At 57.5% G+C, this 121,896-nt stretch overlaps 10 protein-coding genes across 18 annotated transcripts in view; 5 read left to right on the forward strand and 5 right to left on the reverse strand.

Moving 5' to 3' along the window:
* NFIC (nuclear factor I C) overlaps positions 1–12,336 on the forward strand; it is a 71,309-nt gene extending 58,973 nt beyond the window's left edge. For 2 of the 5 annotated variants that reach the window (XM_082650450.1, XM_082650449.1), the window contains exons 10-11: positions 1,705–1,790; positions 5,984–12,336. In XM_082650450.1, coding sequence (XP_082506576.1) covers positions 1,705–1,790; positions 5,984–6,001 — 104 coding nt within the window. In that variant the 3' untranslated portion in view covers positions 6,002–12,336. The remainder of the gene's footprint in view (positions 1–1,704; positions 1,791–5,983) is intronic. The other 3 variants (XM_082650453.1, XM_082650452.1, XM_082650451.1) reach the window with 2 other exon arrangements.
* A 6,443-nt stretch (positions 12,337–18,779) lies between these two features.
* SMIM24 (small integral membrane protein 24) lies at positions 18,780–21,194 on the reverse strand (the record flags this gene model as incomplete). Its single annotated transcript, XM_082651296.1, has 4 exons — positions 18,780–18,912; positions 20,045–20,110; positions 20,365–20,470; positions 21,131–21,194. The coding sequence occupies 4 exons, from the start codon at positions 21,192–21,194 to the stop codon at positions 18,780–18,782; spliced, it is 369 nt and encodes a 122-aa protein (XP_082507422.1).
* A 2,016-nt stretch (positions 21,195–23,210) lies between these two features.
* SMIM44 (small integral membrane protein 44) lies at positions 23,211–23,792 on the reverse strand (the record flags this gene model as incomplete). The annotated part of the gene is made up of 2 exons (XM_082652450.1): positions 23,211–23,449; positions 23,591–23,792. The coding sequence occupies 2 exons, from the start codon at positions 23,790–23,792 to the stop codon at positions 23,211–23,213; spliced, it is 441 nt and encodes a 146-aa protein (XP_082508576.1).
* A 2,770-nt stretch (positions 23,793–26,562) lies between these two features.
* On the reverse strand, positions 26,563–34,094 carry DOHH (deoxyhypusine hydroxylase). Its single transcript, XM_082651591.1, has 5 exons — positions 34,003–34,094; positions 31,002–31,326; positions 29,294–29,370; positions 28,569–28,809; positions 26,563–27,322 (listed from the first exon to the last, which is right to left on the reverse strand). Exons 2-5 carry the CDS (start codon positions 31,273–31,275, stop codon positions 27,003–27,005), a joined length of 912 nt encoding a protein of 303 aa, XP_082507717.1. The 5' UTR covers positions 31,276–31,326; positions 34,003–34,094; the 3' UTR covers positions 26,563–27,002.
* A 12,918-nt stretch (positions 34,095–47,012) lies between these two features.
* On the forward strand, positions 47,013–71,342 carry FZR1 (fizzy and cell division cycle 20 related 1). Of its 2 annotated transcripts, none has more exons than XM_082649887.1 (14): positions 47,013–47,170; positions 63,137–63,218; positions 64,375–64,500; positions 64,599–64,662; positions 64,742–64,869; positions 65,357–65,439; positions 65,842–66,025; positions 66,878–66,943; positions 67,411–67,513; positions 67,616–67,800; positions 67,948–68,181; positions 68,482–68,586; positions 69,025–69,126; positions 69,486–71,342. In XM_082649887.1, the coding sequence occupies exons 2-14, from the start codon at positions 63,150–63,152 to the stop codon at positions 69,525–69,527; spliced, it is 1,491 nt and encodes a 496-aa protein (XP_082506013.1). In that variant the 5' UTR covers positions 47,013–47,170; positions 63,137–63,149; the 3' UTR covers positions 69,528–71,342. The 2 variants fall into 2 exon arrangements, with proteins under 2 accessions (XP_082506013.1, XP_082506014.1); XM_082649888.1 differs by having other exon boundaries at positions 69,025–69,117; positions 69,486–71,334.
* A 1,116-nt stretch (positions 71,343–72,458) lies between these two features.
* Positions 72,459–76,222, forward strand: TEKTIP1 (tektin bundle interacting protein 1). Its single transcript, XM_082651875.1, is given in 5 exon segments — positions 72,459–73,193; positions 75,455–75,689; positions 75,692–75,704; positions 75,802–75,927; positions 76,027–76,222. Coding segments are annotated over 5 exon segments (687 nt in total). The 5' UTR covers positions 72,459–73,059; the 3' UTR covers positions 76,206–76,222.
* A 708-nt stretch (positions 76,223–76,930) lies between these two features.
* MFSD12 (major facilitator superfamily domain containing 12) lies at positions 76,931–86,205 on the reverse strand (the record flags this gene model as incomplete). Of its 3 annotated transcripts, XM_082651873.1 has the most annotated exons (10): positions 76,931–77,032; positions 77,148–77,278; positions 78,423–78,517; positions 78,602–78,772; positions 79,167–79,259; positions 79,344–79,436; positions 79,728–79,910; positions 80,031–80,169; positions 81,933–82,143; positions 85,908–86,205. In XM_082651873.1, the coding sequence occupies 10 exons, from the start codon at positions 86,203–86,205 to the stop codon at positions 77,010–77,012; spliced, it is 1,437 nt and encodes a 478-aa protein (XP_082507999.1). In that variant the 3' UTR covers positions 76,931–77,009. The 3 variants fall into 3 exon arrangements, with proteins under 3 accessions (XP_082507999.1, XP_082508000.1, XP_082507998.1); XM_082651874.1 differs by lacking the exon at positions 76,931–77,032 and having other exon boundaries at positions 77,057–77,278; positions 85,935–86,205; XM_082651872.1 differs by lacking the exon at positions 76,931–77,032 and having other exon boundaries at positions 77,057–77,278.
* A 9,593-nt stretch (positions 86,206–95,798) lies between these two features.
* Positions 95,799–101,371, forward strand: HMG20B (high mobility group 20B). 2 transcript variants are annotated; one of them, XR_014296527.1, is made up of 10 exons: positions 95,799–95,864; positions 96,145–96,200; positions 96,688–96,796; positions 97,284–97,487; positions 98,126–98,246; positions 98,592–98,638; positions 98,919–98,991; positions 99,217–99,386; positions 100,057–100,189; positions 100,715–101,371. XR_014296527.1 is itself a non-coding variant. In XM_082651365.1 (10 exons), exons 2-10 carry the CDS (start codon positions 96,163–96,165, stop codon positions 100,725–100,727), a joined length of 954 nt encoding a protein of 317 aa, XP_082507491.1. In that variant the 5' UTR covers positions 95,799–95,864; positions 96,145–96,162; the 3' UTR covers positions 100,728–101,371. The 2 variants fall into 2 exon arrangements, 1 of the variants encoding a protein (XP_082507491.1); XM_082651365.1 differs by having other exon boundaries at positions 99,217–99,432.
* Positions 101,372–104,144: 2,773 nt separating this feature from the next.
* On the forward strand, positions 104,145–107,583 carry GIPC3 (GIPC PDZ domain containing family member 3; the record flags this gene model as incomplete). The annotated part of the gene is made up of 6 exons (XM_082651395.1): positions 104,145–104,387; positions 105,150–105,335; positions 105,450–105,630; positions 106,826–106,938; positions 107,219–107,300; positions 107,432–107,583. The coding sequence occupies 6 exons, from the start codon at positions 104,145–104,147 to the stop codon at positions 107,581–107,583; spliced, it is 957 nt and encodes a 318-aa protein (XP_082507521.1).
* Positions 107,584–111,122: 3,539 nt separating this feature from the next.
* On the reverse strand, positions 111,123–121,124 carry TBXA2R (thromboxane A2 receptor). The gene is made up of 3 exons (XM_082650962.1): positions 121,103–121,124; positions 115,814–116,682; positions 111,123–111,809 (listed from the first exon to the last, which is right to left on the reverse strand). The coding sequence occupies exons 2-3, from the start codon at positions 116,597–116,599 to the stop codon at positions 111,564–111,566; spliced, it is 1,032 nt and encodes a 343-aa protein (XP_082507088.1). The 5' UTR covers positions 116,600–116,682; positions 121,103–121,124; the 3' UTR covers positions 111,123–111,563.
* Between the last annotated feature and the right edge of the window lie 772 nt (positions 121,125–121,896).

Below are 121,896 nucleotides of genomic sequence, written 5' to 3' on the forward strand. Positions count from 1 at the left end.
TCTCAAAGTGGAGGTGGGAGGGCCCGACCCGGCCCCCAGAAGCCTTTTGTCTGAGGAAAGTGAGAATCTGTTGTGGTGATGGTGGCTCTAAAATCAGGACGTCTCACATAGAAATTCCAGAGTTCCGGATTCTCCGGGGAAACTGGCCCCAGTGGGCCCTGTTCCTGCTGGTAACCTGGGCTGGGCCACATCTTCAGACAGGACACACCCTGCCTGCCCACCTGACCCCAGGAGGCCCTGGGTTGGCTGCCTCGCCTTCTATAACTTTCTGCTCTCTGGATGTGGGTCCAGGTGGTAGCCTGGTGGGAGACCCTGGCTTGGTCTCCTAACCTTCTAGAACTTTCCACCCTCTGGATGTGGCTCCAGATTACGGCTCACCAGCCCCCAGGGCACCTCCCCCTCCCCCGCCACCCCCAACCCCAGTCCAGGGCTGCTCCAGGCTGGGAAGAGGTTCCTAGAATTCCCATCCTGGGGTCTATCTACCCCATCAGTGGTGGCTCTGCCCCCAGCCTCTCCCTAAATCCCCTTCCTCTTTGGGCGTCTCTCCCTCGCTCCCCAGATGAGATTCCTCACCCCACCCAAGCAGGAGGGGCCAGCCCTCCCATCTGGGCCCCATCGGCCCCCCTCCCCGCATGCAGCACCCCAGTATTTCTTCCCCAGCATCCACTGCCTGCCGAGACCCGGGGCAGCCTCACGTGCAGACGGGCTTTCTCCAAACACCATGATGGAGCACAGGGCACTGGGTTGCAATCCTGCCCCTGCATCTCGCTCCCTGTGTAACCTTAGGCAAACGTCCTCCCCTCTCTGAGCCTCAGTTTTCTCAGCCGCAAAATGGGAGAGTCACCAGAGGGTGGTGGCGAGTGAGTCAGTGCAATAGATCAGGGAGAACATTTAGCGGGAGGCCGGGTGCAGAGGACAGAGTCGGCATGTGGCGCTGGTCTTCACCTACTCTCCCTGCTTTCTCATCTGTGAAATGGGCATAATGTTCACGTCTGCCGCGTTGAGGCTGCCGAGGGTTAAAATGGGATAGTGCCCAGTGCCTGGCTTACAGTGACGCTTAATAGACGAGGGAGAAACATGGATTTCTTCTCCTTCCTCTGCACCGGCTTCTGAACTGCAGGTGCAGCCTGCTTCCCAGCCCCCACCCCCAAATCCCCCAAGCCTCACCACCTCCCACTTACCTGCGCTCTGGTGGAGACCACATGGGGACCCTCCCGCCACCCCCGTCCCCTCCCCAGCCTGGGTTGCGAATCATTCACTCACCGGCAAAACATAGTGCGATTAAAATATAATCATATATATATATATGTGCACACACGCAGCCTTCCCCATGCCCTCTCCAGGAGGGAAATTAATAAATAAAACGCCCTCAATAATTCATGGCCCCCCACGCGGCGGGATGCAGGCCGCAGGAGCAGGATGGACCAGGCAGTGGAACACTGAATAATTCACAGGCGGTTTCTGGATTATGAAACTTTCGTCCTGCACCTACCCTCTCAGCAGACACCTGCCCGCGTGACCCCGGGGGCCCGAGACCGTGGGCTTTTCGGGGTGCCTGGACCATCGGGGGAGGGCGGCAAGCTCGGAGGCACCGGCTGCTGGGTATGAAGGCCCGGCTGTGTGACCCTGGGCAGCGGCCACCCTCTCTGGTGCTCCCGCGTCGCCCCCGCGCTAACGGGCTTTCGGTCTCTCTCCTCCCCGCAGCCTACTCTACGCCCGGCACGTCCCCTGCAAACCGTTCCTTTGTGGGATTAGGACCAAGGGATCCAACGGGCATTTATCAGGCACAGGTAGGGGCCAAGAGGCCGGCTGGTGGGGGGGTGGGAGGGGCAGGGCAGAGGGGCCGGCCTGGGCGCGCAGGGAGAGGCCGGCCTGCTGGGTCCCGTGCCGCCCCCGCCAGCCGCACCCCTGGCACGCTGGCCAGCCTCCCAGCCCCTTCCAGGGCCTCGAGCCCACGCCCGGGGACGTGGTATGGCCCCAAATCCTGCCAGGGGACACTCCTGGCAGAGCTGCTGTGGGGCTGGGATTTTCACCGCCCTGGCCCCATTTGTACCTATGGGAAGACTGAGGCTCGCAGAGGCAAGGGGATTTGCCCAGGATCACACAGCGCGTCAGCCCAGGCTTTCAACCCCCCAGCCTGAATCCCCTCCCACGCCAGCCGGAGGGAGGGACCACAGGAGAGGGAGGGTAGGGGGTGCCAGAGGACCCCAGGACACCAGGGGCAGGTGGGAGACTAAGGCAGCCCATGGCAGGGGGCGGGGCCTCCTGGTAGGACACGCAAGCCCCCACCCCTGGCTCCAGCCTGCGAAGTGGGAGTGGGGCGGCAGAGGCGGGGTTAGCATCACTGCAGCTGAGTGTGCACCAGGGTGGGGGGCGTGAGGCTGGCTGAGGACGAGACGAGGAGGCTCAGAGAGGAGGAGTGAGTTGTCTGAGGCTGCACAGCAGTGCAGGGCCGAGCCTTGATGGGTCTGGAACTGAGACTCATGGCTCCCAGCTTCTCTCGGGGTGGGAGGTGGCCTCAGCCCCTGCCCACGTGTCCCCGACAGCCGCCTTTGGGCCAGGGTCCACATCTGTGTTGCGTGCAAGCCGGGAGTGTGTTGGCAGGGGGTGTTCAAGGGTGGTGGCTGGACCCCAGAGCCGTGCTCCCTGGTGCATGTTGGGGAGGGGGTCACGGGACATAAAACAGCCAGAGGGCGTCACCAGCTGCCCCAGGCCCAGTGAGGCCCAGACACACAGAGAAACCTCTTCAGGGCTGCCCAGCATCTCCAAATCCCCAGAGCCATAGAGTATGGGGCTTTGTGGGGTCCCCAGGGGTCAGGTTCGGATCCTCAAGCCACTTTGGGAGGGTCCCCCGCAGTGGAGTTCATGGGGAGGCGTGGGGAGGTGGTGGAGACGAGGATGAGACCAGAATCAGCCATGCTGACCATCCAGCACAGCCTGGACCCCTGGCGACCATCTGAGGCTGGCCAGGTTGCTGCTGGCAGCTCAGGGGGACAGAGTCGGTGGGCAGGACCTGGCTATCCCCCTCCCTCCCTGCCCAGACTTTAGCTGGGGGTGCTGGGGTCAGGGCACCAGGGCTAACTGCGGGGAGCTCTGAACCTGTCTCTTCTGGCCTTGGGCACCTCCTGGGAGTCTTTGAAGGGTCTGGAGCATTAGGGGACCAATTTTACCCAGAAAGGGCACTGAAAGGCCAAGACCACCCCACACACCCTCGCACACCCAAACTGTAAGTGTCCTGCTTTACAGAGCCCCAGCCAGGATCCAGACAGAGGGGGTCACTTGGTCAGTGTTACCCACCGAGCTGGGGTGGCCCCAGGATTCCCCGCCTTGAGTTTGGGGTTCTGTCCCGGCCTAGACACCCCTGCCCCCCGGTGCTCAGGGAGCCAGGCGTTGCCTCTCCCACCCCCACTTGACAGCCCTCCCCGCTGGAGGCTGGGAATGTCCTAATTGCTGCAGAAAGCAAAGCTAATAAAAGTGACAGGGAGGGGGCCCTGGCCCCTTAACCCTTCCCCAGCCTCCCCCCCACCCCATTGTCAACCCCTGCATGGGGGGACGGGGGACCACCCGGAGCCAATGGCCTGCAAGGGGAGGGAAACCAAGGTGCCAGGAGGGGGGCGCCTTTGGTCACCACCCCCCTTGGCCAGCAGGCCCCGCTGGGGACCCAGAGAGAGTGGGTCTGGGGCTGTGGAGGAACCTGGGGGTCGGGGGGGCGCATCCAGGGCCCTGCCTGGTTGGGGAGGGGTGAGAGCCTGGTGTCAGGTAGAGTAGGGTGTCCAGGCAGGGGCATCAGCACTGCCAAGGGCTGGAAATGATGGGGAAACAGCCTGAATGTGGAAGACCTCAAATGTGGGCTTTGGCCTGGGGGCCGAAGGGAGCCACTGAAGGGATAAGAGGGAGGGAGGAGCACAGCCAGGGCTGGGAGTTGGAAAGAACTTCGTGGGGCTGGTGGGGGAGGGTGGCACGGAAGGTGACAGACGGATGAGAGACCCCAAGGCTTATGGAAAAGGCGACGCCCCCCATCTGGGTCTGGTGGAGGACCCCGCCAGCACCACGCAGGCAGGACCACGGGTCCCTGGACTAAGGGCACCCAAGTCCCCCGGTGGGTTCAGCCCCCCACCCCCGGCAGACCCTGGAAGGAGGGAAGGGTGGGAGGAAGGGGCCGTGAGACCCGCTCCCCGCTCTTGGAGCCCCTTTGCAAAGGGCTCGGAGCCCAGAGGCCTCTCCTTTCTGGCCCAGTCAGCACTTCCTCTGCCTTCGTTATTCCTGGCCGGTTGGCTTTCCTCTGCCCCCACCCCCGGCCCCTGCCCCGAAGCCTGCAGCGGCTTCTCTCCCCGCACCACCTGCCCTTCCATCTCCTGCCCTCCCCACAGTCAGTGCCTTGCCCCCTGATCAATAGCCTCTCCCCTCAATCAGCGCCCCTCCCCCAATCGATGTCGGTTGATCTCTCCCTGATCGATTGCCCACCTTCTTCATCCCCTCCACCCCCGTCTCTCACCATCAGTCCCCCCAGTCCTGAGCCATCCATCACTTTGGCCCCCAGAGTGGGGCTCTTGTGGACTCTGACATCCCCGCCCCCTCCGCTGTGTGAAGGGGTCCACCCAGCCGAGCATTTTACACCAGAAGCTCTTTGCCCATCACGCCCATTCAGCAGACGAGCAAACCGAGGGCCAGAGGAATTTAAGCCACATGCCCAAAGCCACACTGGTGGCTCCAGCCAGGCCAGGGGGATGCCAGAAGAGCCCAGAACTCACTACTGGCACCGCGTGGCCTCTGTCTCCCCCTCAGCTGATGGGGGACGATGTTGAGTTGAGGGTGCCCCCCCCCACTGCTATGGGCAGAGAGCCTAGGAGGGGAGGAGGCAGGGAGGAAGGGCCTAGGGGAGGCCAGCCACCACCAGGGAGGGTCACGCCCAGAATCTGTCTGGTTGCCAACGGAAACCAGACATGAGGTAATGGCCAAGATGAACTTGAACTTGGCTGGAGGTGGGGGGCTGGGAGCCATGGCGCCAGTTCGATGGGATGGCCCAGCGGCTGCGGGGTGGCCTGGTTGGAGGGGGTGCGATTGATGTACAGCAGGGGGCGGAGGAGCAGCGCTGCTGTGACCCCAGCGGGGTGGGGATGGGGGTTACCTACCCCCAGGCCCGCCCCACACAGGCAAATAGGATGCATTTCCAGGGGAAGGGTCTGTGCAGTGGCTTCCCTGTGGAGACCCAGGCCAGGGCTGTCCGTGCAGACCTGGCCACCTGACCCAGAGCCTCAGTCTCCCCCTCTGGAAAGTAGGAGTCATGACCCCCTCAAAGGCCAGGCTAAGGGGTCAGCCCCAGGCAGGGGGACAGGCGAGGACTGAGGCCTCTCAGGCCTGAGTTCGAATTCTGGCTTCTCCCCTCCCACGCTGGTGGGCTTGGGCAAGTTACCTTACCCCTCTGAGCCCCGGTTTTCTTCACTGCAAAACGGGGTCGGGGGGCAGTAGTCCCTCTTTCATGGGGGTTCTGGGGGAACCGTTAAATGGGAAAATGTCACCCTCTGCGGGCAAGGTGGGCAGATCCCCTCCCCTATTTTATACTCAGGGCAATGAGGTGCGGGGGTGAGGTTGCCGGATTTAGCAAACAAAACCACAGAATGCTCGGGTAGATTTCAATTCCAGATAAAGGATTGAAAAGAAATAATAAATTTTTTTTAGCCTCAGTATATCCCAAAAGTTGCATGAGATGGACTTGTATTAACAGGTTTATCCGTAGTTTATCTAGAATCCAGACATCACTGTACATCCTGAGGTTTATCTAGCAGCTCTGCTTAGGGGCAGAGTCACTTGCCCAGGGTCACCCAGCCGGTTATGCCAGGTCTGGGATAGGGGAGACAGAGGTCCCAGGTCCCAGGGGGTAGGGGGGCCTCAGTGGGTATGGGCAGTGGCTGGCGGAGCCTGACCCCCCATCTCTCTCCTTCTCTCTCTTTCTCTTTCTCTGTGTCCCCCTCGGGCCACCCAGTCCTGGTATCTGGGATAAGAAAGATTTCTTCCCACGCCCTGCTCCTTCGTCCCGGGAATTGCGGGGAGCCACACAGCCGGCCCCCGGCCCACGTTTTCGGTGGCAAGCTAGAGCAAGCAAGAACACCCCGCTGACTCCCAGCCCGGCCGAAAGACAAAACACACAGACACATAACACACAGGAGGAAAAGAAAAAAGAAAAAAAAAAAGGAGAAAAAAAAAAAAAGACAAACGGGAAAAAAAACAAAAACAAAAGAAAACCACACATAAAAATAAACCCACCCAACCAAGAAGATAAAAGGTAAAGATGGCAACGCTTCGGACTCTCGGGATGCCGCGGCCGGACGGACCGGACTGGAGGGCCAGGCCCCACTGCCCCTGGGAGCGGGCGCTCGGGGCGTCCTAAGTTATTCATCTCCTCTCGCTGCTGCTCTGGGAGGGCCGGCTGCCCCCACCTCCGCCCTGGACCAGGTGAGCGCAGCCTGGTGCCCGTGCCCAGCCGACGGGGCAGGACACCCAGCGAGGCCGCCTCTCCCGCGCGCCCCCATCGCCACTGCCACCGGGACAGTGTTTGCCAAGTGGGGAGGCAGCCCCCGGGGGGCCGGCGAGGACCCCGGCGGCAGGCAGCAGAGGCCACCGCGGAGGCTGGGGTGGGCAGGGGTGCGACAGGGGCAGAAGAGGGTTGCGGGGAGACCCCGGGCATCGCCGGGGAACAAGGACGCATGGCCAATACTCTCTCAGGAGTGCCCCGCGGTTGTGGACGTCTCCGCCCCCCCCCCCGCCCCCCCCAGAGCGCGCCGGGGACTCGGTCTTTGGTGAAGCCCTGTGCGCGCCGGCCCGGTTTGGGAGACATCTCTATGCAAATGACCCCCAGCCCGCCCCCCCCCAGGCATAGGAGGCCACCCTAGCGCACCCCAGTCCCCGGGGGAGGGCCCCGCGTTGCACACACTGTAAGAAATGCACTTTCCGAGGAGGGGGCTGGGGGCGGTGGAGCGGAGGGGCCCGGGGCTGCTCTGGACTCTCCATCCACCCAAGCCCTGAATGGGGAGGACCCCACCACCCCGCTTAGCCCATGGAGGTGTGGGAGGTGAGAGCGAGTGGTTTAAGTGCCTGATTCCCACCGCCCGCCCCCCCCCTTTGTCCAGCTGGGAAGCGAGTGGCCGTGGGCATCCTCCAGCCTCCTCCCCCGTAACCCGGCCCCTCCAGTTGCTGACCCCTCATTGCTATGCCCCCCTCAGAGCTAGAGCGATGGGAACCCGCCCAGTGGGCCCAAGGGGCAGAGCTGGGCATCCCCCCAGCGTCCTGCCGTGCTGGGGCACGGGGGTGGGATCTGGGGAAGGCGGTGTGCCCCCCGCCAACGCCTCCTCTGCCAGTGCCTTACATCCTGGAGCGACACCCCCTCCCTGGTGCCGCCCGGCCCAAAGGGGGACCACGGTTTGCACTTTCATCCCCCCACCCCCCGCCGAAGTGGGGCACAGCCGGGAGGTGCATCGCAGCTGGGCCGCCAGAAGGAGAGAAGGCCAGGCTGGGTGCAGTCCACATGTGCCTGGACAGGGCAGGGGGCTCTGGCTGGGGGCAGGGAGGGTCAGCGCCTCGGGGCTTCCTGCAGCCTTGTAGGGGGCCTCCCATCTGCTAAACATTTTCCGTTGAGCCGCTCCAAAAACACTAAATCTGGGGCCACCGGGTGTCCCCTCACCCCAGCTGCCCGGCCCCATCCATGCCTCCACCCTGGGATGGCCATCTTGGGTGGGGAGCCTGGGAGGGGGTGTTAGGTGTTCTAGGGTCACCAGGCCCAAACACAAGGACCCCTCCCGGCCCATCCATCTGAGCCCCAACTGGCCTCCTCCATGCCTGGCGCTGGGGAATCCTGACCTCCATCCCCGGGCCCAGGCCTAAGCCATGGCCCTGGGCAGGCCTCCGCTTCACCTGCTCCCAGCCTGGCCCTCCCCTCCCTCTCCCGGTGAAACCCCGGTGCCCCGGGCCCGGCCAGCCTCCCCCCACCTCCCCAGACACCAGACTTTCCTCCTCCCAAACCAGCCCAAGGGGCTTGGCGAACCCACTCGATCATAAAGAGAAACGACCCCTCCCCCGCAGACCCTTCCCCACCAGCCGCACTCCCGCTGTCCGGAGGGGTTCAAGAACCCTTGGTCCGTCCCTCTGTCCCCAGGGCCCCTCCACCGGGTGGCTGTTGGGGACCAAAGCGTGGGCCGCTCTCCAGGAGAGCAGGGGGTTGTGTAGTTGGGGTATCCGGAAGCTTCTCAGCCGGGAACCTTAGGGTGCGGGTAGGTGGGGGAGGGGAGGGGGCACCTGGCAGCCCCCAGCTACCTAACTTTGCATGGTGCTTAGTCGAGGATTCCTGTGACCTGGCTCCTGACGTCAGCTCGCGGCGGCTGAAACTGCATGGCGAATGATACTGGCTCTATCTCCCTCCCCCAGCCCTCCCCCAGCCCTCCCCCCCCACCTCCTCCTCTTTAAAAGAAAAAAAAAAAGATACAAAAAAAAAAAACCTTAAAAAAAAATTCCATGTTTCCTAATTTGCACGAAATTTTCTACCACATGATGTGCCTTGCCTTCCAAAAATAAGTATTACCTTTAAACAATATCAGCGCACACAGATAGCTGCATGCACTGCTCGTGTAGTTAAAAAAAAAAAAAGACAAAGCAATGACATGAAATAAAAAGTAAAAATTGAAAAGGGATGTATTTCTATTTGTAAAAAAAAAAAAATTAAGAATTAAAAAAAAAATCACATTGCTAAAAAAAAAAAAATCACATGCTTAAAAATCAGCGATCCACGGAACAATCGCCCCACGGTTTGCCCTCCCCCCAGCCCACCCTTGGCCGCGTCTCCATGTCTCCTGCTGCATTGGGGGTGCCCCCTGGTGCTCTGCGACGCCCCCCAGCCCCACCCTCGGTCTCCAGAGGGGTTGTTTCCGAATCCCCTGCCCACAGAGGCTGGCGGACAGACCTCAGGGGTGTCCCCTGACACCGGGCAAGGGCTTCTCCCCTCACTGGGCCACAGGCCAGCCCCCCAGACGCCACGCATGCACCCGCGACCCATGCGGTCTGCCCGTGGGGCGGCCGCCCTGCCAACAGCCAGACTGCCCCCGTCCCACCTCTCCCGCAGGCTGGCGTCCCCCTGGCTCAGGGTCAAATCGCTGTCCCGCCCCCAGCCCCTTCTCCCCCTGTGCAGCCCCCCCGCCTTCTTGCCAAAGGACCCACCTCACCCCATCCCTGGAGACTGGCCTTGGGTGGCAGGAAGGACCCTCCTGCTCTCCCACCCAGTTCTACTACGTCTTCCAGCTGTAACTGTGGAGGGGGGTCTGGTGTGAAACAAAAAGACAAAAACCGAACCCAATATATGCAATATTTGTCTGTCTGTACTTGTAGGTCTAGTTCAGCCATCGGAGGCCCGGCCGGGGGTCCAGGGGTCAGGGGCACAGCGTCCCAGGCCCTGGCAGGGGTGGGCAGGGGGCTGGCCGTGCTGTTGTCTTCTCGGTTTTATTTTCTCGTATTTTCCTTCCTTCCTTTCTCTCTCTCTTTCTCTCTTTTCCCCCAATTTCCTTTGCCTTTCACTCAACCAAAGCTGAGACAGTAGCAGTTAGTGGGGTGTCCAGGCAGGAGGACCAAAGGGCCGGGTCCTCCAACCTTGCCACCTCTGGCTGGCCATCCCCGGGCCCCTCAGACATCTCCTCTGGGGATCCACCAGGCAGACGGTCCCCATTCATTCCCCGGCCACCACCTCAGACTTCAGAATTGTCTCCAGAGCCGGTTGGGACCTTGCCGACAGGCCCGGGCTTTCATCCACCACCATACGCTCATGTCATGTTTTCTTTCGAAAAGTCACCTCAGCAAGCCCCAGGGGCCAGAGCGAGAGCCCAGACCAAGGCCTCAGCTGGGCCTTGACATTGCCCTTGAGAACTGCCCTTTGGCCTGAGAGCCCAAGGCCATGCTTGTCAGTTTCCATGGGGGCTGATTTCTGGTTTTCATTCCTTGCCCGCCCCAGGGAAGTGGGAGCAGCCAGTGGCACGGGGAGTGGGTGGCCCGTCCCTGCAGGACCCCTCCCCCAAGGGCTTCACCGGGACCACCTTGTCCCTCACGGCCCGCACTCCACAGCACCCCGGGCCCCAGAGCTCCACCCTTCCTTGCCCCCAGCTGTGCGTCAGGAGAAGGCAGAAACACTAGGAACCGGCCGGCTCACCTGCCTTTGCAGTTTGGGTCGATGCCCGGGGAGGGCGGTGGGCAGGGGGTTGGGTGGTGGTGTTGTTTTTGAACATAGATGAAACTGACATCTCAAACCTGCGGCCCACTGGCCCATTTTCCATCCCATACGGAGTCCCCCAGGCTGACCTTGGGGTCCAGCCCTTGCTGTGGAAAAGACTAAGGAGACCTCCCCAATATATGCAAATTGCCCCCATCCCTCTCTTTGGATGAGGGAAGTCACCGGACCCCAATCTGGGTGGAGAGGGTGGTGTGGAGAGGTCAAGCTGACCTGGCCCTATTTGACTGGGGCGGGGGTCCGGGGTGCCCCGTGCCCAGGTCTGGAACCCCGGTTCTGGCCGAGTTCTGAGCCCAGATTCCCACCCTGAGCTAGACAATCAGACCGGAAAGGAACCTCAGAGGAGACATGGGGCGGGGTGGGGGGCTGCTGCGGCTCCCTAAGCAGCAGTTTCAGCCTCAGCGTCCCCCTCCCTGCTCCGGAACTTTCTCTCTGTCCCCAGAGACAGCAGTGTTCAAGAGCAAGCAGATTTGGCTGGACAGCGGCCAGTGAGGCAGGATCCCCGGGGCCCGGAGCAACCGTCCAGCCCCCTGGAAGAGACAGCACGCAGGACACCCCCCCACACACCCCTCCTCTGGCTTCTCTGACGGTACTTTGACCTCCAGCGTAGGGCTATACTATACATTATATATATATGTATGTGTATAATTTTGGAATTTTTTTCTCATAATACAGATTATACAGTGGCTACTTTTTATTTTGGCCTGGATTCTCTCTCTGAGACCCTGATTTTTACTTTTTTGTGGGGCGGGGGGGAGGGAGGGTGATGGGCGAGAGGTTCCAGAGACCCATCCTCAAACCCAGCATCCCCCGCATCCTCCCATCTTTCCCCGTTTCTGCCGCTTTGGACACTTCCTGAGGGTCTCATCTCCACACTGACACCACCTCTCCGCCATCCATGTATCCCTAAGCGTTTCAGAGTGCATGGGGTCCGAGCTGGCCCCAGAGGCCCACACTCCCCCCCGGCCCCTTCCCCGGGCAAGGCAGGGAGACAGACCCAGAGCGATCCCAGCAGGACTTGTTGCCAGCGATACCAAAACAGACTTTTCCCAAGCAGTGCCTCACATGTCTGCTGGTGTGGCTTTGGGGTTCTCCTCCCCCAGTCCCTGGGGGTCCCCTAGGCCTCAGAAAAGAGGAGGTGGGATCCAACAGGATTGAGGGCTCCAGAAGAGGAAGGAAGTCCCACACCCCCCAAGCTCCCACCCTCCCTACAGCCCTGCCTTCACGCCACCTGGCTAGAAGGGGACCCACTGGAAAAGGGACAGGAGCTACCTCAGCCCCCCCTCTAGTGGTGAGCCCCTAAAGCCCATTCCCAAAAATGCATCGACATCCCATCCTCCCAATCTTGGGCCCCAGCCAGGCCCCCTGAAACCAAAGCCCCTTCACATCCAGGGGTCCTGGCCCCTACCCCCAACTTGTCACCCCCCAGGGCTGCACATGGGGGCGGGACAAGCCGTGTCTGACGGGCAGAACACGTGTCGTGGGGGGAGGGACGACAGAGAGAGGGGAGAGGGACCCATTTTCCTCTCTGAATTTTCTTTCCTTCTTTCTCTCTTTTTTTTTTCTTTCTAAAATTTTTGGTGGTGTTGCTGTTAATTTCCTTTTCCCTCTGAGATGTTTTTTGAGGTTTTTTTTTCCCCCATTTTGTATTTTACCGATATTACCAGGATAGTTTACTCTGATTCTCGCTTGCTGCCGCACACACCGGATACAACACACACGCGCGCACGCATGCACACACACACGCACACACCCCATGCTCATGAACCCATGTTGGGAGAAGGTTCGGGCCGGGCTCACTCCCCTCCTCCTCTTCCTCCCCAAGGTGGGGACAGGACAGGGGACAAGGGGACATCTGAGCAGACCCAGGCCCAGCCTTCTCCTTGCCCGGCTCCCCTGCCCTGCGCCCTCACATCATACTCCGATCATAACCTTGTATATTACGCAGTCATTTTGGTTTCCGCCGACGCGCCTACCTAAGTACCATTTACAGAAAGTGACTCTGGCTGTTATTATTTTGTTTGTTTCCCTATGCAAAAAAAAAAAAAAAAGAAAAGAAAAGAAAAAATGAAAAAGGGGGGTTCCATAAAAGATTCAATAAAAGGCAAAAAAAAGAAAAAATGTATAAAAATTAAACAAGCTATGCTTCGACTCTTTCTAGCTGTCTTGGGTCCTCCTTTCTGTGTTCCATTCGGGCTGTTCTGCGTTCTGTACCAAAGTGAAGGGAAGAGGCTGCAGGGCAGGCGGCCTCAGGAAACCAGTTCCGGCATTCTCCCGGAGTCTTTGATCAACAAATTCCATGGGCATCTATGGAGCACCTGCTCTGTGCCAGGCACAGGGAACGCCACCTCCTACGTGGCTCCAAGGACAGAGCCTGGCACACAGTTGGTGCTCCAAAACTGCACAGAACGCCTTCCCTCTTTTTTTTTTTTTTTTTTTCTTTTCCACCTAGCAAACTCCCATTCATTCAGCAAAGATTTCCTGAGTACCTGCTGGGTACCAAGTACTGGGGACACAGTGGAGAACCAAAAAAACACCCCAGATGATCTGCCTTCATGGCACTTACAGTTCCAAGTTGGGAAAATGGACAGTAAACAATAAAAAAGATAAGTAAATGTCGGAGGACGTAAGTGCCAAGGACACAAATGAAGCAGAATAAGGGATAGGAGAGTCGGCCTCACACGAGGAAGTAACGTTTAAACAGAGATTTGAATAGAGGGGGAGAAACAGCCCCCTGAAAATCTGGCAGAAGAGTTTTCCAGGCAGAGGGCACAGCCCATGCAAAGGCCCTGGGGCAGCACCATGCCTGGCGAGCTGGAGGAACAGCAAGGAGGCCCGTGTGTCTGGAGCAGAGTGAGCGAGGGGGAGAGAGGGAGGAAGTCAGGGCAGGGAGGGGATGGGGCAGGTCATCCAGGGCCTTGTGGGCCACGGGGGAAAACTTGGGCTTTTACCCCAGGAGGGATGTGGGAGCCCCCGAGGGCAGTGAGCAGAGGTAGGACAGGACAACTTGGTGCCAATACCCTCTCCTCCAGAAAGCCCTCTCTACTTGCCAGGGCAGAGCCCCTGCTAGCCCTCCTAGCACCCCAGCACCCCAGTCTCTTCCACACCACCCCTGACCACTCAGAGCTGGCAGTATCCATGTCCAGCTCCTACCCCGAAGCCACAGGGGCTCCTCAAAGGCTGGGGTCAGGGAAGCATCATGGATGTGAGGGGCAGTCACTTCTCCTCCTTGGAGGCTGGGGTCTGAAACCTTGTCCCCCATCCTGGCCCCCATTCCAAGTCCCCCAGGGACCCCCAAGACGTGCAGTCAAAGCTCTCCGCTGCACAGGCTCCTTCCATCCTACCCACAAGCCTCCCCGGGAGGGACGTTTATATCCCCTTTCACTGGCGGGGAAACTGAGGCACGAAGCGACGGCAAGACGCACGGAGAGGGACCCAGGTGCGGTGCGCCGACGCTGACGCGCAGGTGCGCAGCCCCACGCTGCTGCCCAGTAACAGGCGCAGAAGACACTATCGTTGGGGGGCCGGGGTGGAGTCCGAGACCCCCTCCAAGATGGACACGTACCCTTCCCATGCCCTACCCCCAACCGGGGTGGGCTCTTCTGCGCTCAGCGGCGAGGTTCTGGCGCCCCCCTGTGGGAGGACCTAGGACGTGGACCCAGAAAGCGGGTCCCGGATGGAGGGGTCAGCTGACCCGCATCCCCACAGTCCGGCTCTCCTGGCGGAGGGGCGGAAGGGGAGCTCTAGCAGGAGCTTCTTTTGCGGGGTGGGGATCTCATCTTGGGTGAGGGGCTCAGTCCGGGGGTGGGCGTTCAGCTGGGATGGAGGGTTCAGCCAGGGGTTGGAGATTCATCCTGGGGCCGCGTCTCTGCCGGGCTGGGGGCTCAATCTGTCCTTTTATCTCAAGGAAAGCCTCAGTGTTTTTCATCCATTGGCCCCTGGGGTGAAGCAGTTTTTGGCTTTGAGGGGCTGTCCCAGCCCTGCCTCCCCACTAAACGCCGTAAAAGGGCCAGGCTTGCGACGACCTAAAGAACGCACCCCCAAACGCCCCCGTCGCCCCCTAGTGGGGAAGTCCCGCCCCCTGCGGAAGGGGGGGAGCCCCGATAGCCCCTCCCTTCTCCCTTCCCGACCCCCTCAACACGGCCACCCACCCGGAAGCCCCAGACCTCGCAAAGAGGAGACTGGAGGGCAGAAAACTCCTGCCCTCCCAGAGCTGCCGTTGGAAAACACCCTCTGACCTCCAGGATCCCCCGAGTCTATGGTGGGAGGCCCATTTGGCCCGCCCCATCTTCACCATTTCAGCATAACAAAAAGCCGACATTTATTAAGACGCTTTTGGGGTGCTGGGTTCTGCGCTCAGGATTTCTGTAGACCGTATTTCATTCAAACCATGACGACTTGTGAAGAATCTGTTATCCTCCCCTTTTACAGGACAGGACACTTAGGCACAGAGAGGTTAAGTTACTTGCCTCGGGGCCACATAGCAAAGAAGTGGGGACTCCAACTCCTTCTTCTGCATGGCGCCTCCCCACAAGGAGTGAAGGACTGGAAGAAGGGGTTCCTCCCCACTCGCACTCCTGCACCCTCACCCCAGGCCCTGGGAGTCCCTGCCTCCAGGACAGTGCCCCGAAATGAGCATAAGGTAGGAGGAGCCCTCATCTCCCAGGAAACGGCCTTGCTCTGAGCCAGCTCAAAGTTCACGTTCAGGAGTAGCAAGCCGAGGCCAGGAGCGGGGCTGGGAGACAAGTGACTCCTATGGAGTCCTCGAAGCAGGCCTGGAAAACTCTCGGAAGAGCTTGCACGTGGGCAAGAGGAGGACCTGGCTTCTCCGATGAGATCCAAAGGGCAATAGAAATCGGAGGTGGGAGAAGAAATCAAAAGGGCCAAAAGCTGCCAGCGATGCAGACTGGGTAGAGATATGAGATAGTAGGGGGTCTCGGGGAGGTGGTTGCTCCTTGTGCCAGGGGTGTCCTCCAAGCTCAAGAAGAATCATCAGGTGGAGACCAAGCTTGGGAAGGGGTACAGGGCGACCAGGTAACACGCAGAGAGCCCTCCAAGAGGGACTTGGGGCAGGTCCTGAGTCCTCTGCACTCAAGGGCCACTTTCCCCTGAATCCCAGGTGGAGTCCTCTCACTGGCCCCAGGGCCGGGTCCTTGCTGATGCGGCATGGAGAAGGCACTGGGGCATCTCTGGATGGCTGCCTGGAGGAGGTGAGTGGGAAACCTTCACGAGGAGGAGCTTGCCATTGCTTCATGGTTCAGAGGCCCCTCTCTCCTCCAGTTCCACCCCCCCAGTCGCCCTCTCCCTCCTTCTCCTCATTTCTCACAGTCTCCTCTTCCTTCTCTTTATTGCTGTGGAGAGAAGAAGGGCCCAGGTAACCCAAGTTAATAAGGACTTGGGTTCCGGGCTTCTTACAATGTTCACAGAACCTCTGAGTCCTGCAGGCACCCTTGTTGTTCCCATGGTACGGAAGGGGACGACGAGGCTCAGGCAGCTTAGGACACCCGCCCCGTTTGAACACGAAGGAAGTGCTTGAGCCCATAGTTGAGCTGCGTGAGCCAAAACCGATAAGGGGTTTCAAAACCGAGGGTGAGTGGACAGGCAGAGAGGTGGGGGATGGACCGACGGATGGGTGGATGGCTTAATGAGTGGCTGGGATGGACCGATGGATGTGCGGATGGGTGGTGGGAAGGTGGGTGGTTGGATGGATGGACAGATGGAGGATTGGATGCTGGAGGGAGGGAAGGAGAGAGAAACGGAGGGAGACAGGGAGAGAGGGCTGATGCATGGATGGATGATGGACGGCTGGAGGGAGGAAGGGAAGGACAGGTGGATAGATAAATGGATGGGGTTCGCGTGGGGGTGGTAAAGGCTTTACAGACCCCCTCCCCCCCAAAAGACTTTACAGACCCCCTCCCCCCCCAAAAGACTTTACAGACCCCAATTGAAACACATATTAGGGATGGGCTTCTCTGTGAGGAAGCCACCCTCATTTTGCAGGTCGGTAGTCAGGAGAGAAGAGAGTGAGGTTATGTGAGGCCCCCATGGATTCTGAATCAAAGAATTACCCCCTGGGGCTTCCCTGGTGGCGCAGTGGTTGAGAATCTGCCTGCCAATGCAGTGGACACGGGTTCGAGCCCTGGTCAGGGAAGATCCCACATGCCGCGGAGCAACTAAGCCCCTGCGCTACAGCTACTGAGCCTGCGCGTTCGGAGCCTGTGCTCCGCAACAAGAGAGGCCGCGATAGTGAGAGGCCCGTGCACCGCGATGAAGAGTGGCCCCCGCTCACCGCAACTAGAGAAAGCCCTCGCACAGAAACGAAGAGCCAACACAGCCAAAAATAAATAAATAAACTTATTTTAAAAAAAAAAGAATTACCCCCTGGTCCTGCCCGGCCTCCTTGGAGGATGTTCGGAGAGGGGAGGGGCTGAGAGGGGGCCCGACACGGGGAGGGGCTTAGGGGGCGGGACTCAGAGAGGGGAGGGGCTTAGAGAGGAGAGATTTAGAGATTTCGGGAAGGAGGGGCTCAGAAAGATGAGGACCTACCTGTCCCAGGGCTCGCGGCACCAGATGGCGTAGACCAAGGTGAGGACAAAGATGAGGAAGAGGGAGGCCAGCGCAGCCCCCAGCCCCACCAGCCACGGCTTCCTCTGGGCCACTGCGGGTGGGAGCAAGGCGGGGTCAGCAGCCTGGCCGCCAACTTGGGACTCTTTTCGCCACCGCACTCCCACTCCCTTCCAAGGCCTTACAGGGTTGGGCCTGAACCAGCCGCGGGACCAGAGCTGCGAGAAGGGAGAATTGGCCGGGGGTCGTCCAGAATCTATCCATCCTTCTCCGTCTGTCCTCTCCCCTGTCCAGCAGGTTCTGGGGTTGCCGCCCCAGCCAGAGGGGGAAGTGGCCTGCGCAGGGCACCCCAGGGCAGGATGTGGCTGGTGCCGCAGGAAGTCGGAGGTGGGGCCCCCTCACTGGGTTCCGGGCACCATGGGGAGGGGCTCAGGGTCCCAAGCGTCCCAGCCCCCGTCTCCCTGAGGCCCATCCTGACCCTGTCACTCCCCACGGCCAGGGACATGGGAGGGGAGGCTCAGGAAAGATGGGGAACTCATTTCCTGAGTGCCTGCTACGTGCCAGGTCTTGCAATGACTCTTGAGCTCCGGCACCTCCTTCAAGCTTCACACTCTGGCAGTCAGAACTCTTGTCCTCACGTTGCAGAAGAGGAGCCAAGTCGAGGCTCAGAGAGGTCAGGCCACTTCCCCTTGGCCACACAGCATCCCAAAAGAACATAGTTCTCCCAGCTAGGAACACCTCCTACCCCAACCCTCTCCCATCCTGGGACATGAACCTCCAACTTTGACCTTAGCCAGAGCCTGCACATGCCCCATCGTTTGGGCAGCCTGGGCTTCCATCCCAGCTCTGCCAGCAACAGCGAGGGAGAGCTGGGCCAGTGGCTTCCTTCTTTCTAAGTCTCAGTATTTTCAGCCGGAAAATGAGACTAATTGCAAACTGACCGAGACGGAGACCGTAAGGATGCTAGGCATTCAGTGGGAGCATCTATTAGGGAGATTATTCCACTTTTTAATTTATGGTTTTTCTGCCCCCTGGTGGACGATCCTGGGATGTTCTCAGACAGAAGCTCCCCGCCTTCTGGACTGGATCCTACCAACCGCAGCTACCTGCTCCACAAGGGAGCCCTAAATGCCAGCCTTTATCAAAGTGCTCATTAGGAAATGGTTAACATCCAGGGCAAGGTCCAGGGCCCGGAGAAAGTGAGGAGACTGGGGAGGTTGGAAACAGGGAGGATCCCTTTCCAAGATCCCTTTCCAAGATCTCACACGCGGGGGGCACCGCACTCTCCAAGACCCAGTTCCCAGAAATGGAGTCACGTGACCCAAAACCCTGGGTTGGTGCGGGGGAGCAAGGCTTTCCTAGGAGACGGCCCTCGGGGCTCAGGACAGCAGAATCGAGATTGCAAGGGGAGCGCTTAATCTGCCCAGGGTATCTGGGCACCGTGGAGTTTGGTTTCCCACCCTTGCCTGGGCGTTACCCCCAACCCCAAAAGCCGTCTCCTCAAGGGGAAACTAAGTCCCACGGGATGACAGTAGCCCTTCTGAAGGGCTCTTCCCCAAGAGCCAGTCCCTGGCTGATACCGGTCCTGAAGGTGAGTGGGAGGGAGGAGGGCTCTGGCAGATAGATATCAGGCAGAGGGCCAAGAAATCAGGCAATGGGTAGAAGCAGGTGAGGCCATGAAACTGCAGGGGTTGGGGTTTTCTCAGTAACCAGGAGTGCTCTCTAAACGCAAGGAGAATCACCAGGTGGTACAAATCATAACACATACAGACCACATAACGCACAAAGATCCCTTCTTGAGGGGGGAGGGGTGGTCCCAAGCCTCTTCATTCAGGACGCTGTACTCTCAACCCCAGATGGAGTCACTGCAGTGGCTTCAGCTTCAGGTCATTGCTTCTAGGGTGTGGAAGGGGCACCTCTGGGGGGCTGCCTGGAGGCAGCGGCTGAGGAGTTTTCACATGGCCGTGTTCTTGACTTGCTCCTGGTCTCTGAGCTCCTCTTTCTCCTCCAGCTCCAGCCCCAAGTTGCTCTCTCCTTCCTTCTTGGCCTTTTTCTCCTCCTCTTTCTTCCCCTTCTTGTCTTCTTTACTGTAGGGACACAGAGGCCCCAGACCACAATAAGAAACAGAGTCACTCCCATTTAACGAACACTTACCTGTGCCAGGTCTTATGAGGAGCGCTTTACAGAAAGAATCTCTGTTGAATCTTCAAAACAGCCCTGACAAGGCAGCCTTGTTATTTCCATTTCACAAAGGCAGAAACTAAGGGTCAATTGTCCCATGGAAGGATGGGTGGATGGGAGGAAGGAAGGAAGGAAGGATGGATGGATGGATGGGTGGATGCATGGATGGATGGGTGGGCGGGTGGATGGGTGGAGGAGGAATGAATAAGGCAGGGAGGAAACTACAAATTAGGAGCACCTGTGGGATCTGGACCCTCCAGCACATCCTGGGAGTAGGAATCCCATTTTACTGGGCCTGAGCTGGGTCTTAGACAAAGCACAGTCTGGCCCACGCCTGTCCCTCAGGCATCTTGGGCTCAGCTGAGAATCTCCCAGCCAGGATAGTGTCCTCCCAGCTCCTGAGCTCCTACTTCTGTCCCCAAGCCTTTGCCCAAATTAGGATCTTGCCCTGAAAGAGCCCCCAGCCCTGCCCGCATCCCTGAGCCAGGATCATGGGAGACGCTGAGCCCAGGAGAGTTACCCACACCAAATCACACACTTCTGCACAGTCCCTACACAATCCCACACCACCGTCTTGTTCGACAGGTATTTATTAAGTGCGTACTGTGTGCCAGGCCCTGTGCCGGGCCCTGGGGCCAGAGCCAGGACCAAAGCTAAGTTCTGTTCACTTACTGGAAGCCACTATCTAGTGTCGAGAAACCAGTAAATGACTAAGATAATTTCAGCTAATGATACATGCAAAGACAGATGCAGGGTTGTGGTGGAGAGAGTGTCAGGAAGGCTGGTGGTCAAGGTGGGCTTCTGTGAGGAAGAAACATCTGAGCAGGGACTGAAGGAGAGACTGAGCCAGCCAGAAGATATGACGAAAGGTGTACAAAGTAGAACCAACAGTAAGTGCAAAGGCCCTGGGGCAGGAACGTGCTTGAGGTGTTCAAGGACAGAAAGAGGTCATCCGTGCTCACCCACCCCTCCCCTCCTCGAGGAGGGGCCTCACGCAGACACCCCCACACACATCTACACATGCTCACACGGCAGTACCTCAGGTCCACTTCCTCGTACAAGTGGGGATCCCTTCTGAATGCAGACCCCTCTTCATCCTCAGCTCTGCAGAAGAGATGGAGATGGAGGGATGAGGGCGGGTGAAGGGTGGGAAGTGGGGGCAGCCTCAGCCTCAGTCTCCCCCAGGCTGGGGGGACTCCAGGAAGCAAGAGAGGGGGGCTGCATGGCTGTCCTGAGCTGTGGGAGCAGGGGGAGCAGGGAAATGGGGAGACAAGAAAGGGACCAGAGAGGGTCATGAGGTAGGAGGGGGTGCCCAGCGCTTTGGGGAGGAGATGGAGGGTGGGGAAAGGGGCTCCCACCTCTCTTTGGAGCACCAGATACGGTTGGCCAGCATGAGGATGAAGACGATGAACAGGAACCCCACGACAGCAGCCAGACCCACCAGCCACGGCTTCAGATGACGCCCTGAGGCTGTTAGGAGGTGGGGGCAGAGGAGACTCAGAAATAGGAAAGGTGGGGGGCCCCCGAAAGGACAGGGGGCGAAGGGTGCAGGGGATGCTCAGACAGAGGGGTCTTGGAAAGGGGCTGGGTTTCACAGGTGGTTTTGGTTTTGTTTTTTGACTGCGCCCGGCAGCATGCGGGATCTTAGTTCCCCGACCAGGGATCGAACCCGTGCCCCATACCCCCTGCAGTGGAAGCACTGAGTCTTAACCACTGGACCGCCGGGGAAGTCCTTTTAAATTTTTCTTTCTTCTTTTTTTTTTTCAGCTGCGCCGCAGCTTTTGGGATCTTAGTTCCCTGACCAGGGATTGAACCTGCGTCCCAGGCAGTGAAAGCACCAAGTCCTAACCACTGGACCGCCAGGGAGTTCCCTCAGGGGTGGGTTTTAGAGAAGGGCACGGGGCTCTGAGAGGAGGGGGCGCTCAGGGATAAGGTGGGAGGCCCAGAGGAAGCGGGGGAGTTAGGGAGGCTGCCTCCAAGAGGGGCCTGACCCCATTCCTCTCCTGCCTGCCCACTCCTCTCGGAGGCTTCGGTTTCTCATCAAAGGAGGAGATGGCGAGCCTGTGTCCAAGCCCATCCCCACGACCCATCCTCCCGCCCCTGCCCCAGAGGTCGGAGCCCTACCCTGCTGGGCCTCAGCCGGCGACAGGAGCAGGGTGCAGAGCAGCAGGGTCTCCAGGGTCCCCATGGCACGGAGGATCCAGCCAGTCCAGGTACGGGAGTGCACAGTCCGGTCAGAGTCAGGGGAGACCCTGCCCAGCCCCTGATAAGGGGGCAGGCAGGTCTGGGGGCGGGGCAGGCCCAGACCAGAGGGCCCCTCCCTTTGCCCCACCTGGTTGGCATCCACCCCCTCTCCCCCGCCTTCCAGGAGGGCAGACTCTGGACCTGGTGTAACGATTAACACGGGAGTCCGGCCCCTCAGCCCTGCACCCCACCCAGGACCGCCAGCCTCAGGGTCCCCCAGGCTCCCCGCCACAGGCGCCGGGCTGAACTGGCCCTGAGCTTCCTTCCTGGCTCAGTGCTTTTTACACATCATTACGATTCTTTCTCTGCATGCATCATGAAATTTTGCCACCTGCGTTTTACAGAGAAGCCAGGGGGCCCAGGAGCGTCAGGCCGGGCAGAAGCAGCTAGAACTAGATGTAAACGCGGGTCTCTCCCACCACCAGCTTATACTGGCTCCTCTTGGGTCCCCGACCCCTGGGGACCCACAGCCAGCTCCAGGGGGAGCAAACGGGGCAAGAAGGGATGGGCCACCATCTACCTCCAAACCCAGTTGCTGCCGTGTGGCCAGAGAACGGGGCCCCTGGGATAGCTGATGACTCAGATTCCTGGCTCTCCTGCGTGTCAACCTTGATCCCCAGGTTGATTAGATAGGGGGCCCTGCCTGGGCGAATGGGGACCCCACCCCAGCTGCCATGGGACAGCCACAGCCCAATCACATGGCAGGAAGGCTGGGATGGGGAGGCCTGGTCCTTCTCCAGGCCTGAGACCTCCATCGGACGCCTGGGAGCTGGGAGAACACCAGCATTATTGCCCAGGCACGTACGGAGTGCCTGTGAATTCCTGGAGCCCCCTCCCTTCCTGAGGACTGACCACGGTCGCTGTGCAGGAGGGCCACTCAGTGGAGCCCAGGACAAGCCCCGTTCGACCAGCCAGGCAGGCACAGGTGAAGCTCCTACTGTGTGCCCCAGCCCGTGCAAAACTCAGGAGTGAAGGAAGCCCTCAGGCTAGTTAGGAAGTCAGGACCCCCAGAGACGGACCCATCCAGCTGCCGAACCAGGAATGAGGTGAGAGGCGGGAGCTGAGAAGATTCAGAGGTGGAGGAGCCCAGAGGAGCAGGCTTCTGCTTTCCGAGGCAGGTCGCTGGGCCAGCCTCTTTTTGCAAAACGTTCTCTCTACTCCGACCGAGTCATTTCTGGGCTGTGTGCCTCTGTTTTCCCATCTGATAAATGGGTGCAATAAATCTGTACCTCGGAGGATTTAACGAGATAATGTTAATACAAGGAAAGGGGTTGCTTAGCATACAATAGCAGGCACATTCGAAGCTCTAGCTAAGGGTTGGCCACTATTATTGTTGTTATTATTATTTTTAATCTTCTTAGTGTTTTTTGGTTTACAGGTTGCCAAGGGCTTGGTGGAGGCCAGGTGGAGTTAGGCTCTGGGACTATGGGGGAAACCAGAGTGTGGAAATAAATCAGTGTCCAGGGCTTCCCTGGTGGCACAGTGGTCAAGAATCCGCCTGCCCATGCAGAGGACATGGGTTCGAGCCCTGGTCCAGGAAGATCCCACATGCCACGGAGCAACTGAGCCCATGCACCACAACTACTGAGCCTGCACTCTAGAGCCCGCGAGCCACAACTACTGAGCCCACATGCCTAGAGCCCGTGCTCCACAACAGGAGAAGCCACCGCAATGAGAAGCCCGCGCACCGCAACGAAAAGTAGCCCCCGCTCTCCGCAACTAGAGAAAGCCCGCGCACAGCAATGAAGACCCAACACAGCCAAAAATAAATTAAAAATAAAATTAATTAATTAAAAAAAAATCAGTGTCCAGCCACTGGAGTCCACCAGCCAAGAAAGAGAACGTTCTCTGTCAAGACAGCACAGATCAAAGGTGAAAGGGCTCTGATGGGCACAAGTCTGGTTTATACAACCGCCAAAGGGGCTGGAACCGGCTCCCGGGCTGGAGGGCAGGGCCTGGCTCAGCCCAGCTTCCAGAAGGAGCTTCGGGCTGGTGGGTCTTTGAAGGCGATGGAGGGGCGGTGGCAGGGCCGGGCTGGGGCTTCTGCGGGGGCCCCCTCGCCACCCTGAGCGGCGTCCTCGTCAACCCGCCAGGCCAGCGCCAGCTGCAGGTCCAGCTCCTCCAGATTTTCGTCCTCGGGGCTCTCGGGCAGCTCCCGGGGGCCATCCTCCTGGTCCGGCTTCGGGCCGAATGCCCAGTCTGAGGCAGGAGGCTGGTGAGGAGCATCCCCAGGCCCGGCCACCCTCTGCCCCCTCCTTGGCAAGGAGAGGCCCTCGGACACCCCCCCACTAAATGGCCCAGCACTAGCCCAAGCCAGGCTCGTAGTGGGTAGTGGCTCACCGGCCAGGTCGTGGGCGAGGTCCTTGATGAGATGCCCGACAATGGCGTAGGCTACGGCCACCACCACGAACGCAGCCAGAAGCAGGTACAGCGCGTACCTGGGGAGGCGGATGGTGTCCAGCGGCGGTGGGCGGTACTCCTCGTAGAGTGGCGAGGCCGGGCTCCAGCCCTCCATCCCCTCCTCGAGTGCCAGCGCTGGCATGGCAGCCACCTGGAGCAGGGGCAGCCCGGTGGTGACCCGCCAGGCGGAAATATTAAGGAGCTTTTGGGTAAGAGGATTTGGGGCTCCCCCACGGCCTCCATCTGCCTGCATGGATCACGTTGCAAATCACTTCCGCCCACTGGCCCCCCTCCCTCGCTCAGCTCCAACCACGCCAGGTGCTACCCTGCACGTCCATCCCCACCTCAGGGCCTTTGCACAGGATGTCCCCGCTTCTGGGAAAATCCCTGCTCTCGTGGAGCTGACGTTCAAGATGGAGAGATAGACTCTGAGAAATGCATAACCTCAGAGTAAATGATATATCGTGTTAAAAAGCAAAGAGTGGTTTGAGGGTACTGTGGGGGGAGACCATGGTCTAATAGAGCAGCCTCTCACAATAGAGCAGCCAAGGCCATGTTCAGATGACATTTCAGCAGAGACCCAGAGAAGGAAGGGAACCGGGCATGGGAGTACCAAAAGCAAGAGCTTTCCACGCAGAGGAAACATTCGGTGCAAAGGCCCTGGGGCAGGACCTTCCTGGGCTTGTTAGACGGGACCTGACTCAGGTGCTCACGGGCGCCCTCCGGTGGCTTCTCTGGGGAAGACAGACTATGGGCTGAGGATGGGAGCCAGGGATGGGGAGGAGGGATTGAGCTGCTCCAGGTGGGCAATAATGATGCTGGACCAGGTGGAGGCAGAGGCTTGGCGGGGGTGGGGGTGGGGTGGGGCAATGGGCAGAGCTGGGGTAGATCTTAAACTGGCCAAACCCCAATGTTTGCAGGCTGAACACCTGAAATGATGGAGTTTCCATTTCCTGTGGGAGGAGCCACTTTGGGAGGTAACATGAGGAATTCTCAGGACAGGCTAAGTTTGGGATGCCTCAGCAATATCTAAGTGGAGATGTCCAAACTGGACCCCGAGCCAAGAGCTCAGAGGAGGCCCCGGGCTGGAGTCAGGACAGTGGGCGTCATTGGGACATAGATGGGGTTCGAGCCCCAAGAGTGGATGAGACCACCCGGGCGGGGGTGTGGGTGGGGCCGGCGGACTCAGCCCTGGGCCCAGAGGCGGAGTCCCTGAGAATTTCCCAGGAGCAGGGTGGCTGGCCGGGTCAGAGGCTGCTGAGAGGGGGAGGGCGCAGACTGAGATGTGACCACCGTATTTGGACACTGGGAGGTCACCTGTGGGCAAGGACGGTTCTGGGGACAGGTGGGGCGGTCCTAGTTGGTGCAGGTTTGAGAGAGCTGCAAGTCATGGAGTCAGGAAGGGCTGTGGGTGGTGGTGGTTCATGTTTTTAAGAAATTACAGCTTGAAGGGGGGAAAATGGCGGAGGGGGTGGTGGTGGGATGCATTGGGAGATTGGGATTGACATATATACACTAATATGTATAAAATAGATAACTAAAAAGAACCTGCTGTATAAAAAATAAATAAAATAAAATTCAAAAAAGAAAAGAAATTACAGCCTATCTATACTGACGGGCAAAGAGGGAAAACTGGAGAAGGGAGAAAGGCTGAAGTGATGGCCGCGTTGGCGAGAGGGGCTAGGGGCCAGGCGATAAATGGGGGAGGGGGCCCGCAGCTAGCGCCCGAGGGTGACGCTGTGAGATAACAAGAGATCTGTTTGGTCTTCGTCCTGGTTCCTGGCTTGGAGCTCCCAGGACCGTGTAATTTCCTGAGTGATGGGGGAGAGGGGAGCCTCCTTTGTGGTTCATAATCAGCCCCTTTCCACCACGCCTGCGTGTATGCTAATGAGGGCAGGGGCGTGGCAGCTTCGGGATGGGGGCTGGTGGCCAGGGGAACTGACCCTGGGATTAGAGGGATGGAACTTTCAGCCCCACCCCTCAGGGAGAGGAGAGGGGCTGGGAACTGAGATTATTGCCAATGGCCAGTGATTTGCCAAATCATGCCCACGTGATGGAACCTCCATAAAAACCCTACAGGAAGGGGCTTGGAGAGCTTCCGAGCAGGTTAAAAGCATCCACCCCAAACTCCACGGGGACAGAAGCTCCTGGTTTCCGACCCTTCAGACCTTGTGCCTCTTCATCTGGCTGTTCATTTGCCTCGTTTATGATAAACAGGTTAAGTAAAGTGCTTTCCTGATTCTGTGAGCCATTCTTCAAATGTGAAGAGGGGGTGGTGGGAACCCCAATTCATAACCAGTCTGTCAGAAGTATGGGAGGTCCGGACTTGGGACCTGCATCTGAAGTGGGGGCAGTCCTGCAGGACTGAACCCTGAACCTGGAGGGTCTGCACTGATTCAGGGTAGATAGTGTCAGAGAACTGAATTGAATTGCGGGACGCCCAGCTGACATCCATGGAGAAACGGAGAATTGCTTGGTGTGGAAAATGCGTCACATGTAAAATTAGGTTCTCTTGTTAACACCCATTTTATAGAGCGGTAAATGGGCTGCTTGAGACTGCATGAGGAGGCAGTAAGGGAGGTAGGTAGGATGGGCCCAGACTCCTTGTCATACCACTAAACCCCTTCCCCTATGCCCCCAATAGGAGTAGGTGAGGCTGAGGTTTGGAGAGGGCCAGGATGCAGGGCTGTTCCCCCTCAACCCCTTTGGGGGGTCTGGCTGGGCAGATTTTACCCCTGGGAACTGATGTGAAACAGGGCCACAGGCTCGTGTCAGTCACAGCGTCTGGGGCAGGGCAGATCCCAGAGCTGAGCTCTCCAAACGCCCTGGCCCCCCACACTTAGGATATGTTCCTTTAGAGCAGCCAACCCTCACCCCAGAGGCCTCCCAACACACTCTGACAGTCATCACTTGGCAAAAATAATTTAATAGTCCATTTGGGGAACGTCCTGGGACCTGCTTGTCCCTCCCTGAGCTCCAGCCCAGGCCACCCCACCCAGGGACCACCTGCCCACCCCAAGGACAGCTCTCTGACGCCCCCAGACCCTGCCCAGGCCCGACGGGGACGGGTTTGCCCATAGCACCTTTCCCTGCACCCCCTCATTCCTAGAGAAGCTGGGCCACAGCACCCCAACCCCCCAGAGCACAGCCCTGTCCCCGGACCCCCTAGATACCCCTCCCACGCCAACACTGCAGCCCTGCACTCAGAGTGGCAGAGAAGAGACTTCAGCCTGGCCCCGGGGAGCCTGCAGTCCACCCAGGGGTTCAAGATGCGAAAGCGGCTGGGAGGCAGGGAAGCGAGATGCAATTCATTCCAACATGGTTTATGGGCAGAGTCCTCGAGGGAGCGGCCCTATGAGGGGGGTGGGCGCAGGTGCTCCAGCCCGTCTGCGTACTGGAAGGCCGACCCTGTCTCATACTCATACATGTCCAGGGCCACCTCGCAGCTCTCCCGCACCACACGCTCGGGGTCTGCCGCGTGGGCCCGCAGGGCGGCCAGGCAGGCGGGCCGGGCGATGGCCCCTAGGGCCTCCGCGCACTCGTGCCGCACCATGGGGTTCTCGGTGGGTCGCGCCAGGGCCGCCGCCAGCTGGGGCACGGCCGCCTCGTGCTGCAGCTGGCCCAGGACGTAGCCGATCTCGTGGCGGAAGAGGGCACTGCCGCAGTGCAGGCCTGCGGGAGAGAGAGTTGCGGGCTGGGGGAGCCATCGGGACAGGAAGGGACCTGGGGCAGGGCAGCCTGGGGACAGAAGTGTCCAAGAGGGGTGGAAAGGGTACCCGTCGAGGACACCCCGCCCTGGTGCTCAGCGCTGCCCAGAGGGAGGGCCCGGAGACACGGGGCAGGAGAAGCAACGAGGGGTCAGCCAGGCACTGGGAACTCCGCCCTCCCTCTGGCCGGACCGGGCGTGGCCTCCTCCTTCCCAGGCCCAGCGTCCCTCCCCGCCTCTCCCTGAACTTCTGTGCTCTGCGTTGTCCTCACACCAGCCAGTGCTATTTGCAGGCATGTTGTGCATTTGTGCTTCTGGGTTGCTTCCCACACGACTCCACACACGATAGAGCCTTATCAGTGACACTGGGAGTCCCGGGCCTTTCACCCCACCACAGCCAGACAGGCCACGCTTCTCCTGATGGGGACCCGCGGCCGGACCTGGGAGTGACCTGCCTGCGATCAGATGCCACTTTTCAGGCAGAGCTGGTTTGAAGCAGGCCCGCCAGACTGTGCGGCCCCTGCTCCGAGCATTATCCAGGACAAACCCACCACACACCCACTCTGTGCTCCCACCCGGCATCCCCTGGGTCCTGGGTCATGGTGATGGCTGGACATCTCCTCTGCCAGACAGGAAGCTCCAGGAGGGCAGAGGGGGGCTCTGAGTGCTCTGTGGACCAGAAGCAGACCACCTCAGGCAATGGGGGGGGTGCCAAGGGACCCCAGGATTCCCCAAGTCCCCCCCCTCCTTTTCAGGTGGGGGAACCACAGCCCCGCAGGCTTGCACGGGGCTCCCTGCAGAGCTGGGATGAAAATGACACAAGTAAATAATGACAGGGCATCTGGGGAATTCCCTGGTGGGCCAGCAGTTAAGACTCTGCGCTTCCAATGCAGGGGGCACAGGTTCGATCCCTAGTCGGGGAACTAATATCCCGCATGCCTCGCGTGGCCAAAAAAATTTAAAAAACAAAAACAAAAAAAACAGGGCTTCTGGGGATCAAATCCCAACTGCTGCTCGGACCACTGTGTGATCTTGGGCAGGTATCTGTGCCTCTCTGGGCCTAGGCATCCTCCACAGAGAAGAGGGGGTAATAAGAGGAGTACCTGCCCCAGGATGCAAGTGCCCTGGGACGCTGGGCTGCCCCGTATGACAGATGTGGCCACTGGGCCTCCCCAAGGGGCCCCGACCCTGCCCCCCGGGGCCCCTCCTCACCCTCGGCCAGCGCCAGGGCAGCCTCCTCCCCGCCAGCATCACGCAGGGCGAACATGGCTCGGTATCGGTCGAAGAGCGGCCGGGCCTCATCCAGCAGCGCCACCCGCAGCCGCCCCACGTCGCGCTCCTCGGCGGATGGGGCCGGATCCACGGAGAGGTAGGGCCCCTGAGCCACCGGCTCCCCGCTGTGCTGCTGCAGCCACTCCAGCCGCCGGACGGCCAGCTGGCACGTCTCTGCCACCTGCGGGGACAGCGGGGTGGATGTGCCGGGCCCTCCCCCAGCCCCCAGGGCTCCCGGTTTAGCAGGGGTGGAGCCAACAGACACAGGACCAACTGATCTTTCCAGACTGGAGACAAACCAGCAGGGGCTGCTGTGACTAGAGAGTGACCAGGGGCAGAGGACCAGGAGGGGCTAGCTTGAAGGTGACATCAGAACCAGTGAGAGAGGCGTCAGGTGGAATCAGCCAGTGCAAAGGCCCCAAGGCAGGACGTGCCGGACCCGTCAGGGAAGAGCCAACAACAGAGATGACCTGAGGTGGCTGGGCCAGACTACTTGGGGCCTGCGGGCTTGGGATTTTGTCCTAAAGGTGATGACAAACCGTGAGTGGGGCAGTGGTCCTCTCAGCATCCCTGGGCCGGGTGGTTACCCTGGCAACCAGGCACAGGGTCTGAGGCCGCTTCCTGGGCCCGAAGCACGGAGGGGGGTGGGGGAGGGGCTGCGTTACCTCGATGACAGGGTCGGTGGAGTACTGCTTCAGGATCTCCAGCACCTCTGGGTCCCCAATGGCTCCCAGGGCCTCCCCTGAGAATGGGGCAGAGGGCACATGTTGATTGGCTGGGAAACGCCCTGAATGCCTCGGCGGGTGGAGAGGCGCTAACCAGCACCAACGCCTCCTCCGTGATGCCCCTCCCCATCGCTCTGCCTGTATCCTGCGGGCCGCTCCAGCCACTGAGGTTTGGAGCTGGAGCTGGTCCAGCCCTGAAGCTGTGCCAGTTAGCGTCCCTTCCCCAGAAATCAGGCTTTGCTGGAACCAGACTCAGACCCCGCCCCAGCCCGCACCCCCAGAGCTCACGGCCTAGAGGGGAGACACAGACAAGCGTGTCATTACAACTTGGGGACACGGGTGGCAAGGAGCCAAGAACAGTTGGCTGAGTCGAGCCCATCAAGGGGAGCCCTGAAAACCTGGTGGAGGTTTTTAAGTTGTACTGTGGGCAAGGAGGGTCAGCAGACCAGCACCATCCTGCCTCAGGGCCTTTGCAAAGGCCGTGCCCGCTACCTGGAGCACCTTTCCCCAGACATCTACCTAGATAACTCCCTTACTCCATTTAGGTCTTTTAATTGGTAACCACCAATTAAAAATGGCAACACCGGACTTCCCTTGTGGTCCAGTGGTTAAGACTCTGTGTGTCAAATGCAGGAGGTACGGGTTTGATCCCTAGTCGGGGAACTGGGATCCCACATGCCCCGTGGCGAGGCCAAAAAAAAAAAGGCAACACCTCCAGCACCCCCATCCCGCCCATGGCTTTATTTTCCTCCTTAGCACTTACATAAGTGTTTCCACCATAACATGACTGGGTGTTCTACAAAATCACACACTCAAACTAACAGCGCTTATGGGACAAGAGAGGTTTGGGGTCGAACATTCTTTGTAAGGAGAGCTCCAACAGCATCAGCGATTGGGGTCTTGAGCGGTCCCCAGGGCAGCCTGGCATAGCTGGAGATCATCATGGGGAATATTAAAAAGGCCCCAAAACAATCAAATGGAAACAATTCCCCCTGCTGGCTATGAGCTCACTGGATACATCAATACAAACACAGCCCCGGCTGCACAGACCCGCCAAGGGTGTTTCTAGTCCATCTTGTTTGCCGTCAGAGTCCCTTGTGAGAACAGGGCCTGGTCCACAGCAGGCAGTCCATAAACACGTCCGGTGAACGAACTGAATGAGTGACCTCAGGGATTGACCATCCATGGCCACCATCCAAAGACACCATATGTCTTTGTATGAACGAAGAATGGTTTTTCCATTTTTAAATGGTTTTTGAAAAATCAAAAGGGGACTTCCCTGGTGGTGCAGTGGTTAAGAATCTGCCTACCAAGGCAGGGGACAAGGTTCGATCCCTGGTCTGGGAAGATCCCACATGCCACAGAGCAACTAAGCCCGTGAGCCGTTTAAAAAAAAAAAAAAGAAAGAAAGAAAAAATTCAAAAGGATCACATTTTATGACGCGTAAAAGTGATGTGAGATTCAAATCTCAGGGCCCATAAAGTTGGACTGGCTGGCGGCCACACGCCCATCTGTTGACTGGGGTTCAGGGTGGCTCTTACGCTGCAGCGGCAGAGTTGAGACCCGGGACAGAGATCGTGGGAGGATGCTTATCGCCCACCCCTTCCAGAGTCAGCCTGGTATAGCCCGCACCCTCACCGCCGCTCACCTGCCTCGTGGCGCACCATGGGCTCCTGGCAGGTGTCACGAAGCACGTCCACCAGCACGGGGATGGCCCGTGAGTCCTGCATCTGACCCAGGCAGTAGGCCAGCTCGTGCTTGAGCAGGGCCGAGTCGTCGCTGAAGGCCCGGCTGATCCAGGAGATGGCTGCTGGACCCCCGAGCCCGCGCAGTGTGAACAACGCCCGGAAGCGGGCCTGCAGGGGCTTCTGGGGGTCCACCAGCATCTGCCCCAACCCCTCCACCTCCTGCTCCGTCACCATGGTGCTGCCGCTGGGCTTGGGCTAAACAAGGGGACTCGTGGGCTCGAGAACCTGCAGCAGAAAAACAAGAGGCCAGGTGAGAGGCACCCTTCACCGCTCGCTGACTTGTGCGTTTCAGCGTTAGGACCTCGGGGGTGGGGCTGGTTTCCTAACTGCTGACCAGCCTGGCCATCTGGGTTCAAAGCCTGGCTCCGACCCTGCCTACTTGCTGTGTGGCCTTCCCTAAGGTACTTTCCCTCTCTGAGCCTCTGGCCTATACAAGAAGTTCCCTACATACAAACGAGTTCCCGTTCTGAGAGCATTTCTGTAAGTCCAATTTGTTCATAAGTCCAACAAAGTTAGCCTAGGTACCCAACAAACATAATCGGCTATAGAGTACTGTAATAGGTTTATAATACTTTTCACACAGATAATACACACACACACAAAAAACAAAAAAATAAAGGACATTGAGAAGTTTCCCTATCTCCTCCATCATTTTTCCACGCTTCTTTGGTATTATCACAGATTTCACATGTTCCATGATCTTGTCCTTTTTCTTTAGAATTGTTCTGATGGCTGAACGATTCATGTTACAAGAACGAGTGACGTCTACCATCTTTTCGCCTGGCCCCAGTCTCTCAATTATTGTCACTTTTGTTTCCATCGTTATTGGTTGGCGGTTCTTAGCAGTACCAGCTACATCACCGCTGCTTTTACGCTTGCTTCCGGACATCCTGGGCTTGAAATAAAGATACTGTACTACTGTACTCTATACAGTGCTGTACAGTAAAGTACACAAAAGCACAACCACTTGTAGAGCCAGGCTCCCGAGTCAAGCTCTAAACCACAAACGCCATGTTGAATAGATGGATTAAGATTCAAGGACACAGCTGAGGCTGGACTCCATCCTCCAGACCAATGACATGCTCCGTGAACCTGACAAGCAGGCTGTAGCTCCCACAGGCGTAAGTAGGGTTGAGCAGGCATAATGGGGGAAGTGCAGCTGCCTGCGCACAGGTGACCATCAAAGGAGGTGACATGCAAAAGAGTGAAGCCAGGGGTGAGCAAGCTGGCAAGGCATTACGGACCATGGAGACCCAACTCCTTCTTCTACACAGATGAGCTGGGACCTGTCTGGGGTCACACAGCAAGTCAAGTGCTGACAGCACCCAGGACTCATGAATCCCGGTCTGTGCAGGGCCTCCCTCAAGACACAAAGGAGAGACACACACTATTTTGTTCACTGTTGTATCCCCAAGGCCCAGCACAGTGTCTGTCGCTATGGCAGCAGGCACTCAATAAGTACTGTTGAATGAATTGGGCACCCACTGCCTGCCAGGCACGGTACTGAGTGGTTTATACACAGTATAAACCACTGTATCATCTGTAAAATAGGCGTAAAGGGCACATGGACATCACAGAGTTGCTGTGAATGGAATGATGCTCATAGAGCACTTAGTACCCACTGCTGGTACTTAGTAGGCATTTGATAAGCCAGAGCTGGTATTAAATATTTCCACAGGGAGGGCCTTCCCTGGTGGCGCAGTGGTTAAGAATCCACCTGCCAAAGCAGGGGAAACGGGTTCGAGCCGTGGTCCGGGAAGATCCCACATGACGCGGGGCAACTAAGTCCGTGCGCCATAACTACTGAGCCCTCTCTCTAGAGTTCGCGGAACACAACTACTGAGCCCGCGTGCCACAACTACTGAAGCCCACGCGCCTAGAACCTGTTCTCCTCAACAAGAGAAGCCACCGCAGTGAGAAGCCTGCACACCGCGACGAAGAGCAGCCCCCGCTCGCCGCAACTAAAGGAAGCCTGCGCGCAGCAACGAAGACCCAACGCAGCCAAAAATGAATAAATAAATAAATTTATTTTTAAAAAAATCTCCACAGGGAGCCCAACACCCACCTCTATACGCAGGAGAACAAGTAAGGGGGTACATCTGGAAGCCCGCTACCCATATATTAGGCCCATTTTTCAGTGGGAAGGGGGACAGGGGTATGGACATGGGGTTGAGGGGATCAGCCCCCAACCAAGGCAGAATCTGGGAATCCGCCCCCTTGAGGATTTTCTAAACCAAGAATTCCCAAGAAAAGGATCTCCGATAGGGCTTCCCTGGTGGCGCAGTGGTTGAGAGTCCGCCTGCCGATGCAGGGGACACGGGTTCGTGCTCCGGTCTGGGAAGATCCCACGTACCGCGGAGCGGCTGGGCCCGTGAGCCATGGCCGCTGAGCCTGCGCGTCCGGAGCCTGTGCTCCGCAATGGGAGAGGCCACAACAGTGAGAGGCCCGCGTACCGCAAAAAAAAAGATCTCCGATAACTAGACGCGCCCTTCAGAGAGGGGTCGCCCCGACACGGCAAACCTCGGGGCTGCCGACAGGATCCCCCAGCGACGACCAGCTCCCCAACGCTCCTTGGAAAAGACTCCCAGGAACTGGATGTCTCTACCTCTGTTTATGTGGATCCCCCAGTACTGGATCCCTCACAGGTTGGTTCTCCCAGAACCCCAAGAAAGGGGTTGCCCAACATGGGACCCCCCGCCCCACGTGCTGACTCTTTAGTGAAGAGATCCCCGGAGGCCGAGTGTCCAGAATTCATGGGGAAGAGCTGCCGGGACCTGTCAGAAGGAAGCCCTTCGATCCCCCCAGCCAAAGAATCCCAGAGCCGGGACCCCCAACGAGGCGTCCTCCACGTTTCCCCCGCCGCCGGAACGCCCCAGCGAGCTCCCGGATCAGAGGACCTACCGGACCGGCCTGCTCCCGCCACTGCCAGCACCCGCGACGCTCCTAAAGCGCTCTGGGGGCCGCCATCTTGCCGCCCACGTGACAGAGCCGGACGGTACCAACGCAGCACCGAGGGGGAAATGTAGTCAAAGGCTCCGCAGCGTGAGGAGGCCCGGAAGCGCGAGTTAGCACCGGTGCCATAGCTCACAATCACACATCAGGCGGAGTCTATGGCATTCCTCAGGGAAAGGGAAGGGCAACTTCCATCCTTTCCCTGTAAGAGATTTTCTCCAGCCTCCCCAGCCGGTACGACGAGTGGAAATGGTTTGTGCCGATTCAGCCCGGAGGTAGGGTCGCCTAGCGATACAGCATGCGTAGTGTCTCTGGGGCGCGGTAAGTTTCAGGGGCGCGGCCAATGGACTCGCGTGGCTAGACGCGAGATTGGTAGGGATGAAAACAAGGACTTGATCCAGTCGTTCATTTATTCATTCATTTAACACATAGTTTATGGGCGCTGAGGACAAGACGGCCTGCAGCCCTTACCCTTATCAACCTCGCAGTCTGGTTGTCTGAAGGAGACAAACAGTAATAGGATAAGTAAAAATACATATTAGGTGGTGACAGGCTAAGGAGGAAACAATAATCACGCTGGTGCGTGTATGGGGTGGGCAGTTTTAGGAAGGACTTGGCTTTACTCTGACAAAATGAGAAACCACTGGAGTGTCGTAATCAGGGAAATGGCATACTCTGACTGTTAACAGGATCATTCAGGCTGGTGAGTAGAAAACAGACAGGAGGGACGGTGAAGGGCGAGAGAAGTATTCAGATTCTGGATTAATTCTGAAGGTGGAGCAAACAGGATTTGTGGCTGGATTGGACATGGCATTTGGAAGAAAGAGTTATGTTAAGGCTAAGTACTAGGTTTTTGACACGTAGGAAGGATGGAGCAACCATGAACCATTGGCCTCCCCATCCTAGACATCCAGGGTCCTGTTAACTCTGCCTCTGAAATAGAGTCGGAATTCAGGTACTTTGCTCATCTATCGCCCCCATTGAAGGTCCAAGCCACCACTGGCTGCCACCAGCCAGAGAAAAGAGAGCTTGTAAGTGATTGTGTCAAAAGACTATAGCGGGGGCTTCCCTGGTGGCGCAGTGGTTGAGAGTCCGCCTGCCGATGCAGGGGACATGTGTTCATGCCCCGGTCCGGGAAGATCCCACGTGCCGCGGAGCGGCTGGGCCCGTGAGCCATGGCCGCTGGGCCTGCGCGTCCGGAGCCTGTGCTCCGCAGCGGGAGAGGAAAAAAAAAAAAAAGAATATAGCGGTTCCTCAAAGAGTTAAACATAGAACAACCATATGATCCAGCAATTCCACTCCTAGTTACACCCAAGAGAAATGAAAGCAAGGACTCAGATAATTGTGCATCCATGTTCATCAAAGCATTATTCACAGTGGCCTCAGGCCCTGGTAACCTCTATTATATTTTCTGTCTCTGATTTTGACTACTCTAGGAAGCTTAGAAAGTGGGATCAAACAATATTTGTCCTTTTGTGTCTGGCTTATTTCAACTGAGCATAGTTATCCTCAGGGTTCATCATGTTGTCGCGTGAATCACAATTTCCTTCCTTTTTAATTTCCTTCCTATTGCATGAATGGACCACATTTTGTTTATCTGTTCATCCCTCAATGGACATTTGGATTGTCTCCACCTTTTGGCTATTGTAAATAATGCTGCTCTGAACATTGGTGTACAAGTACCTCTTTGATTCCCTATTTTCGAATCTTTGGGCATATACCCAGGAGTGGAATTTCCGGATCATGTGGTAGTTCTATGTTTAACTTTTTGAGGAACTGCTGAACTTTGTCCACAGCAGCTGCACCATTTTACATTCCCAGCAGCAACATTCAAGGATCCCAATTTCTCCACATTCTCACCAGCACTTGTTATTTTCTGTTTTGATAGTAGCCATCCTAATGGATGTGATGAGTGTGACTTATTTGGAGATGCATAAAAAGTGAGATATATTGATGGATGGATAAATACATAATAAGGCAAATATAGTAAAATGTTCATTGGAGAAGGTGGACGGTGGGCATATGACAGTCCACTGTAAAATTCTTTCAACTTTTCTGTACATCTGAAAGTTTCCTCAATAAACTGTTGGAAAAATAGGTGGCAGGGAAAAGGAGGGCTACTTCTATTCTCAGTGTTTAAACATTTCAAAGTTACACATTTGAAAAGTGTCTTAACTTTTTAAAATGCGGAACCTTTGAGTCTGCAAATCCATTTTGAGGAATTTCGCTGACACTAGTGTAAAGAAAAGTGAAAAAAGAAGTATTCATTGCAACATTATTTAAAATGGCAAAAAAGGGCTGCCCTGGTGGCGCAGTGGTTAAGAACCTGCCTTCCAATGCAGGGGACATGGGTTTGAGACCTACAAAAGGATGGGAAGATCTACCCACGTTGTATGAAAAGTGGTCCAAGATGTACTTCCAAAAAGTGAAGAGAGCAAGGCACAGCATCAATAATGTGATCTCATTTACATAAATGGATTTAGATATGTAAATTACATATGGGTAAAATTTTTGAAAAATGGCCAACAATTTACCCAGAGTACTTACTTTAAATCTTACACCTCCCTGTGCTGCTTGAATTCTTTTTACTGTACTATTTTATTTTGACATTTGTTAGGGATGTGACAGCAGCCCCTTCAGGGTGAGCTGGCAGCCTTCACAAGGTGGTCACTTTGATCAGGAGACAGAATTCGCCTGACTACTCAGGGTCCTGTTCTCAGCCATCTCCTGCTTTCTGGGTCAGGCAAGAAGCATAAGGGGGTGAATCAAACATAACGGGGGCCTGGGGCACCCAGGCTCCTTCTGTGGGTGGCTGCCACCCCTCTCCAGCCAGTCATTGCCCTTTGTGGCCAGATGTTCCTTTTTTTTTTTTTTAATTTTAAATCTTTATTTATGTTTTGGTCACACCACGTGGCATGTGGGATCCTAGTTACCTGACCAGGGATTGAACCCGAGCTCCCTGCATTGGGAGCATGGAGTCCCAACCACTGGACCACCAGGGAAGTTCCCTAGATGTTCTATTTTTAAGGGAAGCCAGGCAGCAGTTGATTTTACATGCAATCTCCCCTTTAAAACATGAGGGCGATTGATGAAAAGCATCAACATGCCACGCACAGCAAAGAAGTCACTTGGATAGGCCAACTGCTGGTTTAAACATTCAGTTATTCATCTTGCAAATATCTATTATCTGCTATGTGGCAGGCGCTGTCCTGGGACAGAGGGCAGAAAACGAACAGACCGTCTCTGGCCTCATGGAGCCGACATCCCGATTATTGTTACTTTTCTTTTCTTTTTTTAAATTTTATTGGGGTATAGTTGGTTTACAATGTCAGTTTCAGGTGTTCAGCATAGAGGTTCAGTTATACATACACCTATTTCCATTCTTTTTTAGGTTCTTTTCTCATATAGGTTATCACAGAATATTGAGTAGAGGGACTTCCCTGGTGGTCCAGTGGTTAAGACTCCACGCTCCCAATGCAGGGGGCCCGGGTTCGACACCTAGTCGGGGAATAGATCCCGCATGCTGCAACTAAAGATCCCACGGGCCGTAACTAAGACCCGGCACAGCCTAAATAAATAAATAATAAAATAAATAAATATTTTTTTGAAGTATATTGAGTAGAGTTCCCTGTGCTCTACAGTAGGTCCTTGATGGTTATCTATCTTATACATAGTAGTGTGTTACTTTTCTATTGTCTTCCTGTGTGTTGGAAAGCTGACCCCAGAGAACTGGCTTTACAGTGGACCTGCCTGGCTCGCAGGGCCGCCATCTGGACCACGTTTGGTGGCTCAGACTAATGTCCACACAGGACTACCCTGGGCGCTGTCTTGACTCTGGAAGGCTTCAGGGCAGTGTGCCAGGTGTGATCGGGCCCAAGGATGCTCTGGGAGTGAGTGGAGATAGACGCAGGGGTGCAGGAAGCAGATATGGGAAGCCACACCCAAAAGCCGGGCCTGTGTATGTCCGAGAACTTGGAATCTTGAACCTTCAGGCTTGCAGGGAACTGATAGCAAGAGAGCAGTCTGTGCCGAGCCCAAAACACCACCCACCTTCGGTTCTGAGGCTCTGCTGCTTTTTTTTTTTTTTTAATTCAAGTATACTTGAATTATAATGTTGTGTTAGTTTCAGGTGAACAGCAAAGTGATTTGGTTATACATATACATCTATGTGTATGTATCTATATTATTTTTTTCAGTTATGCATATATATTCTTTTTCAGATTCTTTTCCATTATAGGTTATTACAAGACAGTGAATATAGTTCCCTATACAGTAGGTCCTTGTTTTTTATCTATTTTATTTATAGGTTCATTTGTGCCATATTTTAGATTCCACATGTAAGTGATATGATATGGTATTTGTCTTTCTCTTTCTGACTTACTTCACTTGGTATGAGAATCTCTAGTTGCAACCATGTTGCTGCAAATGGCATTATTTCATTCATTCATTTTTATGGCTGAGTAGTATTCCATTGTATGTCTGTACCACATCTTTATCCATTCAGCTGTTGATGGGTTGTTATAAACAAAAGTCCATTGGAGAAAACTGGGGGTTCAGACTGTAGTTTAAGTTATTTCCACGTTTTGGCTATCGTGAACAGTGTTGCTATGAACATAGGAGTGCATGTATCTTTTTGAATTATAGTTTTGCCCAGGTATTCCCAGGAGTGGGATTGCTGGGTCACATGGTAGTTCTATTTTTAGTTTTCTGAGGAACCTCCATACTGTTTTCCATAGGAGCTGTACCAACAACTTACATTCCCACCAACTATGTAGGAGGGAAAGGTTTTTAAAGACAGGGTAAGGGAGAGGGTTTGTGGGGTGTGTGATCAGCTCATGGACATTCTTCTGATTGGTTGATGGTGAGGTAACTGGGAGTCAACATCATCAGCCTTCTGATTCCAACTGGTGTGGGGTCTACGTGCTTGTGGGCATCATGCAGTTAACTTCTTCCACCCGGTGGGGGTTTCAGTATCTGCAAAACAGCTCAAAGGACATGGCTCAGAATATCATCTGTAGCCCTTGAGGATGAACTAAAGGTCCCTGACTTTGTTTAATGGCTAAAATATTATTATTTTGTCTTGCTTGACTGTTTTCCTTCCTTTCTGCATTTTCTCACTTCTGATAAAATTTACTCTTTTGAACTTGGGGAAGACCTAGAAGGCTAAAGTTCTTCTACAGACAAGAGGCAGGCAGAGACTTCCCTGGTGGTCCAGTGGTTAAGAATCTGCCTTCCAATGCAGGGGACGTGGGTTCGATCCCTGGTCGGGGAACTAAGATCCCACACGCCACGGGGCAACTAAGCCTGCATGCCACAACTAGAGAGCCCACGCACCAGAACTAGAGAGAAGCCTGCACACTGCAACTGGAGAAGCCCGCGCACTGCATGCCGCAACTAAGATCCGACGCAGCCAAATAAATAAATATTTAAAAACAACAACAAAAAAGGAGGCAGGCGGAGGACATGGAGGTGGGGGGTGTGTGTGTCTGTTCCGGGAAGCCTCCATAGCGTCCTGCTCAGTTACAGTAGGAATTAAGAATGCCCCATTCTGGCTTCCTGACTCCACTTTTTTTTTTTTTTTTTTTTTTGGCTGTGAGGTGCGTCTTGCAGGATCTTAGTCCCTTGACCAAGGATCAAACCCAGGCCACAGCAGTGAAAGCTCCGAGTCCTAACCACTGGACCTCCAGGGAACTCCCTACTCCATTTTAAATGAGGTTTCTGTTTACTAGTTTTCACACAGATCTCCAACTGTAGGAGTGGAATAGCTGGGCCATCTGGTAATTCTACATATAACTTTATGGGTAACAGCCAGTGTTCCCATAGTCGCTTCCGTATTTTACAATCCCACAGCAATGTATGAGGGTTCCACGTCTTTGTCAACACTTATTTTCCTGGGTTGGGGTGATGGGGTGTTTATTTTTATTATTATTTTTTAAATCACATCCATCCAGTAGGCTAAAGTGGTAGCTCTGTGGTTTTGATTTGCATTTCTCCATGGACTACAGGTGGTGACCATTTTCTCATGAATTGGCCATTATTTTCTTTGGAGAAGTGTCCGCTTGGATCCTTTGTCCATATTTTGAGCAGAGATTTTTTTTTTTTTTTTTTTGCGGTACGCGGGCCTCTCACTGTTGTGGCCTCTCCCGTTGTGGAGCACAGGCTCCAGACGCGCAGGCTCAGCGGCCATGGCTCACGGGCCCAGCCGCTCCGCGGCATGTGGGATCTCCCCGGACCAGGGCACGAACCCTTTGTCCCCTGCATCGACAGGCGGACTCTCAACCACTGCGCCACCAGGGAAGCCCCTGAGCAGAGATTTTTATCTGTTTTGTTCCCTGCTTGGAGGGCCTGGAGGAGCACTCATAGGAACGCAGTGTTTGTTGAATGAATGAGTGAATGTGTTTCAGTAGTCAGTGGGGTTTGCACGACCTTCACCTGCACCTGTTGTGGGTCTCACCTGCGCTTATCACGCGGTGTGACTACATCCTTGCGGTGTGGGTCTGCGCAGGGGTACCTGTTTCTGCGACCGTCCCCTACTAAGAACGACACCCTAAACTGAGAGGAGCCACTCCCCCCAGATTCAGACGTAGCCGCCTCCGCGGGCCGCGGATCCTGTTCCCGCGCGGTTACCCTGGGCAACCCATGGCGCCACGCTTCCTGTATTGATTCGAATCTCGGGCTACGTCACGTCCTCCAGCGACGCCTGAGGCGCGCAGGCGCAGCCGCACGGAGCGGGGACTGGGCCGGGGCACGCAGCGCGCCGGCGCGGGGGCGTGGCCGGCTGCGGGAGCGCGCCCGCCGGAGGGCGCCGGACGGCGCGGAATCGCGACCGACGCCATATTAAGGAGCGCGGACGCCGGGTTACGGTCAGCCGCGAACGCGGCCGGACGCGGTGTAGCTGCTCTTACTAGAGGCGGGCGCGGCGCGGCGAGGCGCCAGGAGAGGCGGGGCTGGCGGATCCAGCGGGCGACGGGAGCGAGCCAGGTGAGGCGGTCGAGGTCTGGGGACGCGCCCCTTGGACCCAAGCGCGATCCCCGAGCCGGGCGGGCCTGCCCGGCCCCCGAAACCGAGCCGGCGGCCCGGCCCGCCTTCCCCAAGCTCAGGCCACCCCCACCCCTCGGGAGCCGGCCGGACGCCGGCGCGCCGCCCCGCAAGCCGAGCTAGGCCCGGGTGACCTCAGCATCCCATCTCCCGTCCTAACCCCCACGTCCGAGCCTCCCCATAGAGCAGGCCCTGCGTGACCTCCGCAAGCCGAGCCACCTGCAGGCCGTCACCTCCCCGCGCGGTCAGCGTCCCTATCCTTTTGTAATTAGCAGGTTGAGCTCTGACCGCTCCCCGCCCCAAACCGGGGGACTCCCCACTCCGTCCCCCCAGAACGGCAGGCCCACGCCCTAATTGGCCATGGCAGCTACTAAACAACAGCTTAGAACCTTTTTAGGTTGGCAGGCTTCTGCCGAATTTGTATCTCTACTTATGGCCTGTTAGTTAAGCCTCTCTATGAGGCTCTTAGAGGACCAGAAGATCTCACTCTTAAATGGATTCCTGAAATGGAGGCAGCCTTTAAACAAATAAAGAAGGCCCTAGTCACGCCCCGGCCCTAGGCTTACCAGACTTAACAAAACTCTTCTCTCTCTTTGTTCATGAGAAAATGGGGGTAGCTCTGGGAGTGTTGACACAATCCTTGGGACCATCTTAGTGCCCAGTGGCCTACCTATCTAGAACCCTAGACTTGACATTTCAGGGATCGTCTCCCTGTCTAAGGGCATTAGCTGCTGCGGTACTACTAACAGAAGAAGCCTCCAAACTGAGAACAGGACAACCGCTTACTGTTGACACTCTGCACCAGGTCATGGATGTCCTTAATTCCAAGGCATTCCGTTGAATTTCAGATAGTAGAATCCAAAAATGTCAAGCTGGGGCTTCCCTGGTGGCGCAGTGGTTAGGAATCCGCCTGCCATTGCAGGGGACGCGGGTTCGAGCCCTGGTCCGGGAAGATCCCACATGCCATGGAGCAACTAAGCCCGTGCACCACAACTACTGAGCCTGCACTGTAGAGCCCACGAGCCACAACTGTGTAGACCGCACGCCACAGTTACTGAAGCCTGCACGCCTAGAGTCCATGCTCCGCAACAAAAGAAGCCACCTCAATGAGAAGTCCGCGCACCACAACGAAGAGTAGCCCCTGCTCACCACAACTAGAGAAAGCCCGTGTGCAGCAACGAAGACCCAACACAGCCAAAAATTAAAAAAAAAAAAGAAAAAATCGAGCTTTTTTCTTAGAGGGGTCAGAAATATCAGTCAAGCCTTGTACCACTCTAAACCATGCCACTCTCTTGCCCAGCCCAAATCCCAACACCCCTCTACTACATTCCTGTTTAGAAGTTGTTGATCATGCCTACAGTGCTAGGCCAGATCTACAGGACACCCCTTTACCCAAGCCAGATGCAGAACGGTTTACAGACGGCAGTAGTTTCATTTGAGAAGGTCAAAAGGTTTTGGGATATGCAATAGTCAGTTTAACAGAGGTGATAGAGTCGGGCCCACTCCATGGGGCAAACTACCTCTGCCCGGAAAGCAGAGCTTATAGCACTAACTAGAGCTCTCCAACTGGGAAAAGGACTACAAATTAACATTTACACAGACTCAGCATATGCCTTCCATGTAGTCCATACTCATGCGGCCATTTGGAAGGAAAGGGCCTACTGACCACACATAACGCCCCAATCAAATATGGACCAGAAATCCTGGACCTGTTAGAGGCCATAAAATCCCCTAAGGAATTAGCTATCATCCACTGCAGGGCACACCAGAAGGACCTGTGGGACATAACCAAAGGAAATAATATAGCAGATAGGGAAGCCAAAGGGCCCCCCAACATGGCCTACAGGCTCTCCTGATGCAAAGTTTAGACCCTTCACCACCACGGTATTCACCATCAGAACTTAAAGAGGGACAAAACCGTGGGTTCACTCTAACCCCTGAAGGGTGGCTCCAGAGCCCAGACACCAAACTTCTTTTACTAGAAGCCTCCCAATGGAAGATTCTAAAGCACCTTTAGCAGGCTACCCATTTAGGAGCCAAATCCCTCTTCAGACTGGTGGGGACAATATTCACAGGAAAAGGAATCCTCTCAACCCTCCAATCTATATCCCGGGCCTGTCCGGTCTGTCACTGGGCCAACCAAGAAGGGGCTATAAACACCCCCACCACTGTTCCATCCAATTCAAAGGCAGGGGAACCAACCAGGGGAAGATTGGCAGATGTATTTCACCCACATGCCCCCTTGTAAAGGCTTCAGGTATCTCCTAGTCATGGTAGATAGAGGCCTTCCCTACTAAGAGCATCCGAGGTTACCACTACCCTCATGGAACGTATCGTACCTCGGTTTGGAATGCCACGCTCATTACTATCGGATAATGGCCCTGCATTTATTTCAGGTCTGACCCAAGGCATCAGCGAAGCCCTCCAAATCAGTTACTATCTTCATTTGGCGCCCTCAGGCATCAGGCAAGGTAGAAAGAGCCAATCAAGCCCTCAAGAAATATCTAAGTTAGCAATAGAGACACACCAGACATGGGTCACCCTTCTTGCTATTGCTCTCTTAAGAGTGCAGATCACTCCAAAGGCCAGGCCTCATATAAGTCCTTATGAAATCTGTGGAAGATCGCTGCTGGGCGATCCAGAGACCCACTATTTAGTACAGTATCTCCCAACGTTAGGATTGACTCAAGAATATCTGGGAATACCAGGACCAAAATAGTCCTAAGCCAGATCCCAATTTCTCAGAAACCACTCCCCACTTATATGCAGGTGACTGGGTATATGTTAAGACCCTTGCACAGGAACGGAGACCACTCGAAGCAGTGTGGACAGGACCATACCAAGCCCTGCTGGCCACCCCAACAGCTGCCAAAATACAAGGCTTTACACTTGGATCCATGTGTCATGACTAAAGGCAGCCCCTCCTCCAGAGGACAAGAATCCTCAATCCACCAGTGATTCACCAGATGCCTCCTATAGTCGCGAGCCTTTGGACAGCCTCCACTTTCTCTTCAAAAGACAGGTGATGCCCCCCGAACCCTCAAGCCTCGATAGCCTGATTTTTTAATCTTGTCACCCTCCTTTTCTTTTTCTAGGCTTTTCCCCTGCCATGGGTTATTCTGTTCTACTCCTGTGGAACCACCTCTTGGTATTTTTGTCTTAACTCAAATATCCCAAAGGTGGTATAACTCTAATTCCACCCACACCATCCGCTCCTAATCTAAATGTGCACTATGAGTCAACTCCTCAGTATAACCTTTCCCTCGTCTCCCTCCGATTGGCCTTGGATTTCTGCCCCAGCACTCTGATTTTATTGCTCCTTATTACAAGATACAAACCTCCAAAACCCCCATCTGTTGAATCTAACCCCAACCCAACAACGACAATACATATATCAGTTAGCATGGGACAAAACCCTCCAAGGAGACTTTCAAGATTATACCCTGGACCAACTTTATCAATACTTAAACATAGCCTCCTAAAAACCGTTCTGATTCTTCTCCCTTTTTCCCTTCCTGTGCATACATACAGTCGTCACCCATATCTACTGCCAGTTCAGGAAGCCCTCAGACTCCTCAACCACTCTTCACCAGGTTCATACAGAAACTGTTGGATGTGTACCACTGTCTCCCGTCAGTATGGCCTAAAGGCAATTCCCATTCCACCAGATGAATGGAACCAACTTGAATCCTATTTAGCCCTCTCATATTTCAATAGACCAGGATGGGCCGTCAATTCTAGAAAACCTACAGTGGACCATATACTTCTCAACCACATACATCAGAGGCCTCACTATAACCTTCAAAGGCCCATATTCTCAGTCTCTATGGCACAACCAGCTCCTCTACGTGTATCCTCTCTCTCTCGACCAGGGCCCCCTGTAGGTAAATTCCTCAATATTTCCCAGGCCTGTAATCATACGTTCACCCTTTCCCCTACCCAAACATGGGTTTCCCTCGTAACTGACGACAAAACAAACTATCCCCATACTTAACAATTTTGATTCCCCTTTCTACAGCATTTACTTCCCAAAACCTCCCAATGTTACCACCAATTGGACACAGGCTAGCTATTTTGGGACCTCCATCTGCCCCACCCCATCCCCAAGTTGCCCGTATCAGAACCACAAGTTTTTGTTCCAACCCTCTAATATTAAACAAGAAGACTACAGAAAACTCAAGACACCCGAGTACTACGACATAGGGTGGAACCCTACTATTCCTTCTTTTAACTGGGCTTATAACTTTTTTCCCGTTCCTCAAAGATTGTTTGCCTCTCCCCTTTAGCTGGAATGACTTTAGCTACCACCTATGGGGGCATAGAACATTCCCGTACTCATTTAGGAAAACCCTACTTCAATATCACTTTAGACATCTGCTTAGACCCTACAAATCATCACCTATTTCCTTTGCTGATCCAATGCTTATTTATGCCTTCCAGCCAACTGAATGGGGACCTGTACCCTTGCATACATTATTCCTAACCTTACCCTTATCGGTGACCGTATCCTGCTTCCGTTATACTCTCAATCACATAAACAAAAGCAGGCAACCCTCACTGTAATACCAGCCCTAGGGATTATCATTGGGATAGGAACGGGCTCAGCTGGACTTCTAAATTCTATTGTCACTGCCCGACAGCTCTCTCGAACTCACACAACAGATTGTCAACCTAGCAGCTCAAATTAACACTCTACGAGAACAAATAAATACTCCAGCAGGAGTGGTTGTACAGAATAGGAGAGTTTTAGACTTACAGCTAACCGAGGTGGGACCGGTGCAATGTTAAAGGAGGATTGCTGTTTTATTTGCTTATTTAAAGAGGGAGAAATGTGGTCCTCCAAGGACAAAGAACAAGATAAACTCAGAGGGCCAACATCGCCGGAACAGAGAGTTACGGGACTCATCACTCTGTCACGTAGCAACCATTACATCTTTTAGCCCTCCCAGGCATTCTGCCCTGCTCCTTTCCCGTCCCATATAAGGAAGGGTATTTGTCCTGTTCTTCCCCGACTCTGCACACTGGAAGTATGCATACCCTACCCAATCAGATGACTCGCAAGTTCCTTTGTTCCCTGGCTATAAAAACAGACAAGTGGGCTTCCCTGGTGGCGCAGTGGTTGAGAGTCCGCCTGCCGATGCTAGGGGACACGGGTTCGTGCCCCGGTCCGGGAAGATCCCACATGCCGCGGAGCGGCTGGGCCCGTGAGCCATGGCCGCTGAGCCTGCGCGTCCGGAGCCTGTGCTCCGCAACTGGAGAGGCCACAACAGTGAGAGGCCCGCGTACCGCAAAAACAAAAAAAACCAACAAAAAACAAGCAACCCGTGGTAGGGGTCAGCTCTCCCTATCAGAAAGTCATCCCGCTGTTCTGGCAGCGACCCTTCCCTTTAATAAATTCTTTTTTACATTCTGCCTTGTGTCTGGAAATTCTTTTCCAACCTGTTGAATGAGTGAATGTGTTTCAGTAGGCAGTGGGGTTTGCATGACCCTCACATGCACCTGTTGTGGGTCTCACCTGCGCTTATCACGCGGTGTGACACCGTCACTGCGGTGTGGGTTCGCCCAGGGGTACCTGTTTCTGCGACCGTCCCCTGCTAAGAACAACTCTCTAAATTGAGAGGAGCCACTCCCCCGGATTCCCACGTAGTTGCCTTCGCGGGCCGCGGATCCTGTTCCCGCGCGGTTGCCCTGGGCAACCCGTGGCACCACGCTTACTGTATTGATTCGAATCGCGGGCTACGTCACGTCGTCCCGAGATGCCCGCGGCGAGCAGGCACAGCTGCGCGGGGTGGGCGGGGCGGGACGCGGACCCGAGGCCCCGGCGCGCGGGGGCGGGACGGCGGCACGCAGCGCGGGGGCGGGGCCGGCCGCGGGAGCGCGCCCGGAGGAGGGTGCCGGAGGGCGCGGAGCCGCGACCGACGCCATATTAAGGAGCGGGGAGCCCGGGATCCCGTCAGCGGCGGCCGCGGCCGGACGCGGCGTAGCTGCGCTCAGCGGAGGCGGGCGCGGCGCGGCGCCGGGAGAGGCGGGGCCGGCGGAAGCAGCGAGCGACGGGCGACGGGCGACGGGAGCGAGCCAGGTGAGGCGGCCGAGGTCTGGGGACCCGCCCCCTGGACCCGAGCGCGACCCCCGAGTCGGGCGGGCCTGGCAGCGGCGCGGGCCTGCCCGGCCCCCGAAACCGAGCCGGCGGCCCGGCCCGCTGCCCCCGAGCTCAGGCCCCCCCACCCCTCGGGAGCCGGCCGGACGCCGGCGGGCCGCCCCGCAAGCCGAGCTAGGCCCGGGTGACCTCAGCATCCCATCTCCCGTCCTAACCCCCACGTCCGAGCCTCCCCATAGAGCAGGCCCTGCGTGACCTCCGCAAGCCGAGCCACCTGCAGGCCGTCACCTCCCCGCGCGGTCAGCGTCCCTATCCTTTTGTAATTAGCAGGTTGAGCTCTGACCGCTCCCCGCCCCAAACCGGGGGACTCCCCACTCTGTTCCCCAGAACGGCAGGCCCACGCCCTAATCTGTGTTCTTCATCATTGGCCTGTCAATCCCGGGTCTCTCAAGTTCACACCGTACAGCTGGGGCCTGCCCAAATTGAAACTCCCCGCCCCAGCTGTCACAACTCTCTCCGTCTCGGACCAGCCCCCGCCCCCCGCCCGGATAAAATACAATCTGAGGTTCGTGGACCCTGGAACATCCAGGGTGAGGTGCGGAGGCCCTGCCCGTATGGGCGCCCCATTGTGCTCACCGCGCCCCTCTCTGCTCCTGGCACACGGAAGCAGTTAGGCGACGAGTTTTGAATACATAAGTGCCCCACTGGCTCCCAGCCCGTCTGGTTTCTGCTCCCCGCACCCTTACGGCTTGACCCATTCTGGCCATGACCCACCCAGAATCCAGCGCTCCCATCTCACCACTGACCTCCCCAAAATGTGACCGCCTGGTGGTGCCCAACTGCCCTCCAATCCGGGACCATTCTGGGTCTTCCAACAAGCACTAGCCCGGCCACCCCGGATCCCGCAAGTGTGGCACGGTCACGCTGTCACAGCCGTTTTCCCCTGCTAAAAACTGACCCCCACCTCCCATTGGTCCTGCACTGTCCAGACCTGCCCCCAGTTCAAAGCCTGAGTCCCACTGTTGTGCAGCTGTCCAGCCTAAACCCGTTTGGTTTTTCCCTGTTCTCTTTCCCCTCAAGTCATCCCTTGGTTCAAGGTGCCTCTCAAACTGAGAACTAGATCCCCCCACCCCCAGTCCACTAAGCGATGACCTCATGCCTTTAGCTGGTGAGGCTGCACCCCACTCTCCTCGACCCCCCTCACCCCGGTCCCCGCCGCTTCTTAGCATACTTGGAACAAGGACAGTTTACCTAAAGAAAAACTGTCCACGCAGACCTCATGCAGCCGGCGGGTACATGTTGTCCCCCTGGCCCATTTATGGGCAGAATGTCTCGTGGGCCGTCATGACTGTTGATGTCGAGGACCCCTTCTGTTTTGGCCATGCTGAGCCGGCTTTTCTTCTGAACCTGAGAGTGGAAGCAGGTGTGGTGGCCGCCCAGCTGTGCTTTGCATAGTGAGTTAGGTTGGATTGCTCCAAGAGGGTTGTGTTAAGGATGCAGGCTCCTCCGCCTCCAAACGCCGGGGCTCTGGTCCTTGGACAGCTCTTGGTTCAAAGGACAGTTGCTTTGCTGTGGCCGGGGGGCCGCGTCTCACGTGACTGTGCTGGCCAGCGTGCCACCATGACCATTTCCCAGGACGATCTCAGAATCTGTGCCCTGGGTGGTGCTATCTGTCTGGGGCTGGGCAAGGAGGACCTCGGAGCCTGATGAGTCTTCAGAAGCGGGTCTGCATCGATTTTCACACCAGGTCCTCTGTCTCCTGCCATTCGTAGATTTTGGGGCCTCTGACTGGGGCAGGTTTTGTATACCCAGGACTTCTGGGTTTGGGGAGGCCCCGAGTGGGGTTGGTTGTGGGACCTTTCGCTCAGTGTTACTGAGACAGATGAGGATCCAAAGTCATTCAGTCTGGAGGGTCGATCCTGGGGACTTCCGGCTGGCATCAAGGAACTTGGTCTTTAAGAAAGCAGCCAACTTGCAGCACCCTTGTAATCCTTCTCTTCTAGAGCAGAGGTTCTCAACTGGGGATACTGGTGATGTCTGGGGACATCTGTGGTTGTCATGACTGGGCTGCTCCTGACATCGAGGGGGTGGGGGCCAGGGGTGCTGCTCCACACCCCGCAGCGCCCAGGACGGTCCCCCACATAGGATGATCTGGTCCTGAATGTCCACAGTGCCAAGGGGGAGAGATCTTGGACTAGAGCCTGACCGGGAGGCCTGTGAGTACAGGGACTCCATCCCCAGACGCTGCATAGGGCCCGGCGAGGCTGGAGCTGTAGAATGCGGGGGTCCTGGCCGGTCCTGGGGGTTGGCAGAGCTGGGAAGGGAGTATTTGGCTCCCCCTTTTCTGCCCCAAGAGCTCCCTGTGGTCTGACTTATGCTCCCTCACAGGCCCCAGTGGCTTCTTGCTCGTCAGCTCCACTGATCACGGCCCTGCCCACCCCGCACTGGCCTACCCCAGGCTTTGGCCGCTTCGGAGCCTGCCTGGTGCAGGCAGGGAGTGTTTAAGTCAGGGGACAGGCGCGCAACCGGAGCCCCCCGAATGTGGCACTGACAGTCTTGACGGGACGTTGGTCGCCTGACCGGCATGTCCTGTGTTCTTGGCAGGTGACTACTCTCTCCTGCCTCAGTGTCCTCAGGTGTGAATAGAAGGAGAGAACGTGCTGTGCACCCTCCCGGCCTTGTTTCCTTTAGTCATCTGACTACTGTGAGTCGTAAAAAAAAAAAAGTAGAACGTGGAACCCACTCGCCTGACTTCCTGTGCTTCCCCCTTCGTCCTTCACTCGCCCTCCTTTTATCATCTTATTTATTTTTGTTGGTAACAGCTTTCCTCAGATACAATTATTGTATTCCACAATTCACTCATTTAAGTTGTACAGTTGGGGGTTTTCAGTGTATTTACAAGGTTGTGCATGCATCACCACCATCTAGTTTAGAGCATCTCCATCTGCAGTCACTCCCTATCCCCTCCTCGGCCCCTGGCAACCACTAACCACTCTGTTTCTCTGGCTTTGCCTGTTCTGGGCGTTTCATATAAATGGAATCATACAGTATGTGGCCTTTCATGTTTGGCTTTTCTCACTGAGCATCGCATCTTTAAGGTTCGTTCACGTTGCAGCGTGTCCTCCCTTTTTTGTGGCTGGATAGTATTCCGTTGTATGGATGGGCCGTATTGTGTTTGTCCACCAGTTGGGGGGCCCTTGGGCCGTTGGCACCTTCTGCGTATTGCGAATGGAGCTGCTAGGAACAGCCGGGCACAGTTTCTTGTGGGGCGGCCCTGCTGTTTAATCGGGACTCAGATGCCTCTGCATGCAGTCCTTGGTGGCCTGCTCCTCGCCCTTAGCTTCCTGTCCTCATTTGCTGCTGATGCCCAAGTCTGGCTCCTGACTGCAGGCCCACGCGGCCAGCAGCCAGTAGATCCTCTCCTGGGTGTCCTGCGGTGCATCCAGAAAAGGTTGCTCTTTCCACAGACCTGCCCTTCCCCCCCTTACTTCCCCCAACCTCACCTGGGTCCCTCCTTTCCGTCCCCCCCATCTTTCCAGGACCATCTGCATTCTCACCTGGGCAAGCAGGCCCCGTCTCCCTGCTCCCACCCCCCTCTGCCCAGTGCGCCACCGCCAGCCTGCAGACGCACATCTCATCAAGCCCCTCCACCCGTCCCTTCCCCACCTCCCTGCCACCAGCCGCCCAGGGCACAGCCCAGGAGCCTGCCATTCTGGCCTTGTCACCTTTTCCTCTTCCTGCCCCCAGTGTGCTCCTTACACCCCAGCCTCCCCAAACCATTCTTTCCAGACCCCCCCATGCCCTTCCCCAGATCAGAATGGGCCCAGGAACCATTGACCATCAGGGTGGGTCTCATCCCTACCAGGCATGACAGCCACCGCAGGAAGGGGGTCAGGCTGTATTTGCACTGGGTCCCACAGTGAGAAGGGGCCGCTGGGGGGAGGGGTGGAAGGATGGTGGGGGGAGGAGGAGGGAAAGATGAGGGTTGGGGCATGTCTGTCTGTCTGTCTGTCTCTCTGCACTTACAGAAGGGCTGAGCAGCTGAGAGGTCAGTGCTAGTCTTTCATGCTGGGGGAGAGGGGGGAAGCAACTATTCCCCCTAAGGAGTTTCCTAAACCAGAGGGTCTCCACTGGTTTAGGCGGTTGTCAAACCTGGGGGTGGGACATCCAGTGGGCGGGGCCAGGGAAACTGCTCAACCCCCCACAGTGCCCAGGACGGCCCCCCACAGAGGAGGACCCACCTGAGTGTCAGCAGTGCCAGGGCTGCCCTAAACACGCTAGGCATTTCCTTCTGCCACCGCCCCCTGGGACCCATGGCGAGGAACCACGGTGAGACAGATTGAGGAAGCACTTTCTGTTGCTCAAGGCTGCCTGTGAGGGGGTGAGATCCCTGTCTCTGCAGGTGTGCAAGCGGATGCAGAGATGTGTAAGGGCTCTGGGGTCCTGATGGGACATCCAGCCTTGGATGGAGTCCCAAGAGTCAGGCCTCCGACATAAATCACAGTTTTGTGGCCCCCAAGTTGTTCTTCCTTTGCGTGGGGTTTGCATCATCTGGGTTGCTGCAGACCCAGACGCCTTTACGGTCTGAATGTTTCACCAAGTCAGACGGGAGTGGGTGCTTTGTGTGCTGAGAGGTGGGGGGATGAGAAACTGCGCTTCAGGCATCATTTCTGAGGTTTCGAGCAGCAATCTCACATGGGGTGGAGGTGCCCTGCTGCCAGCCGTGTGCTCTTGGGGGTGTTGTCACGGAGAAAAGAGGTGTTGACGGGATTCTCCTCTCCTTGAGGCTGTGAGCCCGGGGGTGGGCCATAACTCTGGCTCCCTGCTTTGCAGCTCCTGCACCTGCCTGCACACAGAAGGGCAGTAGCCTCAGGTGAATGAATGAATGAATGAGCAAACGAATGAAAGGAAGATGCTCCTCAGGGCCCTGCCACCAGGCCCCCCTCTCCTACTGGTTCCCTTCGGCCACTCGGGAAGACGCGCTGTCCCCCGTCCAGTGCCGGGCACAGTCCTTTCTGACTCTGGCCGTTCCCAGCCTTGTCCTTTGCTGTCCTTAGACATAAGGGGCCGCTAGATCGTTGTGTTTCCTCTGCGGGGGGAGGCCACTCCCTTCACAGGAGCCCAGGTCCTAGCCTTGTACAACCACAGCCAGCCCTCCAGCCCACAACCCTGCTCCTCCCACGTTCTCAGGACGGTCCTGCCTCCTCCAAGGGGAGACCAGTCCTTTTCACCTTCGGGGGCAGCATGGGAGAAGATGGGGCCCTGCCTGGTGGCCACAGGCCACCAGGGTACCTCCCGTGCCGCACAGCCCACGTTACCGCGCGGTGGAGCAGGAAGCAGGGGCGTCTGGGACCTGTTGTGCGCCTGTCACTGAGCCCGTGAGACCAGCCCCCATTTCCTAGCGTCTCCTTTGGGTCAGGCCCTCTACCTGCTGCTTCACAGAAGCTGCACCCAGGTCACCGCAACACGTGCGGTGTTATCCCATTATCCCCCACTTTGAGATGAAGAGACTGAGGTTCAGAGAGGAGAAGTTGCTCACCCAAAGCCATGCAGCCAGTAAGGGTTGAAGCCAGGACTCAGAGCAGGTCTGTCCTTGTCTGCAGCCCGCCCTTTCTCATCCACCGTGCTGGGACTGGTTGACGATTGTGCGGGGAGGGGGCCGCCGGGCCGGCCTGCCTGGGCCCAGGAGGAAGAGGCAGAGCCAGACCCTGACTGTAGCGGAAGAGTGGACGACCCACATTTTCTGGTTGGGTCTCTCATGTGGGACTTTTCCCCCAACCCCTCAGAGACCGGCTGGAAGAAGACGACCAGCCACCCGCCTTTCTCGGGGGCTGGTAGTCAGGAAGCCAGGGATGGGCACCAGAGCCAGCCCCGGTCTCCAGGTTCTTCCGCCTGCATGCTTCCGGAAAGGAGGGCGCTTCCCCGAGGTGTTGGGCCCGTTGAAAGTCTGTGCCCCGAGATGACGGTTCTCAGGGAGCCCCAGCCGTTTGTCACCATGATCCCTAATTGGATGGCTCCTGCTGGGGCAGGCCGGCGGCCGTGATGACCGGTCCTGAGTGGGCCTTGGGGCTTTAGATGGCTGGACTGCTGGTACTGGGCCTGGGGAGCCTCTCACTGCGGAGCCCGAGCAGCCATGGGCAGGTGGGGGCAGGCGGGATGGAGCGCCCGAGCCCCTCTTTTGTGGAATGGAGATAGGGTGGCACCTGGGGACCAAGTTGAGTCGAGCACCTGGACTGCCTGGCGCTGTGCTGGCTGCTGGAGGGGCACAGGTGTGCTTCGTGTCACTGCTCTCACTGTCCGCATCTGTGCTCTGATGCTCTCCCCACAGGGCCAGGAGCAGTGCCCCGTCCGCCTGGGACGCAGTGCCCACACTGGACCTGGCAGGGCGGCGTGCCCAGGCCCCTGCTGGCATGCTTTCTTCCCCTCCCTTCCCTGCGCCCCGTGTGGGGAGCTGGTGTGACCAGCCCCCCCGAGGCCAGAGTTACCCTCACTCGGGGTGATCCTGCACCCCGCCCCCCCCAAGGGGACACTAGGCTACGTATGCGGACATCTGTGATCCACACAACTTGGAGGGAGTCTCCCCTGACATTGAGCAGGTGGGGGCCAGGGAGGCTGCTCCACACCCCACAGCGCCCAGGATGGCCCAGATGTCAGCGGTGCCGCGGGCAGGCGGGCAGGCAGGCAGGCGGCCACATGCCACACCAGACCGTGCTCAGCCTGAGCACTGAGTCATGAACCACGTCACACGGTATCTCCTTGGCCTCCGAGCCTGCAGCAGGAAAACAGCAGGACCCGTTTTAAAGATAAGCAAAGGCCTTGAGGGACTTGCAGTTTGAGCACTGCTGGAAGCAGTGCTGGCTGGGCCCCTCCAGGCCTGGCGGGGACTAGTGGAGGGTGTGCCCAGGATGCTGCCCTACGCACCGCACACCCCCCGGAGAGGCCTTGACAGTGACAGTCAGAGGGGCTGCACTGTCATGGGTCTTGCCCCACATGCCCCTGCCTGACCTCCTTTCCTCCTCTGTGGGCTGGGGAGGGAGGGCCGGTTCCTGCCCACACCTGGGGGCTGGCAGTGACCTGAGGTGAAAGCTTGCTCTTGGTATTGTTCCTCACGTGGGACCCCAGCCGCCTCCGGCTCCAACTGGAAGGGGGGCTCGTGGGGCTGGGGCACTGGCTTATCTTCAGGCCCCTTGGTCCTTGCTAACCCCAGGGCCAGCCCATGCCCCATCATCTTACCAGGGAGCCTCCCTGGCCTGGCCCTACAGGGCCCTCCCCCAGCACTGCAGACACGGGGGTCGGGTCATTCTCTGGGGACGGGGGTGGGGCGCATCCCAGGTGCTGGGATGTAGAGCAGCATCCCGGGCACCCACGGTCCTGACAACCACAGACATCCTCAGACCTGGCCCGGTGTCCCCTGAGGGCAGAACCACCCTGATGAGGACCCCTGGGTTGTACTGACAGGGAACCTCCTGCTGAGCATCTGGTGCCTGGAACCCTGGCGCGCTGTAGGGCCGAGCAAGGTCAGGGTAGCGAGGAGCTGCAGGGAAGGCCTCCTCAGGAGGGGCAGCCAGCTGTTGACAGCCGGCTTGAAAGCAAGCGCCCTGCTCTGTCACTGGGACCTCTTCATCCAGCATGAGTCGACCTCACTCTCGGAGAGGGCCGGGGCTGGGGGTGAAGGTGGGGAGCGCACAGGAGGGCAGCCCTGAGGGGTCAGGTGGTCTGTGACACGTGCAGACCCTACTCCTAGCCTTGTAGGGACCTCATTCTGTCCCTTCAGGTGACAGGATCATGCCCATTTCCCAGAGGCCTAGGCTGAGGCTCGGAGACTGAAGGCTAGTCTGAAGCAATGAGAGAAGGTGTGGGCCGCCTGGCTCTTCATTCTGGGGGCCACGAGGGGTAAAGAGGAGACCCACCTTAAGGGCTAGCTTGGCGGGTGGGCGAGCCTCCCAGTGACAGTGCAGAGGGGGCAGTGGCAGCCAGCGACTGAGAACCCCAGCCCACCTCACAGACTGCGGACACCAGCCTGCAGGTGCCGGCTTCCGGGCAGAGCGTCTCCAGGGCCAGGGTTCTGGCCCCCCTGAGCAGGCTCTCATCGCTTCCTTCCCCGCTCTGTCCCCCAAGGCAGCTCTAAACCCCCTGCAGCCTGGGGGAGCCTTTCTCAGCCGCTGTGCTCGGGACTTCTTTTCAACAGAAAAGTCACTACTCTCTTTCTGCCTTTTACTAGGAAACTTTGCAGACACACAGCAAAGGTGGCAGAGCGTTCCCCTGCACAGCCAGCCATGCCCCTGCTGCCCAGACTCTTCTGGTCTCGAGCTGGGGCATGCATGGTCCCCGCTCTCCCCAGCTGCTCGTTTCTTTGAATGGCCGGGCGAGTTCCCTGATGCAGAATCCAAGAAGCACAGAGTGACAAGGCAGGAGGACCAGGGCTTCCTTCCTCTCCTGACCCCGTCCTCTAGTTCCTCTTCCCCAGCCGACCTTCCCAAACCTTCCAGAAATAGCTTGTTCTACACAGCATGTTGTCACGTGCACTGGGTCCCAAAGACCCCCCCCCCCCTTTTACTGCAGTGCCTCCTGTGGGGAGATGGGCCACACCCTTCAGGTAGACGTCTGGTCTGTAGACTTCTCTCGTCCCCTGCTTTCCTAAGCAGACTGCGGAGAAATCGCCGTACACAGGGTTTTGCCCACGCGCGCCAGAGTTTCTAAGGGTAAATTCTTAGAAGTCAGAGAGGATGTGCGTTTTTAGATTCTGAAAGCAGTTGCCAAACTCCGGCTCCTGCCAAGAGTGGGCGCAAGGGTGCGTCATCTGATCTTGGAGCTGCTTGGGGAGAGGAGGGAGCGGGCTCTGGGCTGGGTTCGCAGCCCTCGGGCCGCGCGTGCAGCCGAGCCTCTTTTTCCAGGAACCGTTTGTTTGTATCCTCTGCTGCTTTGGTCTGTCCTGAGGGTGGCAGGTACTTTTCCCGGTTGTGTCGTTCTTTTTTTAGAAAACTGTGTTTGTGGTGTATTTGCTTGCAGACACTTTTCATTTCTCCACACATGAATTTATCAGCCTTTTCTCTCAGGGCTTCGGACTCTTCTGGTCTTCTGCAGTGCGGCAAGCAGCAGTCTTAGAGGAGGTGGGCGGGCGTCCCTGAGGTCCTGGGACCGAGGACTCTCTCGGATGCCACCTCCACTCTCTAGAATAGACCGCTTGCAGCCTGGCGGAGCCGCAGGCCCTCGGCTCTGAGAATGGGCTGGAGCGGGGGCTCAGACCAGTTTTGTCGCCAGCATCATGTGGTTTGGGTATGACTGCGGCCGGCCAATGCTGCGAGTTCCTCCAGAGATCTTGGTTGAGGCCCTTGGCGTCTGTCTACCTCCTCACTGAGACAGCCTGGGTGTGCGGGGCGGGTGCCCCTGAGGGCACTGGCTTGTCACTTTATTTATTTATTTAACATCTTTATTGGAGTATAATTGTTTTACAATGGTGTGTTAGTTTCTGCTTTGCTACAAAATGAATCATATGAATCAGTTATGTATATACATATGTTCCCATATCTCTTCCGTCTTGCGTCTCCCTCCCTCCCACCCTCCCTATTTCACCCCTCCAGGCAGTCACAAAGCACCAAGCTGATCTCCCTGTGCAATGCGGCTGCTTCCCGCTAGCTATCTACCTTACGTTTGGTAGTGTATATATGTCCATGCCTCTGTCTCGCTTTGTCACAGCTTACCCTGCCCCCTCCCCATATCCTCAAGTCCATTCTCTAGTAGGTCTGTGTCTTTATTCCTGTCTTACCCCTAGGCTCTTCATGACATTTTTTTTTCTTAAATTCCATATTTATGTGTTAGCATACGGTATTTGTCTCTCTCTTTCTGACTTACTTCACTCTGTATGACAGACTCTAGGTCTATCCACCTCATTACAAATAGTTCAATTTCATTTCTTTTTATGGCTGAGTAATATTCCATTGTATATATGTGCCACATCTTCTTTATCCATTCATCCGATGATGGACACTTAGGTTGTTTCCACCTCCGGGCTATTGTAAATAGAGCTGCAATGAACATTTTGGTACATGACTCTTTTTGAATTATGGTTTTCTCAGGGTATATGCCCAGTAGTGGGATTGCTGGGTCATATGGTAGTTCTATTTGTAGTTTTTTAAGGAACCTCCATACTGTTCTCCACAGTGGCTGTATCAATTTACATTCCTACCAACAGTGCAAGAGGGTTCCCTTTTCTCCACACCCTCTCCAGCATTTATTGTTTCTAGATTTTTTGATGATGGCCATTCTGACTGGTGTGAGATGATACATCATTGTAGTTTTGATTTGCATTTCTCTAATGAATAGTGATGTTGAGCATTCTTTCATGTGTTTGTTGGCAGTCCGTATATCTTCTTTAGAGAAATGTCTATTTAGGTCTTCTGCCCATTTTTGGACTGGGTTGTTTTTTTGTTATTAAGCTGCATGAGCTGCTTATAAATTTTGGAGATTAATCCTTTGTCAGTTGCTTCATTTGCAAATATTTTCTCCCATTCTGAGGGTTGTCTTTTGGTCTTGTTTATGGTTTCCTTTGCTGTGCAAAAGCTTTGAAGTTTCATTAGGTCCCATTTGTTTATTTTTGTTTTTATTTCCATTTCTCTAGGAGGTGGGTCAAAAAGGATCTTGCTGTGATTTATGTCATAGAGTGTCCTACCTATGTTTTCCTCTAAGAGTTTGATAGTTTCTGGCCTTACATTTAGGTCTTTAATCCATTTTGAGCTTATTTTTGTGTATAGTGTTAGGGAGTGATCTAATTTCATACTTTTACATGTACCTGTCCAGTTTTCCCAGCACCACTTATTGAAGAGGCTGTCCTTTCTCCACTGTACATTCCTGCCTCCTTTATCAAAGATAGGGTGACCATATGTGCGTGGGTTTATCTCTGGGCTTTCTACCCTGTTCCATTGATCTATGTTTCTCTTTTTGTGCCAGTACCATACTGTCTTGATTACTGTAGCTTTGTAGTATAGTCTGAAGTCAGGGAGCCTGATTCCTCCAGCTCCATTTTTCGTTCTCAAGATTGCTTTGGCTATTCGGGGTCTTTTGTGTTTCCATACAAATTGTGAAATTTTTTGTTCTAGTTCTGTGAAAAATGCCAGTGATAGTTTGATAGGGATTGCATTGAATCTGTAGATTGCTTTGGGTAGTAGAGTCATTTTCACAATGTTGATTCTTCCAATCCAAGAACATGGTATATCTCTCCATCTATTTGTATCGTCTTTAATCTCCTTCATCAGTGTCTTATAATTTTCTGCATACAGGTCTTTTGTCTCCTTAGGTAGGTTTATTCCTAGATATTTTATTCTTTTTGTTGCAATGGTAAATGGGAGTGTTTTCTTGATTTCACTTTCAGATTTTTCATCATTAGTATATAGGAATGCCAGAGATTTCTGTGCATTAATTTTGTATCCTGCTACTTTACCAAATTCATTGATTAGCTCTAGCAGTTTTCTGGTAGCATCTTTAGGATTCTCTATGTATAGTATCACGTCATCTGCAAACAGTGACAGCTTTACTTCTTATTTTCCGATTTGGATTCCTTTTATTTCCTTTTCTTCTCTGATTGCTGTGGCTAAAACTTCCAAAACTATGTTGAATAAGAGTGGTGAGAGTGGGCAACCTTGTCTTGTTCCTGATCTTAGTGGAAATGCTTTCAGTTTTTCACCATTGAGGACGATGTTGGCTGTGGGTTTGTCATATAGGCTGGCTTGTCACTTTAGAAAAGAGAGCAGCATCCATGGTGGGGCGCGTCCTCTGCATCTACAAGGGCAGAGCTTGAGAAGGCGTTAGTCCCAGAGCCCCTGCACCCGTGCCCACGCCTCCGCGAGTCCCTCTGTGAGGGGTCGGGTCTCGGAGACATGATCCTGGGCTGGATGCTGGCACCTGACGGCCCCACACACTCACCCACCGCCCAATCTGGACCTCGCGTCCGCCTTGGCCCTCCGTAGACAGCTGGCCGCTGTGGTGTGCTGCCACCGGCATGGCTCCTCTTCCCCTGGTGACTTGTCTCTGGCTCGCCGCCCCGCTAGGCAGGGAGCTCAGCACGGTGGGACTGTGTCCTCGCTGCCTGCTCCAGCCTAGCACCCGCCCCAGGCCTGAGGGTGCTCAGAAAACATGGGATTGGTGGGGTGAATGAAGACTCTCCGACAGACGCGTGAGCTGCACGGGCTGGGGCAGAGAGCATGCCTCTAAGGGCCCACGTTGAGGACACCCTCTTGGCAGCCACCACTCCCTGAAGATCAGCAAAGGTGGTCTTGGTGCTCTACCTTCCTCCGCCTGCCCCTGGTGTGTGCGTGTCCTGCAGTTGTTGTAACAAATTATTACAAACTCAGTGGCTTAAAACAACAGAAATTTATTCACACAGTCCTGGAAGTCAGGAGACTGGCTCGGGCCTCACGGGGCTAAAATCCAGGCGTGGGCAGGGCTAGTCCTCCCGGAGGCTCCAGGGAAGCATCTGTTCCCGCCTTTTCTAGCTTCTAGAGGCTCCGCCTTCCTGGCTCGCGGCCCCTCCTGCATCCTCACAGCCAGCAGCGCAGCATCTCCCGTCTCTCTCTGCCTCTGACCCTCCGCCTCCACTGGGCCCCCCGGGACATCCCCATCCCAGGGGCCTTAACCCCATCTGCAAAGCCCGTTCTGCCATATAAAGGAACATACCCAGAGGCTGGGGACTAGGAACATCTCTGACCCTCAACAGACACATCTGTCAGCAGTGAGACGTCCGCCAGCTGCACGGGCTTCTGTAGACTGTCCCGTTGGGACGTCGCGGGCAGATGGAGGGGGGTGCGCCACACTGGGCATACTCGCTGGACTCGGATTCAGCGCACCCCCTGTGCAAGGACACGTGGTGTCTTAGGAGCAGCTTCTTTGCGCATCCCAGGAGACTAGTCTCCCACCCCATGTGCTTCGAGATGACCGCGGTGCTTTGGGCTCTGCTTAGGTTCTGGCGTGCGGGCGGCATCCGAGCTGTTGTCTGGGCCCTGCCGTCTGACCACGTAGGGAGCCGCTGGGGTCTTTGGCACGGTGACTTTGGTCTGTGAACGGAGGGGCCGTGGTTTCCGTCAGAAGTGAGCTCACGTGGACCGAGAGGCTTAGACGGCTGATGAGGAGGCCCCTCGTTCCCCTGGGCCCCGCCGGCCCCGAGCTGTAGCCTAGCAGTGGGGGCCCTGGAGGTGGTACTGCCGAGCGCACAGCCGAGTGTGCCTGCACCTGCTCTCCCGAGGGCTCACTGCCCGGCGGGCGGCACACGAGGCCCTGGTCAGGGCCGCCGTGGTTGACCACACACGTTGGGCCAGGAAGTTAGCCAGGCTCTCTGAGCCTTATTTCCGTGTCTGCAGAGCAGGGACAGCCAACTGGCCCAACTCTGGAGCTGCTAGAACAGGGCCGTGACAGCTCTTCCTGGTGTCCAGCCCCACTCGAAGCCCGTTCACGGGCCACTCAGTCACCGAGGACGCCGGCCCTGCTGGGGCTTGGTTCTGGCTTGCACTTGGCCTGGCACTGTGGTGCGAGACGGCCGGGTCCGCGCTTGGGAAACGGTCCCCTGAATGGGTGTCTCCCCCCCAGGCCAGATGCTCAGATGGGCGCCTTTGTGTCCCGCTATGGCTCTGCTGCCCAGGAGCGGTCGGGTGTGGTGAGGGCTTGCGGGGGGCCCTGGGTGGGCGCGTTGGGAGGGGGAGGTCAAGACCAGAGACGGAGACAGCCATCCGTCATTTCAGAGACTATGTTCTGGGGCCAGAATGGACAAGATGTGTCTAGGGACCCCTGCTGGGGCAGGAAGCCGTTGGCCAACAAGGGGGTGCCTGCTCCCAAAGGTTTACCTGAAATGAGGAGGGGGCGGAGGTGTTGCAACCCTGCTTCTCACTGAAGCAGGAAGCCCGCTGTCTGTCGATGACAGGGCATGGGTGGCTCTGGGCCAGCACGGGCTCAGAAGGGCCCCAGGCTGAGTGGAGGGAGGGCCGTGGGCACGGGGGCGGGTGGGCATCCAGGCAGGAGCCCTGTCTATTCCCCCACCTGACCCCTTGCCCAGCTTCAACAGCCTCATCTTTGCGAGGGGGTGCAGGCATCCAGTTCACAGGGCCGCGTGGAGGGAACACGAAGTAAGATAGGCACGCTGAGGTGACCAGTGGCTGTGTTACTGTCCCGTGGGGTCTAACCCGACTGGCTCTGCTTCGGCCGAGCATCTGGCTTTGGGCCAAAGCCACACCAAGGCAGCCCTGTGCATCACATAATCCCGGTGAGGGACAAGGACCTGACAGGCTCGTGCCGGTGCTTCAGCCCAGGGTTAGGCCCAGGAGCTCGGAGAGGCCATTTGGGGGCACGAAAGTAGCAGTTCAGCAGATCGGCCTGAGTGTCTCGTAGTCTCCTGGTCACACAGAGAGACGCGAGCGCTGGACTTTCCTCAGGTGTCTTTTTTTTTTTTAAGGGCAAACGTTCTCTCTGGTTTACTTTCTGTCTGTATGGACTTGACAGCTCTGGGACCTCTCATGAGTGGAATCACACAGTATGTGGCCTTTTGTGTCTGGCTTATTTCACTCAGCATCATGTCCTTAAGGTTCATCCATGGTGTAGCAGGTGTCAGAATCTCCTTCCTTTTCAAGGCTGAGTAATATTCCAGGGTGGGGATGGAGCATGCCTTGTTTATCCGTTCACTGTGGGTGACACTTGGGTTGTTTCTCTTCTTAGCTTTTGTAAATAGTACTGGTAAGAGCCTTTGAACATTAGCTTCTGTGTGGGTCTGTTTCCTTTCTCTGGGGTGTATATCTCAAAGTGCAGTTGCTGGGTCACGTGGCTGTGTGTATTTGATTTCTTGAGGAGCTCACAGGGGCAAGGGGATGGGGAGGGAATGTTTCATGGGGACAGGGTTTCAGTTTGGGAAGACGAGAAAGTTCTAGAGGTGGATGGTGGGGATGGTTGCCCAACAACGTGAATGGACTGAATGCCGCTGAGCTGTGCACCTAAAAATGGTGAAGATGGTGAATTTTATGTTACGTATATTTTACCCTCATTTTTTTTTTTTAACCCTCTTTTTTTTTTTTTTTAAAGGCAAGTGTGGAGGGTACTACACCTAGGAATTTGTATTTGTAAACTTAATTTCTGGCCAGCCTTCACTTTTCCAATTCTTGATACTTGGTCGGTTGTCAGAGCAGCGCCGGCCTGGAGGCTCGGGGGCCGGAACTAGCCAGCACTGCCTGTGTCCAGCCCTCGGGCTGCAGCCGGAAGCGTAGGGTGACCGTGATGGCGCGAGGCCGGGGGGTAGGGGCAGAGCAGGCGCAGGGCAGGAGGCTGTGCTCGGGGGGGGGGGGGGGCCCTCGGCGCCGCCCCCCGCCCCGAGCCTCAGGCATCCCTGGACTCTGGCCTGCCATCCCCCGGGAAGGGCACCCTGCCCTCTGAGGCGTCTGCTCTTCCCTCCCTGGAATGCTCCTCGGCGCCCCTCGCTGCCGCACTCTTGCTCCTCTTCCTCAGAGGCCTCCCCAGGCGGTCGGGGGAGCTGGTGGGAGCTGGGCAGAGGCGTGTGTCCGCTGGAGGCCACCATCCCCCGCCCCAGCAGGCCCTGCACCCGGTCAGCTCCGCAGACCCCGACTGACGGGCCGCCCTGCCTCCCTCACAGGGGCGAGGACGAGGCCCCAGGGGCGGCTCACGGCCTCGAGCATCTGAAGCAGGAAGGCGACGAGATGGGTGCCTGTGGGGGATGGGGGGGCCTGGGGTAAGCGGGCGACTGGCCAGAACCAGGACAAAGGCGTGCGGGCCCGGTGGAAGGTTCCTGCAGAACAACCAGAGGAGCCTGTTTGTCCCTGTCACGTCCCGCTGGGCTCCTGGGAGGGAAGGGCCCCCACCTGACAGGGGACTTGGCTGTCCCCGAGGAGCGCCCTGTGCTCGCCAGGCAGCAGTGGGGACCGCTGCCTGCTGGCGCCGACCTCTCCCGCCCTTCCCGCCCAGGCTGACGGCCGCCATGGACCAGGACTACGAGCGGCGCCTCCTCCGGCAGATCGTCATCCAGAACGAGAACACGATGCCGAGCGTGAGTACCCAGGGCTGCCCCGCCGGCGCTGTCCGGGCCCGCTGGAGCCGGGGAGAGTTGGGGCGCGGGGGGGCGGGCAGCTGCTGGGCTTTGGCCCTCGGAGAACAGAGGTGCCGACAGGCGACAAACACGTCCTCCCCCTCGGCGGCATGGCCACGCCAGGTGTGAGATCCCCCAGCACCTCCCTGCACTGCCCTCCGTTGCCGGGGCCACAGACCCCTCATCCTCGTGGGCAGCCAGGGCAGAGGAGTGATGGTGGCACAGGAGGGCCCTGTTTTGCTCTTTCCTGCGTCCCCACCCCCTCCGCCGTGTTGTGTTTCTCTGTCCTGGGCTCCCGACACGTTGCAGGCTGTGCCCGCCAGTTCTCAGCGCTCTCAGCTCCGTGCTGGGCCGTCCAGGGCGGGGCCCTTCCTGCCTCTTCCGGCTTCTGGTGTTGCCGGCAGTCCTAGGCTTACAGACCCACCCTCCAGTCTCTGCCTCATCTTCACGTCCCCCCTCACTCTGTGTACCGGTGTGTCTGTCTCTTCTGAGAACACCAGGCCTTAGATTTAGGGCCACCCTGCTCCAGTATGACCTTGTCTCAACTTGATGACACGTGCAAAACCCCCTTTCCAATTAAGGTCACATGCCAAGTATCAGGGTTTGGGACTTCAGCATATCCTTTTGGGGGACACAGTTCAACCTACAGCAGATCCCTTGTAGAAAAAGGGACATTCCTGGGACATTCCCACTGCCTGGTTCTGGGGCTGAGTCGTGGTCTGATGGGGGAATAGCCTTGTGTGTGGGGAATGGGGCTGGCAGGACGACAGGCTCTCAGTGTCGGGGGACAGATGCTCTTTGTTCTGTGCTGTCAACGTTCCCGTCCTTTGGTGACCGCTGAGAAACGGATCTCAGCACGTGGCGGTGTCCATGGTCGGGCTTTCGCTCCCCGGCCTCTTCCCACCCACGGAGCCGGACAGACGAACTGAGCCCCAGACATGGTGCCGCTAGCAGGTTCCAGCACGTGGGTCACTACCAAGATCAAACCCTTGTTCAGCGGCCAGAGGCCAAGGGCGAGGAGGCACAGTGGGCGGGGCCTCAGTCGGGGAGGAGAGAGGGTGGCCTTGGGGCGCTCTGGGGGCTCTGAGGCACCCAGCCCACCCTGCTGTCTTTCCAGGTTGCAGAGATGCGGCGAACCCTGACACCCGCCAACTCCCCCGTGTCCTCCCCCAGCAAGCACGGGGACCGCTTCATCCCCTCGAGAGCCGGCGCCAACTGGAGCGTGAATTTCCACAGGATCAACGTGAGGGGGTCGGGAGAGGGACCCTGACCGCGCAGCCTTGGGGCACGGGCCGGGTCCTTCCCACTCAGCCCTACCTCCTTCCCCTCCCTGTCCCGCAGGAAAATGAGAAATCTCCCAGCCAAAACCGGAAAGCCAAGGACGCCACCTCGGACAACGGCAAAGGTCGGGACTCAGGTACCCCCGCCCCCCGCCCCCTCCGCCCCAGCCCCCAGCCCAGCCTCACGGAGCTTGGTGCCCACAGACGGCCTGGCCTACTCGGCTCTGCTGAAGAACGAACTGCTCGGTGCCGGCATCGAGAAGGTGCAGGACCCGCAGACGGAGGACCGCAGGCTGCAGCCCTCCACGCCTGAGAGGAAGGGCCTCTTCACGGTGAGCCCCGCTGGCTGCCTCCGGTCTCAGCCTCCGCGGGCATCTCCTCCCATCTCAGCCCTGCCGGGGGGCTGGAATACAAGAGGCGCGGGGGCCCACTTAACCCCGTGCCCCGCACCAGGCCTGTCGCCCTTCTGCGCGCCTGCGGGTTGGAGGGACCTAGGACCAGTGCCGCATGCAGGGCGGATGGGCGGGGCCTCAGCCTGAGCCACCCCGCAGCCCACCTCCCCATTTGGGCCCTGGAGCAGCGCCAGAAGGCCTGGCTTGGGTCCCTCAGGAGATGGGGCTGAGGGGCTGGTGGCTGCATGGGGGCTGGAGAGACAGGCTGATGCCAGCAGCCCTGCAGGAGGACGCCTTGGGTGCGAGGCTTGGTTTGCCCGGGACGCGCATCTCTAGTCAGAGCCCCTCCCAGTTTCGGCGCACCCTGGACTCAGGCACAGGGCTTCCGGGACGCAGCATCCACTCAGTGGGTGTCCCCTGCCCCCAGTATTCCCTCAGCACCAAGCGCTCCAGCCCCGACGATGGCAATGACGTGTCTCCCTACTCCCTGTCCCCCGTCAGCAACAAAAGGTGAGTCCAGACGTGCACTGGCCGGGGTTGGGGCTGGGGGGCAGCTGGCAGGGCCCGGGAGCTGCCATCAGTTCTAGAGCTGTGTACGGGGTACGGGGTGGCCCAGAGGACCCCCCTCATTGGGGACTTGCTGCGGGCCCAGACCAGGTGCTGGGAGCCCGAGAGGGGTCCTGCAGGAGGCGCCGGGCAGAGGGGAAGGCGGGGCTGTCGGAGCTCAGGGCAGCTGAACATCCAGTGGTGGAGGGGTCGGTGGCCGTGGGGTCACCCACGGGTTTGGGATCACAGAGTGACAGAGTCGGGACAAGTGGGAAATGACACAGCCTCCCAGGGCCACCGGGAGGAGATGGCATCTCTGCAGTTCTGTGCAATTGTTGCCTAATCTCTGCCTCGGTCTCCCTGCAGTCAGAAGCTACTGCGGTCCCCACGGAAACCCACCCGCAAGATCTCCAAGATCCCCTTCAAGGTCCTGGATGCGCCCGAGCTGCAGGACGACTTCTACCTGAACCTGGTGGACTGGTCATCCCTCAATGTACTCAGCGTGGGGCTGGGGACCTGCGTGTACCTGTGGAGCGCCTGCACCAGCCAGGTGGGCGCCGCTGAGCCTGTGCGCATGCGCACGGGCTTGGGGGCAGCAGAGCGGCTTCCTACGGTAGCCGAGCCGGGCCGGGGCCTGTGTGAAGGGTGGGAGTGTTGCCGGGGGCCTCCAGAGCCTGGGGCAGCTCCCGGCCACCCCCTCCTCCCAGGCCTGTCTCCTCAGTGTGCAGACTCTCCTGGGGTTGGTCAGCAGGGGTGAGCGGAGGCCCACGCCCATCCCTCCCTGGGCTGGCTTCCGAGAGTCAGGAGTCCTTGCTCCCCGGCCTGAGCTCCAGCCTCCGCCCATGCCAGCAGAAGAGGCACGGTGTCCGGGCCCGGCTGAGTGCAGTGTCCCCCACCCAGCAGTAAATGCCTCGGAGTGGCTGCTGGACACATGTGGGCTCAGGGTCTGCAGGGCACAAAGACCCTGCAGGTGGGGTGTTTGAGGGACAAAACCAGATGCAAGTGGGTTCAGAGAAGGTGAGCGAAGCCAGCACAGGGAGGCCGGCACGCGCACACACACACACACACACACACACACACGGCACGGCACGGCACGGCACGGCACGGCCCGGCCCGGCAGCCTGTGGCCAACACCTGCTGCAGGGATCCCTCCGCCCCCGGGCGTGATGCTCGCGTCCCTCCAGGCTCTGTGCAGTCAGCATCCCTGTGCTTGGGTGTGTCCCCTCCTGGCCTGTGGCTTCCCGAGCCTCCTAGCTGCCTTCTACTGGGTCCCAGCACTGATGCCAGTGCCCCCAGGCCTGAGGTGTGAATGAATGAATGAATGGGTGGACAGACAGATGGGTGAATGGACAGTCTGAACCTTGAAGGAGCAGTGGGCACCAACTGCTCCCCCTTCTGCTAGGTGACCCGGCTCTGTGATCTCTCCGTGGAAGGGGACTCGGTGACCTCCGTTGGCTGGTCTGAGAGGGTCAGTACACTAGCCCTATCACCCCGCTGGGCAGGGTTGGCCCAAGGGACGTCGACCGGCCCTCACTGGAGGGGCCCTCGGCAGTGTTGGGGGCCTTGGAGACCCAGAGGAGCCAGAATCTGGCTTTGTGGTCACTGTCCAAGCCCCAGTGACACCTGTGCCCCCAGCTGTCCCCAGCCTGGTAGAGACGGTTGGAGTGACAGAGACTCTGGGGCAGGCTCGCTCCACATGTTGAAGCATGCAGATCTTGGGACACATTGCATGGATTTTAATAGTTCCACTCTCTGTACGACTGTCTGCCCAGAAAGTTCCTAGGAGGGGTGTCCGAAGGGGCGCGTGTTAGAGACCTTGAAAGAAGTGGGCCCAAGGCTCTGCCGTGGGGAGGTGAGGGGAGCTCCCCGGCCGCCCAAGCAAGGGGTCCCCACACAGGGGCCTGATGCCCGCTCTTGCCCGTTTTGTTGTCCTAGGGGAACCTGGTGGCCGTCGGCACACACAAGGGCTTCGTGCAGATCTGGGATGCGGCTGCAGGGAAGAAGCTGTCCATGCTGGAAGGCCACACGGCGCGCGTCGGTGAGGAGCCGCTCGGGGCCCGGGGGTGGGTGGGTCCCGAGGGGCCGGGCGGGTCCCGAGGGGCCAGGCCACGTCCTCATCCCACCCTCTGCCTGGCCGCAGGGGCGCTGGCCTGGAACGCCGACCAGCTCTCATCCGGGAGCCGGGACCGCATGATCCTGCAGAGGGACATCCGCACACCGCCCTTGCAGTCAGAGCGGCGGCTGCAGGGCCACCGGCAGGAGGTGTGTGGGCTCAAGTGGTCCACGGACCACCAGCTGCTCGCCTCAGGGGGCAACGACAACAAGGTAGGCCCAGCCCCTGCCCTCCCTCCCTCCCCGCCGGCCCCCGTGCCGTGGAGTAGGGGTGACGGGTGCACCCCAGGGGAGGCCAAGATGGGCCCTGCCTTCCCTTGGGGGCCAAGCTGCCCGGGCCTCACAGCCCCGTCCCTGCAGCTGCTGGTCTGGAACCACTCAAGCCTGAGCCCCGTGCAGCAGTACACAGAGCACCTGGCGGCCGTGAAGGCCATCGCCTGGTCCCCGCACCAGCACGGGCTGCTGGCATCCGGCGGCGGCACAGCCGACCGCTGCATCCGCTTCTGGAACACTCTCACGGGGCAGCCGCTGCAGTGCATCGACACCGGCTCCCAGGTGTGCAACCTCGCCTGGTCCAAGCACGCCAATGAGCTGGTGAGTGCGGGGTGCAGGAGGCCAGGCCCCAGCTGTCCAGGTCTGGCAGAAGCTGACCCCGGTACCTGTGCCCAGTGACTGCAGGAGAGGCCCGAGGGCTCTCATGTGCAGTGTGGTTCCCTGTCTGGAGCCAGTCATCGACCAGGGTGTGGGGTTGAGGGCTGACACCTGTGGTCTCTGCACCCTGTGGGCGCGCCTTGGTGTCCTTGTGCCTCGGTGGGTGTGTCTGGGGGGGTCTGTGCCCTGGGGCCACTGGAGGGGAGAGCCCCAGGCTCTGACAGCGTTCTCTGTGTCCCCTAGGTGAGCACGCATGGCTACTCGCAGAACCAGATCCTCGTCTGGAAATACCCATCCCTGACACAGGTGGCCAAGCTGACCGGGCACTCCTACCGGGTTCTCTACCTGGTGAGTCTCCCCAGCTGGGCCCTGTTCCTCCACCTGGAACAGCTTCGGGCTCTGGGACTGGACTGCAGGGCGCGGCAGCATCACTCTGAATCTGCTTCACCAGCGCCCCTGCCCTGTGAGCAGGGGCAGCTCCGCCTGCCTTTATAATCTCCAGGTGTTTGTTTCCACATAAAAATAGAAGATGCCACGAATAACCCACATCCAGCCCCTCAGATCACCTCTAGATGTTTCACCAAATAACCACTTGCACGTGTCTGGAGAAAGCCCCTCCCCAAATCCACTCACTCTTCAATATTTTGGTTTTTTCTAGAAAAAAGTTCTGTGCTTAAACCAGCAAATCCTTTGCCCAGTTGCACAGAGAGGGGTGTGGCATCCTTTGTGTTCTCATGGCTTTGCCCGTAGGCCACAAGGACAGAGGGGGTCTCTCTTCTCCCGCAGGCCATGTCCCCTGATGGAGAGGCCATAGTCACTGGTGCTGGAGATGAAACCCTGAGGTTCTGGAATGTCTTTAGCAAAACCCGTTCGACAAAGGTAAAGTGGGTCGGTATCAGCGCCAGATGTTCCCCCACGTGTGTGCCCTCAGCCTGTCCTGGGGCCTCCTGCCCCACCCCCGCCGCTCAGCCAGCCCCAGTCACCCCGTCAGCTGTGCCCTCCCCGGGATCCCCACACCCCCTCTCTCCTCCTGCATCACCTGGTGTCCCTGCACATCCTGGGGCACTCGCCGCGCAAGGTGCCCACACAGGCCCCTCCTCAGGCCCGGAGCCTCGGGGTCCCTCCAGGCAGAACTTCCTTCCCGTGCCCAAGCGGCTGGCGCCCAGCCCAGCGGCCCAGCCTCGAAGCTGGCCCCTGCGGGAGGTCACCGGACCGAGGGCTCAGCGTCGCTCCTGTGTGCCCTGCAGGAATCCGTGTCCGTCCTCAACCTCTTCACCAGGATCCGGTAAACCCGTGGCCGTGCCGTCCTGGTCGCAGAGCGCCACCTCTCAGCGTGCATGGACCCTCCCCTCCCCTGAACATGGGCCCCAGAGGAAGACAGGCAGCCAGGGTGGGGCGGGAGCCGGGCCTGGAGAGACCCTGAAGGTTCTATTAAAGCCTGATTGTGAACCCTGTCAGCCGGTGTTTGGGGCGGGGCCGGGCTCGGGCACCAGCAGTAGTGGGGCCTCCGGATCCCTCCACCCTGGGTGGCCCCGGCTCGGACAGCTGTTCTCGGAGCGGGATGGACGCCTCCTGGATGCCGCCTCCTTCCGTCCGTGTCCATCACCGCCTCGCTGGGGCTTCAGGCTCTGCCCGGAAGCTCATGCTCACTGCTGCCCACACCTGCTACGGGACAGACGGCTGGACACCAGGCCGGTCGGCCGGGGAAGGGCCTGGCAGGATGGCAGCTCAGGTTGGCCCGTGAATCGAAATGACGTCCCCACTCGAGAGGTTTCTTTGCAGCCACCTCTGCTCTCCCTGTCCCAGCAGCCGACCGCTGGCTCTTTCAGGGGCACAGCGTTGGGAGCAGGCCACACGCCAAAGGAGGTCACCTTGAGGCGGACTTGTTGTCTGAGGGAGACTGATGTGGGACCTGTTCGCCATGATGGCTCGCCCCAACTGTCCTTGTCGCTCACGGGGTCACAGCCGACTGTGGTTCTTGCAGCTTGCTGGGCGGCCGGTCAGGGTAACCTGAGGACAGAATTGACCCTGCGGGTCAGGTCCTGTGGGCGCCCAGCCCTCCTCCCCAGCCCCTTCTCCTCCAGGCCACCCTAGTGGGTCCTGTCCATCTGCGCCTTCGGCTGCGGGAGGGGGCACCTGAGGGTTCCCCCAGAAGCTTCCTGAGCTCCCCCTGACTCTGGGCCCACCTCATTGTCCTCTTCTGCCCTGTTCTCAGGTGAGACGGAGGAGGGAGGTGGGGCCGGTGTGTGGCCAGGGGCCTGAGCAGCCACCCTGCCTCTCCTCCTCTCCCTCCCTCTCCCCTTCCCAGGTCGGAGGACATTGATGGACGTGGCCTGGGCAGGGCGGGGGTCCAGCGTGGCCAGGGGGGCCCCACAGAGTCCCATCGGTCACCCCGGCTCTGCCGGAGTCCCCGCTCCTCCGGTTGTGAGGGCCTTGTGCTCTGCTCAGCCAGCCACACGTGTGCGTGTGTATATGTGTATCTGTGACTTTCCTTTGGATTTGTTTCTGTGTTTCTGTAAATCAGTCCCCAAAATGTTAAGGCTTGCTGGGGGAGAGCAGTGGCCCACCCCTACCCCTGGGGGAGACAGAAGTCACAGCTCTTAAGGTCTTCTTCAGAGGGGCAGGCGGCTGAGCCTGCATGAACTTGGGGAAGGGTGGGTCCTGCCTCCCGGCCCATCCCGGCTGCTTGCTGGGGACGGGCGGGGACGAGCAGGGACAGTGTACATAGATGTGTGTATTCCGATGGGTCCAGATTTTATTTTTGTTTGCTTGAGTTTTGTTGTGTTTTTTTTTAAATAAGCGAGCAGTCCTTTGTCTACCGCACGCCTGGCGCAGGTGAACCTCGCTCCTCCTGGAATTCAGCATCGCCGTCATTAAACCATGTGCGTCGTGCCCAGCTGGGGCTGCCTGTCTCTCGATCCATCTGGAGTCTGCACACACCGGGACCCCAGAGCGGCCTGAATGTCACAAACCGGTGGGGAGTGGCTGGCTCTGGGGGAGAGGCTGCGGGGGCCACTCAGAGGTGGTCAGCAGGGGGCACCGGGGTCCTTGAATTCATGCCCCCGTGATCCAGGCCAGTCCTTGCAGCCAGGCTGGTTCTGTTGGGAAGTGGAGGGTGGGCCCGGGGCTGGTGGTCTGAGCACATAGCGAGGCCTGGCCCGGGGTAGAGGGGGCGGCACCTCTGCCTGACAGATGGGCTTCCGGGGCCAGCAGGGACACTGCTGGCCCAGTACCCTCTGCGTGGGGAGGGCCAGGAGGCCCCAGGGAGGAAAGCAGCCTGGACCAGAGGGGTTGTGACACTGGGTGGGCCTGCGGGCCCAGGGGCCCCAGGGGTCTTGAGAAGGAAAGGAGGTGAGGCTCTCTGCAGTGAGCAGCTGCCCACAACTGGTGGCGCACCCCATGCCCTCCCCGCAAGCCCGGGAAGATCCCCATCCTGGGCAGCCGGGGACAAGGGAGGCCAGAGCCCAGACCTGCCCTTGAGGAGCTTCTGTGTGTCAGGGAGTAGACGACAGAGTGTAAGTGCATGTGGCCGTCACGGTGTGAAGGGTGGTGTGGGCCTTGGGAGAGGGCAGCTTGAGCCCAGGGCTGACGTGTCAGCAAGGGCCTGAGGGGGGCACGGACACACCCGGGCAGAGCTGGTGCTCCAGGCTGTGGACCCATGCAAAGGCCCTGGGGCAGGACTGTGCCTGGTGAGCTGGAGGAACAGCCAGGAGGCCCCTGTGTCTGGAGCAGAGTGAGCGAGGGGGAGAGAGGGAGGAGGGGAGGGCAGGGAGGAGACAGGGCAGGTCATGCAGGGCCTTAGGGAGGACTTGGGCTGTTACCCCAGGAGGGAGGGCGGGACCCTGGAGGGCTGTGGGCAGAGAGGGGAAGGGCCGCCCTTCCCCTTGGTGTGGAGACCTGGAAACAGGTGGGCAGGGGTGCAGCGACCAGGGAGGACGCCCTGCCCGGGCAGGCAATGACAGGACTGCGGCCACAAGCAGGTGGAAATGGTGAAAGGCAGGCAGGTTCTGGATTTCTTGTGAATGTTTTAACGTGTAGTAAAATGTGTGTAACGTTTTAAGGTGTACAATCCTGTGGGTTTTAGTATATTTACTATGTTGTGTTGGCTACCACCATCTAATTCCAGAACATTCCATCACCCCCAAAAGAAGCCCCATCCCCATTATCAGTCACCCCCATCCCCTCCCAGCCCCTGACAACCATGAATCCACCCTCTGTGTCTGTGGATTTGCCTGTTCTGGACGTTTCCCATCAATGGAATCACACTTTCGTGTCCGGCTTCTCTCACTGAGCTTCGTGTTCTCCAGGTTGTGTCAGCGCGTCACCCCTTTCCATGGCTAACGTTCCAGTGTGTGGAGGGACCCTGTGTTGGGTTTCTGTCCTGCGGTTGGTGGGCATTTGGGTTGCTTCCGCTCTTTGGCTGTTGTGGATCGTGCCACTGTGAACACGTGTGTGCAGATTCTCGCGCTGGACGTATTTTGGAAACAGATGGAGGACTGGACGGGGGTGGGGTGAGAAGGGAGGACCTGGGGGCTGCAGGGCTGCTGGCCTGAGCACCTGGAAGGGTAGGGCTGAGGTTGTGGAAAGGAAATTCAGAAGCTTCGTTGGGTTTGGAGGCCCCCATGCGGCTGTGTTGGGGGGCAGAGAAGAGGTGGGAGGGCTGAGCCCCAGGTCGGCCCTACCCAGATGAGCGCCCGCCTCCTTCTCCAGCCTCTGCTCTCCCGGCTCGGCCCCTCAGCTGGGGGAGAGGCAGTGGCCTGGATGGTGGCCAGCAGACCCAGCTGTTGCCAGGACTCCGGGCTGCCTTTGTAGCTGTCAACAATGGCCCCGCAGGCCTTGGAGGCAGGAGCCCCCGGGCACCCAGAGGCAGACATGCAGACCCTGAGGCAGGAGGCTGCCCGGCCCTACGTCCCCCGGGGGACCCTGGAAGTGAACCTCCCGGCATCTCTCTACAGGTGAGCATGTCCTTGCACCTGCACTGCCTCTTTGGGTTTGCTTCCCACCAGTGTCTTTCAGTCTCCATAAAGGTATGTGGGTGCTGCACCTGCTCCCTGCACCCTCCCCACCCACCTGCACCAGGCTTGGGACCTGGCAGGAGTGGTGGTTCACGCATGCAGGACACACACACAGCCAGCCAGCAGAGCAGATAGGTTCCTGGGAGCCCTGCGCTGCTGGAACAACCCCACAAGGGGGCGGCATCGAGCACAGAATTTACCTCTCCCAGCTCTGGGGGCCGGGAGCCCCAACACCAAGGTGTCAGCAGGGCTGGGGCCTTCTGAGGCCTTGAGGTAACATCTGCCCCGTGTCCCTCCTGGCTTCTGGGGGTGCTGGCAGTCCGTGGCGTCCCTTGTCTCGTGACCTCCCCTGACCGTGTAGATACCCCAGCCTCACCAGGGCTCCGCATTAGGGTTGCACTAGGGCCTCCCTGACCTGGCATGACCCTATTAAGGGTCTTAAGTTATGTCTTGAGTTACATCTGCTAAGACCCTATTTGTCTTAACTTAAGATGTCTTAAGTTACATCTGCTAAGACCCTATTTCCAAGTAAGGTCATGTTCTGAGATTCCGGGTGGACGTGAACTGGGGGGACACGTTCAACCCATTAGAGGACCCATTAATAAGCGTTAATAAACTATAATGGGTCACCATGCTGCTTTACAGGAAAGGCGAGTCAGTGCCTTTGCTGCTGTTCCATTTCCAAGAAAATTAAGTAAAAAAAAAAACTGCCACCACGATAGAAGCAGGTTCCCACAGGCGTGTGATGGGATGGAATGGCTCGTGCCTACACGCTGCTTCTGGAATGAAGCAGAAACCAGTAAGAGTGGCGGCCCTGGTGGAGGGGACTGGCAGCTAGGTCAAGGAGACTCACTGCTTTTTCCAGTACTTTTATTTATTTAAATGTCATTGGATTTCTTGATTCTACGTCAAAAAGGCATTCATTTATTATGAGAAAAAAATGTTTTTCAGCCATAACGCGATGTTCTTTTATTAGTTTTTTTGAGGTGTAATTGACACAGAGACTCGCTTTTCATTGTGTGTTACTTTTGACTGTTTTAATTCCTTTTTACAAGCCAGGTGCATTTTGTAGTTTTGGTTCATTTTGTAGTTCAAAAGAGTGGGGCCTGCCAGACGGTCCCCAAACTCCCCTCCCTGCAAGTGGCAAAGCAGCCTGCGGCCACTTCCCAGAACTGACCAGGCCGAGCCCACCTCTTATGAAACACGTGGGTTTCTGGTGTTCCGTGTGGAGTGGGAACTCCAAGCAGGCACAGGGGAGAACGTTTTATCAGCAGCCCTGCTTGGACCATCTTGGGGCCACGGGCTCATTCCCTAGGGCACCTCCCTGGAGCAAGCTCGTCAGGTCAAAGCACGTGCCCATGTCTGTCTCTTGGGCAGTGGTGCTGCGAGGGTGTTCCCGAAGGACAGCTTTAGTTTTGATGGTATCTCATTGAGGTTTGATTTTTGCCATCGTTAGCATATTTCCACTTCCCTCTTTGCTCTGCCAGCCTCTGTTCCTTACACCATCCCTGCTGCCCCAGGGCCTTTGCACAAGCGGGACCCTCCTCACATCACTGCCACCTCCTCAGGGGAGCCCTCCTGATGCTTTCAGCCTGGGACGGGCTCTGGCAACAGTGGCCCCTGGAACAGGCACTCCTGTGTAGCTGCAATAGTTTCTCCTTTAAATGTGAGCTTGCCTTCACTCCCCGCTGGCCCCCATAGCTGGGCGGGTGGCGATGGCACAAGGGTTCCCCGAAGGTCTCCCTGGGAGAATGGGCTCCCCATACACTTTCCCAGTGTCCCCAACCCACGGCTCCCAGGCCAGACCAATGACGGTGAAACCTGCGCCACTCACTGAGCCATAGCTGAGACCACGTCCTCCTGGTGCACCTCCAGGCCAGGGGGGCTTCCTGGAGGAAAGGGCCTGCAAGTCTGGGAGGCTGGGCAAAGGACTTAGTAGAGGCAAGAAAAGATGAAATGTTTAGGAGGTCCTGGGGGTTGGGGAGGATGTGGCAGAGAGGAGGGGCTACAAGGGGTCAGCCTTCCGCCCTCTGCCAGCCTAGGTGGGAGGGTGTCCAGTACTGAAGGACAGACAAGGCCCCCCGCACCTCGGGCCAGGCTTCTGCATTCTGCACCCTCAGTGCTGGTGATGGGGATGAAGAGGCCCGGGGAGGGCAGGGGGGCTGAAAACTCAGTCTCTCTCCTCCCACCCCTGCCCTCAGCAATGACTACCTGTCCCAGGAGGGGCCCCGCCAGACACCGGCCATCAAGCAGGAGATGCGCTGGAAGTACACACCCACGGGACGGGACGCGGCCGGCCAGCTGTGGTACACGGGCCTGACCAACTCGGACTCTCGAGAAGCCTGGAACATGCTCCCTCGGGCTCTGGACAGCCCACACTTCGAGGCTTATGCCCGCAGGCACGGATGCCACAGCCCCCCCGGGAGCGCAGCATGCCCAGCATGCCCTCGGGTGAGTGCCCAGCCCGGCCCTCCCTGACACCAGGCTCGCCTGCAGGGGAGGGTGAGGCCCACAGGTGCAGAGATGACCCCTGACCCCTACCCCACAGCCTACACCCAGCGTCTCCGGGAGACCGCCTGGTACGACCCCATCATCCCTGCGCAGTACAGGGGCCCCCGCACACAGTACGGGAGCATGCTGTGGAAAGACAGACCCAACCGGGACGAGGAGTACGGTGAGCTTGGGCCAGGGGCAGGCGACCCAGGGGCTGGCGGTGAGACGCTGGGGGCCAGGAGGCGGGGCCAGCCGGTGACCCGGGTCCTGGCCCCCCCAGTGATCCACAGACACCAATTCGGGGTCAAGCCGCTGTGGCAGGCGTCTGACTACGGGCCATACCTGTCGGCGCCCCAGCGCCCGCGCTACACCACCCAGAACTACCGGCAGTGGGACCTGGAACCCTGCTGCCCCTCCACCAACCAGCAGCCCCGGCTCGTCTACACGCCCAGTCACTGATAAAGATCTCGTGCTGCCCGGTGTGGCTCTTCAGGGACCCGGCGCCTCTCCCCCAAGGCATCTGTCCACCTCTGGGGCTGGGGCCTGGGGAGGTCAGGCAGCCAGATGAAGGGAGCTCTGAACCAGGACCCCAGTGACCAAGCTCCAGGGCAGAGTCAGACAGACGACCTCTCCTGCCCTCGGCTCCCTCTACCCCGGGCCCCAGGCCAAGGCACAGTCCTGGCCCCAGGCGGCTCTTTACTCACTGTCAGCAGTGGCCTGGGTGCAGGGAGCCGCACTCGGGGCCCCGGCGTGCTGAGCCTCACCATCGCCACGGGCAGGGTCTGGGCCCAGCCCCCTAACCCTGAGGCTGGGGCTCCTGGCAGGCTCCGCAATGGCTCTGTCCTCCAGGGCCTGGCGGCACCCGGTAGTAGCACCCAGGAGACCCTAGGCTGGCCGGGGCTGAGCTCGGGGCAGGCCCAGCACCCAGGAGCCTCACATCCGGCCCCCACACAACACAGGGCACCCCGAATCATCCAGACAGCTGGGGGTGGGTTAGAGTCAGGATTGGGGTACCCCAGACCCACAAGGACCCCACCAGCCCCTGAATACCAGAGGGCCTAGCTCGGTGTCCCCGCCCTAGCGGGGAGAAGCTGCTGGTATCCCGCCCACCAAGCCCCACCTGACCCCCCCGCAGCCAGGCAGGGATGGGACAGACGCAGGAGTGGGATCAGAGCAGCAAAGGGGCCTCTTGCAGGCCTTGTAGGGCAGCGAGCGTTCACAGTCGCGGTTAATTTACAAAGGGTAAAGGACCATGGGGCGGTGTCAAGGTTGGGCTCCAGGGTGCCCTGCAAGAGAAGGGGGTGGAAGTGGGGTTAGGGAGGGCGGGGCCTGTCCTGGCCCAGACCTACACACCCATGGCTGGTTTGGGGCTTTTGTGGGGTGGCGGGGCCTGCAACTCACAGCTCCGAAGGCGGACGGGCCAGACCAGGAGACTGCACAGAGCCAGGGTGGCGGCCACGCCCACGCCACCCGTCACGGCCACCATCACCCAGTGGTAGAAGGCCACGCAGGCTTTGCAGCAGAGCTCTGAGCTGGGGGCAGGGGAAGGGCAGAAGGGGGGTGAGCAGACGCCTGTCGGTACCTTCCAGCCCCAGCCTGTACCTCCTGCTCCTCCCATCTCAGCCGGGGCACCCCATCTTTCCCCGCACTCAGGCCAGGACCAAGTGGTTGCCCTCAACCCCCTCCTCCCCTCCAACAGCTGATACTTAAGTCAGTAAGGTCAGCTCTGCCTTCCAAGTCTACCCCAGACTGCCCATTTCTCCTTCCTCAGGATCCAGCTCCGTCACCACCTGCCCCCCCCCACCATCCTAGTCCCCTCCCTGTTCCCACCCTCCCTTCCCTGTCTGTCCTCCCCGCAGTAGCCGCCAGAGGGCGCCTGTGAGCACCTGACTCAGACCCCGCCCCTTCTGCTCACAGCCCTCCAGGGGCCCACCTCCCTTGGGGCAAAAACCCAAGTCCTCTTGTGGCCCAAAGGCCCTGCACGACCCATCCCCTCCCTGCCCTCCCCTCCTCCCTCTCTCCACCTCGCTCACTGTGTTCTAGCCACAAGGGCCTCGTTGCTGTCCTTCCACCATGCCAGGCACAGTCCTGCCCCAGGGCCTTTGCACAAGGATGCTCCTCCCCATACGCCTAGAACTCCCTGACATCCTCCAGGTCTTGGGTCCCACGTCACCTCAAGGCAGCCCTTCCTGACTTCTCGCCCCAGTCAGGCCTCCCCAAGTGGTGTCCTTCACACCCTTTGTACACATTTATTCATGAGATGATTCATGTGGCTCGTGTTGTCCCCAGCTCCATGAGGACAGGGGACCAGGCCAGCTTTCAGTCCCAAATCCTGGGCTTCTACAGGGTGCAAACTCAGGTCTAGAACCATCTGGGGCTGGAACCCTAGGTTCTGAGGGTCTGAATTACAGGGATTCCAGGCTCTCCCTCTGCCCTGTCTGCTCACATCCCCCCGATCCATCTGTGTGTCCTCAGCACCCGGCCCAGGACAGACTGTTGGCTCAGTAAATAAATGGGTGCTCGAGGTGGGGAATAACCCGGTCTCCCTGGCTGTGAGGCCACCGGGGCGGGGTCTTCTGTTCTCATGGAATTAGCAGACCTGGGGCAGCGCCTGGGGCACAGCACGGCCTCAGCACAGCTCATTAAACGCAAGAACAAATGGATAGGGGTACTCACGAGCAGGGGTGCAGGCTCTGGATGGCCATGACTGCCAGCCCATTGGCCACCTTGTCCAAGAAGCTCATGGCGCCATACACGAAGGCTCCGCTGTGCTGGGGGGGCACGAGCAGGGGGTCAGCATCCCAGGCCTCGGCCCTGGTCCCCAACCCCAACCCGGACTGGCTCAGCGGCCCTACCGTATGGGGGCCGATGAGGTCAGCTGTCATGGCCAGCGAGGTGACGAGGATGGTGGCACAGCCCATGCCCAGCAGCACAGCCACCACATACACAGCCACACCCAGCTCATCTGCCAGTGCCACCCAGGCTGCGAAGGCCAGGATCACCAGGAGGCCCACAAAGTAGGTCATCTGCAGAGAGCCCGGCCCAGCATCAGGCCCACCTCGCTGGGCAGCCCTGAGCCTGGCACTTGCCCTTTCTGATCTTCAGTCCGGCCCCCAACCCCAGCAAAGGCGGGGCTTTGAGTTGAGTTATCCCTAAGGAGCCCCCAGCTCTGACCTCAGAGGATTTTGAGCCTCAGAGGTGCTCCGAGCTCCAGGGAGCAGATGTTCTAGGGCTATGCTGTTACAGCTGCCACTAGAGGTGGGCGGCTACTTGGGTCTCAACGCAACTCAATTAAAAGGAAACAAAATGAAGCATTCGGTTCCTCAGTCACGCCGGCCACCCTCTGGCTCCCACGCTGGGCCGTGGTCTGGAGTCGCCCAGGTTGCACAAGGCACACTACCCTCTGCCCGGCCTACTCACATTCCTCCCGATGCACTTGTTGACGGGCTTCAGAAGGAAGGAGGAGAGGAAGCCGCTGAGGTACATCACCAGTGGGATGGTGGCGATGAACTTCTGTCGGGGCAGAGTGGGCACAGGCGTGTGAGGAGTGGCTCATCAGCCTCAGGGCCCCGCACCCCCGCCACCCGGCCGGCTCACCTTAGGCAGGTTGAGGGAGTAGGTGAGGTACATGGCCATGTATGTCTGGGACAGGTTCACAATGAGCCTCGTGCTCATGTACAGCGAGCCTACCTGTAAACAGAGGGACGGGTCAGAGGGGGGCCCTCCTCTACTCCCATAAGCGGGGAGCACTGGGGGCCAACGGGAGTAACCCTGCAGCTGGCACCCGATCCATTAGTAGTGACTGCCTAGCTGGTCAGGTGGAGAAGAGAGCAGTGACATTAGTAATGTCTGCCCTGGGTGTGGCTGGAGAAGGGGCTACGTTTTGCTCCAATGTCTGCCATCCCTGCCTGCAGCCGCACAGAGTAAGGGCCTGGTGGGAGAGGGGCATCAACTCCAACAGCCTCTGCCCCTGTGACATACCTGATAAAAGGCTGGCTCCCGAAGCCAGTGTTTCCAGAGCAGCAAGGGCTGGGCAGTAGCAGGGGCCAACAGAGGGCTGTGTTCATCTGGCTCCTCCACCTGCCGCCGGCGCCCCTCCCTGGTGCCCAGGTGGAACAGCAGTGAGAAGACAGCTCCAACGCCCACCACCAACAGCGAGAGGTTCTGGGGACCGGGCAGGAGAGGGGTCAGCAGCGACTCTCGGCCCAAGCCCTGAGTTCAGGGCCTTGGGGTTGTCCCACCCGGGCAGCAGCCAGCCTTGGCCCACCCCGGGCCCCAGCTCACCCGGAACACCGGCACATCTTGGACCCCCAGCTGGTCATAGACATCCTGGGTGGACCCCATGTGGGGAGAGCCCTGCAAGTGGAGCAGAAGCCAGGCAGCCCCATAGACGGTGATGCTGGCCACCACGGTGAAGGCGTACCTGCCAAGGCACAGGCAAGGCCTCAGCAGGGCAGCCCGGGAGCCACGCAACCACTTACTCCCCAGGCAGGCGTACAGTCAGAGCGTCTGGGGAACCTCCGGCCAGGTGATTTCAGCCACCAACACACTGGGTAGCCCAGGAAAGCCTCTGCTGGCCTCAGTTTCCCCAGCTTGCACGTATCTGATTTCTCTGGCCCAAGACCCCACCGTGAGGTCCCATCTGCCTGGGGCCTGAATGTAGAGACTCAGCAAAGCAGGGCCAAGTCAGGCCTGCAACCCAGAAGCCTGAGAACCCAAGATACTCAGAAATCCTGGGCTTCAGCTGGGCAAGGGCTCCATGGTCTAGAGTCATCCGAGTCCACTCCTGCCTGCAGCCCCAGAGCCATGGCCTGCCTAGGGCCCTGGCCGGGGCGAGGAGCCTCTGGATCTCACCAGGAGTCCACTTCCCTTTCTGAAAGTGAGAACAAGAACACCCGCAGAAGTCAAGGCGAAAATGACACGAGGCAGGCGGTAAAGCACTTGCGGGTAGAAAGCGCCCAGAGGTTGGCCTCTACCGGGCCCAGCCTGTCCCCCTCAGCTGGGGCCCTCGGGGGCCCCAGGCATTGAGCAACCCCCGCCGTTAGTGCCCGCAGCTCTCGGCCGTAATGGGGAACTGGGCTCAGACAAGCAGGGCCCTCATGACGAGCGCTTATGCCCGCACGGCCACCTTCATGTGTGACGTCCCTCCTGCCGAGAACTGTCATCTGATCCCTGGTCCCACTGCACAGGCCCCACTCTGCTCCAACCCTGTCCCTGGGCACATGACAACCTCTCGGACTTGTGAGAATTCAAGATCTTCTGCATGACGGGCCCAGAACTGTGCCCAGCCCACAGCAAGCGTTCCATAAGTGCCCCTGCTACCATCACATGCAGAATCACCTCCTTCAGCACCTCAAGCAAGAAACGGACGCGCTGGGCGCCAGCTGTACCCACATGTGGGAGGCGGGATTCTAAGATGGTTCAGACATTCCCATGGCCTGCCTCCCTGCCCCCTCTAACCCCCTCCCCTTGGGGAACAGGACGTGTGAATGTGATGGGACGTCAAGCCCGTGTTAGGTAACTGTGGCAAAGGTAAAGGGATTTTGTGGATGTGAGTAAGGGAGATTATCCTGAGTGGGCCTGACCTAATCAGGCGACCCTCAGAAAGTGGGCTCACACCATCCCTGAGATGAGAGACTCGTGCTGGCCTCGAAGAAGCAGCAAGTCCCTACGACTTCTTTTCTTGGCCGTGCCGCGCAGCGTGCAGGATCTCAGTTCCCCGACCAGGGATCAAACCCGTGCCCCTGCAGTGGAAGCGCAGAGTCCTAACCATTGGACAGCCAGGGAAGTCCCCACCCCCAAGACTTCTAAATCTATAAGAAGACAAACACTGCCAACAATGACATGAGCAGGGCAGAGGGACCCCAAGCCTCAGATGACGCCCCAGCCCTAGCCGACACCTTGACTGCAGCCTCAAGACTAACGCTGAGAACCCAGCTAAGCTAAGCCAGACTCCTGACCCACAGAAACCAGGAGGTGGTCAATGGGTGCTGTTTGAAGTTGCTAACTTGGTGCTCATTTGTCACGCAGCAATGGCTGAATAACACACTAATGTACAGATGCCCACGCTGGGGCAGAGTCCCAGAGCCGCACAGCCAAGCAGAGCCCAGACATGGGAGGGTGGCCCTGGGCCCCCCGCCGTGCCTGCTCTTCGCACGCCTGCCTGCCCTGCCCCGAAGGTTGCACCTGAGAGCCGTGAGCTCCACCTTCTCATGGTCGTTGGTGACGAGCTCCGGGATGAGGCTGAGGTGGGCAATCTGTGTAGCAGCCCAGCCGAACTGGAAGATCACGATGAAGGGCCCGTAGTAGAGGAGGGCAACCCACTCAGGCGTGGTGGCGTTGCAGCCCAGGCAGGGGCTGAAGATGAAGGGGAAGGACAGCAGGACGCAGATAGTGCCTGTGGACAAGCAGAGCGGGGAGGGCACATTGCAGGGTCTTCCCACGCTGGCCCAGGGCTCCCCAGGTGAGCGGGTGGGGACAAAACCGAGACATGGAAAAAGTTAGAGACCCCCTCCACAAACACACACACAACAAAGTCACACAGTGAGTGGGTGTCAGCAACCCGGGGCTCCCCAGGCTTACAGCCCCTGTGACAGATGGGGAACTAAGGCCGAGAGATCTGGGGCCCCCCCTGAGGACACACAGCCCAACAGGACAGAGGGGCTGGGCCTCCCAGTCCAGGCCCTACGCCCCTCGTGTGTGATGGGGGAACTGACACAGAGCCGGCCACATGCTGTAACCATGCAGGGGCAGGGCCAGATGACAGGGGCCAAGAATGGGCTCTTGCCATGCCGGCTCAGGGCTCGCCAAGTTTGCCCCCTTGGTGACAGCTGGGGAAACAAGCCGAGCCTAAGGCCACGCAGCAGGTTGAAAGGGCGCTGTGGAGGTCCCCTGGGGAACTGCCCACCACAGATGCGCCACTTACCCCATCACTTCCCCTTCCCGCCTCACCCATGGAGGGGGCCTTTTCCTCCCAGCTCCTACCAGGCGTCCCGTGGGGCTGCCAGGAGTCAGGAGGCCCAGGTGCCTCTCCCTGGAAAACACTCATACCTCAGAACAAGCACAAGTTCTCCCCGAGGTCCCAAAGGGGCCTGCACCACCCGCCCTGACCCATCCCCTCCTCCCTCTCTCCCCCTCGCTCACTCTGCTCCAGCCACTCGGGCCTCCTCCCTGTTCTTCCTGCCCCAGGGCCTTTGCACAGGCTGTCCCCTCTGCCTGGAATGCTTTTCCCATGACATCTTAGCAAGGCGCACTCCTCTTCATCCCTCCAGGACTCAACTAAAATGCCACCTCCTCAAAGAAGCCCCCCTGACCAGCCCAGTCACCAGCAGTCCCCTCCCCACTCTGACACCCTCTGTCTGAACCCTGCTTTCTCTCCTTCATACCCTTTGCACACACAGGAATTCTTTTGTCTCTCTGTCTGGGGGGTGGGTAACAGGTCTCTCCAAGTCACTTCTGTGTCCCTGGCACCCAATATAGAGTCTGGCACATCAAGATCTTTTGAATGAGTGAATAATAATAATAGTGGCCTCTATTTAAAACAGCCCAAAGAGGTGAACGTTATTATTAAACCAACCCATTTCCTGATGAGTAAACTGAGGCCCACTGAGTGAGCTGCAGAGCTGCGAGGCCAGCCTGCTGGACTCAGCCATGCTCCTTCCCTCCAGCCCTCCACGCTTCTCCTCCCATCCCAGAGCGCCTGGAGCCAGACTTCCTTCCTCCCCACCAGGCCCCGGAGGTGACCTCATGCCCCAGACCCTGGGCCCACCCCAACAGTTCAGGGACTGGGAAATGAAACCAAAACCACGCTTGGTATTTCTCTGGAACTGGTGCCTGGAAGAGGCACCCCAGGCAGATTCCTGGTAGCCTGGAGGCCACCCCGGGGCCAGACAGGAACTGTAGACTCTGGTCAAAAGAATGTGCAGCCCTGGCCGGACGGACTGTACCCTGCTGCTGCCCAGGACACGTTAACCATTGTCAGGGCCAGGCTGCCTGGCTGGGGGACTTTGGGCAAGTGACTGCCTCTCTGGGCCTCCGTTTCCAGGAAAGGGAGCTAATAAAAATTCCTCACAAAATTGGCATGAGAATTAAGAGTTACTGTGTGAAATCGGAAGCTCCTACTTCTTTGCGCCACTTCCTGTCTCAGCAACTTCAAAGCCATGAGATGTCACACCTTTGCAAAAGCTGTTTCAACTACTTGGAATGCCCCCCTACACACATACACTCCTATTCGTCCTTCAAAGCCCCAAAGCTAATGTCCCCTCCTCCAGAGCTCTGCTTCTTCCTATGAAGCCCAGTCTACCCACCTGCCCAGCTTGGACCCGACAGGAGTGTCCATGTCTGGCTTTCCGGGTCCTCTCTGCGCTAGACGGGGAGCCCCGAGGGCTTGTTAAGGGAAAGAATGAGTCTGTCCCCACCACCCACAGACTTGGGTAAAAAAGAGAAGTGAGCACTGAGGCCGAGGTGACCTTCACTCAAGTCACCTTATCAGGCATCACAAGGGGCCACCCTGGCTTCCCCTCTCCACGGATCTTCCTGGATCTCTGCATATGCAGGGAGAGGGCACAGGTGGAGGCCCTGGTATCTGGTTGGGGCACCCATCATAAGCTGAAGGCATAAACACAAAGCCTTCAGTGTACTGACAAAGGTGCCTCCACTACCCTAACCTCCCCTCTGCAAGGGGACTCAGCATCTCCCCCTGGGGTCAGGTGGGGCCGTCGCTGAACCTCAACCCCCCACCTACAAAACGGAAAGACAGGCTGTTACGAGGTCCCACCTCAGGGCCTTTGCACATGCAGCGTCCACTGCCAGGCAAACCTACCTGTGGCTGACTCCATCTCCTTAGAAGGGGCTCACCTGTCTGCCCCAGAGAAAACAGCCCTCACATCTCTCTGACCCAAGAACTACCTTTTTTGTGTGTCAACGGGTCTACTCAACTATTATGAACAAAACTGCATTTGATACTCTGGGCTCAGCTCTGTAAGCAATCCCAACCGCAGCCCACAGAGGGATACCTCTGTCTGGGGTCTGAGTCACATGCCTCTCCCTGCTCCCGCCACGCCCCCGCACCCGGGCTGCTAGCCTAATGTGACCCAAGAACAGCCTGTGCATCCTCAGTGTCTAAGAAACTGAAATCCAGCCCCTAAGCCACGGCCACAGCAACGCCAGCCACTTGCAGGCAACTTGGAGATCTGTTGTACCTTGCAAAAAATGTCCCTCATGAGGGCCAAGGCAAATCACTGCCTCCTCAGTCATTGTTCCCAAGGGCAAGGAGATACCAGTCGGCCCTCCTGGTTTCTGGAAAGCTGCCGCCCAGAATTCCCAGAAGCGGGCAGGATTCCTGGTTCTGCCTCCTTAAATGCCCGGCATGCCCCAAGCGCCAGGATGCGGCGGGTACTTCTGCCAGCGAAAGAACAGCAGTCAAAGTGGCCAGGGCTAATCTCAGGGCCCAGGGTCCGGGCGGGCAGAGAAGGGATGCCAGGAGCCGGGCCTTATCATGGGTGTGCACCGGGCAGGGTGCCCCGGCCCCCGTGGGACCCACCTCCTCCCCTCACCAACAGCCCTCTAGTCCAGGTAACTCCCTCATAACAAACAGAGGGTGACCCCATTACCTGCTCTGCAGATCCCCATCCCATCAGCCGGACAAGCACAGAACCCCGACCCTTCTGGCTCACCCGGTCCCCAACCCAGTTCCCAGGACAGCTCCCCAAAGCCACCAAGTGCCAGGTTGCCCGAGATGAGTGAGGGGATGGATGCACAAAGTGCACTGGGGGAACAGACAGCCAGAGGGGACTCTAGGCAGCCTGGCTCAAGAGTTGTCCTGGGTGGTCACCCTGATACAGATGAAGTCAGGCCAGACCAGATAGACTGACAGAGGAGGCGCGGTCAGTAGATCCAACCCAGAGAGGGTTCAGGGTGCCCCGGAGGATCAGACAAAGAAAAGTGACACTGGACGGTCACACGAACAGTCAGACGGAGGAGGCTCCGCGGGTCGGCCGGCAGCCATGCGACAGACAAACAGAAGGGGTACTGGGCAGTTAAGCAGACAGATGGGAAGGCTCATGGGTTGGGCAATTAGAGAGGACGGAGCAGTGGGACAGAGGGGGTAGGTGCGGGCTCTGAGCCAGGCAGTCGGATGGGGGAGTCCGGACCGGGGCTTACCGACCAGGTGCCAGGCCTTGCGCGGGCCGAAGCGGGCGCAGCGGCCTGCGGCGCGGTCAGCCTCGAAGCCCACGAGGGGCGTGCACAGCCCGTCGGCCACCTGACCGAGCAGCAGCAGCAGGCCGGCGCCGCGCGAGCTGTAGGCGCGCACCGAGTGCAGGTAGAGCAGCAGGTAGGTGAACCACATGGACGCGCAGAGGTCGTTGAGGAAATGGCCCACGGCGTAGCTCAGCCGCGCAACGAGGGATAGCGGCCGCGGGGCCGCCCCCGCTCCGGCCGCCGGGGGCCCCGGGCCCATGGCGGCGCTCCGGGCTCGGCCCGTCCGTCCAGCGCCGGCAGACGGGACCCCCGGCCCTGGCTGCCCGCGCCCCTCTCTCCCTGCTTCGCTGTCCTATCCCGCCCCGCCCGCCCCGCCGAGCGCTTTTGCGGCGACAAAGCCGGTGGACCCGAGACTAGCTCGGGCGGGGCGGGGAATCCCGGGAGCGGCGTCCGCGTCCGCCAATCGGGGCCGCGGGCCAGGGACGGAAAGCCAATCATCACGAAGAGAGGCGTGGTCGCGGGGTTAGCCCGGCCTCGACGCCCGGCACCGACGGGGCTACTGGGTCCTAGCGCCCGACGATTTCACAGTGGTTTGCGGACCCCTCCCACGGAGGTGAGGGGCGACGCCAAGGGCACCCCTAATCACATCCCCGTCTCCAAGCCCGCGCCACCTCAGCCTGACTGCAAATTTACGAGGCCTGCCTGCTGGAGGCCGGGGCAGACGGGGTGAGTTCGGGGCGTGGGTGGGTGGGAGAGGTCTGAGTCCGACCTCGCCTCTCTTGGGGCCCGGTGATTTCCCGACGCGGAGAGACCCAATCGGATGCAGAGAGGACGCATTGGTTCTAATTATTTAGTTATTAACGATAATAATGGGGATAATCAGAATTCTAACACCAGCTGGTATTTAATGAGCGCTGACTGTGCCGAGCGCCCCACGTGGATTTTCTCATCCCACTAGAGCAGGAGGCGGGGCAAATCTCCGATTTCACAGGCGACAAACCCGCCCAGAGAGGGGACGCAGGTGCTCTGGGGCGCACAGTGAGTCAAGTGCATGCGACTCTGAGGCCTGTGCTCTGGACCCCTCCCCATCCTCCTTCCAACAGCCCTCCCACGATTGGGTCACCACGCAAGCAGTTTCAAGTTCCTCCAAGCGTAGGGTGCAGCTCCCCCGGCCTCCGGTCCTCCAACAGCAGTGGAGGCCTGCACTCCACTGCACTCTGGAGCCAGAGTCACGGGATCCAGCCCCAGCCCCACCCCCTCCTAGCTCTTCCGGCTGGGACGAATCCATTTCGGGGGGGCCTCAGTCTCCCGAGCTCTAGAATGGGTATAATGTATGTTTAAAAGGATATAAGCTTTATCTTTTTTTTTTTTTTTTTTGGCCTCACCGCGCGGCAGGTAGGATCTTAATTCCCTGACCAGGGATGGAACCCGCGCCCCCTGCAGTGGAAGCGAGGAGTCTTAACCACTGGACCAGCAGGGAAGTCCTTTAAGCGTTCTCTCAATATTCTCAGCCAGAAAGGCTTTCCAGCACCCTCTCCTCCCCCTCGGTTATTACTCCGGGTTCCACAGTGTCCTGGGCTGCCCCCATCACAACCCTGACACCTCCTCCTTTCCCTGCCCCAATTGTAACTGTCTCCCCCACTGGACCATGATCCCTGTGAAGGCAGGAACCAGGTCCCTCTTAGTCACTGCGTTGTCCCCAGCGATGCCTGGCACATAGTAGGAACTCAAGAAACATCTGTCAACCGACTGAATGGTGGACATACAGGCAGAGAATCAGAAATGCAGACAGAAATTGGGAAACAGAGGGGAACCCACTTATAAACTTGAAGCCCAGGCAGCCCAAGGGGTGCCTGGCCCAGACGCCCACACTGACGCAGACCACCGACAATTCTTTCATGAAAAGGAGCCTGAAAAACTGGTGTGGATGGGGAATAGTGGCTCCAAGAGATATAGCCTGGCAGGGGAAGAAAGGAGATAAGGGGTAGACCCAGATCTTTGATAAATGGATTAGGAGCGATAAGAACCACAAGTCTTTCCTCCCTGCTGGGTATGCTCCCCTTCGATGATTTCTCCAAAGGAAATGGAAGACGACTTTTAAAATTACTAGCCTAGGGACTCCCCTGGTAGTCCAGTGGCTGAGACTCTGCGGAGTTCCCAGTGCAGGGAGCCCAGGTTCGATCCCTGGTCAGGGAACTAGATCCCACATGCTGCAAATAAGAGTTCGCATGCTGCAGCTAAAAATAGATCCTGCATACCGCAACTAAGACTCAGTGCAGCCAAATAAATATTTAAAAAAAATACTAGGCTAAGCTTTTCATTTGCATTCCTCCTCTCCTTTCACCCCTCAACACTTCACACCCATTTTTTAAAAGTCTTTATTGAACTTGTTACAATATTGCTTTTTTTTTTTAATATATATAAATGTATTTATTTTTGGCTGCGCTGGGTCTTTGTTGCTGCATGCGGGCTTTCTCTAGTTGCGGCGAGCGGGGGCTACTCTTCGTTGCGGTGCTCGGGCTTCTCATTGTGGTGGCTTCTCTTGTTGTGGAGCACGGGCTCTAGGCGCGCGGGCTTCAGTAGTTGCGGCACGTGGGCTCAGTAGTTGCGGCTCGCAGGCTCTAGAGCACAGGCTCAGTAGCTGTGGCGCACGGGCTTAGTCGCTCCGCGGCATGTGGGATCTTCCCGGACCAGGGCATGAACCTGTGTCGCCTGCATTGGCAGGTGGATTCTTAACCCCTGTGCCACCAGGGAAGTCGCCACACCCATTTTACAGATGAGAAAACTGAGGCTCAGACAGACGTCCCTTGCCAGAGGGCAAGCAGCTAACAAGAGGCGGATTCAAGTTTCCAACTGAGCTCCCTGTGACTTCCAATACCTTTGAGTTATTTATTCACTGGCAGGAGAGAGCCCACCTGGAGGGAAAGGTGGCTCAGTTTTCCCTCTTATCCGCCTCCTGTGTGGGTCAGGAACACAAGACGTCATCCCCGCAGCCCCTTGGGGCAGATGCAGCAGGGGAACGAGGGGATGTTTGGCAGAGGCACCAGCACATCTCTGATCTCTGGGTCCTTGCGCTGTTAGAGTCAGCTAGTATTTCCTGGCCTTGACTCTGTGGGGAAGGCAGGAACAAAGCTGATTCTGACCCTGGGGGAGCCAGGGAGCTGCCTCCGGAGCATCGTCATTCATTCATTCATGAACTCATTCATTCATTCATGAACTCATTCATTCAGTGGACCTGGTCTCAGGCTGAGCAACTGTGGACCCCCAAAGCTTCTGAAGCCCCTCGTCTTAAGGTGGGGGGGGCGGAGCCACACCCTCCGAGCCCCCCGTGGTCAGTGCTGGGGCTGGAAGAATCAGACCAAAAGGGTGATTAAGTGGCAGAGGAGTTCGGACATTACCCCCAGGTCACTGGAGCCACAGTAGAGTTTTTAGAAGCGGGGAGGGTCAGATAAAACGTCTGTGAGGGTGAGGGTGAGGGCGGTTTATTCCAAAGCAGGCCTCAGCTGCATGGGTGGGACACCAGTGGAGGGCATACATGACCCGAATAAGAGGCAGACTTGCTGGGAAGATCAGAGAAGGCCATTGCCTAGGGGAAGGAATGACAGGAAGGAGAGATAAATGCCCAGCCCTCAGAGAAGGACAGACAGGCTTGTGGTCAGGAGAGATCTGGACATCCTTTGATGCCCCCAGAGCATCCCCAGCCCCCTCAGACGCGCCAGAACCGCGTCTCCCCTCCTCCCAGCTGGAGATCAGATGTCCCGGTGGCCGCTGTCCAGCCTCCGGAGAAGTGCTTGCTTTGATCTTCTTCTGACCCAGGTCAAAATGGGGGACGGGGGGGCACTCAGAGAGGGAGGGTTCGGATGGAGGCTCAGAAGAAATTTCCTTAGATCCCTGGGTGGCTGTGCAGAGCCCACAGCCAAGACCAAACCCAGGCAGTTTCATGCAAGCCACTCAGTTTCCCTTTCTGTGAAATGGAGGTGAGAGAAGCAACTCTGAATAGAGTTCTTGGGAGGTCTTAGGGAGATCAGACAGGGAAAGAACTTCTTGGGCCCTGGAACGGGGTTTCTCAAGCTGGCCAGTATTGACAGTTGGCCCTGGATTGTTCTCTGTGGTGAGAGCTGGCCTGGGCATTGCAGCATCTCTGGTCCCCACCCACCCCCGGCCCCAGTCGTGAAAACCAAAATCGTCTCTCGACATCGGGTGGGGGCAGGGGAGGGGGCGAATTGCCCCGAGGTGGGAACCACTGCAGTAGAAAATCCTCTGTAACACGGGCTTCAGTCTCCGTGGACAAGACTAGCCAATGCTTGTCTGTCCTTCTGTCCTACCCTGAGGGCTGGGCATTTATCTCTCCTTCCTGCGTCATCCCTACCCCTAGGCAGGGCCTTCTCTGATCTGAGCACTATGCCGTGAAGTAAACTCATTCGAGTGAATTAAACTCATTATATCCTTCCAACATCTCATAAAGGCAGACATGGTTATTATCCTACTTCACAGAGGGAGCAAACTGAGGTGCAGAGAGTTTTGATAAATTGCCCAAGTCACACAGCTGGGGCTCAGCGCCACCTCCCTGAGCTCCTGAGGGTCCAGCAGCAGTGGGGGTGCCCCCTCCTCAGAGGTCTGAGACCCCCGTCTCCACACCCCTTCGTTGCGGCAGCTGATACCTCTGTGTTTCCCTTTTGCCTCCTCGGCCCTTCGATGCCGATGAAAGCAATCCCCTGTATTAAATTCACTCTGTAAAAAAGCCTGAGCAGGGCTGATCTATCCTGGGAGCACCAACAACACCCTGATCCTTCCTGGGGGTGGAGAGAAGTTGAACCACCCTATGCTAGCAAATAAGCATTAAAAACATAAACGGGGGACTTCCCTGGTGGTCCAGTGGTTAAGACTCTGACTTCCAACTCAGGGGGAGCAGGTTCAATCCCTGGTCGGGGAGCTGAGATCCCACATGCCTCGCTGCCAAAAAACCAAAACATAAAACAGAAGCAATATTGTAACAAATTGAATAAAGACTTTAAAAATGGTCCACATCAAAAAAATCTTTAAAAAAGTAAATGGGGGACTTCCCTGGCGGTCCAGTGGTTAAGACTCCGTGCTCCCAATTCAGGAGGCACAGGGTCGACCCCTGGTCCTGGTCGGGGAACTAAGGTCCCACATGAGCACGGCATGGCCAAAAAAAAAATAAAAATAAACGGGAGGCACCACACCCCAGTAATTTCATGTCTTCCGACCTACCCTGGAAAAGCCAACCAGGGACATCAGACAGCAGGTTGAGAACGTTTGAAGCAGGGGCTGCAATACAGGCATATCGAGAAAAACCAGAACCTGCGTCAGCCAGGGCTCATTAAATAGGCGGTGATGCGGTCCTGCTGTGGAACGTTACCCAGCGCCAGAGGGAACGAGGCACTGCTCCGGACCTCACATATAAAACCACTGGGAGAAAGGCTATGAACTCTCAGTTTGCAGGGGATGTTCACAGCATGATGGCCATGTGATCCCAAAAAGCAAGATGTGAGCTCACATTCCTTATAGGAATACATTCACACTCGTGTGTGTGTGTGTGTGTGTGTGTGTGTGTGTGTGTGTGCGCGCGCGCATGCGCGCACGCACGTGTTGTGTGTTTTTGGGTTTTTTTATAATTAATTTATTTATTTGGCTGTGCAGGGTCTTAGTTGTGGCACACAGGATCTTTGTTGCCACACACGGGATCTTTGGTTGGGGCATGTGGGATCTAGTTCCCTGACCAGGGATCAAACCCGGGCCCCCTGCATTGGCAGCATGGAGTCTTAACCACTGGACGGCCAGGGAAGTCCTGCACATGTTGTGTTTTGCACTGTGTCTCCCCAACATTCCTAGGTGAAAGTCCTAACCCCCAGGACCTCAGAATGTGACCTTATTTGGAGATAGAGTCACTGCAGATGTAATGATGAGTCACAGCTGGAGCAGAGTGGGCCCTAGTACTATATGACCGGTGACCTTAGGAAAAGGGGAAATTTGGACACAGACACATACGCACAGGGAACGTCATGTGCGCATGAAGGCAGAGATGCCGTGATGCTTCTATAAGTCAAGGTGTGCCGCAGATTGCCAGGGACCCCCGGAAGCTGGGAGAGCACACAGAGCATGGGACAGACTCACGGCCTCAGAAGGAACCAGTCCTGACCAAGCCCTTGATCTTGGACTTCTGGCCCCCAGAACTGTAGCCCTAGGAGACTCATAGAGTGAGTGCGTGCGTGCGTGCGTGCGTGCGTGCGTGTCTAGGAGAAGTTTTGCTAAGAAATGTAACAAGCTGACAATGGAGAGTACGGTGGAGGTATGGTGGCCTTCATACACTACTTTAATTTTGTACAAATGAAATGAATTTGCACATTATTTGCATAATAAAATTAATTTTGTAAACAAAGACATTTAAGCCATCCTTAACAGATCTCATATTTCTAGGACCACAAATCGGGATACTCTTCCTGATTTCGTACTTTAAAAATTTCCAAATGGAGCATAGAAATGAATGCAAAGAAACTAGCATGAAATTATATGACATTAGACAGCTAGAGTTCCTGGTTTTACTGAGAGCTAGGACTTGAGAGAACTTTCTTACTAAGAAAAACCTATTTATAATTTGGGGGCAAAAGGATCTGCTTTTAGATAAACGTATGAAGGATGTAAAGTCAAACAGCAGAAATGCTACTTCTTACATGCTTGTTGGGGGGTGGTGTGTGTCTGGATTGCATGCACTGGACTGAATGCAATGCAGTTTGGACCCAAGACACTTTTGTTTTTTCTAGAAAATACCCACACAGCAAGGAATTTGTATCGATGCCAAAGAGCTCCAAACTTCTTTCAAAATCAACCACAGTAGGGACTTCCCTGGTGGCACAGTGGTTAAGAATCCACCTGCCAATGCAGGAGACACGGGTTCGAGACTTGGTGCGGGAAGATCCCACATGCCGCGGAGCAACTAAGCCCGTGAGCCACAACTACTGAGCCCGCGAGCCACAGCTACTGAGCCTGCGTGCCACAACTACTGAAGAGAAGCCACCGCAATGAGAAGCCCGCACACTGCAACGAAGAGTAGCCCCTGCTCGCCGCAACTACAGAAAGCCCGCACAACAACAAAGACCCGATGCAGCAAAAAATAAATAAAATAAATTTAAAAAAATCAACCTCAATAAATTGGAATGTTGGGATTGACATACACACTACTATTTATAAAACAGATAACTAATAAGAACCTACTGTATAGCACAGGGAATTCTACTCAATCCTCTGTAATGGCCTATATGGGGAAAGAATCTAAAAAAGAATGCCTATATGTATATGTATAACAGATTCACTTTGCTGTACACCTGAAACTAATACAACATTGTAAATCAACTCTACTCCAATAAAAATTTTAAAAATCAACCTCAAAACCTTTCATTTCTTTTTGATACACAGGAAGACCCCTAAATTCCTTGTGTGGTACCTTGGGAGTGGAAGGACAGTTTCTATGCCAACACCAGCCTTGTCAATCAAGCCAAAGAGGCGGGGCTCGGAGGGTAGGTCTTCCCCTGTCTTCTAGCTTGGAATTCTCACCTAGATATGCTAGTTTCTAACCCAGCAGAGAGGCAAGCGAGAGTGGGAAGTGCCACATCGGATTAAGCAACAGAGCAGGATGTGGAATCTGGGTCTGTCAAGATCCCGGGGAACTACTCATCTTCCTCAGCCCTGGGCTGGCTCTTCGAAATACAGGTTCATTGGGATTTAATTCACACACCAGATAATGCACCCATTTGAAGTGTACAGTTGCGTGGGTTTTAGTATATTTAAAGAGTTATGCAACCATCACCGCAGTATAATTTTGGAACATTTTGAGCACCCCCAAAAGAAACCCGTGCCCATTAGCAATTACTCTCCATTGCCCCTCCCCAGTGATTCTCTAGCCCCAGGCAACCACTAATCCACTTCCTGTCTCTCTGGCTTTGCTGGTTCTGGACAATTCACATAAATGGAATCATACACTGTGTGGGCTTTTGTGATGGCATCTTTCATCGAGCCTAATGTTTTCAAGGCTTATCCTTGTTGTAGCATGAATCAGCAATTTATTCCTTTTTATGGCCGGTGATATTCTATTGGATGGATGGACCACAGCATTTATCTCTTCATCAACTGATAGACATTTGGGTTGTTTCCGCTTTTTAAAAAATTTTTTTAAAATTTTATTTATTTGGCTGTGCTGGGTCTTGGTTGCGGCAGCCATGCTCCTTAGTTGCGGCTCGCCGGCTCCTTAGTTGTGGCACGCATGTGGGATCTAGTTCCCTGACCAGGGATCGAACCCTGGCCCCCGACATTGGGAGCACAGGGTCTTAACCACTGCGCAACCAGGGAAGTCCCTGTTTCCACTTTTGCACTAGTGTGAATCTTGCTACTGTGAACATTCATGTACAAGTGTCTTTGTGGACGTATGTTTTTAATTCTCTTGGGTATATCCCTAGGAGTGCAATGGATGGATCGCATGATAACTCCATGGTTTGTTTTTTTAACCTTTTGAGGAACTGCCAGACTGTTTGCCAAAGCTCCTGCACCTGCCTGTTAGAAATTTACATGATTCATTTATTTGTTTATTCAACATATATGTATGGAGAGTGCCTGTGGGCACTGTTCCGGGTGCTGGGAATATAGCATTGAGCAAACAGGCAGCTCACAGGGAGCAAACGAACATATGGAGAAAAGATAAGACGAGGTGGGGTACAAGCCTGGGAAAGTCTCACTGAAAAGGGGGCCATTTAATCTGGGGGAAGGGCACTCCAGGTGGAAGAAAGCGCGAGTGCAAAGGCCCAGAGGTGGGAATGAATGAAATGTAGGTATCTGAGGAACATCGAGGTAGCCGGTGCTGAGTGAGGAGGAAAGTGCAGGGAGGTGAGAGCCGGAAGGTGATGTCGGCAGATTGTTTAGGTTCTAATGGGCCATCATGAGCACCCAGTAACCACAACTAGCATCCGGGGTCAGAGGCAACCCCAGTCCAGGCTGTAAGAAGACCAGGCTGCTGCCTGGGGATCCCCAAGATCCCAGGGCAGAGTCTCCTGGCCCTCCATCTTCACGAGGTCCTTGCAATTTTCCTGTCCACACCACCTTTTCCTAAATGCTTCCAGCCCAGCTCCCGGTCTCATCCTCGCAGCATCCCAGCCTCCTGGTCCTGAACACCGTGCAAAATCTCCATTGCACAGGAGAGAAAGCAGAGGCCCCTTCACAGGAAAGAGAGTAGCCCCTGCATCCAAAGGCCCCCGGCTCAGAGCAGGGCGGGGCACGGCGAGGGCGTCGGGGGCTACAAGTCCTGTCAATAAACGGGAAATTTCCCCTCCAGGTTTGCTAAGAACAGGTCCCCACCTTGCCGTGGGGTAAGGGGCTGCTCCGAAAGACCTTAATCCCTCCCCTAGCAACCTGCCGCCGTTCCAGGGTAACTAGGGCGGGGCTCAACTCGGAGTCACAGGTCCCCGGATCCTGCAGGGGCGGGGAGTCTCGCCTTCAGAGGGGGAGGAGGAGTCCGCGCCGCGCCTACTGGCCCTTTAAGAAGCTCCTCCTTGCGATGCTTCAAAGCATCCTGATTGGTCCCGAGAGCCGCCGAGCGCAGCCGACCTGATTGGTCCCGAGAGCCGCCGAGCGCAGCCGAACTTGACGCACCCGCCCGCAGCGTTCCCTACTTACCTCCCACGCGGCTCAGCGGCCGCCCCAGCCAATCACCAACGGGCGCGCCGACCCTCATCTACATGGTCACGCCCCAGGGGAAGGGCATACCCAATCCGATCGCTCGCCGAACCGTCATTAGCATGCCGGGGGCGGGACAGGGCGGGGCGGACGGCAGGGGTGGGCGGCAGGGGCGGGCTCGGGGAGGTTGGTTGGAGCGTCGTAGAAGCCGAGAGGTCCGGGAAAGTTTCTTTGGAGGTGAAAACAGCCGCGGAACTCGGGGCCCTGCGAGGCGGCGGGGGCACGGGGGTCCAGGGGCCGGTGCGGGGCCCTTCCAGGGCCGGGGGGGTGCGGACCTGGGCCTCCTGGGGGGGCGATTGCCCAACAAAGGATCCTTGGGGCGCCTGCCCTCGAGGGCCTCCCCGCCCCCGGTTCCGGCCCCCCCAGGCGCCCCGGACCCGGCTTTCCGGGGATCCCCAGCCCGGCCCCGTCGTCACCGGCTTGGGCGGCCCTCATCGGCCACGCGTCTACGTTCCAGGTGCGGCCGGGAGTGGCCATGTCCCACGGTCCCAAGCAGCCCGGCGCGGCTGCCGCGTGAGTGCGACATCCCCTCCCCCCAGCCCACTCGGAGCTGCAGCCTAGCCCCCACCTCGTCCCGTTGGAGCTCCTCGACCCCCGCCCCCCAGGGTCTTGACTTCCCCGACTTGGAGCAGGCCCTCCCCCTTGGGCCCCCACGGGCTTCCCCCCAAACCTCCGGGCTCCAGTTCCTTTCAGGGGTCCCCTACTAGCCTCCCCTACTGCTCTTGCCCGAACCCTGGATCCTGACCTCCTCTGACCCCTGCTTCCTGAACTCAGGAACCCCTAGCTGCCAGCGTTAGCGTCGTGGGGGCGTGGGTGGCCCTGGCGTCCCGTGGCTCTAGTCTCTCCCACGCCCCCTGTGGCCCCCCCTAGTGCTTCTGCCTCAACCCCCGGATCCTGACCCTCTCAGAGCCCTCCTCTGAGGGAGGACTCAGGGCCCTCTCTGCCAACTCCGCCGTCGGTGTTGGGAAGTGGGGGTGACCCTGGCTTCCCATGGCTCCAGGCCGGCGAGCGGCAAGGCTCCAGGACAGCATGGGGGCTTCGTGGTGGCTGTCAAGCAAGAGCGCGGCGAGGGCCCGAGGGCCGGAGAGAAGGGGTCCCACGAGGAGGAGGTGAGAGTCCCTGCACTGTGGTGGCGGCGGCCCTTAGTCTTGAAGCTCCGCCCCGAACTCAATTTGAATTCGTTGTGGCTCCGCCCACAGTCCAGATTTCCCTCCAGATGCTGAGGCCCCGCCCCGTGCCAGATACCACGCCCCAAGAGCTCCACTGCCACTCTAAGTCCAGGCCCCGCCCACTGCCCAGGGATCGAAGCCAGTACGGAAGCCACGGCCACAACGAGGCCACGCCCACAACACAAGCCAGCCCCAACCCTGGGCTGATCCTCTGTCCCCAGTACTTCTCTGATCCCTTTACCCCTGGCCAGGGGTCTCTTAACCACACTCTCCCAACCCTGAACCCTGACCAGGCCATACTTCCAGGCCTTCTGGGTCCTACCTCGTGGTTAGGCCCCGCCCAAGTCTTTCAGGGCCCCGCCCCTTCCCCTCTGGGCCCGGCCCCAGCCCTCCAGGCCCCTCCCAACGGCGAGGCTGGGTTCTGCAGCCGGTGAAGAAGCGAGGCTGGCCCAAAGGCAAGAAGCGGAAGAAAATCCTGCCGAATGGGCCCAAGGCACCTGTCACCGGCTACGTGCGCTTCCTGAACGAGCGGCGCGAGCAGATCCGGACGCGCCACCCGGACCTGCCCTTTCCTGAGATCACCAAGATGCTGGGCGCCGAGTGGAGCAAGCTGCAGCCGGCGGAGAAGCAGGTGGGGACGGCTCGGGACAACTGACCTTCCCTCACCCACTCAGATACCCACCTGCAGCCACTTACCCCAAAGGAACAGGTGTGGAGGGTCCTTCGTTCCTCCTGGACTCCAGGACCTGGAGAACTGACCACCCATTAGCTCTCTCCAGCTTGTTGAAGGGAGGGGAGAGTAGCAGTAGGCTGGAATAGACATTAAATTTAATAAACAACGTTAGACTAAAGAAGTAGGGGTGGGGGCTGGATTTCTGTTAGAAACCTTATGGTTTTTAAGTTCTGGTAATTAATTTAAAAATTGCAAAAACATCAAGGAAACGTTAGCACCAGCTTGCACCCTCTACCCTGGGATTTCAACAAGCAAAATGCGTTCGGGAGGGCAGTCCAGCCTGGAGGTGGGAGCCTGCAGACATTCAGACACCAGGGAGTGGTTTATAAAGGCTGGAATTGGGATGAGGTCGGTGAGGTCAGGGAGTTGGGAGGTAGCCTGAGCAGCAGCCTGAAGGGTGGGGTTTTGTCTGGAGGGCAGTAGGGCGCTGTGGGAAGGTGCAGCACAGTGAGCTGACTGATGGAGATGGGGTCTTGGCCTGCGAGGGCTACCCTGCCCCTGGGCTGGGCCAAGCCTTCTCATGCTGCCCCCGCCAGCGGTACCTAGACGAGGCTGAGCGGGAGAAGCAGCAGTACATGAAGGAGCTGAGGGCGTACCAGCAGTCAGAAGCCTACAAGATGTGCACAGAGAAGATCCAGGAAAAGAAGATCAAGAAAGGTGCGAAGGGCCCCAGCCCCCAGGCAGCTGAGTGCCTGCTCTGAGATAGGTGACACAGGCAGACCAACCTACCCCCTCCAAAGGGCTCTCACGGTCCCGTGGGAATGAGACACACATAACCAGACAGTTGTGAGTGAATAGGGCTGGTCAGCGCTGAGACTGGGCACACACAGATGCGGGGGCGGGGGGAGGGGGCCAGGTGGGGATCTTGACCCAGGATGAGTAGGGCTGACTAGGGGAGGGGAATGATGGTGTTCCAGGCAGGGGGAACAGCACGTGCAGAGCAAAGCGTGGGGTCCGAGGAGACCTGGGAGGCTCACCCTGCCCTCCTCCCTCCCCCACCAGAGGACTCCAGCTCCGGGCTCATGAATACCCTTTTGAATGGACACAAGGTAAGCTTCCCTCCTCCATGGAGGACACCTGGGCAAGAAAGGTCTGGAGGTACTTAGACCTCTGGGTGAGTGAGGACCGTCGCTCCTGGGATGAAGTGAGCGCCCGGTCCAGATGTGTGCAAGCAGAGGCTGGACAGCCACACAATGGGAAGGCTGTAAAATGGACTCTGACCCAGGTGGCCTGAGGAGACCCTCCCAAGCTTAGGGGATGTCCCAGAGGGGGTGTGGCTGCCCTCCCACCCTCTCCCAAAAATATTGCCACCTTGTCCTGTCGTCCCAGGGTGGAGACTGTGACGGCTTCTCCACTTTCGACGTCCCCATCTTCACGGAAGAGTTCTTGGACCAAAACAAAGGTGAGCGCTGACCACAGGTTCTTGGAGCAAGTGTTGGGCCCAGAGGGCGCCAAGGGGGTAGGCAGTGGGTGCCTTCCTCCCCTGCCCCCGTAGACCAGAGAGCTGCGGTGTGGGGCTCGAGGCAGAGCAGTGACGGAAGGCCTGGCGTGAGGCACAGCGAGGGGCAAAGCGCGGCTGAGGGAAGGCAGGGAAGCGCCAGGATCTGACCCGGCTCCCCGCCTACAGCGCGGGAGGCGGAGCTGCGGCGCCTGAGGAAGATGAACGTGGCCTTCGAGGAGCAGAACGCGGTGCTGCAGAGGCACACGCAGAGCATGAGCAGCGCGCGCGAGCGCCTGGAGCAGGAGCTGGCGCTGGAGGAGCGGCGGACACTGGCGCTGCAGCAGCAGCTCCACGCGGTGCGCCAGGCGCTCACCGCCAGCTTCGCCTCGCTGCCGGTGCCGGGTGCGGAGGCCCCGCCCCCAACCACCCTAGCCCCGCTCCTCCCACCCCCGCGAGTCCCGCCCCGCTAACTCCGCCCTCGACTACTTCGGGCTCCGCCCAGGCTACCGCGAGTCCCGCCCCCTCTGGCCTGGCTCCGCGAGCCCTACCCCTCACCCCCTCACCAGTCTCTTCACAAACCCTCACCTCCCTCCCTTTCGCCACGCCCCTGCGGACCCCGCTCCCGGCTACCCGAGCGCCTCCCGCCCCGCTGCCAGACCTTGCTGCGCCAGCCCCGCCCACGCTGGCTCTCGCGCCCCGCCTCTGACCCCTCCCCTCATGCCAGTCTTCCGCGTTCTTTCCTCAGCTGAGCTGGGCCAATTTCCCCTCCCCCACTAGCCTCCGCATCCCCCCCCATCACGACCCCGCCCTCTCCAACTTGCTTCATCTGACCCCTGCCACAGCTGACCTTGATTTCCCCGGGTCCAGACACCCTGACCGCGCCCGCCCGGCCCCACTGAAGTGCGCTCCCGACCCTCTCCCCAGGACCCCGCGCTTACAGACCCCCACCCTCTGACCTCTGCTTCGGTGGAGACCCCACCGCGGTGACTCCGCTGGGCTCGGCTGACGGGTCCCCCCCCCCCCCAGGCACAGGCGAGACGCCCACGCTCAGCACCCTGGACTTCTACATGGCGCGGCTGCACGGTGCCATAGAGCGCGACCCCGCGCAGCACGAGAAGCTCATCGTCCGCATCAAGGAGATCCTGGCCCAGGTCGCCAGGTGTGTGCCCCAGCCGGTCTGCCCCCAGGCCCGTTCAGCCCAGCTGGGGCTGCCTTGAGTAGGGGCTGCCTCAGGCTAGACCTTCGCTGGCGGGACCCGGCGAAATAGACTAGCTTTAGGCCTCCAGCGGGGTTTCTGGGGTCTGTGGGCGCTGCCCAGTGGGATCTGGCTGCCGGCTCTTTTTCGGAGGGCACAGCCCATGCGGGATCTATTAGGTGGGGCTGGTTTGATGCAGGTGGCTAATGGCCTAGCCCCTGGGGGCGCTGATTCGGCCTGGTACTCTATTACGACTCTGGTGAATCATCCAGCACTCCCTTGGCCCAGGGGACCCGAGCTTCCCCAAAGCTTCGGGGTGGGTTTTTCTGGGTGCCTCCCAGCTGCCCAGGATAGGTGGGATCAACTCCAGGCTCCCCACCCTGGCATCTGAAGGAGCAGAGAAGGATGGCCTCTAGGGTACCCAGGAAGGGGGTGGGGTTGAGAGATGATGGGGGTCCCCCCTCACAGATCTCCTCCCTTCTGTCACAGTGAGCATCTATGAGGGTGTCTGCTGCCCCATGATCCAGAGAAGACCAAGCCCTGGTCACGGCCCCTCCCCCACCCCCACCCCATGGAGGAGGGGTGTGGGTCCATCCTTTGGGGCCAGGCCCAGTCCTGCACCTTGGGGGCTCCAGCCCCCCTAAAATTAAATTTCTACAGCATCCCTCTAGCTATCAGTCTCCCCAGCACCCCAACCCAGAAAAATCGCCCACCACGCACAGTGCACAGAACCCCATGGCCCCAGGGCCCACCACAGGGCACGTCACACTACACGGACGTGGGAACAGCACACATGGACAGCGTGACCCGGGACAGGAGGAGACCCGCAGCCGCTCATCCGCCCAGTGTGGGGAGAGTTACACACCCTACACCGGCTCTCCAGGACCAGTCCCTGGACACAGGGCAGAGAAAACCCACACCTGACACACTGGGACTCCTGCCTGGCAGGTGCCACCCTAAGTGCCCACACGGCCAGGCACGCCGCAGGGACACACTCTCACACTCCGGGCGGGGCCCTCTACCCCAGAATGGGGGGGGCTGGTACTGACCACCCTACCCTCATCCAGCTGAGGGACCCCCGTGGAGGGGGCCCCTTTGCCACTGCTCAATTGGACTTTTTAAATAAAAATGGAATTTGAATTTCAAGCTTGTGCCTGTGTGTCTTTTGGAGGGAAACAGGCCAGGACCCTCTGTTGGGGTCCTAAGCCTACTCTCCCCAGCCCCTGGCAACCAGAAATCCACTTTCTTTTTTTTTTTTTTTTTTTTTTTGGGCCACACCACGTGGCATGTGGGATCTTAGTTCCCCGACCAGGGGTGGAACCCATGCCCCCTGCATTGGAAGCCCGGAGCCTTAACCACTAGACCACTAGGGAAGTCCCACAAATCCACTCTCTGTCTCTGGATCTACCTGTTCTGGACATTTCATATAAATGGAATCACATGCTGCGTGTCCTTTGGTGTCTGGCTTCTCTCACTGAGCATCGTGTTCTCAAAGTTCATCCACATTGTAGTGCATGTCAGTGCTTCATTCCTTCTCCTGGCTGAATAATATTCCACTGTGTGGATGGCCCACATTTTGTTTATCCAGCATCTGTTGATGGCCCTTCGGGTTGTTCCCACCTTTTGGTTGCTGTGAATCGTACAGCTGAGAACATGCATGTACAGGTTTTCGTTTGAACACCTGCCCTCACTTCTGGGTCGATCCTGAGAAGCAGACTTGCTGGGTCAGATGGCAATTCTATGCTTAACTTACTGGGGAACCCTCTCAGAGACTTCAGCCTTTAATGGAATGTTTGGGGCAGCTTAAAAATTCTAGGGAGTAATTTGACAAGCACTGATGTTACCGGTTGAATTTTGTCCCCTCCAAAGAAAATCTTGAAGCCCTAACCCCCAGAACCTCAAAATGTGACCGTATTTGGCAATAGGGTCACTGCAGATATGATTAGTTAAGATGAGGTCATGGAGTGGGGCAGCCTCTAATCCAATATGACTGATGTCCTTATAAGAAGATACAGATTTGGACACAGCTGCAGAGAGGAGACAGCCATGTGACAACGGAGGCAGACACAGGCAAAGCACGCCTCCAAGGAATGCCAAGGATGACCAGCCACCAACAGAAGCCAGGAGGGGCAGGAAGGATGCCACCCAGGGTGTCAGAGGAGCTTGGTCTTGCTGATTTCTAGCCTCCAGAACTGTGAGAGAGTCAATTTCTGTTGTTCATGAGCCAGCCAGTTGGTGGTACTTTGTTACGGTTGTCCCAGGAGACTCGAAAAACGATACTCTCACACATCCACGTCCAAGTGTGTGCTCCCTCCTCTCACGCCCTCCCTGGCTCCGTAACCTCATCCCAAATTTGGAGTTTACCATTCCTGGGCAGGTCTTTACCTACTTTTAGCACAAAAGGATGTCTTCCCACAAGAGTACCATCCTGATGGATTTTTTTTTTGGTTCGTTTTCTAAAGGTTCGAAAGTAGACGACTCTGTGGCTTCTAGTTTAATCACAAAGTTGTGCAACCAACCACCAGCCCAACTTAATTCCAGAACATTTTCATCACCCCCAAAACAAACCCCCCTCCCATTAGCCATCATCCCCATCCTCCCCTCCCCCAGCCCCAGGCAACCACGAATCCACTTTCTGTCTCCATGGATCTGCCTGTTCTGGACACTTCATCTAAAGGGCATCACACGCTACGTGGCCTTTGTAATCTGGCTTCTTTCAATGAGCATCGTGTTTCCAAGGTTCATCTGTGCTATAGCGTGTATCCCATTTTGCACGTTTTTAAACTTTACATAAATTTTCTTACATCGTCCGAAGCCTTCTGCAACTTGCCTGTTTTCATCAATGGTTGGTTTCTGAGATTCATCCAAGGCGAAAGGCCTCTCTTTGGAGCTGCTATATGGCATTCCACTGCTGTTTATTGAGCCAACCATCGTTCCTGTCGGTGATGCCTAGATGCTGTGTTCCCAGGGGATTCTGAGAGACGCCTCCTGGTGCCCAGAACTTCCTTCTAATTTATCTGTAACCCAGTGTGCCCACTGTGTGCCAGGATACAGCAGGGGATGAAAGAGACCAGAACTCCTGCCCTCCTGAAACTGACATTCCAGTTGAGGAGACAGAGGAAACACAAGATGAATAAATAAACTATCTGCTATGTCAGGTCATGCTCAGTGCTAGGGAGGAAAAAAGCCAGAAAGAGAGATTGGGAGGTGGTGATAGGAGGTGACAGCTGAGCCAAGAGCCGAAGGAGGTGAGGGAGTGAACCACTTGGAGATCTGGGAGAAGATGTTCCAAGTGTAGGGGCACAGCCTGTGCAAAGGCCCTGGGGCAGGATAGTGCCTGGTGTGTTGAATGAACAGCAAGGAGGCCCGTGTGTCTGGAGCAGAGTGAGCAAGGGGGAGAGAGGGAGGTGGGGAGGGCAGGGAGGGGACGGGGCAGGTTGTGCAGGGCCTTGTGCGCGGAGGGGAGGACTTGAGTTTTTACCCCGAGGGAGGTGGGAACCCTGGAGGGCTGTGGGCAGAGGATGGACACGTTGTGGCTCAGTTTATACCAGGGTAAGCGTCCTCCCCACCTCTTATGGTTGTTGCAAGGATTAAATGAGTGCGCCCAGCAGAGAGCAAGCGCCCGGGCACCCACGGCTGCCCCATCCTTATTTGTGATCCTTATTTTTCCCGCTCCCTGGAGAGTTCACAGCTGGCCCTGGCAAGGCCGGCACACCTGGGGCCAGCCCCCCCGCCCCCCTGCCCTCCCCCCCCCCCACCCCCGCACTCCGCGGTGTCGCCTTCCCGGGAGGCTCGGGTTCCCGGATCCCCTTACCCCGACGGCTCGGCTGTCGCTCCTTGGGCCGGGGGAGGGGAAGCTGCAGGAAGCGGCGGATCCGGCGGCTGTGGCCGTGGCCCCGGTGGCCGAGCTCCTCCTGCCATGGAGACCACAGCGGCCCGCGAGGCCCGGGGGGCCGAGGCCCCACGCCTGCCCGCACCCCCGCCCTCGCCCGCCGAGCCCCCAGCCGCGTCCCCCAGCCCGGCCGCGCCCCGCGCCCGCCCGCGCCTCATCTTCCGCACGCAGCTGGCTCACGGCAGCCCCACGGGCAAGATCGAGGGCTTCACCAACGTCCGCGAGCTTTACGCCAAGATCGCCGAGGCCTTCGGGATCGCGCCCACCGAGGTGAGGCCCCCGGACCCCCAGCACCCGAGGCCCACCGGCTGACCGGGGGTAGGGGTGGACCCTGGACGCCGGGACTGGGGCCCCAGAACGCCCATCTTCGGATGGAGGGGACCCGATCTCCGGATCTCAGAGACGCACCTCTCAGATCCTGGGGTGTCCGTACCCGGTGGACCCCCTGCGCAAAACATGCGCACGTCTTAGGGTTAACGGATGCCTAGTTCGTCCAGGAAAACACTGGGCTGACCCAGCTAGGAGTGGACCCCAGCTCTCAGGGAAGCGCCTATGTTTCCTGGGCGCGGCTGCGGGGCTGTGGTTCCAGGCAGCCCCCTTTCAGGTGAGAAGTCCGAGGCCGCGGGGGGTCAGGGGCTGGGTTGTAGGTGCGCCTCGCAGCCCCGAGGGGGCGCCAGCAGATTTAGAACAGTTTTAAAAGATGGGGGTGACAGAGCAACGAAGGGTTAAAAGGGGAAGTCTGGGGGGGGTGGGAGAGGGGGCGTCCTCCTGCCCTAAGTCTCCTTCTCACCCTGCTCCCCATTCTGGGGGTCCCAGTCTCCTCGCCTCCCACCCCATTCTGAGAGGATCCCATACTCTGCCATTACACGTGACTGCGATCCTGGTAGGGGATGACTGGGGTCGGTTTCGTGCCTCTTTGCGCCTCGGTTTCCCTATCAGGCCCCTGAGCCCAACCCCCGGTTGTTCTGCGCAGACGGTGGGGGATGAATGAGGTCTGTCATTAATTTTGGGCTCCCCCTCCCCTCGGGACAGATCTTATTCTGCACCCTAAACAGCCACAAAGTGGACATGCAGAAACTCCTAGGCGGCCAGATAGGGTTGGAGGACTTTATCTTTGCCCACGTGCGCGGCGAGACCAAAGAGGTGGAGGTCACTAAGACCGAGGACGCCCTGGGACTGACCATCACTGACAACGGGGCTGGCTATGCCTTCATCAAGGTGCCCGTGGGGGCGGGTGGCTTCCCGGGTGCCCCTCTCTGCCCCTCTCTGGTGTGAACAGGACCTGAGAGGGGCTGCTGGGGTGGCCCTGTGAGTGACTCTGGGTCCCTGCAGAGGATCAAGGAAGGCAGCATCATCAACCGGATCGAGGCAGTGTGCGTGGGCGACAGCATTGAGGCCATCAACGACCACTCAATCGTTGGCTGCCGCCACTACGAGGTGGCCAAGATGCTCCGGGAGCTGCCCAAGTCGCAGCCTTTCACCCTGCGCCTGGTTCAGCCCAAGAGAGCTTTCGGTGAGGGCCACCTGGGGCCCAGGGGGCAGGCTGGTGGGGGGCGGCGGGGAAGCTCTTCCAGAAATTGGTCCTCTGCATGCACCGGGTGGCAAAGGGTGGGGGGATGGGACAGGATGGAAGGTTCTAGATGCCTCTGGTGACAGGACAGGGAGCTTCTGGCACTGTATGAGGAACAGGAGGGTCATTTCTAGATTGTTATAGAGTTGGTCTGGGCATGGGGGTCGGGGGAGGCTTGGGAAGATTGGGAAAGGATGAGGAGGTATCTGGATCTATTTTGTAGCTGGTCTGGGAGCTTTTAAAGTATTGCTATGAGGCTCTGGTGAGTTCTTGAGAGTGACTCTCAAAGGGAGCTCTAGAATGGGGCTTTTCAAAGAGAAGTCTGTGACTGGTCCATGGATGAGATAAGGAGGTCCCCGTCGAAGAAGGGTTCTTAACCTCAGCACTATTCACATCTGGGGCTGGATGACTGTTGTGGGGCGGTCTTGGGCACTGTCAGGTTCGACCTAACAGGTGCCAGTGTCTCCCCTGAGTTGTAACAATCAAAAGCGTCTCTAGGTATTGTCAATGTCACGGGGGGGGGGGGGCGCAAAATCACACTCCTCCCCCCCCCCGCCCCCCGTGCCAGCTGGGTTGAGAACCTTGATCTAGAATGTAGATCACCTTGTTTAATTCAGCAGACAATTGTTTTCCATAAGCAGACTTTCTCAAGGAAGGAAGCAGGATGCTAATTTCCTTTCTGGCACAGGCTTCTTATCTCATCATGGACTGGCCCTTTGAGTCACCCTGTCCCAGAACAAGAGGTTCTAAAGGTGCCCTGGCCCATCTGGAGGGAGGTCCCAGGGGAGTGCGACAGGATGGGGTCCTAGATCTGCCCTGGAGCAGGACAGTGAACTCTGAGAGCCGTGAGCAGGTTAGGAAGAGCCAATTCTAGAGCAAGGAGTTTTCTAGATTGATCCTCTGGGAACAAGGAGAATCTTAAGCAGTCTCTTCTAGAGAAAGTCACTTTGAGAGGAGGAGGGAAATTTGAGGGAAGAAAGGATTCTCAAGCATGGTCCCTGAGGATTCACCCATGGACATAAGGAGGACTTTGAAGGGTAGGAAGGTTCTAGAAAGGCTCAGCTGGTGGCTTCTGAGTGTTTAGGAAGGTATGGATCTGCCCAGAACACATGCACCTCCTCCACTCTGTCCCCTCCAGATATGATCGGCCAGAGAAGCCGGAGCAGCAAATGCCCCACGGAGGCAAAAGTCAGCAGTGGGAGGGAGACCCTGCGGCTTCGGTCTGGGGGGGCCGCCACTGTGGAGGAAGTGGTGAGTGGAGGGGAGAAGGGTGGACATCAGGGTCTCTTGCACCTAGACCTCTATCGCTGACTCAGCATGACCTTGGGTAAGACCCTCTCCTTTGCCCAGCCTCAGTTTCCCTACCTGCAAAGTGGGCCCTTGTCAGTCAGGGCAGTAATGGTGGGACCAGAAGCATTGACTAATGTGTGGTCCCAGTCTGCTGTCACCTAAGGGGTGGGGGACTGGGGAGGGGGCTGGGCCGGAGTGATCCCAGGCTTCTGACCCTCTGCTTTGCTCCCTACAACCCCAGCCTAGTGAATTTGAGGAGGAGGCATCTCGGAGGGTGGATGACCTGCTGGAGAGCTACATGGGCATTCGGGACCCAGAGCTGGGTAAGGGGCCAGGGTAAGCCGGGTGGACCCTGGGGGGAGGACAGCCCATGGGGAGGAGGCAAGGGTCCCAGGGGAAGCTGGCGTCCCCCCAGGGAGCACCCTCACCCACTTCCCCTCGGCTCGGCCTGCAGCGTCCACCATGGTGGAGACATCCAAGAAGACAGTGAGTGTCCAGGAGTTTGCACGCCATTTAGACTCCGTTTTGGGCGAGTTCGCCTTCCCGGACGAGTTTGTGGTGGAGGTGTGGGCCGCCATCGGCGAGGCCAGGGAGGCCTGTGGCTAGTCTGCCCCGGGGCCGAGCGCAGCCCCAGCCCGGAGCCCAGCCCCATGTCCCAGCCCTCCCGGCCAGTTCCCCAAGCCCAGCCCTGCTCTGGAGTCCAGAAGCCCAGATCTGAGACCCAGCCCTGCTCTAGAGCCCAGCCCAGCTCAGAGACCAAGCCCAGATCTGAGACTGGTATCACCTCTAGAACCCACACCAGTTTTGAGACTGAGCCCAGCCCTGAGACTCGGCCATGCTCTAGAACCCAGCTCAGCTCGGAGACCAAGCGCAGCCCTGAGACCACGTTCACCTCTAGAACCCATACCAGTTTTGAGACCAAGCCCAGCTCTGAGACCAAGCCCTGCTCTGGAACCCAGGCCAGCTCAGAGACCAAGCCCAGATCTGAGACCCAGCCCTCCCCTAGAACCCAGCTCAGCTCGGAGACCCAGCTCCCCTCTAGAGGCAAGGCCAGCTCTGAGATCACGTTCACGTCTAGAACCCATACCAGTTTTGAGACCAAGCCCAGCTCTGAGACCAAGCCCTGCTCTGGAACCCAGGCCAGCTCTGAGGCCCAGTTCATCACTAGAACGCAAGCAAGTTCTGAGATGCAACCCAGCTCCAGAACCCAGCTCTCCTCTAGAACCCAGGACAGCTCTGAGGCTAAGCTGAGCTCTGATATAAAGTCAAGTTTGGGAACCCAGACAAGTTTTAAGAGCCACCCCGGCTCTGAAATCAATCCTAGTTCTGAAAGTCAGGCCAGCTTTATGACCCAGCCCTGCCTTAAAACTCGACCCAACTCTGGAACGCAAGACAGTTCCATGACCCAGTTGTACCTGGACACCTGGTCTAGCTCAGAAACACCAGTTAGTTCTGGAACCCAGGTGAGAATCAAGAAGCAGCCCAGTTCCAGAAGCCACATCAGCTCAGGATTCAAAGGCAGTTCCGAAACGCAACCCTATTCTCATGCCCAGACCAGCTCAGGAACCCAGATGCACGCTGCAGAGCAGTCCAGGCCCAGACCCCACCCCCATACTAGGGCCCAGCCCAGCTCCAACGATGAGTCCAGCTCAGAGACTGAGCCCAGCTCTATACCCCAGACTAGTGCAACAAGCAGGCCTGTCTCCAGAATTCAGACAAGCTCTGGACCCCCATCCATCTCTGGGGCAAGGCCCGCCTCCAGAGCTCCACTTGATGCCAAGACCCACCCTCACTGCAGAACACAGAGCAGCTCTAGAACATCATCCAGCTCTGGGACCCAGACAGACTTCAAGGCTTGGCCAACTTCCAGAGTTCAGTCCAGCTCAGGCACTCCACCCAGCTCCAGAACTCAGCTCAGTTCTAGAGCGCAGGCCGGCTCTGAAATCCCATCGAGCTCTAAAACACAGTCAATTGCTGAGACCTACTTGAGTTCCAGAGTCCAGCTAAAGTCTGGGCCTGGGACCCAGACCAATGCAGCAACAGACTTAAGCTCCACGGCTCTGTCGAGCTCTGAGAGCAGGCCCAGCTCCAGGACCCAGCCCTGCCTGGGAACTCAAAGCACCTCCGGGACCCAGCTCGTCTCAGAAACCCTGCAAAGCTCTCGAAACCAACTCCAGACCACACCCCCAGGCAGCTCTGCTATTGAGCCGGACTTTGGGAGACAGACCAGCTCTGGAAGTCCGCTCATCTCTACAGCCCAGCCCAGCTCTGGGACCCAGACCAGTGCAAGAATACAGCCCAGTTCTGGAACCCAACCCAGCTCCGGAACGCAGACCAGTGCTGGAACCCAGCTCATCTCTGAGACCCAGCCCAGTGCAAGAATGCAGCCCCTCTCTGGAGTCCACCTCATTTCTGGAACCGAAACCAGCTCCAGAACGCAGACCAGTTCTGGAACCCAGCTCATCTCTGAGACCCAGCCCAGCTCTGGGACCCAGACCAGTGCAAGAATTCAGCCCAGCTCTGGAGCCCAGCTCAGCTCCAGAACCCAGTTCAGCTCTAGAATTCAGTTCAGAGCTGAGACTCACCACAGCCCTGAAACCCAGACCAGTTCAAGAACCCAGCCCAGCTCTGGAATCCACCTTACTTCCAGAACCGAATCTGTTTCTGAAACGCAATCTGGCTCCAGAAGCCAGACCAGCTCAAGAATACAGCTCAGCTCTAGAAATGGGCTCCGCCCACCAACCCCTGGCCTTGACCCCAGAACCCAGGCTGATCCCACTGCCCCAGCCCGACCTCAACACCCAGGCCCATCACTCAGAGCCCCACCTACAGGTCCTAGGAGGGTCTCTCACCCTCAGTCCCATGATCGGGTTCAAGGAGCCCAGGCCGATACTGGCCCAGGCCGAAGCCCATCCACTTCTGCCCTGTTCCCACGGCCGTGGTCCCCCTCCGTCCCGCAGAAACCAGCCCTTCCCCCCAAGCCCCAGCTGAGACCCCAGAAGTCCACCCCACCCACCAAATCTGTCATCCCTAGTTCTGCCACCAGGGCGGCCCTCCTGCATTCCCAGCCCCCTGAACCCTCAGCTCAGGGGCCTGCCCCCTCCCCCGAGCTCAGGGAGCCAGAGCCAGCTCCGCCGGCGTCAGAGCCCCTCCCCTACCATGGGGGGCTATAGCTTGGGGGTGACATACTTGTGGCCCCCATCCCCTCTCCTGCCCCTCCCAGCCTGGGTCCCCCAGAAGCAGCAGGTGACCTCATTCCCCCACAGGCGGGGTGGGGGGTGGTGAGGGAGGGTAGACACAGGGGCTTTGGTTTCACCCGGGCCTGGCTCTGGGAGCTGTAAGCAGATCCCAGGTCTGTGGAGGGGAGGCGGGGTGAGGCGGCGGGGGGGGGGAGTTGGGGCAGGAGGCGGTTTCCCCCTCATGTACCTCGAGGGCTCATGGGGAATAAAGGCACCTCCCACCCCTGCAGCTCTGTGTGTCGTTTTTGGGGGGTGTTTGGGGGAGAGCAGAGGAAGGGGCAGGCGTGAGGGTCTGGGGAGCTGACATGACAGCACTAGATGCTTCTTACGTGGCTACGATGTGCCAGGCACATTGTTAAGTGCTAAGCGTGCAGGTCCTCATGGACCTGCAGACACACGGTGCTCTAGACAAACTCAGTCGTTCGGCCATTCTGTCTGCCTTTACTGAGCACCTACTATGGGCCAGGAGCTGCTTGTTCAAGGCATGGGGAGTCTGAAGGGCTGAGTGAATAGATGGCTAAACCACAAGCTTATGAGGGAGTGCATCCCATCTGCCGTGGAGGAAGCAGGCGTGTACGCCATGGTCCCTGTGTGTCTTGCCCTCTCTTTTCCTCACCTGCAAAATGGGCTTAATCCCAGAACCCTCTCTTAGGGGCTGTAGGGAGGCTTCCAGGAGATCCAAGCTGTAAAGTGCTTAGGGAAGACTCAATAAAGGAAGTGGGGAGAGGAGCCGGAAGCCAGCCCAACCTCTTGGGGCTTCCACAGCCCCCCAGTCCTGCTTGGCTGCCACACGGTTGGATAGGAATATTGATACAAGAAACTTCAATAATTGACGATTTCAGAGCCAAAAGAGATTATATTTTGGCAAGAGAGGGAGTCTCTTGCCCGTTCTCATTCAACCTTTTCTAGACAGAGCCTTCTCAAATTGGGCTGTCAAAGGGAATCAACTGTACCCCAGTAAGCAGGTCATATTCAGGGGTCAGAGGGGGTCAGAGTCCCCCATTTCTGGAGGATTTCTGCAAGGGGAGGCTTACAAGTCTGCTTTCCTCCAGACACCATCCCAGCATTGCCCACACCCTTCCTGGGATTGGGAGGGGCCTCTGAGTGGGGAGGGGCGGAGAGAGGGGAGGGGCTTTGGAAAGGGGAGTCAGGGAAGAGTTGGAGGGTCCCCAGGGATGATGGAAGACAGCACACAATCCTGCCACTCAAACTGTCCATCCTGCACTCCTGGCTCCTGGACTTCCGAACAGGCAGATGCGACTGACAGGGAGGACAAAGTTTAGATGGGGGACATGCTGGCAGGGTGCTCTGTCCTTCCAGAGCTGCCCCCGACGTCCAGCCCTGGCCCTACTGCATCGTGGACCTGCGGGTGAGCTGGGGTTGCAGGGAGAGAGACCTGGGCCGGGTATTGAGGCGAGGGTGGAGGCGCCGGATCACCGCCCGGCGAAACAGGATGTACACCCAGGGGTCGAGGATCTGGTTCCAGGTGGCCACGCGCAGGTAGATAAGCAGCTGCTTCTCGGTGGCTCGGGACAGCTGCCCAGTCGGGCTCATGGCAGGCGGGCTCCGTAGCACCGTTTGGGCGATAAAGACCTGCGGGGGGAGGGGTGTGTGTGCGTGTGGCCAGAGCGGTCAGCCGGGGGCCAGGCCGGCCACCAGCCCTGCCCTCCACCAGTACCTGCCCGGGCCACCTGCCATCCACCGAGACCCCGTGCTGATTTTGTCCCCGAGGTGCTGTGTGACCCCGGGAGAGCTGCCTGACCTCTCTGAGCTTCAGCTGATGTGGCCGAAAAATAGCACACTTTTCCTGCTCCTCTCCTGGGCACAATTAAACGTGGTGGACAAGAGGACTTGCAGGTGCGAGCAGGTGGAATCACTGTGACTGCCAGTTTTATTATTCTGTCAAACATTTATATTTTATACAAATTTTATAATATAATATCAAATTATGGTATAAAATTGTATATTAAATAATTAAATTTTATGTTGTTTAAGTCAGTTTATATTATATTAAAATTTATAGTTTATAAAATTTTATGTTAAATAATTTTTGTTAAATTCTTATATTAAATCACTTTAATATATTTTATTAAATATTAGATTTTATATTTAATATTATACTATATAATGTAATAAGGTATTTACAGATTATCATAGAATATAATTAGTTACCTAATAATTAATATATTGTTAATTATAACTATTACATATAGTTATGTTATATATATTATATAGTATTTAAAGTTATATATGTAATTATATAATATATAACATAATTATAAGGATGTGACTATATATTACATAATGATTGATATAATTATTAAGTATTAATTAATAATATGTAATTATAGCTATATGTTATATCGTATTTAAAAATTACATAATATATATTATATAATGATTGATATATTATTAAGTATGAATGAATAATATATAACTACAGTTATATGTTATATAGTATTTAACAGTTATATAATATATAACTATATATTATATGATTGATATAATTGTTAAATATTAAGTAATAATATGTAATTATAGTTATATGTTATACAGTATTTAAAAATTATATAATGATTGATATAATTATTAATTCTAATCTAATCTAATTAATTATAATTATTATATTTCATAATTATAATCAAATTTATACTATAGTTAATATAATTATATTCATATTGTATTGCATGTATTATACTAAAAGAAATTTTTTCTTTTTTTTTTGGCTGCACCATACAGCTTGCGGGATCTTAGTTCCCTGACCAGGGATTGAACCTGTGCCCTCAGCAGTGTAAGTGCAGAGTCCTAACCACTGGACCGCTAGGAAATTCCCCCACAATTATTATTTTAAAATTGTTTCCTGAGCACCTAGTATGCTGGGCAATTCTGGGGACACTGCAGTGGCCAAGACAGACCCAGGTCCCACTTGCACAGGTTCACAGGCTCACAGCCCCATTAGGACATGTGACCAGGTGGTTGCAGCTTGGCGGTGGGAGTGGGGGTGACCTAGCAGTGATGGAGGCACCGTTGGAGCCCAGAGTAGGAGCCTGACCGGGCTTGGGAGAGGTAACCAGATGGCGAATAGGAGTTTCCCAGGTGAGTTTGAAGGAAGTGTCTGTGGGCCTTTCTTCTGGGACAATAGGGAGCTATGGGAGGTTTTAGAGCAGGAGTTGCCTCATGGGCCAAATCTGGCCTGCCACCTGTTTTTGTTTTGCTTTGTTTGCTTTATTTTTGCCTTTTTGGTTTGTTGTTTTGCTAAGAATGTTTTTACATGTGTCAATGGTGAGAGAAAAAAATTAGAAAGCATATTTTGGGGGTTTTTAAATTTAAAAATATTTTTATTTTTTATTTTTTGGCCATGTCACGCAGCATGCTCAACTAGGGATCGAACCCACACCCCCTGCAGTGGAAGCACGGAGTCTTAACCACTGGGCCACCAGGGTAGAGGCCTAGACAGCATATTTTGTGACATGACAATGACATGAAATTCAAATTTCAGAGTCCGTAAATGAAGTCCTATTGGTGCACAGCCACGCCCGTTTGTTTCCATGTAGCTTTCATGCCACAGCAGCAGAGCTGCGTCGTTGTCACAGAGACTGTGTTTAAAGGGTTTACTATATGGCCTTTTAGGAAAAACTTTGCTGCCCAAGGGGACCAGGAATCGTTTAATGATTCAGTGATTCTACCTAGGATGCCTTCCTGGTTTTTACCTAACAGTTCAACTTCTATTTATCCTACAAAGCCTCAGTTCCAATGGCTCAGAGCAGGGCAGGGCTCATCCTGGCTATTTCAAGAGAGTCAAGGCTGGAGGGCAGGGAGAAAGAAGAGGCTGAGACAGATCCTTGTCAGGGACCTCTTGGTGAAGGTGACATTTGAGGTAAGACATGGAGGAGTGAGGGAGTGATCCATGTGGAGATCTGGGGTGGGGGAAAGCATTCCAGGCAGAGGGTACAGCCCAGTGCAAAGGTCCTGGGGCAGGACCGGGCCTGGCATGTTGGAGGAACAGCCAGGAGGTCCATGTGTCTGGAGCAGAGTGAGCGAGGGGGAGAGAGGGAGTAGGGGAGGGCAGGGAGGGGACGGGGCAGGTCGTGCAGGGCCTTGTGGGTGGCAGGGAGGACTTGGGCTTTTACCCTGAGGGAGGTGGGAGCCCTGGAGGGCTGTGGGCAGAGGGGGGACCTGACTCAGGTGCTCACAGGCACCGTCTAGATGCTGCTCGATAAATAATAATGATAATAATTACAAGTGAATATAGAAATGGCCTCAGCTCGACACAGATGTAGAGAATAAACGTATGGACACCAAGTGGGTAAAGTGGCGGGGTGGGGCGGCAGTGGTGGGATGAATTGGGAGATAGGGATTGACATACATACACTAATATGTATAAAATAGATAACTAATAAGAACCTGCTGTATAAAATAAATAAAACAAAATACAAAGAAAGAAATGGCCTCAGCTCTATGAGACCAGGCCTGGGAGGGACACCCCAGGTACAGAACAGAAGCACATTTCTCAGCCGGAAGCATCATCCTGTAACTGCCACTCCCCTGGGACCCATCAGTGCCTGCAGCTTCACGTATCACAAAAAAAATTATGTTCCTTTCTTTTTTTTTCCCACCATTGACACACGTAAAAACATTCTTAGCAAAACAAAGCAAACCAAATTTGCAATCTTCCTATCCCACAGGTTTAGCTTTTGTTTTAGCCCTTATCACCTCCTAATATCTACCACTTCACTTACTTATATACTGTTTATTTTCTGTCTTCCCCACGGCCTAAGAGTTCCAGGAAGTCAGGCAGTTTTGTCAGCTTTGTTCCCTGTGCAGTGCCTAGACCAGAGCCAGCAACACACTCATAGCTCAGTGAATGTTTGTTGAAGGAACCAATGAACAAATGAGTTCATGTCATCATCCTGACAGTCACTCTGAGAGGCTGGCACCTTTTTAGTCATCCCCATAATAGGGGGAGATTGAGGCTGGAAGAGATTGAGGCTGGAGATTGACCCGTAGCCAGAGTCATATGATAAGTCCTTGTTGGATGTGGGCTGGAAACCAAGTATCTGATTCCAGTCTCCAGACTTGTCGCCATACAGTCAGAAATGGAAAAATAACCACTCCAAGCGGCCAATTACATCAATCAGTGGAAGGACTTCAGCAAGCTCCCCTGACTCAGGGAAGATCTGTGCAAGGCTAGGGTCCAGCCCAGAACTAGGCACAAAGTAGAAATGATTCAGTAATTGTACCTGGAATGTCCTCCCTGCTTTTCTCTGGCAGGTAAACCCCTCTTCATCCTTCAAAACCCCAGCTCCAATGCCCCTCTTCCAGAAAGCCTTCCCTGATATCCCAGGGAGAGCCTGGGAGCCCTTCCCTGGGCATCTCAGTCCCAGGACACTGCCTCTGCCCCAGTCCTGCCCCCAGTTTGGGATTATCTGTGTCTTGCTCATGGGTTCCTCAAGGAAGGACCCTTGAACACTGGGGTCATGCCCACATTTTCTTGGGCGGACGAGAATCTGAGGGTTATGAATTCATTCGGGAGGAACCGAGGCCCAGTCACCAAGGGTGGGTGGGAGACCCCGGCAGCCCCTGCCCCCGCCACTCACCAGCAGCGGCATCCAGCAGATGCTGGCCACCACCATGATGCCCGTGAGCTGAGCCATCATCTCGACCTCGCAGTCCCGTGGGCGCTGCTGGGCGGCCTCCTGCCCGTGGTAGACGTGGCACAGGGTGGCCACGCTGATCGTGTTGAGCAGGAAGGAGAGCCCCACCGAGAGGCTGCCAAGGAGGGTGAAGAGCAAACCGAAGGCCACATCCCCTGGCTCGGCACCGAGTGTGAGGAAGCACCAGGAGCCCGGGTACTGCACGGTGTAGCGACCCACACCCAGCAGGGGCAGCAGGCCCAGCGCCAGCGCGGCGGCCCACACCAGCCCCACCGTGGTCCAGGCCCGGCGCTGCGAGGAGGCTGCGGGCCGTGAGAAGGGCCGGGTGATGCCCAGGTAGCGCTCCGAGGCCATGGCGGCCCCCAGCAGCAGCGGGCACAGGCCAAAAAAGACCATGATGACGCCCATGAAGTGGCAGAGGCTGCAACCAGGGTCCACGGCCTGCCAGTCAAAGAGGGCGGCGTGCTGGGACACCACGATGGTGCCAGTGACCAGCAGCCCCATGAAGTCAGTGATGACCAGGCCGCAGAGGAAGGTCAGGAAGGAGGATCGCGCATGGGAGCTGCCCTGCCGCGCACTCACCAGCACACTCAACGCCAGCAGGTTGGAGGCCAGGCCCACCAGGCAGAAGGAGGCCGCGAACCAGGGGGAGGCGATCAGGCGCCGTTCCTCCAGCGTGATGTTTGTTGGCCGCAAACAGGGCCCCAGAGAACTGCCATTGGGCCACATGGCGCCAGAGCGGAGTGGGGAGGGTCACCACCCCATCAGGCCAAGGCTGCAGGTGGGGTGGACTGGCACTGGCTCAGGCACACCTGGGGAGGGTGGTGGCGGAAGAGAAGATTTGCTGGTGACATTCTGCATTTTAGTCTGAGCAGCCCTGGTGAACTCCTACACAACCTTCAATGCCCCAGCTCAAATATCCCCTCCTATAGGAAGTCTTTCCTGACCTATCTCACTCCCTACTCAGTAAGTATTACTATTACTACTATGACTAGCTCCAGCCCTGTCCTGCCCAGGCTCAGTGACCCTCAAGGGTGAGGATCAGTTCTGTCTCCTCTGGGAACCCTGAAAGACACCAGTTAGTATTTGCCACGTCTCAGAGAAGGGCTGAGAAGCCCCAGTTTGAATTCCAGCCCTCGTACCCACTGTGTGACCCCAGGCAAATGATTTCTTCTCTCTAAACTTCCATTTCCCTGCTGGTCATCCATCTGAGCCCTTGGTGGACTGCAGAAACCAGAACAGATTTCAGCTATTGTAAAACAGGACACACCCAGTGTGGGGAGGGCAGCTGGCTGGTGGCCAGAGGTCGCTGGTTCTCGAGCAGGCTCCAAGGTCAGCCTTGTGGGTCACAATTTCTCGTGAAATTGTGGGAGAAACCCGGCCCCATTGGTGTTTTAGGGAGAGCCTTCCTCACATGCTGGAATCGTGTAGATTCTTTTTTTCCCCCGTTTTTGTTTAATAAGAAATAAACCCAGAAATCCAGTTCCATCTGTGAGCAAAACTCAGGTCATGTGGAGCAGCAGGATCCCTAGGGACGGGCTATAAACAATAGGAGGAGGGTAATGGGCTATAAACTACCCTGTGTGGGGCTGGGGGAGAAAATTGGAGAGACATATGGGTCTGACTGCCTCGGGTGTGGACGAATCAGCCAGATATGGGGACGTCGAGTAGAAATAAAATGAGACCATTCAAAAGCCAGCTTCCAGGGGCTTCCCTGGTAGTCCAGTGGGTAAGACTCCGCGCTCCCAATGCAGGGGTCCTGGGTTCAATCCCTGGTCGGGGAACTAGATCCCACATGCATGACGCAACTGAAGAGTTACATGCCGCAACTAAGAGTCCACATGCCACAACTAAGAAGTCTGCATTCTGCAACTAAGAAGTCCGCATGCCGCAACTATTCCCCAAAAGGACACAGCAGGGAGGGCGTAAGGTCACCCAGGGGGCCGGCACCCCACCCTGGGCGCACACCACGAGCCATCCTTGTGCTGGCAGGGAGGGGGCACTGGGTGGCAGGATCAGAGTGGGCAAAGGTGGGGAGGCAGGACCATGGGAGGCACAGATGGCCCAGGCAGTTAAAGCTCAGAAAGGTCCTCTTATGGTCCCCATTTTGCAAAGGCAGGGAACCTGAGGCACAGAGAGGTTAAATAACTAATCCAAAGTCACACAGCCTAGCCGGGGTGGATCTGAGATTTAAACTCGGGCCTCATTACATACAAATGTGTGTAATTGAGTCAAAGGCCTGCGAGTCAGGTGGAGGCTGGTGGGAGGTGGGTGTGGAGGGTCACCATCATCGGAATTTTCCTTGATGAAAAACAGATCGAATTTTTCTAGGGAATTCCCTGGCGGCCCACTGGTTAAGACTCCGAGCTTTCACTGCCGAGGGCATGGGTTCAGTCCCTGGTCAGGGAACTAAGATCCTGCAAGCTGTGCAGCTCAGCCAAACAAGACAGACAAAAAACACACCAACCAAACAAACAAAAAAAAGGGATAGAATTTTTCTAAAAAGTTGGTCAGACTGGATTCGAACACTGACTTTGCCACGAACCCTGAGGGGAGTCAAGCCCCCGCTCTGAGTCTCAGTCTCCCTTCCTATAAGATGGGGCGGATGATGAGAATGACTTCGTCTGTGCCCAGGGCTAAGCCCACGCAGGCGCTCCATTCGTGCTGGCCCTGAGCCCATGCCTGTGACCCGGCCTCAGCAGTGAGCGTGCTCGCTACCCCCTCACTCCCCATCTCATTAATTCAGCTCAGCAACTCCTCATTGAGCCTCATAAATTATCCAGCTCCTGCTGGCCAGCTCCACAGAGCTTCCCTCCCAGGCTGAGAGCCAAGGCCACTGCCACTTCGATGGGGGCGGGGCCTGGAGACGGAAACCTGAACCCCAGAGGGGTGGGGGCTTTCCACGGTGCTCGGCCATCTGAGCCCTCCACTCCCCGGCAGGGGTGTGCTCTTTGCCATCTCAGATTTGGCCTGCACTTGGATTCCCCCTGGGGCGGGGCGCTTGCTCCCTCCCTCCCTGGAGAGCTGGCAATGCGCTGTTTTTAAACATTCCTGGGGACTCAGGGCTGTGCCTGCAGTCACTGCCCCTGCCTCAGCCCTGAGTGACCGCCAGCTCCTCCCAGGTCTCATGGTCTCCTGGTTCCCCACCCTTGCGCGGGAGCTTATGCACCGGGGACACACACCCCGTGTCTGCCTCGTCTCCCATGTCTGGGAACAAGCCTGTGGCCCAGGGCCTTTGGCCTGGGGGAGGCTGGAAACTGGCACCACTCCCTCTGGCCCCAGCCGGCGGTTTCCAGTCCCCCCGAGGGGTTCAGGTGAGAGCGGGCAGCTCAAGTTCCCCAGGCAAGCGGGCCAGAGGGGCACCTGGCGAGGCCTCCCTTCCCCTCCCACATTGGCCGGGAGGGCTGGCAGGGCCCCCACCCTGCAGGGGACCGTGCTCTTCCCAGCCCGAGGGCCATAAGCACCACGGTGTGGCCCTTGGGGGAAGTGCTCTCCCTCTCTGTGCCTCAAAAGAAACATGGACCCCAGATTTGCTGGACAAACCCAGGATTCTATGGCCCGAGAGTGGGGAGGTTTGGACTTTGAAGGTCCCGGGTTCTGGAATTCTAACGAGTTCCCAGTTCTGGAAGCTGAAGGCCCCAAGAATCTAGAATTTCAAGGGGCTGAGGTTCCAGAACTTTGACGGGAATTTGGTTGGGTCCTGGGTTCCAGAAATCTCTCTCGGGTCCTGGCTCCTCTCTGGAGGATGGACTTTCAGTGCTCCCTCAGCCTCCCTCGGTGAGGCTGGGAGGGATCCATCCACCGCTGTCCCACAGGCCTGTGCGCTGGGTTGGGCTCGGGCACCAGGCTGGTCCTCCCTCCGCCCACCATGGTGGCCCCGATGGAATGTGGTCTTTGGTTCCCAAGGGCCAGGCCCCTCCTCTGCCTGAAGGTCCGTCATCACCTCTGCCTCATTCTTCTCCTGCTTCTGTGATCCATCCGTCTTTCAACAAGTCCCTCTTCCTCTTGACACACCACCACCTGGCCTGCCCGGCCTGCCTGTCCTCACGCCATGGACCCACCCAGCCTCCCCCAAGGGTGACGGTGACCTCAGACAAACTCGGACTGGAGCCCGCAATCTGCCACTGCCCAGCTGGGGGCTCGACCTTGCTGAGTCTCAGTTTCCCCCTCTGTGAAATGGGGATAACAAAGACACCGACTCGCCTGCTGGCATTCTGGCTGGTCTTCCCAGGCCTGACCTGCTCCTGCCACTGAGACTTTGCCCCCTCTGTGCCCCCCATCCCCACCCCGCCTGGTGCACCCTTCCTGCTTCCTGGCTGTGCTCACAGCTCATCTCCTGGCTGCGTGCATGGGGCAGCCAGGTGGGAGCCCTGATGCTCTGTGTGACCTTGGCCCACTTCCACGTTTCCTAAGTCCTTTAATGCTGCCCAGGTGACAAACGACGATGTCCTCTGGCATGAAAGTGCAGGGACCAGGCCAATCTCTGCATCAGTTCCTGCCCTTACCCGATGCAGACCTGCACGCCTGAGGGTGTGGACCCCCTCCACGCCCTTGTGCAGCCACAGACGCCCACACAGACACAAACGCTTACATGCAGGGCCACTGTCAGTCCCCAGGCCCACCCCTGCCTTCCCCCACCACAAGACTCAATTTCCGGGAACTTTTCCTGTTTGTGACAGCAGCCAAGCCCCCACCCCAGAGGCATCACAGTCAGCCTGCCTGGGTTGGAGCTGAGCCTTGGCCCGGACTCACACGGTCCCTCCCTGTGAGCCTCAGTTTCCTTATCTGTCCAGTGGGTGTCCCCAAGCACCAGCGGGGGACGGATGGGTGATGAAGGGACAGGACCCAAGCCAGGCGGCCAGTGGTTAATGATGGGCACAACTCCGAGTGTGCACACAGACACACAACCAACCAGACGTGTGCTCACACTCACAGCCACAGCCAGCACCCTGGCTCCCTCCCCGGCTGTAGTGGCACCACAGGACACGGAATGGCCGGGCACAGACCCAGGGAAACCCACACACAAAGTACATCCTCCGCCACACTGGCCACAGAGGCACACGCAGGTGCCCAGGGCCGGTAGCACTCCAGGCACGGGACCCAAGCTCACCAATGCCCCGGAACACCCAGCACCTGGCAATTGTCACCGCCCACGGTGAAACACCCACAGCAGGGCGGGTCACCGCAGGATACACCCAAGGCACACCTGCCCACTCACGCCCCGCCCCTAACCTGATGACCAATTGTCCTCAGCAGGCGATGGTCGATGGGGCGTACAGGGGTAGCCAGCCGCGCAGTCGCGTCCCGGCGGACCTGCGGGTGCCGGGCTGGAGGGGGGCGTGCGGAAGCGGAAGCAGGGCGGCTTCCGGGGCCCCTGAGGAAACTGAGTCACAGCGGGAGAACCACGCCGAGGACCCCGGCACTGCCACGTCGCGGCGGGACACAGATAGAGGGTGGGGCGGGGCGGGGTCCCGGGCCGCGGGAGGGGCGGCGAGGTCCCCTCCCGGCCTGGAGGGGGTTCGGCGGGGACTAAAAATAGCCCGGGGCTGGGGCTCCGTTCTGCGGCCGGCGCCCGTCTCTGCTAGTGTCTGTCTCCCATCAGCCCCTCCAGTCCCGCGCTGGCCACGCCCCTCCCGCCCGGGCCTGGCTGATGAGGGTCAGTGGGCGCGCCCTAGCCCAGCGGGGAAACCGCGAGGCCTCCTGGGGGAGGGGGCGCCCATGGGACCCCAGGGCCGTAGGGGCAGGGGCGGTGGCCGGGGTGGCCGGCGCCCTCTCGGGAGCCTCCGTCCGCTCCCCTCCCCCAAGCCCGCCCCAGCCAGGTCCCCTCCCGGCGCTCCGGCCGCCAAGCCCAGTGTTATTCACCGTCCGGGCTGCACCCGAGGATGAGAGGGGGCGGGGCGGGGGCGGGCCCGGCGGGCCCCGCTCCCCAGGGCGCCAGACCCCGACCCAGGGACCCAGGGCTCAGAGCTGGTGAACCCGGTGGGGTAGGGCCTGGCACACAGTAGGTGCCTCATCAATGTAGGGTC

The sequence above is a fragment of the Grampus griseus genome, assembly GCF_964374135.1.
Source record: "Grampus griseus genome assembly, chromosome: 3".
Classification (NCBI taxonomy): Eukaryota; Metazoa; Chordata; class Mammalia; order Artiodactyla; family Delphinidae; genus Grampus; species Grampus griseus.

Bases quoted from the DNA above. Each gene is read 5' to 3' on its own strand.
- DOHH (XM_082651591.1), bottom strand. From the start codon at position 31,275: ATGGTGACGGAGCAGGAGGTGGAGGGGTTGGGGCAGATGCTGGTGGAC. The intron at 29,371-31,001 runs GTGAGCGGCGGT...CCCCATTCTCAG, and splicing joins CATGGTGCGCCACGAGGCAG to GGGAGGCCCTGGGAGCCATT. The intron at 28,810-29,293 runs GTAACGCAGCCC...CTGTCCCCGCAG, and splicing joins CCACCGACCCTGTCATCGAG to GTGGCAGAGACGTGCCAGCT.
- FZR1 (XM_082649887.1), top strand. From the start codon at position 63,150: ATGGACCAGGACTACGAGCGGCGCCTCCTCCGGCAGATCGTCATCCAG. The intron at 68,587-69,024 runs GTGAGTCTCCCC...CTTCTCCCGCAG, and splicing joins CCTACCGGGTTCTCTACCTG to GCCATGTCCCCTGATGGAGA. The intron at 69,127-69,485 runs GTCGGTATCAGC...TGTGCCCTGCAG, and splicing joins GTTCGACAAAGGTAAAGTGG to GAATCCGTGTCCGTCCTCAA.
- HMG20B (XM_082651365.1), top strand. From the start codon at position 96,163: ATGTCCCACGGTCCCAAGCAGCCCGGCGCGGCTGCCGC. The intron at 98,639-98,918 runs GTAAGCTTCCCT...CTGTCGTCCCAG, and splicing joins CCCTTTTGAATGGACACAAG to GGTGGAGACTGTGACGGCTT. The intron at 99,433-100,056 runs GTGCGGAGGCCC...CCCCCCCCCCAG, and splicing joins CGCCTCGCTGCCGGTGCCGG to GCACAGGCGAGACGCCCACG.
- TBXA2R (XM_082650962.1), bottom strand. From the start codon at position 116,599: ATGTGGCCCAATGGCAGTTCTCTGGGGCCCTGTTTGCGGCCAACAAAC. The intron at 111,810-115,813 runs GTGAGTGGCGGG...CTCCCCCCGCAG, and splicing joins TCTGCTGGATGCCGCTGCTG to GTCTTTATCGCCCAAACGGT.